Source organism: Crinia signifera, chromosome 8 (assembly GCF_055691185.1).
Source record: "Crinia signifera chromosome 8, ASM5569118v1, whole genome shotgun sequence".
NCBI lineage: Eukaryota > Metazoa > Chordata > Amphibia > Anura > Myobatrachidae > Crinia > Crinia signifera.
In genome coordinates this window covers 115,393,969-115,538,147 of record NC_139224.1, presented here as the reverse complement: position 1 = coordinate 115,538,147, position 144,179 = coordinate 115,393,969, and the positions used below count along the sequence as shown (strand labels likewise).

Here is a 144,179-nt window from a genome sequence, read left to right as displayed (position 1 = left end):
TGGTCAGGCTTCCGTGTTTCCTTGTCACTGCCAGTCCTCTGCATCCCCTACTGACATGGCCAGCACCCTGCGTGCCCCGCTATTACAGCCAGGTCATAATATTGGTGTTGTATGTCAGGGTCACTTTCTGCCTTGTTCTGCTGCAAGCTGATCCAGCACCCAGATAGGTATTGTGTGTTAGCGGGCCTGCCCCCCGAGTACAGACGCAGCAGTATCCCCGGCAGCGGGGAGAGGGGAGCGGGGCTGCGGTGGCCTTGTCGGTAGCTGCCAGCGGGGACAGCATCACTGCTGCAGCAGCGGAGATGAGCCCCCGGGTCCAGGGGTCTCCCCAGCGGCACTAGAGGAGTGTCTGCCCCCGCAGCCCATATCATCACTCCCGGACCGGGGTCTCGGCTGTCCAGGTACGGGGAGGGGGGCTGCCTAAGACCGCACTGGCAAGACCCCGTATTTGGAAAGTTTCCAAAAACGGGTCTGCCAGTGTAAAAAAAAACGGCACTTAAACGGTTATATACCGTTTAAGAGATGCAGTGTGAAGGGGGTATTGCCTGGCAGACCCGTTTTTGGAAACGTTTCCAAATACAGGGTCAAAGCCAGTTATGCGGTCTGAAAGCAGCATTAGGGGGTTATTCTGCTTGGTACGGTGGGACCGTATACGGGCGGATCGGGGGGGTTTTTCAACTGCGCATGCGTAGCTTTCGCAATGCGCAGGTGCGGCGACCTCACACCGCTCACGGACGGGTCTCTCCCTGCGAAAAAACCTGTCTGCAAGAGTACGGTCATTGTGGGCGGCATGGGGGCGTTTTTAGGGGAGCAGCCGGAATAATGAGAAACCAAAAAGAATTGAGTAGACTCTACTGTGTGTACTCGTGGGAGCGCTTGGTTGGAGTTGTTGCCTCAATTAGAGAGCAGCTGCTTGAATGGGGAGGGTCAGTCCCCATGCAATAGGAAACAGAAAATAATAACACAAAAAGCAGCGCTGACAATGAAGGATGAGTGAATCAGATTTCAAAAAATTATAAACAATTTATTAAAATACAATAATATTTAAAATTTCATATGTAGCAGCATAACATTATGCAAATTAATCTTGCATTGTGCAAAGGATGTGGATGCACATGAGGTTTGCATATAAAAACAATATAAGTTGACCAGATCTCACGTGTGTTTGAATAACCCCATGCGGGGTGGAGGATGAAGAACCCGCACTGTCCACTCTATGAAGTAGTCCCAAATATTGAATAGGAGTCCGATGTGAAACGGCGATTTGTATTCCTGTGGGCTCACCGAGGGAGTGGCTGATGTTGTGTGAGCCTACCTTCAACCTCGTGGCCAGATGATCAGGTGGATAGTAGGATTGAGCCGTGGACTTCCAAAGTTGTTGGGAAGAAAATGGTGGTCAGATGATTGAGCAGGTAAACCTCCAGGCAGTTTGTCCAAGATCTGGTATCAATGGCCAACGCGTTTCGCTGTCCAAACGTCAGCTTTGTCAAGGCATACTGCTGCATGGACTGGGCCTATATTTATACCCAGTGCATGATGGGATACATTTGCATAATTTTCTGATTCGCTCATCATTCTAATACAATAATCAACATGATTTATTTTATACCTATTGGAGACAGACCATAAAAATATTCCATAGCTTCATCATTTGAAAAAACACATTATTTTACACAGAATAAACAATATAACTGGATGTAACCTCTTAGATTAACTTCCGGGTCATCTTGATGACCTCATCTTCACCTCACCTCACATCACATCGTCTGTGAGGAGCAGCTTGATATCAATTTATTATTCACATTTAAGGCTCATAGATGGTTGTTCTTATTTCCGATCTCATTATGCATAGAACATTTCATTTTCATACAATATTCCACTTATCTTTAGGGTTAGAGACGGAAGTGATCTTATCACTATTTGGGTGGTTCCCCTGGCAACGTCCTTACTCAACCGGAAGTGACGTTCCGTTATGAAGGGCATCATTTAACCTTATATGTGTGCAGCTCTATGAGTGTATGTGCGCGCCCCAGAGTTCTCCATTCTATTATATTTCACTGTCCCCAGGCGCCCCATCTCGCGTATCCTGTGGGGTTTGATCGCCACTCTGACACGTTCCTCCTAAGGTCCGTGTGACTACATTTCCCAGGGTTTACCTTGCCGGAAGTGACGTTCCGCCCCGTCCTGATGTTCCTACTGGACGTCACTTATCAGCAAGGTGATTATACACATACAATGCATCTAGATATTGGTGAACTGTGGCTCCCATGATGCACCTATATAGCCACATCTAGATCAAAGGGAACTACGGCGCCCATAATGCACCTATACATCCGGAAGTGACGTTACGTTTTTTATATACAAATACAATTTAATAAACACTTATATTCTACATTCTAATGTCTTTTACAAGAACGTATTAGCGTCCCCCGCATCTCATATCTTTTTTGCATGTTCCGCCAATCATCATGTTAGTATACTATTCTTTATAAACCACTAGACTTTGGGACTACACGTCCCATAATGCTCTCTGGTGCAGGCGATATGTATTATATCATGGATGGGTGAAAGACATAAAAGTCTACGATAGTCCCAAAGATTACACATATAGAAGAAGGAATGATAGAAGAAATGAGAGACCCAATTATAATAGAAATGATAAACCCCAATACACCAGAAATTATATACCCAGAAGCCAAAATAGAAAAGAGGGGTACAATCAAGATAGAGATCGGAATGACTATACCCATAAGAGGGAACTAGGAGCCAGACCCAAAACTATGGAGATAGAAGGGACAAAAACAAACATGCAGGATAATAGAGAACCAGCACTATCATCCACCTCTTTTTTAGGGGGGAGTGTACGAAGGAATCAACCCCCAGACAGAGAACAAGGTTGCCTCACCCCAAAAAGACGAAGGTATTCAAGTGTAGAGGAGGAAGGGCAGGGAAGAAGATACAATTGAAACGATCTAGACATAGATGTAACATCGATCTAGAAAAATCCATTTTTAATTTATCCTCCAGAAAACTAACCCCAAATGAAACTCGATTACTTACTAAAGGCTTAAAGTTTGCCCCGACCACCCCTGCAAATATTTTTAACTTATTTGTAGAGCTAAATAGGTTCGTCCGCACATTGTGCAGACAAAAATATTTTGCAAACAAAACCAATAAAGGAGAGAATGAGGATGAGATCCAAATTTTTCTTGATGCTAGCGATGATCCAGCACTGACGGCATTAAACGAATTACTCGTTGAAAGTAATCCAACTAATGATACCCCAAGAAAAGTTTACTGTATAGATAAATCTTCAATTAAAAATAAATCTGAGTTCTTTCCAATTAAAAACAAAGGGACACACATTGAAAGCTTTTATAGGACTACTTTGGAGGACTTCAAAGCTTTATGTAATAAACCCGTTAAAAATAAGAATAAAAATAATTTAACAACACAGGAAAAGACTGCCCTAAACACCCTGATGAAAGATCAATCTATTGTCTGCAGACAGGCAGACAAAGGGGGGGGGGGGTTAGTCTTGCAAGATAGGAGTGAATATGTTAATGAAGCAACCAGGCAACTGAGCAATACAAGTGTCTATCAGCCTCTATCATCTGACCCCACTTCGATGTATACCATCAAATTGAAACGATTACTATGTGATGCATTGGAGAACAAAATCATCTCCAAAGATGAATTCAGGTTCCTGTTTGTAGAACATTCGATTACCCCAGTTTATTATCACCTCCCCAAAATCCATAAAACACTCACAGCACCACCTGGACGTCCGATTATTTCTGGTATAGGCTCACTTTCTTCTAATTTGTCCCATTATGTTGACACTTATTTACAACCACGGGTGTCCTCGTTGAGATCACACATCAAAGATACCACACACTTTCTTAAATTGATCAATGAAATAAAATGGAAGGACTCATACGCCTTCCTTACAATGGATGTGGAAAGTCTATATTCAAATATTCCCCATGATTTGGGTATAAAAACAATGGAAAACAGACTTACAAATGATGGTGATCTCAACGAGGAACACATTAATTTTATTTTGGATTCTATCACGTTTATTTTAAAACATAATTATTTCACTTTTCTGGATAAATTTTACTTACAGGTGATGGGAACGGCCATGGGGACCAGATTCGCGCCCAGCTATGCCAACCTCTACATGGGGGAAGTCGAAGACCACCTCGTGTGGGGGGGCGGCTGGGACGCGAATCTGGTGTTCTATGGCCGTTACATAGATGATTTATTTATTATTTGGGATGGGGATGTCACTTCAGCACTTTCATTTGTCACTCATCTTAATTCAAATCAATATAATTTAAAGTTCACATATGTCTACAACCAGGAAAAAATGGATTTTCTGGATATTAGCCTAAAAATTGAAGAGGGCTCAATTATGACATCAAATTTCTGCAAAGAGGTAAATACAAACTCTTACCTCCACTTTAAAAGTGCACACCACCCCTCGTGGATTAAAAATATCCCTAAAGGTCAGATGATGAGGCTGAGGCGCAATTGTTCACAGTTGCAAACATATGAATATCAAGCCAAAGCCTTAGGAGAATCCTTTTCAGCCAGAGGCTACCCGACTGGTCTGATTAAAAATTCAATAGAGGAAGTAGGTAGACTGGAAAGGGATGAATTATTAAAAGGGAAAGTCAAAACACTGCCCATAGAGGATAACAAAAATAAATTCTCCTTTATATCAGTATTTAACCCCTTCCCGACATATGACGTACATGTACGTCATATGACGGTTGCGGGGGAATCAAGCCAGCTCACGGAGTGAGCTGGCTTGAAAGAGAGCAGGTAATGGCTGTATATTGCAGCCAGGTACCTGCTCTCACGGCCACGAGCGGCGAGTTCGCCGATCGTGGCCGTTTAACCCTTTAAGCACCGCGGGCAAAGCGCCCGCAGTGCTTAAATAGCTGATCGGAGGGGGGGCGCCCCCCTCCGGCGCCGATCGGGGCCCCCCGCGGCGAGATCGGAGGGGGTCGATCGGTTGCCATGGCAGCCAGGGGTCTAATGTAGACCCCTGTGCTGGCCATGTCAGCATTCCTATTACATCCTGCCTGAGGCAGGATGTAATAGGAAGTGCTGAAAATCACTATGTTCAGCCATAGAGCTCCATGGCTGAACCTAGTACAGGCGATCGCGCCCCCTAGTGGTCAAGTACACTAGGGGGCCTTGTAGTAAAAGTAAAAAAAAAAAAAAGTTACAAAATAAAAAAAAATAAAAAAATATTAAAAGTTCAAATCACCCCCCTTTCCCCATTTCACAAATAAAAATAAATAAAAAATAAAAAAAATAAACATATTTGGTATCGCCGCGTTCCTAAAAGTCCGATCTATTAAAATATAACATTAGTTATCCCGCACGGTTAAAGGCGTAAACGGAAAAAAATTCCCAACGCCAAAACTACGTTTTTTGGTCGCATCGCCTACCCAAAAAAATGTAAATAAAAGAGATCAGAAAGTTGCACATATCCCATAATGGTATTAATTAAAAAGTACACTTCAGCCCGCAAAAAATGAGCCCTCACCCAGGTCCGTAGGTGGAAAAATAAAAAAGTTATAAGCCGCAGAACATGGCGACGCGACGCAAATTAGAAAAACCGTAAAATTTTCTATTTTTTTTTTAGTGGTAAAACGTAACGAAAACTATATAAGTTTGGTATCACCGGAATCGTAACGACCCATAGAATAAAGATAACCCGTCATTTTAAACGAACTATGAACTCCAAAAAAAACGTAACCAGCGCAAAATTGTGGAATTTCGTTTTTTTTCCTTTTTACCCCACATTGAATTATTTCCTGATTCCCCAGAATATTATACGGTATAGTAAATGGTACCATTAAAAAGTACAACTTGTCCCGCAAAAAAAAGCCCTCATGTGTCTATATAGCCGGAAAATTTAAAAAGTTACGCTTATTTGAACACGAGGAGGAAAAAAAAAGAAAAGTTAACAAAAAACGCCCCGTCGGGAAGGGGTTAATAATCAATATAGAGATATACAAAAAATTATCCAAAAAAACTATTCCATTTTACAAAATGATAACATACTAAGAGGACTGCTACCTGCAAAACCATCGTTTATTTAAAAAAAAAAAAAATCCCTGAAGACCCTATTAGCACCCAGTGTACTAAAAGAGACAGAGAAGGAATCCACGCCCTTACAGGGCCAATGGCTTCCCAATATACCAAAGGGATGCTACAGATGTGGCAGGACGGGATGTATTACCTGCAAACACATACAGAACAAAACCACTACTGTGACAATACCTGGTGAAACAAAACCTGTATCGATAAAAGGGTTCATTAACTGTAATACGGAGTATGTAATCTATCTGTTGGTCTGTGGATGCGGCCTCAGATATGTCGGCAGAACCACGAGGCCTCTGAGAACTCGCTTCTTGGAGCATAGACGAAATATTGTTAATAACAATTTATTGCACAGTGTGTCACGTCATTACAGTGAACACCATAAAAATAATCCGGACTGCTTAAAACTGATTGGTTTAGAAAGAAAACAAAAAGAGGAGGAAACAGATACAAGGTTTTGTGTAACCAGGAAATTTACTGGATGTTCAAGTTTGGTTCCCTTTTCCCGGACGGCCTGAATGAGGCCCTAGAGCTGAATGTGGTCCTGTAAATATAGATGTAGACCCTATAGAAGAGAATCAGTAATAAACATCAAATAAATAAATGTCATAACGAATCCCCATGGTAACAAAATTATAAAAAGTTATAAAAGATATGTCACTGCTGAAGGGATATGAGAAATGAAATACTTCCCATTTTCTGAATCCATCCTATACCCCCTCTTCTCCCCCCCCCCCCCCCCTTCCTCTTTCTTTAAATATGATCCATTAGGAGAATTTTAGGTACTTATGTAATATCTGGACTCCCGTTTTTCTTATGAGACCACGTCCCCTCGCGGGGCTCGCTGCGCTCGCCACGCTTCGGGCACGGTGGCTCGCTGCGCTCGCCACACTATATAAAATCAACTCCATGCGTAGTTGGATAGTAGGGGTATGAAAAAATGGGGTGCATTTAACATGGGAGTCCAGATAATACATAAGTACCGAATTTTATCTTCAATAAATATATAATGGTCACTAATTTGGGAAAATGTATTCATATGTGTAATCGAAATTATCATACTTAGGGATTGTTCAAGATAATACATCTGTGGTATGATATACCATATACTATCTACGCCCAAGAGCATCATGGGATATATTGTCCCGGAGTTTAGCAGTATATAAAATCACAGATGATATGTCATTTTTGGATTAAAGAGTTAAGGGAAAGAAAGGCCCCCCTCATATTAGTTAGTTTTTTTCATTAAGAACGATCCATTATTGGATACCCACACTGAATAAAATAATGAAAAGGTGTAATAATTGTTGTAAAAAATAATAAGAACTATTATTCCAATAAGAGATGTATCCATATGTATAATTGAACTCACAAGAATGGGTAGGAAGCACCCATCCATGATATAATACATATCGCCTGTACCAGAGAGCATTATGGGACGTGTAGTCCCAAAGTCTAGTGGTTTATAAAGAATAGTATACTAACATGATGATTGGCGGAACATGCAAAAAAGATATGAGATGCGGAGGACGCTAATACGTTCTTGTAAAAGACATTAGAATGTAGAATATAAGTGTTTATTAAATTGTATTTGTATATAAAAAACGTAACGTCACTTCCGGATGTATAGGTGCATTATGGGCGCCGTAGTTCACTTTGATCTAGATGTGGCTATATAGGTGCATCATGGGAGCCGCAGTTCACCAATATCTAGATGCATTGTATGTGTATAATCACCTTGCTGATAAGTGACGTCCAGTAGGAACATCAGGACGGGGCGGAACGTCACTTCCGGCAAGGTGAACCCTGGGAAATGTAGTCACACGGACCTTAGGAGGAACGTGTCAGAGTGGCGATCAAACCCCACAGGATACGCGAGATGGGGCGCCTGGGGACAGTGAAATATAATAGAATGGAGAACTCTGGGGCGCGCACATATACTCATAGAGCTGCACACATATAAGGTTAAATGATGGCCTTTATAACAGAACGTCACTTCCGGTTGAGTAAGGACGTTGCCAGGGGAACCACCCAAATAGTGATAAGATCACTTCCGTCTCTAACCCTAAAGATAAGTGGAATATTGTATGAAAATGAAATGTTCTATGCATAATGAGATCGGAAATAAGAACAACCATCTATGAGCCTTAAATGTGAATAATAAATTGATATCAAGCTGCTCCTCACAGACGATGTGATGTGAGGTGAGGTGAAGATGAGGTCATCAAGATGACCCGGAAGTTAATCTAAGAGGTTACATCCAGTTATATTGTTTATTCTGTGTAAAATAATGTGTTTTTTCAAATGATGAAGCTATGGAATATTTTTATGGTCTGTCTCCAATAGGTATAAAATAAATCATGTTGATTATTGTATTAGAATGATGAGCGAATCAGAAAATTATGCAAATGTATCCCATCATGCACTGGGTATTAATATAGGCCCAGTACATGCAGCAATATGCCTTGACAAAGCTGACGTTTGGACAGCGAAACGCGTTGGCCATTGATACCAGATCTTGGACAAACTGCCTGGAGGTTTACCTGCTCAATCATCTGACCACCATTTTCTTCCCAACAACTTTGGAAGTCCACGGCTCAATACTACTATCCACCTGATCATCTGGCCACGAGGTTGAAGGTAGGCTCACACAACATCAGCCACTCCCTCGGTGAGCCCACAGGAATACAAATCGCCATTTCACATCGGACTCCTATTCAATATTTGGGACTACTTCTTAGAGTGGACAGTGCGGGTTCTTCATCCTCCACCCCGCATGGGGTTATTCAAACACACGTGAGATCTGGTCAACTTATATTGTTTTTATATGCAAACCTCATGTGCATCCACATCCTTTGCACAATGCAAGATTAATTTGCATAATGTTATGCTGCTACATATGAAATTTTAAATATTATTGTATTTTAATAAATTGTTTATAATTTTTTGAAATCTGATTCACTCATCCTTCATTGTCAGCGCTGCTTTTTGTGTTATTATTTTCGGAATAATGAGAAAAACTGGGCGAAAACATGGGCGTACACGGGGGTGTGCACCAAAAATGTACGGTGCTACAACCGCTCGATCGGCGAACACACCGTGCATTTTGGGCCAAAAACAGACGGACGCCAAAAATAGCTCCAATCACCCCTAGAGATACCGCATGAGAGTGGACGCCTGGGTCTGCTAATTAACGCTGATTACTATACCTGAATGTAATAAGCAATGCTGCAGCCTATTAAGTGAAAACCATGATTTCACTACCTGCAAGCCACACACAGACCTCAAACACATTGGAAGCATATCTTTCTACACTTCTCTACATGTAAAGGTTGTTTTAATTTTAGGTAAGATTCATTCTAAGACCTGCTTACATATGTCAAGGTAGTTATTTTATAACCATCTACACCCATTCAGTAAGTGTTTTTGTAAACTTTAAAAAGCAGGACACTCAATTCACAGAAGTCGACATGTGTCAACTTTTTCACTGTAACACCAACTTAACTTTATTTAAAAGTAAAAACCAATGTGGGGACACATAGATAGTGATTAAAATGCCACATTAAACATAATACTGTAAATATACATGTAATGAGGGTTAAAATGTTGTTTTATTAGGGTGTTTATTAAGGTACACAATTGAGTTAATAGAAAACAATTATTGAATAACAGTTAGAATAATTAATTGTCTTAATTATAGTTGAAAGGCAAGATTTTCAGTGCCATATATGTGAAGGGTATGCCACCCTGCACGGACGTACACTCACTCTCAAGATCGGTGACACACTCTGAGTTTTCCATTGAAAAAAGGCGAGACCCGTCCATGCACTGTGGCGTACGCTCAGATATACGGAAGATGTCGGTGTGAAAACAGACGAGACCTGTCCGTATACGGTGGCGTACGCTCTGTTGTACGCCAGTTAACGGTGTCTAAGAGGAGACCCGTCCGTATACGGTGGCGTACGCTCAAGTGTACGTCACTCCCCATTGTCGGTGTTTGTGACCGTCCGTATGCGGATGTTTTGTGGGCGGACTTACGCTCACCGTCCGCGTAGGGAAACGTGCGGTGAAACGGACCATACTGTACGTACGTTGCACCGACCGAACCAGAATAAGGCCCTAAGTGTAAGATGGAAACTTTACATGATCTCCCGGGTCTCCGCACACGCTCCATGCTGCTTCTCTCATGTCCACTGGGGCAGTACAGATGGTGTAATGGTTAGCATTATTGCCTCACAGCACTGAAGTCATGGGTTTGATTCCCACCATGGCTCTAACTGTGCGGAGTTTGCATATTCTCCCCACACTTTCATGGGTTTCCTCTGGGTACTCCAGTTTCCTCCCACAATCCAAAAATATACTGGTAGGCTAATTGGCGCCCAACAAATTAACCCTAGAATGTCTGTGTGTGCATGTACATGTGGTAGGGAATATAGATTGTAAGCTCCACTGGGGCAGGGACTGATGTGAATGTTCAAATATTCTCTGTAAAGCGCTGCGGAATATGTGTGCACTATATAAGAAACTGTTAATAAATAAATAAATAATGCTGCTCGGGGCCTAGTTTTTAAAACTGCCATCCTGTCTGTCACTACAGTGCCACTGCTAGATGTGCCATGTGTTTGTGCCACCCACTGGTGGCTTTCCTGATCTTTTATTGGTTGTCCTCCATTTGCTTCAATACAAACCACTGGCTTATTCGGCAGACTTAGCAGCACCTATGGCATTATACAGCAAACAGAGCAACTCTATTTTTGTGGGGGCCCAAACAAACCAATTATTTTAGCAACAGTTATGGTTGACCCTGTCGCTGAAATGGTTTGTTAAACTGTGCAAGTCCTTCTAATGTAGACAATTTCATCTTGCACCTCTTTTTTTTTGGTGGGGGCCCAAATGAACTAATTATTTCAGTTGTGAAAGACCCTGTTGCCAAAATTATTGGTTTGTTAAACTGTGCATGTCCTGTTAATACAACATAAGGATGGGCGGGAGGATTTCATCTTGCACCTATTTTATTTGCATTACTGTATGTGCCCTTTGGAGCATTTTTTAGCCAGTTTTTCAAATGCCATCCTGTCTGCCACTGCAGTGCACTCCTAGATTGTGCCACTCACTAATGTTGCTTAGCATAGTCATTCAGCTACCTTGGTGCAACCCTTTGCCCTAAAAACAACATTGTGAGGTTGAGGTGTTCAGGATAGACTAGAAATGAGTGGAAATTATAAAAATAAATAAAAGATTTTAGCGGGTTTTTATGGTTTGTAAATAAAAAATACAGATCCAAAACACGAAACACGGAAGGGCGGTGTTTTGGAACAGATCCAGACCCAAAACACAGCCTGAGATACAGACCTAAAACACAAAAAGTGCCCTGTGCACACCCCTAGTTAGTACTCTACATACAGTAAGAAAAGCACCCACCTTTGGGTTTGATAGTAGGTCTCTTAGTGCTAGATGAATGAATCAGTTACACACTACTAACTCTCTCATGGTAGATAAAGGCAAGGTGGGGGGAGATGGCACAGCCCAGATCGACACAAAATCACGTCACACCTAGGTCAGTAGAATGCAAATGTTTTATACATACAACTTACATGAAATATAATCTCTGGTGATTTCTTCTGAATCTAACTGCTACAAGACCTAGGATTCTGTTTAGCATCTCTTGTTTATTTTAATATATCTAGAAGATCTTATGTTCAAATTGCTTCTGCTTCTTGTAATAACTCTATGCAACTCTCAAGAGAGTTACACTCCTGAAATAATTCCATACATGAATTCTATTCCTGCGCTACTGTACACAGCTTTGTATCTAGAATTAATTTTCAATGAATATACAATAGCTAAGGTCAAGGGCGTAACTAGATATTCGTAGGCACCATAGCAAAAGTTTGTAATGGCCCTCTATTTAGTGACTGAGGGTGATAAATGTATGTAAAACATATTAAATTGACAGTAAAGATGGGCCCCCTTCTGCTCTGGGCCCCATAGCAACTGCAACCCTTGCACTTATGCAACTGCACCCCTTGCCCTTGGCTAAGGTCTATTGGTACGTTTTTAATATACTGATATTATAAATCTATGGGGGGGGGAGTCCAATTAGCTGCGAAGAAACTTTGGGTGTGAAAATCTATAATTTTTCATGATTGTTCCCGATGTTTACCGGTCATTTTTTTAGGGTTTTCGTCGGCCGGAGACCTGAGAACACGGGGCTGCATTTGCGGATTTGGTTTTGCATGCCTGTGGTAAAACACAATCTCAGATAAGCTGTGGCTCATACCAGTTTATCTGAGCTAACTGAATACAATCAAGCAGGTTACCGCAGGTAATTGTATACTACTCTAAGAGAGAATAAAGGGTACATCAGGTTAAAGGGATTATACAGTTTATTGTAATGCACTATTTATTTATTATTAACAGTTATTTACAGAGTGTACACATATTCCACAGCGTTTACAGAGAATATTTGAACATTCACATCAGTGATTATCCCTGAGCTGGAGACACAGTGCTGAAGAACTTGTGGATTTTACTGTATCGGTTTGAAATCCAAATAGTTTACCCCTGATGATAAATTGTCCTTGTAACGAAACGCGTAGAGCATGGCCTAGCATCGTTCAGTGGTAAAGGTGCTGTGCACCGATTTTTATGCTTTGATCTTTGCGGTGTGTGTATACCGCCACCTGTGGTACGTGACCCTGACCATTGTGGTCATTTGGGTAGTTTCTGTCATTATGATTTAAAAAGAGTAAACACAGTTGATTGACAATAAGTGGCTTCACCCAACCACTAATCATGAGTGAAAGAAAAGTTTGTGAGTCATCATTCATATTCTCTGACAAATGGCCAGAAAATTACAAATTCTGCTAGGGTATGTAAACTTATGAGCACAACTGTGTATATGTATATTATATTTTTATTATTACTTTTTTCATATTTTCTAGAAATGTCTTTTGTCTATTCATAAAAAAACACAAATGATGGTATACCCACTGGCGAGACAAGAATAAACTTACACAATTGGTATCTTTGATAACAAGAGGATCAGAGTATTTAGTCTGAAAAACTCAAAACACAAAAGAAGACCACAGTACAATATTGTAAAAAACACTTCCAATGTTTTTAATTTTCACAGGCCACTCACATGAAAGATCAAAAAACGCATGTAACAGGTCTTTGATATCAGGTTCAGAGGCTGGTCAAAACCTATAGGGGCTCAATGAAAAAATAGAATAGTGAAATCCGGTAGTACTGTATATAAGTTTGGAACAATTTATTGGTAAAACTCACAATTTAAAAGTAAGTAAAACCATATCACCCATTAGGGTAGGTAAAACCTGGATCATCAGCGGTCCCTCAGGTAGGCTTATCCAGAGGTGGTCATCAGTGTCCGTTCCGTTTGGTGGTGATAGTTGTGCTTGAGTGCGCTTTTGGGCCAAATAAGCCCTTCCTCAGAAGCATAATAATCACCATTGAACGGGGCGGCACTTAAATCTCCCGTTCAATCAACAAATAACGCTAGACAGCTGATCCTCTGGCTGGCTTCAGCCGGATATGACATCGCGTCCCACAGTATTTCTCCTCCGACTGTGTACGGGATCTATAGATAGAATGTTCCTGGCCGGATGTGTTGCGGCGTTACAAGCCTGAAGTGACGCGAATGTAGCTGTCCTGCGTTCCATGAGGACTTCCTGTTTGCGTTCCACAGGAATCGTCCGCTATTTCACTGTTTGTATTTGGTTCCTCCATTCGTTTTGCGCAAACGGAATGTCCTCATCATAAGTCCATTATTCCAATCTATATAATAAGTTAAAGAGTCTGTGTGCGTGTGTGCGTGTGTGCGTGTGTGTGTGCGTGTCTGTTGCATTGCGGGTACACCGTGGCACTCAGAGCTGCCAAATTTGGCAACAAGGTACCTCTGGACCTGGTGGTGTGCACCTCGAAGCCGTTTTTGGGAAATTTTACTTAGAAATTTAAAAAACACCAAGTTTAAATTTCCCTTCATTGATGATCTGGGGAAAAAGATTGACGATCGGGGAAACCGTAGTCGAAGGAACAACTCCACACCTGATATCATTGCTGTCATTGAGTATGAATGACAGATTCTAACATTATGGAGAAGGGTTTAAACAATTATTAGGAATAACTGAGGATATACATAGACCACACATCACACACACACGTACATGTTGTACACGCACACACACACACACAGTACACTACATATGCACACAACACACATATATATAGGTAGCGCACCTCACACACTTACACATTGGACAGATACACACAACAAAACACACACATAACACACCACATGCAGTACAACACAAACCCATATACACTACAACACACACCCAAAAACAGTACAACAAACACACAGAACACACACTTAAACATTGTGTAGATACAGAAACACACAGAACACACACACTTAAGCATTGTCAGGATACGCACAGCACACTACACGCACATATATATGTAGCGCACCTCACATTCAGCAGATACACATAACACAACACACACACATAACACACCACTCATGGTACAACACACACCCACATTCACTACAACACGCACCCAAAAAAGTACAATACAAAGAACACACACAAGCATTGCACAGATACAAAAAGCACACCACACACACACACACATTTATACGTAACACACCTTACGCACTTACACATTGGGCAGATACACACAACACACACATAACATACCTCTAACAGCACAACACACACCCACATTCACCACAATCACACACCCAAAAAACAGTACAACACACAAAACACATACTTAAACACTGCACAGATACACAAATGCACAACACACACATACACATACTGTATATACATAGCACACCTCACACACTTACGCATTGGACAGATACATACAACACAACACACAACCACATACACTACAACACACACACAAAAACAGTAACACACTCAAACACATAAAAAATGTATTTGCCCTTTATTTAACAGTCTGTACCGGCTAATAAAAACTGTACCTAATGTACCAGCTTTTCTTTTTTCCCCATATCCATCTCTGCGCACCCCGGCCAGTTGCACTGAGAAATCTTTGTCCTGGCCAATGCACCCGTTGTTCAATACAAAGTGGGTACACTGCACTCACCCTGTTAGTCAGTTGGATGTTAGGCACTGCTCTGCCTTAAGGGTTACCCAGACTCTTTTGGTTCATAGATAATGTTTGGTCGATGGGCATGAGCGCTGCATGCATTTGTTTGAAGTTATGAGTGTAAGAAGACGAAGAATAAGACTGAGATGAAGATTTGTCACGTTATAGTGTACAATTTACTCAATAAATCGTGAAATAAATATGTGTACATAGAAGTACAATCCAGAAATGAAAGTAGAATGAAAAAATAAATTCTGATTCAAACTGATAATTGTTTGGATGGGGTGGGTTGTGAAACAAATCTATAGGTGGAGGGGGTATGGATATTGTGGGCATAATTAGTGTTTTATACACCCACAGGGGGTCCCCAGTTGATGAGAAATTTTCACTTCAGTGTCACCATAGGGGTATTTCCAATTGGGGTTCAGGTGGTCTTTTGGTCCCTTTACAATCCCGTTGGTCTCTTCTCCTGGAGCCTACGGTCTCCCTCAGTGATTGACTATCATTAAGGGAGACCGTAGGCTCAAGGAAGAGAGACCTACGCGATTTTAAAGGGACCCTAAAAGACCACCTGGACCCCAATTGGGAATCCCGCTATGGTGACACTGTGACCGTGCTACTGTACTGAAAATCCCATCAATTGGGGACCCCCTGTAGATGTACCAAACACCAATTATGCCCACAATATCCATACCCCCCCCACCTATAGATTTGTTTCAAAACCCACCCCCATCCAAACAATTATCAGTTTGAATCAGAACTTATTTTATAATCCCACTGTCATTTTTTAATTGTACTTCTATGTACACGTATATATTTTTTCACAATTTATCGAGTAAATTGTACACTTTAACATGGCAAATCTTTATCTCAGTCTTATTCTTCAACTTATTACACTCCAAACCTTATCAATGCACCCATTTATGATTGCGATGGCTGGATCGGTGTATTGGCCCGTGAGTGTAGGGAAGAATTTGGCCCATTGCACCCGTTCCCAGTGGTGCATTGCAGTGGTGCGGTTAGCGTGCATCGCGTCATGATGTCATGTGGCCAGGCCCGCGGACCTGCTCCCACACTCAGTGGCTGCCCCACTGTTTGGTAGAGATGCCCGGTGCATGTGCTTTACAGATCTCCAGACCTCAGAGACTGTTACAGGCAGGATCGGTGAGGGGAGCGGCACTGGCAGGGAGCGTTGAATTTTTAATTAATTATGGCACGGTAAGTAATGCCCACCCCGGTCTCCACGCACTCAGCGCCTGTAATTACACACCCTGTAAACAGTACCATTGAAAGTATAGAAATGGAGGTGTGGCCACGTCCCTTTCTGATTTTGTACCAATTTCTGACCCTCAGATGTTGGAAGGTATGTCATAGGTGCTATATCTCAGGAGTGGATGTGGAATTCATCAACACATACAAGTTATCAACTCAGGAGCATTGTGTTTCAAACAACAACACCACACCTGATTTCATTGCCATCATTGAGTATCAATGCAAACACATTCTAACATTATGGTGGAATCTATAACAAATTACAATCTTAGGTCTTTGGCACAGCATACTGTAAGATGACATTTTTCAGCAATTTTGGAAATAAAAAACCCCCAAGGTTTTCCCGGGCAACGCCGGGCGGGTCAGCTAGTGGGTAAATATAGATAAAAAACATAAATAAAAACAGGACGTAAGGGTACTATACAGTTTATAAAAATATATCTGTAACACTTGATATTTACATAAATACTTAACTACATTCAGACTAAATACTCTGATCCTCTTGTTATCAAAGATACCAATTGTGGAAGTTTATTCTTGTCTCACCAGTGGGTATACCATCATTTGTGTTTTTTCTGTATTCTAAAAGCTACTTGTGGTGGAAGCTTTCTTTGGTGTTACCCTGGGCTGACACTCTGGGTGAGATTTAATAGGATGAGAGATTCAGAAAATGAGAGATTTGGGAAGAAATCTCCAGTTTTTTTAAAGCTACAATCATTTACACTGCAAAACCAGGTTGATTTTGCAGTGTAAATGATTGCCACTTTAAAAAAAACTGGAGATTTCTTCCCAAATCTCTCATTTTCTGAATCTCTCATCCTATTAAATCTCACCCTCTGTATGCACTGTGGTTATCAGAAAATTTTCAATCTTTTGTCTATTCATGACGAAGCTGTGTTTTTTAATGCAGTAACCACTGTGCAAACACTTCCAGGCAGGTGTAGAGTAGAGTTTTGAAACCTTTCATTGTGAATAGGTGACTCCACTCAATCTGCATACATATTGAAAGGGTTTATTTAGGTATATGTTTGCACAGGAAAGTGTGTTTGGGGCTTTTAATAATTATGCAATCATTTACTTTTAATTTAGATTTCAGAAATTTGAGATCTACTTTTAGTTCTATGATTTAAGGAATAAATATAAGTTTGGTTGGAAAGCAGTGCAGCCAATTAACAGATAATGATAAATGGGCCACTAGGAGAGCACTGCTCGTCCATCTTATATGACCATGGATAGGTCAGAAAAAAAACAATTTGCAATTTTCTTAAAGGAGTAGGTTTGTCAATGCCGTTGGTGATTGTCAGATTTAATTAAATGAAGCAATAACAGAAATAATCTGTCTGTAATTAAATCAGATTACACAGTTTATATAAAAGGGAAGTAGCACATAGATCATGCACTCTAACCAAAGGTTGAACTCGATGGACGTCCATCTTTATTCAGCCTTAACTACTATGTAACCATGATATATAGAAGCTGAATGATTGATATGAGCAATTTCTTCACTTTATCACTCCCAAAGGCTTGTTATATCTCCCATTGGGACTTTTACCTATGGTATTTATACCATTACAGTTCTGCAAAAGTATTTAGCTTTAATGAAACTAGTCCTTGGGTTCACCCTCAGTCTTTCCTATATAATTTTCCACTAATGTCTAAAGATGCTGATACACTGGTGCAATTGGGCCTGGTTTTACACAATTCTGACAGATTGGGCTGAGAAATCGGGTGCAATGCAATGTATTGCTCGATTTCCCTTGAATTCTCCTGGCAGTTTCCCAGTAGTCGTTAAATCCCATGTAAAAAATGGCACTTCAAGTGCCACAACGGATGAAGGACTCCCGGAGAGTTTCTGGGAAAGTTCAAGGGAAATAAGTACCAACTTGTGCTTCAGACAAGGTGGACCAGTGTATGGTGGCCTTAAGGGTCAGTATTGGTCTGCTCAAGGGTTCCATCAACAACCCTGTTGTATCAACAAGAAATGTAATTGATATAGAACTCCAGCACATATGTATGAGATCCCTCATGACAATTGCACAAGTTTTGGGCAGTGTCGGAGACACATCTCAGTGACGGTTAGTGCGATCCCAGGTGATTGGCAGTAGGTGACTGTAGAGGAAGGCTGTGGGTTCTTCTGGGGTTTTTTTGCTCCTAGCCCCACCCACCAGTAGCAGCCAAGTTGAAAGCTATACAGAGGAGGTGATCCCTACAATGTGACATACAACCAATGCTGGCTAAAAACTAGGGACCATCACCCCCTGGATATGGTTCTAGGCTGCATTACAGTATATGATCACTTTCTTTGCATCATTAGGTGATATAGACTTGAAAAGCTATACGTTTTAATTACTTTAAAAGTTTTTTTGTGTCCCGGTTTATGTTTGTTACCCTTATCAACAAGAGCCCACTTTCTATCACACAATGCATTGTGTTACTGATTCTTACGCTCTAAAACCCCTTGTGCTCCACTTCACACTTTTCAACAATCCTTTTGCTTATGTGGACCTTTTGCCAAAGTTGACCTAGTGCATGTTGACCTTTTTGGTGTCAACTTATTGACTCCTAGACATAGGGGGATATTCAATGTCAGGTCATGACTGTGGGGCTGCCCCAACAGCCGTGACCCTGTCCTGTTCTCGGCCCACTCGACCCTCATTTTGCAGGTGGGATTCAATATCCCGCCTTCTGAGCGCTGAGAAGGGGGCGTGGTCACGAGAAGCAGCTGGGAATTGGCAAACGGCAACTGGGATCTCATCAATTTCCGGACGTTCTCGGCAGAACCAGCCTGACTCCTTGTGAAGTCGAGATCCCCTGTTCAATGCTGTCGGGGAAGACAGCATTGAATAGGGCCCCACCGCCATTTTCCCTGTCGGGAATGGTGGTGCGAGATTGAATATCCCCAATTGTCTGTGAGCCACCCGAATACTCACTGCAGGTGAGCTAGATGTAAAATTCACAGAGAGATTTAGATTTCAGGGGGTGCCAAATTCATTGCAATGTAAAAATAAAGCTGTCCAGTATCTATAGATTGTAAGCTTGCGAGCAGGGCCTTCCTACCGTGTAACTACCCAGTTTGTTTTATTACTCTTTTTAATTGTAAAGTGTAATGGAATTTGCAGCCCAATATACTGTAACAACTTGTTAATAAAAAATGTATTTGTACCTGAACAAGAACTTGTGAATAATTATATTTACTATGACCCTTTTCAGGAAAAGCAATTCATGCACAAAGGCCTTTATTCTGGTTCACTCGCAAAGGCAAATTCCTTCTCGAATGGACAAAACGATGTGCACTGCAGATGTAACTTGTGCAGAGAGAATTAGATTTGGGTGGGGTTTTACTTCAAAGTGAGATCTATATTGCAGTTTAAAAATAAAGCAGTCAGTATTTTCCCTGCACAGAAACAAAATAACTCACCCTAATTCTCTCCACACATGTTACATCTGCCCCACCTGCAGTGCACATGGTTTTGCCCATTTGAGAAGGAATTTGCCTTTGCGAGTGAACCAGAAAAAAGAGCCAAAGACCGACTATGTATTTTTTCTCACAACTTCTTTTTGTTTATACTGTATAAGTATCAAAGCCATGCCGTGTATATGGAGCAATCTAACTGATAAGTTTGATCAGTGCAATAGTTTACTATATTCAAGGTTATGGGGCCTAAACATTCCACTACATTGTTGAATGTTCCACAGAAAATTCCACTACATTGTTGCGTGTGTTGGGGCCGTAGCGACAGTGATGCGGGGCCCCGCACATCGCTATCGGCCAGCGATTAATATCCAGAATGCGGAATATAAATCTCTTAATCGTTGGTCAGGGCCAGTGTTCTCACTAAAATGTAAAAATTTAAAAAGCCGCGTTTTTTAGGACCCTGTTATCCCCCAAATACTGAGGACTGGAGAGACATACCAACATCTAGCAATTTGCTAACGTCCCTTTTCCAACCTTGGCTACACTGGCAGAGCGGCTACACCCCGCCATCATCCCAGATACCGGAGAGGACGCAGCCGCTGTGACCAGCGCAATCTACAGTCTGTATCCCTCCTGCAGCACAGCGATTTGGCGTGTACTAGGCGGGTGCCGCGAGGTGTCATCGGACCCCGCACAACACACAGGAGGCTTCCCGCTGAACACTGCTGCATAGTCACGGATCAACACCAACTGCGATCAGCAGTAAGTACCGCATTTGTGACTGTCATCTTTTCCCCCAGATTCGGGATGTTATTCATTAGCTGAGTACTCCAGCTACCCCATCAGGAGCTTATAAGTGGAATTACAAATTACCCCAGCGTGGAGCTACACTACCGCTAATTGATGGGACATCTCCCCCACATTAGGGACTGACAGCAAATTGCTGTGTCCTTTGCGAAACCAACCTATTTGAAATTTGTTGCACCCTTGGGATTAGTATTGGTAACTATGAAATTATAGTAGAAAACCAATTGCTGATACACGTATCCCCAGTTTTAGGTATAAATTTGCATGCATGCAATTAATTGTTAATTATTGTTAATTAATTGTTTTTATTGTGAATTATTAAATTGTTATTAAATTGAATATTTTGTGTGTGTACATAAGGCGTCTAGTGGTTCCTTTTCCATTTCTTGTCTGTATTGAGGGCGGCATCCCTCAACCACAGGGCAGCCTTTGTACACGGCACATCACAACCAGTCCCTAGCGCTCATACCTTGCGTTTATATTCTCACTGGAGTACACTGGCCCTGACATTGCTCAGCACACAGTGCTGCCACATCACTGTGTGCTGAGTGATCTTGCTGAGAGTCCTGAGCAATCTAGCATTGCTCAGAATGCTCAGCAAATCTCCCTGTGTGTAGGCCCCATTAGACTAGCCCATAGGCAGGGCCGAAACTAGGGTTTCCGGTGCCCGGGCCAAGGCAGTCATTTGGTGCCCCCCCTCCCCTGACAGCCGCGGCCAATGGAGGTGCTTGGGGGGGGGAGGTGCGCAGTGATTGGCTGCTGGATGCATGGGACAGATATCTATGCATACTGTCAGTTTCATTATGCGGAGGCCCGGGAGCGAGCCATAAGGTACCAGCGATGCGTGACCAGGCTTGGAGGCCCTGATAGGGAGCAGGTCGGGATGCCCAGTCTAGGAATGGACTGAGCTGTCGCAGAACCTCAGTGCTATCACTGATAGGCTGCTCACAGAGAGTTTCTGTGGTGGCTATTGCGGTTTCTCAGTGACCCAAGCTACTGACAGTAACAGCCGGTGGGGGGCACTTAGTGTGTATAATATACACCACAGTCTCCTGTTTACACTAATGTGCAAATGGATCATACTCATACAGTATGCCGCACCAGAAAAGCCTCCAACTGTACAATAGCCACACACCCTGTACACCTGACCACGCCCTCTCCCCCCAATTTGTACCGATTTTGATGTACGAAGGAGGGTATGTACCTCCTGTCTCCTGTGTGCAGCCAGCGGGGGTCCGGTGACAGGCAGCGGGGTTCCGGGTAGCTGCTGTAGCGGCAGCTTGACTTCGTCCTTCTCTACACTCTCCTACTAGCGCGGAGGCGGGAAGCGCCAGTGATGACTTCGAAAAGACTTGCCGGACGCTGATTGGCTGAACTCAGCCAATCAGCGTCCGGCAAGTCTTTTCAAAGTCATCACCAGCACTTCCCGCCGCCGCGCTAGTAGGAGAGAGCAGAGACGGACAGACTCGGAGTCAAGCTGCCCGGAACCCTGCTGCCTGTCACGGGACCTCCGCTGGCTGTCCCCGGACCTGACAGTGCCCCCCCCCCCTCCAGTGCCCGGTTCGTGACCCCCCCAGCCCCCCCCCCCCCTAGTTACGGCCCTGCCATAGGGGTACAAGGGACATTAACAGTGGGCCCCACTACTTTCTTTAATGTCAGGTTCCCGGACTAAGCAATCATAGTAAACATTGTTTACAGTATGTAACATTGCGTCAATGACATGGTCTCTAATGGTTGGCCAGCTAGGGTAAGCTGGCCAGGCACCCGCTACCAGTGAACTGGAAATAATGTAATTAACTACTGTATACCGTCTGTATGGAGAGTGGTTGTCTGTCAATACATGTAACAACAAATATACTATATACCCTCCCTGCTACAGTCATTATTACATTACAAACCCCCCACACACACAAACACACACACCACATGTAAGATCATTGAAAAAAAGGGCATGGTTTAGTGGAAGGTGCATGGTCTCTAGGAAGGGCGTGGCCTTCTCCCATTGGGCGAGATGTAATAATCCTTGAAAAGTGATAAAGTGGAGAGTGATAAACCACCAACCAAATAGCTAATAACTATCATTTTAATGCATAGCATGTGGCATGACAGTTAGGAGCTGATTGGGTGGTATTTTATTGCTCTCCATTTTATCACTTTCTGCACAGCTTCATTCCCCCTGTGTCTCTCCAGCCCATACAAGTGTCTCTCCAGCCTGAACTCCAGAACATTTTATATAATATATATCTTAAACATCATGAATGAATCCTTGTAGACTGCCCCAGGCAATTCAGGTGTCTCTCTAGCCACCACACTGACCTTCTATGATGGCTTCTGGCTGCCCAACGCTGTGTACTGTTTACCCACGGACCCTCTGCTCTAGCTGTATCAGTGGTGTTGTGTGATGCACCGCAATAAACACAAAATACTTTACTGGGCCGGCTACTGCTACAGTGGCTACAAAGAAGCTACAGCCTGAATTTTCTAATTAGAATTTAGATAGCCACCCTGCCAAGTAGCCCTTAAGCTTTTCTGATTCCTCTAGCACTTGCCTATATCGGTTATATGCCTAGGGACAGCACTGTGTGCATACATAAAGAACATTAATAATTCATGTTTCCACATTTTACAGATCCAACTGCGATCTGCTCCCTGTTTCATCAGTTCCTGCAACATGGATGAATTAACAAAGTTATTTGAAGATCTTATTAAGATGAGCATTTTAACACTGTGTGTGCACTTTGTGTACTATGTGAATACTACTGTATGTATTCCTTAACGAATGCCGTCAGATTATATGAGTGGCAATGTTGAACTTTGTAATATGTTTGCATGCATTATAGAGTATAATAAGTATTCCACAGAGCTAGTGGCAGCACAGTCAGTAAATGCATTTTTCCATATCATATTGGGAACGGATACCACCTTATTCAGAGGAATCCGGTATAATGATGTATTTTGGGTTTGTGTGCATGTAGGATCAGTTGTGTTACTTGAGGAATGCTTTGTGAGAAACATACTATAGGCATGATGCTACACAGGAGAATTTTAGTTCTTAAGGTGCCCATACACATTGTGATAGCAGCGTGCGATGCAATCCGCGTGCAGTACAAAAAGTATGTGCAGCACTTTTTATACTGTGTGATGCGATGCCCGTGGGAGCGCCCATCGCATTGCGTCACATTGAGTGCTGCTTATCGCAACGTGTATGGGTACCTTAAGACTTTGTGAGTGATTAATGGTGTCATGCACTATTATACAATGCAGGACAGAAAGGGACATGCAGAACATCGGATTTGATAAATCTCATATTAAATCACCTTATGTTTCCCTAATTTATTAACTACCCATGTCATCTGAAATATGCCTTTGCTAATAAGCTCTAAATGTATATAGTTCATTCAGGATATTATAATTAGAAAGTGGTAAACCATGTGTAAGTTTAGTGGTCAGTACTTTCATCTTGCATTACTGTTGTTCTAGATTTGATTCTAACCATGGTACTTTATATGTGTGTATGCTGTATGTTTTCTCCATGTTCTCTCATGTTTTTCTGGTAGGGAATTGGATATAAACAAAAACTCTGGACCACAAACTAATGGGCATGAAAAAAGGTGGCTTACACAGTGCTTCAGACTATGTTGTCACTATCTCATATATTATCTAGATAGATAGATAGATAGATAGATAGATAGATAGAAAAAAAAAGAAAAAAGGTCCCTTTCAATGCGCTCGATGAACTATTAGGCAGCAACTGGTTAGTCCCCCCTGTTAGTTGGGGAAGTGGGGGAAGATAGAAAACAGAGAAACAGAGTGCGCCAATGGTTGAAGAGTTCCACCACCAAAATGTATCCTGAACTGTAGTAATTACAGACCAATCATTGTACAAAAGTTTAATACAAAAATTTTTTTATTTTTAATTTACAATAAAAACATTTTCATCCGTATGTAGTCAGTAATTCAGTTCAATATAGCAAGGAAAACACCAACGCGTTTCGTCAAAACGACTTCCTCAGGGGTAACTTTCCGTAGGTAATTCAACAATGCATATTAACTCCAGATAAGAATCTTTCTGACCGGATGTACAAGATGTTATAAATGGATCCCTTGAAGATCCTAAAACTGATGCATAACCGCATCAATTTCCTTATGTTTCCCTTTTAAAAACAGATCCTGAGAGGATTTTTTCCAAATGAATTCCTCAAAGGATAGAATCTCAGCAGACAAGTGACCACCAACTGCAGGTCAGACCTGCAGTTGGTGGTCATTTGTCTGCTGAGATTCTATTCTTTCCTTCATGTTTAATACAAGTGATTGATTCAAGTTGACCGTCTCCAGAGTGCCATTTTTCCCTTGCTTGGGATTGGATGTATATATATATATATATATATATATCCAACAGGGGTTTGGCACTCCCTATAACCAGAATCACAATTGTCCCCCGGTGCCAGCACAGGGAAAATGTAGAAGATTTGCAGTGGGGCACTCGTGGCTATTCTTTCAAAAAACTAGACTGGCCAACTAGTTTAGCAGCAACGTTTCAATTTATTTATCAACCTGACGACAATTTGATAAATAAATTGAAACGTTGCTGCTAAACTAGTTGGCCAGTCTAGTTTTTTTAAAGAATAGCCACGAGTGCCCCACCGCCCCACCGCAAATCTTCTATATATATATATATATATATATATATATATATATATATATATATATATATATATATATATATATATATATATATATATATAAAAAACAGAGGGTACCTAAAAATCCGCGCCCCAGTGGTAAACAGCAGCAACTCTGAGAGTCCCCTGTTAGCCGGGACCCAGAACAGATAGAGATACAGAGCAGAAACAGAGTGCGCTAAGAGTGAAAGTAAACAATTTTTCCTCAGTTTATCAAATATTTATTAAAAGCCAACAACACGGCTCATAAAAGATACACAATTTACACGGTCATATATATATATATATATACACGGCAGAAGGCGGCACTCGAACAAAGAATCCAATAAGGCAGGTGTACTTCAACGTTTCGAAATTTAATTCGTCATCAGGAAGTATTTACAACATGCAAACATACAGTATTTATACATACCACCAATCAAGTGCATCAAATCAGGAGCTCCGAATCTCCCGCCGCTGCCGCTGGTATGGTGACGTCAGCGCGACCGTCGCTTGGTAAGCGCGTCAGTACGCTGACTCCCTCTACCGCGTCTGCGTGCGGGTGACGTGGGAGTATCCATAGAAACATGAACACAGATCCTGGGTTACCAGACGCTGGTGCCCGGCAACCAAATACATAGCGCAGCATATATACAATGCATTGCGAACATGAATCCCCCGTAGGGCTCCTGTACCAACCATAATCCCCAGTGAGAAAAATAATAAAAACAAAAGAAAAAAATGGCATAAACAATAAATAAAAATACATATAAACCTACACCAAAACCAAAAAATAATAAAAACAAAAAAACAAAAGAATATTAAAAACAACGTAATATCAATGAATGAAAGACATAAAGAACATTCAAAATAGAAAACAGGAATCCCTGCGGATGCTGCATATAACAACCTGCTACAGTATATACTCATGTTAAGCAACAATTATCATAGAAAAAAATCTATTTAATAAATAGAATGAAAGCAATGCTAAATAATACTGGTCAGTGCTGTACAGGTCATTGGGTGCTATTTAAACAATCAATGTCTAGTTGCAACCTATAGAAAGCAGTGGAGCCCCCGGAATTCATTTAAACCCCGGGGTGCCACGGTGTCAAGACGTTTGATCCAATTAGCCTCACATTTCAATAGTTTAAGAGAGCGGTTCCCGCCCCGTAAGGAGGCCGGGATATGGTCAATGATCATGTATCTGAGCATGGGCATGGTATGACGGGCTTCCAAAAAGTGCCGTGCCACTGGCTGGTCACTGGACCCCTTTTCCAGGGCCTGCTTAATGGAATGGCGATGTCCTGCCATCCTTTCCCTAAGTGTGCAATCGGTTTTCCCGATATAGTGAAGGGAGCAAGGACAGGATATCATGTACACGATATAATTGGTGGTACATGAAACCCTGTGTTTTAAAAAAATTCTGGTACCATTATGAGGGTGACAAAATGATGTCCCAGTGATCAAAGCTCGACAGGTGATACATTTGAGACATTTAAAGCAACCAGGTTTACTGCTCAAAAAACGCTCCTGGTTGCCACTGCACAGCCCTGCCACATCGGCTTTGACGACAATGTCACGCACACTCCTGCCACGAGTGTAGCATGGCATTATCGTGGTATCACCCATGTGCAGGTTCTCGTCCATCTGAATCAGGGGCCACAAATTTTTGGCGGTTTTACTAATGTCTCGGCTATGCACATTGAAATGGTTTACCCAGGGTAACCTGTTGCTGACACTGCTTTTTTGGGGTTGGTATTTGAGTAAGTCAGCTCTATTTTTGGAAAGAGCTTTTGTTTTAGCTTCCTGTAGCAGTCCAAAGTCATAACCTCTAGTAGAAAATTTAGTGATCATGACATCGATCTGCTCACTCGCTAATGCGTCAGTGCTGCATATACGTCTGGCCCTTAAGAACTGAGAGTAGGGCAGACTAAATTTGCTGGACCTAGGGTGGCAACTAGTGGCATGTAAAAATGTGTTCCGGTCTGTGGGTTTGGTGAAGACCGTGGTTTCCACCAACCCATCGACCACCTTCAGTGCCACGTCCAGAAAACTAATCTCCCTACTGTCGACAGCATGTGTCAATTTCACCGGGCTGTCAGTATCATTGTGCTTATCGATAAGATCGACGAACTCCTCTTTGGAACCAGTCCAAATCATGAAGAGGTCGTCGATGTACCTGGTGTAAGCAAAAATGTGTCGAGAAATGTCGACATCAGTGAAAAAAAGTTGTTTTTCGACATCCATCATATACGCGTTGGCGTACGATGGGGCAAAATTACACCCCATCGCACAGCCAACGAGTTGTAGATGGAATGTCCTGTCATACAAAAAGAAATTATGCGTCAACACAAACTCCAATAAAGATAATACAAAATCAATATCAGGTCCCACATAATCAGCGTTGCCCGTAAGAAGTCTCCTAACTGCCATCACTCCAGCCTGGGTCGGAATGATGGTGTAGAGGCTTGTTACGTCGATGCTGCATAATAGACTAGCCTCTGGAATCACCCCCAACCTACTGATCAAATTCAGAAAGGCCGTGGTGTCTAAGAGGTGTCCCGGGGAAGCCCGGATACATGGTTGAAGTAGGGCATCTATGTAGGTAGAGATGTTTTGGAACATAGAGCCACGGGCAGCTATAATGGGTCGTCCTGGGGGCGCCTGAAGCCCCTTGTGTATCTTGGGCAACGTGTATAACAGTGGGACCACAGGATAAGGTACCGTAAGTGCAACAGACAAAGAGGTGCTAATAACCCCATTAGCCACTGCAGTGTCAAGAATTTCTTTTAAAAGAGCAGAGTATTCACCAGAAGGATCATGCGTTAACACCTCATATACACCAGGAACAGCCAATTGCCTAGAAATCTCACACTTATAATCATCTAAGTCTTGCAGAACCACGGCTCCGCCTTTATCGGCGGGCCTAATAACAAGATCAGAGTAATTACCCAAGTTATGCAATGCCTCAAATTCATCTTTAGACATATTAGCTCTAGAATGATTTTTACTGTACTGCTTAGGTCTAACAACAGAAGTAACATTCTTTTCGAGTGCATGCATAAACGTTTTAATGTTGTGATTATATGAAACAGGTTCAAAAACAGACTTAGGCTGAAGCTTCAATACCTGAGGTGGTATGACAGAACCAGGGTTCAATGGCAAGTCAGTGGGCTTAGGGGGCACAGGTTTTTTATTAAAGTGTTCTTTCAGCTTCAATAAGCGATTCAGTTTATAGCGTTCAATGTCCCATTTAATATCGTCCAAGCGGGTGGTAGGCACAAACGATAGGCCCTTATTGAGCACCCTGTGCTCAGCCTCAGTCAGGACATGGGATGATAAATTGAACACTATATCATCGACGGGGGTCTGCCTTTTCTCCCTCGACCTTTGGCACTGACCACCTCTCCTCGTCCTGTACCTGCGTCTCGGGAGATGATCTGCCTGGTACGTACCCCTAAAGGGGGAAGGGTCTTCTTTACTCGTCTGGCAGGTCTTACATTCCCATCGGAATCGCTGGTGGTAACATTCTCAGCAGCAGAGTCGACTCCATTAATGTCAGACCGTCCATACCGTCTATTGTAATGTCGACCAAATTGACGCGGGCCAGACTGTTGGTTGCCCCCCTGAATCCAGGAGTAAACTGAGTTTTGTTCGTAATCAAGGTTGACACGGTTGAGTTTCTGTTTCTTGAATTGTATCAGATCACGTTTATACCCAACTACTTGTTTGTTGAGCTTGTCGAGCCAGTCGACGGACGTGTCGGCAGTAAACGAAACTTTATGTGCGTCCTCAAAAACTTTAATACGGTCACGTACCACATCCAACTCGCGCCCAGCTTCTTCAATGACCAGCAATATCAAGTCCAAGCTGCATTTATTAAGGACCGCGATCCATTTTTTGCAGAAAGCTACGTTGAAGCGGCCAATAGTAGGTGCATTCCGCACACGGAAGCCCCTGGGGATGCGCTTAGATTGGTAGTAGTCTCCAAGGGTGATGCTATGATACATATAATCAATTTCACGCTGCTTTAATTTCAGCCAATCCTTATATAGGAAATCAAGGGGACGGGTTTCATCAATCTCCTTGTCCTGTGCTCGTCGAGACATAATGGCATCTGCCTCCGATTCAGAGAAGGAGAGCACATTCCCCTGTGTCAGCAAAGCCAAATTGATCTGGTCGACATAGTCAGCATCCGCAGAAACACCACCTTCAGCCATGGTGTAGCTATAGCGTGGTGCACAACACCTGATGTGGATGATAAACCTTATAAACAGCGGGGTGCTTCAGCTCGAAAGGTCCTCAATCAGCCTGCCAGCTGTGAGGATATAACAGAGTCCAAATGGTCGAGCAGCACAACCTCAACTTAAATAAATGACGGTGCCATCCAGAATCCCCTCGGGGACCACACATACACGGCAGAAGGCGGCACTCGAACAAAGAATCCAATAAGGCAGGTGTACTTCAACGTTTCGAAATTTAATTCGTCATCAGGAAGTATTTACAACATGCAAACATACAGTATTTATACATACCACCAATCAAGTGCATCAAATCAGGAGCTCCGAATCTCCCGCCGCTGCCGCTGGTATGGTGACGTCAGCGCGACCGTCGCTTGGTAAGCGCGTCAGTACGCTGACTCCCTCTACCGCGTCTGCGTGCGGGTGACGTGGGAGTATCCATAGAAACATGAACACAGATCCTGGGTTACCAGACGCTGGTGCCCGGCAACCAAATACATAGCGCAGCATATATACAATGCATTGCGAACATGAATCCCCCGTAGGGCTCCTGTACCAACCATAATCCCCAGTGAGAAAAATAATAAAAACAAAAGAAAAAAATGGCATAAACAATAAATAAAAATACATATAAACCTACACCAAAACCAAAAAATAATAAAAACAAAAAAACAAAAGAATATTAAAAACAACGTAATATCAATGAATGAAAGACATAAAGAACATTCAAAATAGAAAACAGGAATCCCTGCGGATGCTGCATATAACAACCTGCTACAGTATATACTCATGTTAAGCAACAATTATCATAGAAAAAAATCTATTTAATAAATAGAATGAAAGCAATGCTAAATAATACTGGTCAGTGCTGTACAGGTCATTGGGTGCTATTTAAACAATCAATGTCTAGTTGCAACCTATAGAAAGCAGTGGAGCCCCCGGAATTCATTTAAACCCCGGGGTGCCACGGTGTCAAGACGTTTGATCCAATTAGCCTCACATTTCAATAGTTTAAGAGAGCGGTTCCCGCCCCGTAAGGAGGCCGGGATATGGTCAATGATCATGTATCTGAGCATGGGCATGGTATGACGGGCTTCCAAAAAGTGCCGTGCCACTGGCTGGTCACTGGACCCCTTTTCCAGGGCCTGCTTAATGGAATGGCGATGTCCTGCCATCCTTTCCCTAAGTGTGCAATCGGTTTTCCCGATATAGTGAAGGGAGCAAGGACAGGATATCATGTACACGATATAATTGGTGGTACATGAAACCCTGTGTTTTAAAAAAATTCTGGTACCATTATGAGGGTGACAAAATGATGTCCCAGTGATCAAAGCTCGACAGGTGATACATTTGAGACATTTAAAGCAACCAGGTTTACTGCTCAAAAAACGCTCCTGGTTGCCACTGCACAGCCCTGCCACATCGGCTTTGACGACAATGTCACGCACACTCCTGCCACGAGTGTAGCATGGCATTATCGTGGTATCACCCATGTGCAGGTTCTCGTCCATCTGAATCAGGGGCCACAAATTTTTGGCGGTTTTACTAATGTCTCGGCTATGCACATTGAAATGGTTTACCCAGGGTAACCTGTTGCTGACACTGCTTTTTTGGGGTTGGTATTTGAGTAAGTCAGCTCTATTTTTGGAAAGAGCTTTTGTTTTAGCTTCCTGTAGCAGTCCAAAGTCATAACCTCTAGTAGAAAATTTAGTGATCATGACATCGATCTGCTCACTCGCTAATGCGTCAGTGCTGCATATACGTCTGGCCCTTAAGAACTGAGAGTAGGGCAGACTAAATTTGCTGGACCTAGGGTGGCAACTAGTGGCATGTAAAAATGTGTTCCGGTCTGTGGGTTTGGTGAAGACCGTGGTTTCCACCAACCCATCGACCACCTTCAGTGCCACGTCCAGAAAACTAATCTCCCTACTGTCGACAGCATGTGTCAATTTCACCGGGCTGTCAGTATCATTGTGCTTATCGATAAGATCGACGAACTCCTCTTTGGAACCAGTCCAAATCATGAAGAGGTCGTCGATGTACCTGGTGTAAGCAAAAATGTGTCGAGAAATGTCGACATCAGTGAAAAAAAGTTGTTTTTCGACATCCATCATATACGCGTTGGCGTACGATGGGGCAAAATTACACCCCATCGCACAGCCAACGAGTTGTAGATGGAATGTCCTGTCATACAAAAAGAAATTATGCGTCAACACAAACTCCAATAAAGATAATACAAAATCAATATCAGGTCCCACATAATCAGCGTTGCCCGTAAGAAGTCTCCTAACTGCCATCACTCCAGCCTGGGTCGGAATGATGGTGTAGAGGCTTGTTACGTCGATGCTGCATAATAGACTAGCCTCTGGAATCACCCCCAACCTACTGATCAAATTCAGAAAGGCCGTGGTGTCTAAGAGGTGTCCCGGGGAAGCCCGGATACATGGTTGAAGTAGGGCATCTATGTAGGTAGAGATGTTTTGGAACATAGAGCCACGGGCAGCTATAATGGGTCGTCCTGGGGGCGCCTGAAGCCCCTTGTGTATCTTGGGCAACGTGTATAACAGTGGGACCACAGGATAAGGTACCGTAAGTGCAACAGACAAAGAGGTGCTAATAACCCCATTAGCCACTGCAGTGTCAAGAATTTCTTTTAAAAGAGCAGAGTATTCACCAGAAGGATCATGCGTTAACACCTCATATACACCAGGAACAGCCAATTGCCTAGAAATCTCACACTTATAATCATCTAAGTCTTGCAGAACCACGGCTCCGCCTTTATCGGCGGGCCTAATAACAAGATCAGAGTAATTACCCAAGTTATGCAATGCCTCAAATTCATCTTTAGACATATTAGCTCTAGAATGATTTTTACTGTACTGCTTAGGTCTAACAACAGAAGTAACATTCTTTTCGAGTGCATGCATAAACGTGGCACCCCGGGGTTTAAATGAATTCCGGGGGCTCCACTGCTTTCTATAGGTTGCAACTAGACATTGATTGTTTAAATAGCACCCAATGACCTGTACAGCACTGACCAGTATTATTTAGCATTGCTTTCATTCTATTTATTAAATAGATTTTTTTCTATGATAATTGTTGCTTAACATGAGTATATACTGTAGCAGGTTGTTATATGCAGCATCCGCAGGGATTCCTGTTTTCTATTTTGAATGTTCTTTATGTCTTTCATTCATTGATATTACGTTGTTTTTAATATTCTTTTGTTTTTTTGTTTTTATTATTTTTTGGTTTTGGTGTAGGTTTATATGTATTTTTATTTATTGTTTATGCCATTTTTTTCTTTTGTTTTTATTATTTTTCTCACTGGGGATTATGGTTGGTACAGGAGCCCTACGGGGGATTCATGTTCGCAATGCATTGTATATATGCTGCGCTATGTATTTGGTTGCCGGGCACCAGCGTCTGGTAACCCAGGATCTGTGTTCATGTTTCTATGGATACTCCCACGTCACCCGCACGCAGACGCGGTAGAGGGAGTCAGCGTACTGACGCGCTTACCAAGCGACGGTCGCGCTGACGTCACCATACCAGCGGCAGCGGCGGGAGATTCGGAGCTCCTGATTTGATGCACTTGATTGGTGGTATGTATAAATACTGTATGTTTGCATGTTGTAAATACTTCCTGATGACGAATTAAATTTCGAAACGTTGAAGTACACCTGCCTTATTGGATTCTTTGTTCGAGTGCCGCCTTCTGCCGTGTATGTGTGGTCCCCGAGGGGATTCTGGATGGCACCGTCATTTATTTAAGTTGAGGTTGTGCTGCTCGACCATTTGGACTATATATATATATAGAAAAGCAGGTGATGGACGTGCGGCGCTGATTCCTTAGCACCACTCCAGCAATGGACTATCTCAAACAGGATACACCTGGGGCTAGTGCACTATATCCACAATATGAATAGCAGCCACCTCTTTGAACTCTCGGGACTCACGAGAGGGGGAAGAATCTGTCAAAAAGGACAAGAGGGGCGCTCCATAGTGCATAAATGACAATTTAATAACAACATATAAAAACACGGTCCAGGAAAAGCAACACTGTACTCGTACCGAACATGCAGCGCTGTGGGCTGGGTACCACAAGATATTCAAATTTTGAATGCCAGGCAAAGCTCCTATCACCAAACGCCAGGGCACCACTGGAAACCACGAACCACCACTGGGGATCACCGTCAACAAGTGTCAGTGTATCGGGAACAGCTACGGAGGAGGGAGCCGGGCAGCAGTTGGAGCAGACGTCACAGGCCCCGCCCTAACGCGTTTCATAGTACAACTTCGTATCCTGATGCCAAAATAAAAATTTTGAAACATTGATATTGTAACTGGCCCACTCGTGATTTCTGAGCCAAAGTCGTGAGTGCCGCACCTCCGCCAACATATATATATATATGTCTCGTGTCTGATTATGTGTCTATGAAACACTGCCATCTGTTGGCAGCGGGTGAAACTACATCTCATTCTCTCTCACACATGCACAGCCAATCGCAAGGTAGCAGACTAGCTAGCATTTGCTTTGAGCAGGCTTACTAGTAGTATAATAACTTCTACATCCCATTCTCTCTCACACATGCACAAACACAGAGGCAATCACAAGGTAGCAAACTAGCTAGAATTTGCTTCGAGCGGGCTTACTAGTAGTATAATAAAATTCTACATCCCATTCTCTCTCACACATGCACAAACACAGAGGCAATCACAAGGTAGCAGACTAGCTAGCATTTGATTTGAGCAGGCTTACTAGTAGTATAATAAATTTCCACTCTAAAATGGTAATTATGAAAAGCATGTACAGTACATTGGGTGATAGGCCAGCCACTCACATACTGTGAACTTCACAAATGACATTGGCTCTTTACAGTTACTGTAGTTGCATTGGTGGGGTGGCACAGTGATTAGCATTGCTGCCTTCAGAGTGGTGGGTCCAAGGGGTCAATCTTACATGATCACTATCTGTATGGAGTTTGCATTGATTTCCTCTGGGTGCTCTCCTTTCCTCTCACAGTCCTAAAACATCATAGCAGGCTAATTAGCTAGCACATAAGCTGTGTACACACGGTGCAATACTGCTGGCAATATGGTTGGTGAGCAACCATATTGCCAGTGATTTGTTTGTGCAGCGGCAACAAATCGCTGGGTGCACGCTCCTGTGTTCAGCTAATGCCCCTGCGATCAGCTGTTTCCCCCTGCAGCTCCCCCGGCAGAGTCTCCATTTCATCAGCGACCATCTTTCTAATCAAAATGAGGAAGAGACAGAATGAAAGTGCCCATACACGGTACAATTGCTGGGTGTTATGTGATGTGCGCTCCCGTCACACATCTCATCGCACAGCTCAAAAAGTATGTGCTGCACATATTTTTTGTACTAGATCTCATGTTACTGCAACTCATTGCATTGCAAAACCTATGCAATGCGATGCAATGTAGTCCAAATTATATACAATAATTGTACCATGTATGGGCACCTTGAGACAGAATAGCTTGCCATTTTCAGCCAAAATCGCTGGTCACTGCTGAAAATGATACACTGAGCAATATATTGCTGAGAGATATTAAGCCAAAATTGCTCAGTGACCGTATTGCACACCTTAGACGGTAAGCTCCAATGGGACAGGGACTGATGTGAAGGATTATATACTGTATTCTCTGTACAGCGCTGCAGAATGCATCTGAAGTTACTATAGGTATTGTCAACTATATACTATAATCACATTCTGCATGAGCTTCTTCAGAATGGATTGTGTACACAGCTGCTTTAATTACTTAATGCTCTACAACATTGCCAAAGATAGACTATACATCATCAACTTCATTTTTGATTGCAATTATGTACATTCAATACACCTTACGTTTAAGCTGAGAAACATAGTATTTGAAGTTTAGAAAGAATTATTAAATCATATTTTTCTGTAACTATGGGCCTTATTCTAGTTCACTCTTTCTGACAAAATCCTTCTTAGATGGACAAAACCATGTGCACTGCAGGGGGGCAGATGTAAAATGTGCAGAGAGAATTAGATTTGTGTGAGTTAGTTTGTTTCTGTGCAGGGTAAATACTGACTGCTTTATTTTTACACTGCAATATAGATCTCACTTTGAAGTAAAACTCCACCCAAATCTAATTCTTTGCACATTATACATCTTCCCCCCTGCAGTGCACATGGTTTTGTCCATCTAAGAAAGATTTTGTCTGCTCCTGATGAAGACGTGTTGACACGTAGAAACGTGTTGAGCTCCTACCAACATATTACTCCAGCTTACACCACGGTATATCAGCTTTTCCGGACCTGCCTTTCCCATTCATGTGATAAACATCTCAGCCTCCACCAACAAACGATCTAAGGCAGCCATCTCCATTCCACTCCACCAGCCGCTGTCAAGCCAATTTGGATCCACATGTTGGGCACCTATCTGGGACCAAATGAACTATATCCCTCCAGTAGGAGACGTTTAGCTGACCTTCACCGTTGGTAACTATAATAACCACGTGGACCTTCACCATTGGTTACTATAATAACCACGTGGGTACCCACGAACCATTAATTCCCACACTGGAGCATTTTTGCACACAATTACTAATTTTTAAACATACTCATTTATATTCCTTTTTTTTTTTTTTTACTATACCCCCCTTCTTTTTCATTTTTTTTAGAGAATTCTCTAAATGTGGTTGTATGTATTGCTTTAAATGTAATAAATGTTTTTATATTGCCTATTGCAGGTGTTCATTTTTCAGGTTAAACCCAAGCGCTGTATTCCTTTGTTTTTTCTTGTCCAAAAATTGACTATACATCATCAACTTCATTTTTTATTGCAATTATGTACATTCAATGTTGAGAAACATAGTATTTGAAGTTTAGAAAGAATTATTAAATCATATTTTTCTGTGACTATGGGCCTTATTCTAGTTCACTCTTTCTGACAAAATCCTTCTTAGATGGACAAAACCATGTGCACTGCAGGGGGGCAGATGTAAAATGTGCAGAGAGAATTAGATTTGTGTGAGTTAGTTTGTTTCTGTGCAGGGTAAATACTGACTGCTTTATTTTTACACTGCAATATAGATCTCACTTTGAAGTAAAACCCCACCCAAATCTAATTCTCTCTGCACATTTTACATCTGCCCCCCCCCCCCTGCAGTGCACATGGTTTTGTCCATCTAAGAAGGATTTTGTCAGAAAGAGTGAACTAGAATAAGGGCCTATGTCTGTGTAAAGTGCTCTAAATTTATCTGTGGCTAATTACAAGTGGCTTATAATAATCTAACCCTGTGATATGATTAATTAGTCAGCAATGCTACTTTTAATAATGTTTACCAGTAAAGGTATTATATTCCCCTTTGTAGTACTCACGCTGCCAAATGTGGTATCCTAGTGATGGTGAAACTGACATTCTATACTTCCAATAAACAAAAACAAAAAACTATTTCAATGACTGCTACAAGAATGTTCTATAAAATTGTCTTATAGCCAATAGCACAGCATTAACCAGTCACTGCGCGAAGCTACAAATAGCCACATACTGTACTCTGTAAGCGAAGAACCTTCATGCAATATGGTTAAAGAATAATTAAAAGATCTCTTTGATTCCATGGACACCTGTTTTTGTATAGTTCTGCTTGCGGTTTGTGATGTATGGAATATGATAAGTACTAAGAGGTATTTCATTTGTGGCACTCCTGACACTTACTCAACGTCAAATACACAGTGTTATTTGTATGAGATTTTTGTGATTTTTTTTTTTCCCGATGGTTTATGTTATGTTGTTTAACTCGAAGTACAACAGCACCACCTGGTGGACATAGAGTTATTTATTCCTGCCTTTGCAGTGATGATGCCAACATAATTGTGAAGGCTGCATATTCATGCTGAGATGAAAAAAATGACAAATTATGGGGGTACGCAGGCATTGCCATCAAACTGCTGTTACTGGTTTGTCAAGATAAGAATGCAACCTCTACCATGTAGAAATGTATGACTTTGTTATGCTAATTGACTACTAATAGCTTGGCTGTCACACTGGAAAGAAAATACAGAAAGCAAATTTAATGATTGTTCTGTAGAAAATGGCACTTTCATTTTTGCATAAACACAAATAATATGAGCTTAAATATTGCAGAAACTTGAAAATAAGAATAATAATTAGTAGTCTAAAAATCAAGCAGTTCAATGAATGTTGTTTATTTTTCTCTCCGTACATTGTAATTGAATGACTTTGTTCTATTTTTGAACCACAGTACAAGCAAAGTAAAAAATGCTGATTTTTTTTTATATATCTACACAACATTTACACTACATTTTTTCTGTTATTTTTTAAATAAATCTCAAATCAATTATTATTTGATTTCTTTTGACTCTGCTATCTGAACCTGGCCTACATACTGTGCGTGCAGGGTTTTTGTGTTATACAAGGGCCAGATTCAGAGATACACGCATTAGCAGGCAGCGGCTGTGCCATGATATGTTAATGCTATAGTCTCCTTCTGCCAACTTCTGTAATCTGCTGCTGTGCCCTAAGGAACAGCACTGGATGACTGCACGAACATAGGTCATCTGGGAAATCCTCAGGTTACTCTGGGTGGCCAGGGTTTATACACAGCCCAGGCCAGTGAAGATGTGACCTAGGATGCAACGATTGGCCGTGGTATGTCCAGAATATGGTCCACATTTTTTGGCAGGGCACACTCTTTCTCCAAACCTTACCTGCCAACTTTTCTGTAACCATAGATTGGACACCCATTGTACCTCTCCCTTGGGACTCTGCACCAGCGGTTGGGACAGCAGTACAGTCTCAGAAAGACGGGACTGTCCAGCTGAAATCAGAACAGTTGAGAGGTATGACTGTGAAGACAGATCCGAACATGTGCAGTACCAGAGGTGTAACAACCATTAATGCAGCAGGTGCAGTGCACAGGGGCCCCTAAGGACTAAGAAGCCCACTACTGTCCCTGTTACCCTCTCCCTCTCACCCATTGCTGTGTTGCATATTGTGAACTTGGGTTGGGGTGGAGGAGGGGGCCCAAATTATATTCTTTGCACCTGGGCGCACAACCCACAAGTTCAGCAATGTGCAGTACAGATCCTGAACATGCACAGTTTGGTAAAAATCGTAGAGGCACACAAAGCACTTACATCCTTAACGTCACTCTCCTGTTATGCTGCTTTCAGACCTCATAACTGGCTTTGACCCTGTATTTGAAAACGTTTCCAAAAACGGGTCTGCCAGGTAAAACCCCTTTCACACCGCATCTCTTAAACGGTATATTACCGTTTAAGTGCCGTTTTTTTGACACTGGTAGACCCGTTTTTGGAAACTTTCCAAATACAGGGTCAAAGCCAGTGCAGTCTTCCACGCAATCCCCCCCCCCAGGGTTAACATTGCACCCCCCTAAGGTTAACATTATCCTTCCCCCCAATGTGTTTAAGAACACCCCCCCCCCCCCCCTCCGTGCAGCCGGTACCTCCCATTGCAGATCCCGGCAGTACTGTGAAAACCAATGCACTTATGAAAAAAAGTGTCTTTCGGAAAACTGCTGCCCCCATACGAAAGACAGTTTTTTTAAACTGGTTTTCCTATGGGGCAGCCATTTTCCGAAAGACACTTTTTTTCATAAGTGCCTCCGTCACTACAGTACTGCCGGGATCTGCAACGGAAGGTACCGACTGGGGGGTGGGGTTTCTTAAACACATTGCGGGGGGGGGGGTGGTTCTCAAGCACATTGCGGGGGGGTCGGGGAAGTTAACCTGCGCGGCGGCGGGGGTGCATCCAGTGCTATGAATATTTCATGAGCGCTCATTAAATATTCATTGTGCTGAATTTAGGACACAGCTCATTGGCTGGGTCCTAAATACCGTTTCAGACCCGATTTTGATGCCAAAATACCGGGTCTGAAATGGGTAGGACCCTCCATTTTAACCATTTTACAAAAACGGCTTTTGTAAAACGGTAAAGTGGTCCTGCACTTTTCAGACCACACAGATTACCGTTTTAAAATAGTTAAAATTCGGCAATATACCGGTTTTTAAGTGCGGTCTGAAAGGGGCATCAGTGTCAAACGGATGCAATTTCATAAAGGAGAACGAAAAAGGACAAGGTGTTTGAGATGAACACACATTCTAACACAATCTACTTTTTTTTTAATCTCCAATAAAAATGGGAAGCATCAGAGGTGCTTTAAGAGAGGAGCGGGCACATGTTCAGGCTCCAATTGGTCCACAACCTCTCGGCCAGTACAGTAGACTATGGTATTGTGCTTAAAATAGCCAATCATTTCATCCCAAAATCACTGTTTTGATCATGCAGGTCCAATAACTGGGGATATGCACAGAATGTAAACACTGGTATTGCTGATGCTGTTACCAATAGATTAAACTCTTACCACAGTCTATTGGGAATGTCAGGATACATTTATTCTCAAGAAAATAAATATGTAGTAATGTAAACCCTGTGTATATGTGGAATATAAAATGTGCCTTAATGCATGATTGTCGCTCCTCTAGAGTATTAGTTATTCTTCCTAAATCTCCCAGTCCTTAATTGAAGGTTAACTTAAATTGGTATAACTGAATATGTATGTTGCCATAATCAAAGGTCTTTATTTTCAATATTTATAGTAAATTGCAAAACGAATTGCACATCTGATATTAACCCGCATTGCGGCAGCCCCCCTCCTCCAAAATGATAAGAGCCACCACTGTATATAGTCACTACATTTACATGTTACTGATCTTTTAATTAAGTAAATTGCATCATGATGATACCACTTCAACTCCAGATAGAGAACACCAATGAAGTGGTGGTATGGGATCTTGATGTTGATAATTGGGCCCAATCCATTGATGCATATTTCAAATCTTGTACAGCAGGGGATGAGTCCGTGATCATATGATGTGTGGTGCCAACCCCGCTATCAACCCCACCCCCCTCTGTCCACACACATGCGCACACTCAGCTGTTTGATCACCTTTATCAGAATTGACAACATGTGATGCTTCATAATATAAAAAGATATATAGACAATTAAAGTCCTCTAACAAAATTTAAAAGGCAGTTGCAAATGTGAACTGCAACCATTACAGGTCATGTGTGATATCAGTATATTAATCCTGTGCTTCATTATACCTGTACATTTCCTCTTACATTTTATTAACACACACTCATTCTAACTTTGACAAAAAAGTGGTACATCTATGGGGGACCAGATTTGTACAGATGCTCAGGAATGAAACCGCATGTCCAAACTATGGCCCTCCAGCTGTTGTGAAACTACACATCCCAGCATGCCTTGCCACAGTTTTAGCATTCCCTAATAGCAAAACTGTGGCAAGGCATGCTGGGATGTGTAGTTTCACAACAGCTGGAGGGCCATAGTTTGGACATGCCTGATAAATGGTTCAGGAGATATATTTTATTGGGATCTGAATATTTTATAAGCAATGTGAGACCCACTTTACAAGTTACTTTCCAAGACATTGTGTTGGTTTAAAAGAAATATGCATGTTAGGGTTACACATCAATGGGACCCATTCATTTTAAGAAATGTGTTTTAGGTTGTAATGGGCAGAACTATGGCCAGTATTCAATGCCATAGTTCAGATACTATATAGTTTGCTAGGAGAATATTTTTCCCTTTCGCCTTGTCTAGAATAACCCCTTTTTTCGTTGTGCTTGAGAAGAATTATTAAATTGATCGAGCCGCTACCATTTATATTAGCAGGTATACGATATTATTAGGTTGACTCATGTTAAGCTGACATGCATTGGGTCGACCACTGAAAGTCGACATGGCTTAGATCAACACAAAATAGGTTGACATAAGCATTAGGTTGACAATGGCAAGGTCGACAGTCAAATGGTAGACATAAGTTTTTCATGGGTTTATTTGAGCTGACATGTGCCGACAGGCAGTATTTCATGCCCTACCATCCACTATGGCATGGTGAGAGAATAGAATAATGCCTGAAGCATGGCAAGTGCAGCGAGTGTACCGGGGATGGGGCAGCACAGACGGTGTAATGGTTAGCATTACTGCCTCACAGCGTTGACGTCATGGGTTCGATTCCCACCATGGCCATAACTGTGCGGAGTTTGTATATTCTCCCTGTACTTGCGTGGGTTTCCTCCGGGTACTCCGGTTTCCTCCCACATTCTAAAAATATACTGGTAGGCTAATTGGCTTCCAACAAAATTAACCCTAGAATGTCTGTGTGTGTGTATGTATATGTGGTAGGGATATAGATTGTAAGCTCCACTGGGGCAGGGACTGATGTGAACGTTCAACTATACTCTGTAAAGCGCTGCGGAATATGTGTGCGCTATATAAATAACTGATAATAAATAATAAATAAATGGTGTCGATATCAACATTTGGGGGAAAACGTGAAACGCTTATGTCAACCCTTTGACTGTCGATCTTCTAACCCTGTCGACCTTAGCCATGTCGACCTATGTCATGTGTTGACCCAATGCATGTTGACCTTAGCCATGTCGACACATCATGTGTCGACCAATGCATGTTGACCGTAGCCATGTCGCCCTACTTTATGTGTCAACCGAATGCATGGTTGGAAAGTACGGCTGTGTGAATGAAGACTAGAATATGTATTAATAGAGGATTATAGAATGTAACATCATAGATTATTTCTAACAATATTTGGAAACAATGCGGAATAAGAACATTAGAATTATCTGTTGAACATGCCAGTACTGCTAGATTAAGAAAGAACATTAACCAGAGAAGATATTTATGTTCCCGAAGCCTGAAATGCAGCGAAGTGAATTAAGATTTGACTATTCTATAAAATTATTATCTATCTTTGTAACTCTTTTATGAGGTTGTTTAGGAGATTTCTACAGATGGGCTACATCATACACGTGGCATTAATGTGTCATACCCAATTATGGGTAATTGATGTCACTGCAAAGATGCACTTCTCAGAACACAAATGCCATCTATGCTTGTTGTTATACCATGGCGCAAAACTTCCTGGAAATAGCGCGGATTTAATGACAGCATCTGCAGCAGAGATGTACAGGAGATTCAGAGACAAGAAGAGAAACGCGCCAATAGATTCTTGGATTAAAATATGCTCTTTAGAACCATTTTATTACAGCAAAACAGAGATGGAAGATTCAGGTGTAAGTTTACTAAGATGGGAGGGCTATTGAAGAAGAGATGTTGCCCATATCAACCAATCAGACTTTACTTATTTATTTAGCACCATTCTAGAAGATAATTCATAGAATCTGATTGGTTGCTATGGACAACATCCCATGTTTAATAAAACTCCCATCTCAGTATATTTACCTCTAAGAGAGGAGTGGGTACGTTTGCAGGCTCTGTGCAGGTCCCCTCCTTTCTGGCTGCATAGGAAGTGGGTACATGTGACGGTCTCGATCATTGTCACGAATGCACACAGCGATATTGCTTACTGATCCTCCTATCAAGCCTCTCTAAGTTGCCTCTGTGGGTGAGAGGTGAGGAGGTCATTTTCTTTGTTTTGTTTTTTACCTTTTTAATGTCTTCTCTTAACACAGCGCATGATTGTCATGAGTGGCGCTCACTGCCAATCCACCCTACTCCGCTTGGGCATCTTACTTTGAAATGGAGAATGTAATGTACATTTATCATGGAGGTCTGATTCCATCACTTATTTGGGGATTACAATCACAGGGAAGACAAGGGGGTTATTCAGATCTGATCGCTGGGCTGTGAATTTACAGGCTGGCTGATTATCAAACGACATCACTAAATACATCCAGAGATAAAATCCAGTGTCTTTTATAATCACATGCCATTTGCACGTTGATTGACAGGAAGCCAGGAGGGTGTGTGACATCAGCTCTGGCCCCGATCAGTCTGTTTCCCTCGCACTGGCCGAGTAGGTGCTGGGTTACACACAGACTGCACACACTGGAAAAATGATTAGATGGTGAGTGAGTTGCGAATGGTTTGCAGCTAATGGCAGGGCTGCGATATTTTTCTCATGCCATTCGCAGCCTTGCACAGGACGGGATATCACTCTGGCAGGTGGCAGCTATCTGACCGCAGGGCTCTGTAAATGAGCAGAGATCGATAACACCCCAAGTCCTCTCTATTATCTAATTCTTATGTCTAATCTATGTGAGATATCTGTTGAGCTACAACGTTGGAAATCTGTCCCCCTGTCATACGTTGGGAGAGCTAATCTTGATGGTGTCTTTTTCACATTAAGGGAGGTATTCAATCCCAGGTCATGACTGTCGGGACATCCAGACAGTCGTGACCCTGGCCCATTCATGGTCAGCTCGCCTGTTTATTGGTGGGCGGGATTCAATGCCCCCATCGCTATTTCCCCCGTCGGAAATTGCGGCGGGGATTACCCCCCCTTAATGTACCTGATTCAGGTTTTATCTTTCATGTTAACTCTCAAATATATACAACATACACAGTTTCTGTTCCCCCAGTTCACAGGACCAGGCCTTAAAGATTGGTTGCATTGTCAGGAAATTATGCTAATAAATATTAAGGGGTTTTTTTAAGGCAGGAGATGGGTGTCTTTTTTTTACACCTATAAGATATATGATCAAGAAATCAAATGCAATCCTCTGGTATGTTAGGACACTATGGCACACAAATCCTTCTAGTGTACATCCCTTTGTTTCCAATATTGATTTCCAGGGCATGTAAGCTCTGTTGAACACTAATTACACTGCCGCAAAAACCCTGTTTTTTCCCTGGTAGACCCCGGTCAGAGGCGGTGTGAAAGGGGTTAACCCATGTCCCTTTACACGGGACTTCTACCCAGGTGCTGACCAGGGTAGAACACGGGCAGGACCAGGATAGAGGTCGGGTCATTCGATACGCCGGATACGGCGGGTCATTTGACCCGGCTCCCGTTTACAACAATGGGGGAAGCCCAACCTCCAGACTGCAGCGTCCTGCGGTCAACATAGAGGTTGGGTGGGGGGGGGTCACACAGCCTCCACTGCAGTCTGCTGTACTCTGCAGATAGAAGTGAGGAGGTGAATGGATGCCTGTGTGCAGCATACTTTCACCTCGCTGACAGGGGCTGGGGGTTGCACGGGGGCTCGGGGCAGCCCAGCAGCTTACCTTGGTGCTTACCTTGGTGCTGGGATTGGCGGTCCCGGCGGGGTGATCGGTGGTCCCGGCACTTGGAGATGATGTCATCTCCAAGCACCGCCCCCATTTACACTGCGGTCAGCTCTGCAGTGTAAACAGAGCAAATCCTGGATCCAACCTGGCTTGGAACCGTGTTCCAAATACCATATCTGATCTGGGATTTGGGTGTAAATAGGGTATAAGTAAACCATTTACCATTAACACCAGGATCCTCCCACAGAGCCTTGCCATAAGCTGTAGAGGGCTGTTGAGGGCAGTGAGTGCAGCTCAAAACCATTCTAGAGATATGGTTTAATCCTGATTCCCCCCCCCCCTTCCTACACACACACACACACTGTCACCACCCCTCTGTGTCCACTTTTAAAGTGAAGCTCTTCTATCTTTTCAGAATGAAGTGGGCAGAGACTACACTGGAAAGGGATTAGAAAGTTAATAATTGTTTGATATATGGGAAAGCTACATACATTCTAGGATCTTCAAACACTTCATGGTATATTGCCTGTATGGTGGATAATGATTCCACAGTTAATCGGTAACTTTCCCTTTTTCTATATAAAATATTTTGCTGGAGAGAGGTTATTTTTGATGAGTTGGGGGGGGGGGGCTGATTTAAGCTTTATTTTTTTTTTTTTAATTCAGTCATTTTTATTGAGTTTTTCAAAATAACATTTAAACATAACACCCAAGTGAGCGGACACGTCAATAGGTACATGGTATGAAACCAAATTACATGTAAACAGTATTAATCACAATTCCTGGAATATTTCTGGCACTGAGTTGCCCGAAGGCGCCATTCGGGCAGCTGCCAAACATATAGAAGCAGGAATATCTAAGTGACAATCTTAGCATAGTGTACTATACAAAATCGCGTAATATAATTTTTTATCTGAATGAGCATATACCAAGCAGACTGTGGTAGCACAATGAGCTATGGACGGTGACATGTCTATCTTGAAATAAAATGAGTTCCCTCAAACACAAAACAAAATACCTCCCCGTAATCCCAAAGCAACCCTACCACAAAACCCCCCACCCTGTACAACCCACCCCCAACTTAGGCGTACCTGGATCCCTGAAAACTAACTACCCCTACCCCTCTACAACTAAAAACTATAAATTATAGGGGAAAGCAAGTTAGCGGCCCTTAGCTATATAGCTAACCTAGCCAAAACAAAGACTAACCTACCTCTCCCATTTTACCCACCTCCCACCCCACTAACCCACTATGGTCCCTACTAACTAATTTAACTAACCGCCCCCCCCCCCCCCCCCCCCCCCCCCACCCAACAAACACAGGATACTGACAGAATAACTGGCATGGGCAAAGAAAATAGGATACTTTTGTGATCCAGTTGCAAAATAGTTAGAACCCCGGGTCAGGATGTGCAAATAGAAGGGGCAATACCATAACCTTTTATGTATAACAATGGCATATATATATAGCATACCACACATCAGAGAAAAGCAATAACTATAGACTAAAATATGAATCACAACATTAGTCCGGCAATCTCTCAATCAAACTGTAGAATAAATTCAGCATCTCAAGCAATTTCCAAGGTGTTGGAGAAGGATAAGGACTTCCAAAACGATAGGACAGCAGAGTCCATGATCGCAGCATTTCCACAAGAAGGAAAGGAGAGGACTTCACAGGAATCCCATCATCATCAAAGGATTGAAGAATGACATTGTGAATTAGTTAAAATGTATATGTGTTTCAAAACAACAGGATATCCTAGCAGAACCAAAATAAAATAGAAAGAATATAGAAAACCCAGTAACACTATTTTGGCATTAACTTTTAGTCCGGCCAAGTGTCAACATGTTTCAGATAGGTAGGTATAGCGACAGTCCCGCTCCAGTGATCGGCAGGAGCAGCAGGCCCGCTGGCATATGGGTGACATGTGGAAGAATATACACCATCAGGACAGGGACAGGGTCCTTGCGTCAAGTAGCAGGAAACTACATGCTTGAAATGTGGCAGTCTTGTAGCCAAGTCCACAGTGTAGGTCGTTGCAAAATGGTTCATAGGGATACCACTGGCAGTAAAACAGGATCTTTGTATAAAGTCCATATTGCAGTTAACCACAGGTTGGTGCATATTATGGTCTGTAGCATCTGGATAGAATCGTTCTATGGAATAGCATACAGTTGCACACTTGTAGGAAATCTTTGGTGTAGCCAAGTTCGGATGGCGGGCAGGCTCAGGGTATGGTATAATGACCGCTGCATCAGCAGAAGAAGACAGCTGTGTGGATCCCACATTTGCTTGACACCAGGGGAGTGTAATAGCAGCCCCATCCCCATTACCAGCAGCCACAGAAGCTTTAGGAGATGTGTGAGGGGGAAGGGTAATAGCCTGCATATCAAACCTGGCCAACAACCTTTCCGCAGAGTCATAGATAGCCTGCAGGATCTTTTGCAGTGAAATAGCCATGGCCACTTAAAGATAAGCACAGCAGAGGGTCCAGACCGCTATTCAGACAATTTGCAGGTGACTGACAGCTATAGATTATCCACAATGCCTCAGAGCCTGAATTGTATTGTCTCACTCACCCCAACGAGGATTGAAGAAGCTTTGAGCAAAGACATGACACAGGAGGAAACACAGGATGGCTCAAAGTAAACACCCTCCAGATAATAAGCCACTGACAGCCTAATGGCAAGACTGTGGTAATAGTGTTTATGCAGCTCTGCTTGCGTTTTCTGGGCCCAAGATGGTGGCAGAGAAAGCCTCTATAATATATCTTCCCTCTGCAGCAGAGCCGGCTGCTGCCTGCCTCTCACCCCGCGCTGCGCGGCGGGTCTTCCCCCGAATCCAGGAGTCCGGATGTAGTGTTGCTGGCAGCTGTAAACGCTGTGCGGCAGGGTAGGAGGTCCGCGATAGTAAGAAGCGCGGTTGGTAGGGATGACACACAGTTGGCTGGATCTTGTCTTCCACGAGCAGCAAGATGGCGGCCGCGTCAGGCCTCCGCCCAGGAACTGCAGAATGTCAGACCTTAATGCTTGACAGCGGATGCCCGTAGAAGTCACCGGAGATTGTAGTGATGTTCAAGGCAGCTTCCCCCACCACTGGAAGGCTTTTAAGAGTAGTGCACGCAGTCAGGATATGTAAAACAGGATAACTGTAGCGGAGAGCAATGGAAGGAGACGTCTCTTCACATGTCTGCCGAAGCCCCGCCCCCCTGATTTAAGCTTTATAGTTACTAATTTATTTTTAATTTTTGTGTACTTGACTGTGACACGAACAAGGATTGCTACTTAGGGGGAAATTTACTAAGATGAATTCGTAAAAAATAGGTGTATTCGTAGGCAGAAATACACCTATTTTTTACACATTTGTATTTTCGGGATTTACTCTCCCCAAAATACAGCAATTCGTATTCTTAAAGATGGCACATTCGTATTTTTAATACACCATCGATAGGATACGACAGGAATCACCATTCAAAAGAATGGTGGTTCCTGATTTACTAAGCAGCCGTATTGATAATACGGCTGCTAATTGGTGTAAAACAGGCACGAAAATACGACAGAAAAATACACCTTGATTGTCCTGTCGTATTTGGCTTTAGCCTGCACGGCTTTAGTGTAAAAAAAATAGAAAAATAAATACATTTTTTTTAAAAACAGCGTGTAACCAGCACCAGGCTGAAAGAGCCGGGCCGGTCATTAAAAATCAGGGAACCCGACAAATAGGGGTTCCCCGATTTTTAACAACCAGCCCCAGGCTCCAGGTCCGGGGCTGGTTCCCAAAATACAGGGGACAAAATGACTAGGGGTCCCCCGTATTTTAAGAACCAGCCCCAGGCCAAACCAGCCAGTAGGGTAATGCCACAGCCGGGGGGAGACTTTTTATACAAGTCCCCCCGGCCAAAGCATTAACCCTCTGAACAGTCAGCCTGGCCCCCCTCCAGGACTTACCTGACCAGGCCGAAGCCTGGTGCTGTCCCCGGTGGCCCTGTGCGGTGGCCACCGGGCTGGTACTGGTGTAAAAAAATAGATGAATAAACTATTGTTTTAAACTGTGGAACTATGAGTCCCAGCAAGCCTCCCCTGCAAGCTGGGCCTTGGAGAACCACAAGTCCCAGCCTGCTGGGCATTAAAGGGCCCGCTGGGTCTTGTAGTTCCACAGCAAAAAAAATAGTTCAATAAATACACGCTGACACATTAGAAAAATAAAAGTTTAGAGATTCGACCCCCCCCCCCCCCCCCCCCAAAACGTACCTGATCCGAGGCCGGATCCAAGGAGTTCACCGGTTTCCGCCATCTTTCCGAGTCCAAATCGAGGCTAAAACGTCCTCATCCCGTGTCAAATTCTCGCGAGACCTGGGGATATATAGTTCCCGGCGGTCGGCGCCATTTTCAAACAGGCTGGTGATTTCAGTCATCCGTGCTGTCTGCTGAGGGGGGTGAGGGGGAAACCTGCTTGGGGGAGAGGGTGATTAATGCATAGAGGGGGCTGCTAGTGCTACAGAGGGGGCTGCATTATTTTAATTAAATAAAAAATTTCAAAGCAAAAAAAAAAGGGTTTTTTTTTTAAATTACTGCTGCCAGTGCCCAGTATAAGTCCAGGGATGCTGCATCAGTCCAGGGGTGCCCGCATGTGTACTGTATTCATCCAGGGTTGCCCACATGTGTGCTGTATTTGTCCAGGGGTGCCTACATGTGTGCTGTATCAGTCCAGGGGTGCCCGCATGTGTACTGTATCCATCCATGGGTGCCCACATGTGTGCTGTATTTGTCCAGGGGTGCCCACATGTGTGCTGTATCAGTCCAAGGGTGCCCGTATGTGTACTGTATCCATCCAGGGGTGCCTACATGTGTACTGTATCAGTCCAGGGGTGCCTGCATGTGTACTGTATAAATCCAGGAATGCCCACATGTGTGCTGTATTTGTCCAGGGGTGCCCAAATGTGTGCTGTATCAGTCCAGGGGTGCCCGCATGTGTGCCGTATAATTCCATGGGTGCCCCCATGTGTCCTGTATCAGTCCTGGGGTGGCCGCATTTGTGCCGTATAATTATATTGGTGCCCCCATGTGTCCCGTATCAGTCCAGGTGTGCCCGCATGTGTGCCATATAATTCCATGGGTGCCCCCATGTGTCCTGTATCAGTCCTGGGGTGGCCGCATTTGTGCCGTATAAGTCCAGGGGAGCTGCCCTTTTTTTAATGAAAATAAAAATAAGGTGTTTTTTTATTTATTTTTTGCTATGTCTGCCATATAATTCCAGGTGTGCTGCTCTTTTTTATAATTAAAGGAATACAATTTTTTATTTTTACTGCAGGAATTTGTCTTCCGTATAATTGCCATGTGTGTCGTATCAGTCCAGGGGTGCCGCCATCTGTGCCGTATAATTCCATGTGTGCTGTATCAGGTCAGGGATGCCCGCATGTGTGATGCATAATTCCTGGGGTGAGCCAAGTGTGTCATATAATTCATGGGTTGCTGCAAAGTCTGCTGTATAATTCATGGGGTGCTGCTAAGTGTGCCGTCACAGTCCAGGGGTGATGCTAAGTGTGCAGTATCAGTCCAGTGGTGAGCCAAGTGTGCTGTATAATTTATGGGGTGCTGCTAAGTCTGCTGTATCAATCCAGGGGTGCTGCTATTTATTTATTAATAGAATAACTATTTTTACTGCAGGATTGTCACTATGGGCCTTATTCTGGTTGATGCGGTCTGTTCCGAATTCTTTCGGAGGGCGCTTTTTAGCCATCTGCGCATGCGTAGGCAATGCAATGCGCATGTGCCACGCATGGTCTCCGTTCTCGTTCTCACTAATACCGTCCAAAAATGTGCACCGAATCGACTCGGGAAATATCGGCGTAATATGGGCGTCATTCGGTCCTACACAAGGGCGTGGTTTCAAAGTGGGCAAAACTGGGCGTAAATGTGGGCGTACACGAGGGAGTGCACGAACTCTAGTAGGCGTGCATTCGGACAGGACACCGACTGCAAACGAACCAACACGCATGAAATATGCGGTCTTCATAAGCAAGTTTCACTTTGCGGAGACCACTTGTTCATGTGCTAGGCATTCGGTTCGCCCAATTAGTACGCCCGCACCTGAAGCACTCTCAGCTGAACACAATACAATCCACTCCTCTACTCATTAGTGATTAATTACACTCCTTTCATATGTTCAATTGGAAGCATTGCAGCCTAAATGGCCCATTATTAAATACACAAATATATGCTGCATACACGACTGCATTGTTGCTATTTTACACACATTTACACTGCAAGCAATGAACAGAAATGTGTAACACTAATATAAATGTACATGTCACTTTACAATTCAGCAATAACAGCACACATTTGGGGGTTAAAAAAATGTATTACATTTGAAAAAAACATAAGAACTTTTTAGCATGTTATTTGGCACATGCCAAAAAATAAAGGGAACATAATAATAAATTAAAATGATATAAAAATGTACAAAATTGAAGACATTTCATACATAGCCACAGCAGAATCATTAGGAACACATCAGGTGGCTTCACAAGAAAAGTAAAGGACCAACACTTCGAGAACAGCAGCCAGTAATGGTAGCAGAAAGAGGGGAACCAACCAAAACATTCCAACCGAAGGCACCACAAATGTGGGTACCCTTTGCATAGGATTGGGTTGCACACATGAAGCTGACACACACAGCAAAATAAAAGATTTGGGATGACATAAGGGCCGAGATTAATGCGGATGCCACTTCACTTGCGTGGCCGTTTGGCCCTGGTAGGGGCCTGGCCACATGCAGCAGCTCTTTGGCCACGGCCACATTGTGATGGTGGGTCGGGTGGAGCAGCTGCTGTGGAAGGGGGGGATGGTGTTCCGCCAGCAGGGAGTGCTGGTGTTGGGGAAGCACCAGAAACGGCTGATAATAGGGCCCTATTGGTGGAAATTAGCTCCGCCACAAGGTCATTATGGCGGAGAAGGAGGTCTTTGATACCTGCCAGCAGGTCATTTTGGTGAAGGGCTTGATCAGCCATGACCTGCTCGCTGCCAGCTATTGCCTGCTGGGTGCCAACAATACTTTGCATGACCTCCTCGGCCCTAATCAGCCGCTCTGCTGCTAACTCTCCCTGCTGGTGAATGCTGTTAAGCAGCTGCAACCACCTGTCAGCATCCTGTGTGGCCGTTGGCTGCTGCTGAACATGGCTGCCACTGGTGGCAGGTGGCATTGTCTCCTCCGCCTCCTCCTCAAGAAGATCACTACCGCACGTTGGAGATGGTGCTGAAAGATAAACGTACAATTACAACAAATTCCTTGAAACTTAATACAAAGTAGTTATGTCATGCTAACAAATTACCTGCAAGTTCAGCCGCAAAAACATCCACTGGGGCCTCACTGTCCATGTTGTTTACCCCCCGGACCTCCTCAATAGCTATACAATCCACGGCCAACTCCTCCAGGGGGGTGAGCTTCAGTCGGCCTGGCATGGGGCCAGCCCCAGTGGTGTGGCAGTGTTCCCAACGTGCGGTCATTTTCTTCTTGAGGTTGCATTTGAAGTCATGCCACCTGCAACCAAAATTTAAATATTACATCTCACACCTGACGTTTAAATTAGCATGCATTGTTATATGCTACAGATTTTTAAGTCTGCTTCATTCAACATAACTTACATTAGGTTTAAAATAATCACCTTGAACATACATTCACAGTCACCGTCTAATATATATTGAATAAGTGACATGGCAATCATGTCTGTTGCTCCTAGCAACGTGAGCTGCCATTTACCAATTCCATCTACCTTCTTATAAACACATTTCTGGTATTGTTAAACTCGAATTTTACACACTTGAACTTGCCTTTTCTTTACACACTCTGCCTCATGAACTTGTGGAGCAACCGCATTAATCTCCGCAGTTATGTCCACCCAAATCTTCCATCTCATTGTGGGTGTCAACCTCACCTGTGTCAACTCTATCAAATCCCGTGCACGGGGTACCATAATTTGAAGTTCCTCCAGTTGGAATGCCTTGTTCTTGGTGGTTGGTTCCTCTGTTGGCCTCTTCCGGCCACGGCCACGGCTACCAGTTGCTGTACTCGAAGTGCTGGCCTGGCTACTCTCTTGTGAAGCCACCTGCTGTGTCCCCAATGATTCTGCTGAGGTCGAAGGTGGCCCAGCAGAAGATGGCCCTGCAGAAGATGGCCCTGCAGCCTGTTCACCTCCCAATGTCTGATTTGTGCTCAGGAGCACATTGGAGGTGATGGAGTCCAGCTGAGCTAAGAGGAGCTGATGATCATGAGCTCCGTCTGATTCTGACCCAGACATGTTTGCAGCACAATCTAGTTCTTCTTGCACACCTATATATACCCATTTATCTAATTGGTGTACATCACCCCCACCCTGCGTTCTGTGCGTCAGCGTACCATACGGCTGCGTACACCGTGGTGTTTGTGCGGCGCAAACGCCACGCCCATACCAGCGGGAAAAAATACTTTACAAAACCTGGCGTCCATTCCAAGTATGATTTTGTACACATTGGCAGAATTTTTCAGCAATGATCAGCTACAACTTTTCACAGGCATACATGCAATATGTGAATGGTGATTTGTACTGTGCACTTGTATTGTAGGTACAACAAATGTAACTAACCCATTCCAGATTTAAATCCAAACCACAACACATTCAATACTAATCACTGATTGCATTTGCAATCACATGTGATAGGCCTATAAATACTGACTTCATGCTAGGAACATTTTAATACAGATCTCAAGTGTGGGCCGGTATAAGGTAAGGTTTTACATGGCACCATGGGCTATTAATGGTAAATGCTATTGCACTATTTTTTATGTTTGAGGTGTATTGGTTTCACACCAATATGGCTATCTAAATTTATACCTTGTAGAGATATGTTAAACTGTATATTGTTTAACACTATTTCACCTGATGTTTTCAGCCATGTTTGGTGAGTATATTGGTTTCCCAACTTCTTTCATCCTGTCTGTTTTGTATGTGTTGGTGATGTTGTTATTAGTGCCAATATTAGTTGCATACAGTAAGTAATGCGAAGGGCAGCTCAGCGATGCCAAGCTATAGCAAGCGTTGCTTGGCGATTCAATGTTTTCGCCGATTGTTGTGGCGCATACACACTGTTCATGTAAAAATGGTCAATAAAGTTAATACCAAATAACACTGTTAACAACCAATTACAGAACATGATTGCTTGTAATGCGCCATTGCTAAGATGGCGGCCTATGGAAGAGCAGCCCCATTTTCGCCTGCGGAGCTCAGGGCCCTGGTCTCCGTCATGGAGAGCAGGCTGGGCCGTGCGGGGCCCTTCATCTCAAATTGATATAAGCGCCGGGCGTATGCTGCTGCCCGGCGCAGAATATTCGCCCGCACCCAGGTGCGGAGGACCATCGCCCAGCTGGAGAGGCGATGGTCGGACCTCCGGAGGCGACAGCCCGACCTTCTCCAGCGCATAAGGTGCCGGATAGCTAGATGTGAGTGTTTACGCAAAAAATACATATTTAACAGTGAATGCTTAAATTAACTTATTTAAGTAAATAAGGTAAAATGGCTGTTAATGAGTTTAAAATGGCATACACTACATGTGTGATACTTCCTCTTTGACATGCAGTCATGTGGATATATGTAATTGTATATGATTCTTCATTGTGATTCATACAATAATGACCCTTAATTGACACTCATCCATTTTGTTATTTTTTTCCACAGCACGGGAACAAGCAAGACAGGCCCGTGAGGAGGCGGAGCGTGAGGAGGCGGCCCATGAGGAGGCGACCCATGAGGAGGTGGCCCACTCCCACTCCCCTCCCCCTACCCATGACCCTACCCCAAGCCTCTCCCCTCACCCTACCCATGACCCTACCCCAAGCCACTCTCCTCCCCCTACCCATGACCCTACCCCTAGCCACTCCCCTCCCCCTACCCACTCCCCAACCTCCTCATTCTTTCTCCCTTCTCCACCCAGCTACACTGGGTTCAATGAGGGCAACGTACCCCCACCGGACCATACACCACCCACCAACCTGGAGGGAGAAATGGATGTCGAGGTGGCTGAAAGTGGTACGTATACATAATGCATCATTATTTACTTATTTAGGTACAGTTTGTTATGTAGCACAGCTGATTCAATTGTGGTTTCCAATAGTAAACAGTAAGAAAACAAAGTGGGTAACAACAGACAGACTTGGGGGTTAGATAGGGTGACCAACTCATCCCTTTAATCCGGGACACATATTAATTACACAGGTTCTGGGGCTGGCTTTCACCTAGTTTTAAACTGCCGCAGAACCTGTGTAATTAATCTGTGTCCCGGATTAAAGGGATGGCTTGGTCACCTTAGGGTTACAGGGCCCTGCTGCAAGCGTACAATCTGTAGCCTCATGTAGGTGATTAGAGTTTATTGTTGATCTTTATTTCTAAACAATAATAACTATGGCATAAATGGAGTATGGACAGGGCTGGATTATAATGGAGTCACAAGTGGTCAGTGCCCCTGGGCCCCCCTCTAGCTAGGGGCCCCCTGTGGTTGGCATGTGTTTTTGACCAAAAAAATGTTGGTTGTTTTTTAATTTATAATGGTTTTGTGCATGGGAGTGGGTTAGTGCTGCAGCTTCACCTATCTGGCAATGTGACAATGATTAATGGAGCAGAACATCGCCAGCCAAGCCACCATGATTGCACAAGTGTACTGTGCATTACTGGGAGTTGACTAAGTCCCATGACACGTTGCAGGAGAGAACAGAGGCTAAGAGGTTTTTGATGAGCTGTGATTGGTGGAGCTCATTACATGCTTCTCAGGTCCATGGACAACACCAGCAGCAGCTTAGTCATGGGTGGGTTTGGATTCAGAGGGAGCACTATGACTGTGAGGTCTCCTACAGAGTAAGGGGTAGAGGGACAAACCCAGGCTTTTCATGTGGTATGTATGTCTGTGTGTGTTATATATATATATATATATCCTGCAGTTAACCATTGAGCAGTGACATGAAGGATTATATTAATGCAAAAATGAGAAAAGTTATAGTGGATGTAGCTTTCTAGTACATTGGTGAGTGGTAAGCCATGACAAGTCTGAATGAGGCTCAAGTGTTGGTGTGCTTTTGAAACATACATTGACAATGTTATAAGTAACATATTGTATAGTGTAAACCACTGTGTGTATGTCACCATCATAGTATTTATTTTCATTTGGGAAACTGAAGCCTATGTAATTTTGTGTATGTATGATTTATCATGCTGTAGGTACTTTGGATTGAATTTTTGAATCACAATGTAAAATTTCAACCTTATTATTATTAAAGTTTATCCCCCTTTAACATGCCCACAGATGACCAGAGGGAAGTGAATGAAGGCGTCCGCGGAGCCCTCCGCCGGATGAGGGAGCACCTGCTACTTGTGGCTGCTGATCTCCAGGACCTAACCGACCTTCTCCTTTAATTTTTTTTTTTTGTTTAAATATAAATTGTTCATACCAGTTAGAAGTTGTCTGTGTGTTTTTGTGTAATTTGACAGTGTATGTGTAAATAGTGTAATATAATTATCACTTTCAAAAGGTAGATACTGTATATAGATGTGTGTTATTGTAGTGTGCACATCCTTGCAAGACACAAATGTAATAGAATTGTAGTTCAAATAACATTAGGCAAAATACATAATACACACACACACACTGTGATTATAACTGTAGGTGAGCTTTAGTATGTGTTACTATGTGCACATTGTAGAATATAGCATTTGACGTGCAATTATTATATAATATGCATACATAAAACATAGGTAAAGGGGCATCAATGAATTCATACCACTTAACATGAGGTAAGGGTTAATCTAAAGTGCTAGTAATGTGTTTAAGTATCCATTAGGAATTAATTGATTACAATTAAAAACTATCCATTTTTTATGAGGTTGCCTAATTGCATAAGTGTGTCATGTGGCAGATGTATGAGTTCCGATTAGAGTAGTAAGGTTTGCGTAAATACATTGAATCGGTGCGTACGGGCAGCTTCGTAAGACTGTGTAAGACCGTGCAGAATCTTTGTGTTCCCACCGCACACATACGGTTTGGATGTAGTCCGAAAACACACCCTCTTCTTAGAGAGTCAGTCCGACCGAATGCGGACGACTTGTGGGTGTTTGTTCTTACAATGTCCGCACAGCGTGGCGTTCGGTCAGCTCTGAAAGAATTCGGAACGGACCGCACCAACCAGAATAAGGCCCTATGTGTGCCGTATAATTCCATGTGTGCTGTGTCAGTTCAGGGGCTCTGCAATTTTCTTCCTGACGAAGCCTGTTCACAGGTGAAACGCGTTGAAGGTTTAACAGAGGAACCGGACTCCAGACTGTCTTCAAGTTAACACAGTGGGAGTTAAGTCTGCCGGCAGACGTTTTTCGATTCACTGTGGTCAGTGAGTATCTGGATACAAGGTAATTCCTTTCCAACCCTCCAAGACCTTATCATCTACTTCCATACAGCCGTTATCCTGATTGCAGGACACAGTTACCCTCATTGCAGGACTCTGGTCTCACCCAAAGTGAGCTACACTCTGGACTGTTCATTACATCAATTGCTCTTACACCAGGCACTGAATCAGGCCCCAGAGGATTTTTATGTTTTATGTTGTATGTATGTTTGTCTAGTATAAGTATACCGGTATTAGAAGACACCCCCCCCCCCTTTTTTTTATTTTGCTATAAGTAAATTTTATCAAATTTCCTTTAAACATTGTGTTTTTGCTCAAGAAAATAAAAACATATTTTTTACTTCACCAGTGAGTGGTTATACATTATTTGTTATTCAGTGTATCCACTTTGTTTATCCCATGTTCCTTTTACAAAGGTGTTTTTTGTAGTACACCTTAGGACAGGGGTGGCCAAACCTGTCCTCAAGATCTACCAACGGTGCATGTTTTCCATGCAACCTGTGGATCTATAGTACTAGGAATGAATGCAGCAGGTTTGAAAATGTGACCGTTAGTATGGACTACAGCTGTGCACCAGCTAGATGATGTGGAAAACATGGACCGTTGGTAGATCTCGAGGACCGGTTTGGCCACCCCTGCCTTAGGATATACTGCAGCAGCCCTCCTATACACTGCAGGTACAGCGCAGTCTTATATTCTTTCTTTTTGATTTTTAGTCCAGGGGTTCTGCCATCTGTGCCGTATAATACCATGTGTGCCGTCATGTGTGCTGTATCAGGTCAGGGGTGCCACCATCTATGCCGTATAACTCCTGGGGTAAGCCAAGTCTGCCATATAATTCATGGGGTGCTGCCAAGTGTGCTGTATTAGTCCAGGGGTGATGCTAAGTGTGCCGTATCAGTCCAGGGGTGAGCCAAGTCTGCCAAATAATTCCTGGGGTGAGCCAAGTCTGCCAAATAATTCCTGGGGTGAGCCAAGTCTGCCGTATAATTCATGGGGTGCTGCCAAGTGTGCTGTATCAGTCCAGGGGTGATGCTAAGTGTGCCATATAAGTCCAGGGGTGATGCTAAGTGTGCCATATCAGTCCAGGCAGGGCCGTCTCTTCGTATGGGCTTAATGGGCACTTGCCCAGGGCCCCAGGTGTATAAGGACCCTATGCTGATAGCTGAGGATCCCCTTTTTCCAGAGATAAAATAATTTTGAAAATCTGAGAATATATTCCAAAAGCTGGGACTCTCCTCTTTCTGTCCATACTAGCTGCTTGTCTCTATCATGCCCACAACCAGAGATATCAGCCTTCCAGCAGCCGGTCCCTGCTCCAGCTCCAAACGTCTGGTGTACAGTTTTATATGTTTGTCAATGGTTTGCTCTGGCTCCTGATCTCTGATCCCCAAGTTACAGGCACCTCCTGAAAGTTGGGACTCTAGGTTTTTATACTATTGAAGGCTAAGGAAGCTATTGCCAGATAATGGCGATAACTGCAGTCAAACAAGCTGCCCTTCCACCGGAAAATGACGAATATTAAGCCCACTCCATTATCCAATCCTCCCCTATGTATAAAACACCCCCTACCTCTCTGGAAGTTATTTACAAGGGCCCCTTATTCAGCTCAGTTCCCCCTTCCACACGTTAGTGTTCTCCCTCCCACCACCTGTGCATTAAAGGAGTAATTAGCAGAAGTTACTGCTCCAGGTCCTACATGTTGAGTGGAAGATAGAGCACCCCCTGCCAACCGTGGGACATCAAAGCTGCTGCTGATAGCACCCCCCACCCATAGGAGGGGAGAATGGGTAAGGGCCCCAGTGCATTGCTTTGCCCAGGGGCCCACACTGCTGTTAATACGGACCTGAGTCCAGGGGGCTATTAAGTGTGCCGTATCAGTCCAGGGGTGATGCTAAGTGTGCCATATCAGCCCAGGGGTGATGCTAAGTGTGCCATATCAGTCCAGGGGTGATGCTAAGTGTGCCATATCAGTCCAGGGGTGATGCTAAGTGTGCTGTATCAGTCCAGGTGTGCTATTAAGTGTTCTGTATCAGTATAGTGTTTGTGCCGACCACTTGTGTCTCTTATCATAGTTATCCAACTACTTCTGTTCAACCTTTTGGCCTAAAAACAATATTGTGAGGTGTTCAGTGTTCAGAATAGACTGGAAATAAGTGGAGATGAATGCTATTGAGGTTAATAATAGCGTAGGAGGAAAAAAACACCTAAATTCTGTGATTTTAGTGTTTTTTATGCTTTTAAAAAAAAAATCAGACCCCAAAAACCAAAACGTTGAGGGGGTGTTTTGGCAAAAACCCAGTAGAACCCAAAACGTGAAAAGTGGCCGGTGCACATCCCTAGTAAAAAGGTATATACTGGTGAAAAGTCCTACGAGATACTTGTTTTCAATATCCAAGGAAGTGCATGCAATGCAGCTTCTATGTGCTCTTCTTATGAAAATACACATTTTAAATCCTACTTCAAGGCCAGGCCAGGGTTAGAGATTTATCAAAGCTTATCTAAACATAAGTGTCAACCAATCAGCGCCTGTCATTTTTACACACAATCTGTAACATGGCAATTAGTAGCTGATTGGCTGGTACTTTGGGCCTGATTCAGACCCATTTGCTAGTCTGCGTATGTTTGCAGATAAATGTCGCCCCGCCGATCAAATCCCCTCACTATCATGCAAGCGGATGTGTAAACTAACACATCCTTTCGCTTGCGTCCGCAAGGATTAGAAATTATTCGCTCATATCGAAGGATCTCGCCTGCCTTCCCTAAGAAAATTCAGCTAGACAAATTCGGGTTGGGGCGCTGATGTCATGTAATGTCAGCCACCTGCCCCAAGCAGGCATCGGCACCTGCCACAAACAGGCATTCCCCTGCTTAGGACCCCTGACAGCCCCTCCTGGAGCGAACGACCCAGCGAGGGTGAAACAAACCCCGCCCATCGGGGACGGAGATTAATTTGACCCCTTTATCTCTATGCAAGGTTTGTACATGTAAACCCCCGCCCACCCCCCCTTGTCTAAATAGAACAATAGTTTGGGTGAATATAGAAACATTTAATAAGAATGAAGGTACTAGTCCTTAAAGTAGCAAACATGTACTTCAAGCTAGGTCAGTGGTTCACAAATTTTTGGAATCATGTATTATTTTTCACTTCACCCTTTGGCCAAACGTTTCACTTTGAGAAATTCAGGGAAAAAGTAAATTGTGTTTACATGTCATCCTAAAGGTGCCCATACATAGTGTGTTTTGCGGGTGCGATGCGGTCTCCTGAGCACATCCCCTTGCACAGTTAAAAAAATATGTGCTGCACATACTTTTTGAACTAGTTCCTGATCACATTGCACACAAATTGCATGCGATCTACACCAAAATTCATGCAATGATCGCCCCATGTATGAGCACCTTTAGGATTAGATATGTGGTGATTGACAGGATTTGCTTCTGTTTGTCCACATGTTTTAGGATTGGAAGGCACAACATTTTGCCTATTAAATTGACCATAAATAAATTGGAATTTGTCCTGGATCACACCCCAGCAAGTGTCCCGAGGCACCCCTGGATGCCACGGCGCACAGTTTGGGAACCACTAGCTGTTTACTTTTCCCACATGCTAAGTTGCAACTTACCGTATTTTTCGGACCATAAGACGCACTTTTTCTCCCCAAAAATCTGGGGGGAAAAGTACATGCGTCTTATGGTGCGAATAATACATTTGCTGCATAGAGCAAGACCAGGAAAAACCTTATGGAGCTCTCCCACTGCGCTGGGAGGGAGAGCACAGCGCTCCCACCGCACTGGGTGGGAGAGCCAGCAGTTACTGGTATCTCTCAGTGCGGGTAGCGCCGACGGCTAGCGGTCCTGGCTGCTGCTGCTTCGCTGTCATCTCAGAGCACGGCATCTGAGAGCGCGGCAGCAGAGTGCCGGCATCAGCCGGCATCATGTGAATCCCCCCACTCCCCCCCTCACCTCCTCCTTCCTCAGAGTGCTCCGGGCAGCGTTATCTAAAAGGCTGGACGCTGGGAACCTGTCTACAGTACGTGTGTGTGATGTGACTCCCCCCGCTCCCCCCTCACCTTCTCCTTCCTTAGAGTGCTTCGGGCAGCATTATCTGACAGGCTGGACGCAGGGAACATGTATGTGTGGGTGTTTCTGTTTATAGGCTGGCTCTGATGTGTGCAATTTCAGCAAAAGCCAAGGTTTGCTGTTAAATATTTACCATAATAAGGTACCGATATACTAGCATACAGTATCAGTATATTAGTGGTAGTAAGTGAAGAGCCATGATGAACAATATTTCTGCTGCTTCAATTTATAATGAATGGGTTTTTTTTTTAAGTTCCTTATACTGTATGTTGTGAGGTAAAAAGCTTCTCATCTGCCTTAAAAAGCTGCTCTGTACTGTGACTATGGCTGTGCTTGGGTGGCTGCCTCTGTCACACACTGTCCCAGAAAAATCCATGTCAAACATTATATTACACTATTTGGGTTCAGAATATTTTTATTCCTGTTTTCCTGCTCTAAAAACTAGGTGCATCTTATGGTCCGAAAAATACGGTACATTACGGTGTAATTACTTAAAACCACATAGTAGATAGAATACAAATTCTTCAAACATAAAACATTTTTCAAATGTAATACAAAGTCAAATCTCACCTTTAGAAATGTAAATTGTCAATTTAAGTCTACAAATTGATATGTTTGTTTGTAATCACCACCAATTTCACAGACAAAACATTAATAAATGGCAATGCGGTGCTTAAAAAACCTGGCTCCAGAAAGGTCAAATATAATCAGGCTGGCCACACAGCAATCTATAATCTAGCAACAACTAGGATTGAGGATGTCCACAAAGAAAAATCGGTACTTATGTAATATCTGGGCTCCCGTTTTTCTTATGACACCGCGTACCCTCGCGGGGCTCGCTGCGCTCGCCACGCTTCGGGCACGGTGGCTCGCTGCGCTCGCCACACTATATAAAATCAACTCCATGCGTAATTGGATAGTAGGGGTATGAAAAAATGGGGTGCATTTAACATGGGAGCCCAGATAATACATAAGTACCGAAAAATCAAAGCACTGAGCATTTTTATTTGAGCAAAGAAAGGTAAATACTGATTAAAAACTAAAATGAAACAGCAAGCATTCATCATTATAGGCCGATATTTATTCATTTAAAAACATTAAGAGCAGTATCTCATTAGCCCGGTTAACTTTTCTCCTGGAAAAAAACAAGCTGATAGCACAATTTATGACTGCGCATCAGTATCGCAAGCCCCCTCAACACTGCTATTTTGTCTATGTATATGTAGGCAAAAATGTAGAGCATGGGGAAGGGACATTGCCACATATTACTATCAATTCACATTACACCACACTGCACCAGGTAAGCTCAGACACACTGTGCCAGGTAGAGCCCCTTAGACCCACTACACCAGGATTACGCACACCGTAATGCCCATTACATATTATGCCACACACCGTAATGCCTGTAACATATTATACAACACACCATAATGTCTATTACATGTTATGCCACATACCCTATGACTAAAGTTTATTTTTTTAAAAGGTACTGGCAAGTCAGGTGCCTAGCGTTCATTTGGCCTTTTGGGAAACTTCCCAGTAAGATTAAAACCCAATCCACCACTGCCTTACTCTCAGGGGTCGATCCTATTATGGTAGGTGCAAATGATTCACACTCACAAATCATTACGGCACTTAAAAGTGCTCGCACCTCCATAGGGTTGTGAGCGATTTGAAGCGAATTCGGCCCAGCGAAGTATGTAAGATCGGCTTAATTCGGTTTCCATTTCCAGCATTTAAACGAAGGGCACCTCCCACCCTCTGGCGCTAATAGGATTGATGGTACTTGTTTAGTTTCACAGCGGCAGCGCGAGATGCTCTAGCTTGAATATTGGCAGCTTGCCAAACTGCCTTAAGCTGCGCTATCAGCGTAGCGACTGTTTGAATTCTGGCAGCTTGCCAGCTGCTTAGTTGTTTAGTTTCAGGGCGGCAGCCCGTGCCGCCTTACTTTTGTAATGTACGTTATCAGCGTGCTACGCTGACTCCTCTAAGGCAGCCCAGCGCTGCTACTCCTAAGCTCCTGTGAAGCCTAGTGAGCGCCTCTCACACAACGCTTGTGCCCGCATGATATCCTCTCTCCTGTGGAGAGGCGCTCCATCTTTGTGATACGTAGGAGCGTCTCAGAAGCTCCAGCAGGAATGCAATGATACACTCTCATCTGTGTGCTGACAGGTCATTGTGGCACCACAATGACCTGTCAGCAAAGTGACTCGGCGGCACCTCAGTGCTGACAGTGCGTCTGAATTTTGCGTCTACTGCTTAGATGCTATAGCGTCCAAGTAGTACATGCAAAATCGGCTACTGCTTGGACGCTGTAGCGTCCAAGTAGTAGACGCAAAATTCAGTTGTGTATAGGGGTACATAGGGGTGCAGTGTGCAGAACACTATTAAACCTGTTCACAATTACAGTAATCGACGTAACAGCTGTCGACCTTGTTTATACCACCATCCACGCCATCTTGAAGCGTGGCAAGCGGCCGCGGTACGCGTCCTCCCGACCTTTTCATACCCCCACTGTCCACGTCGGCGTGGAGTTGATTTTATATAGTGTGGCAAGCGCAGCGAGCCACCAAGCCCGAAGCGTGGCGAGCGCACCAAGCCCTGCTAGGGGACGTGAATAACTTCACTCGTCACACTTTGGGCCTGTTGGCTCGCTGCGCTCGCCACACTATATAAAATCAAATCCACGCCGACGTGGATAGTGGGGGTAGGAAAAGGTAGGGAGGAAGAGTACCGCTGCGCTCGCCACACTTCGGGATGGCGTGGATGGTGGGGGTGTTTCGGGAACACATTCACACCTGCAAAATCATACACCTGAGACATGAGAATACAATTAATTAGAAGAACAATAAAAAGACAGAAAAAACAAGATAATCTAGGAAAAAGTCATTTTTGAGGAACAACAGTGCCGTCATCAGCACTTGCAGAGGCAGCAGATGTAGATGCTGTCGACTCAGGCTGTGCGGTATCGACTTTGTCAGCCTGGGGGAGCAGGGTCAGCGCCTGCAGAATTCACTGAAAGGGGTCCTCCGCGCCAAGACTCTTCCTCCAGATAAATTCCTGGAGGTATGAGCCCAGGTGATGTCGCGCGGTCCCCCTTTTACAGGACCCCCACAGCCTTTCTATATTATGCGTATGCACGCCGCTCTCTGGATCCACGAAGTGGAATCGATGGTTGACCCTAGCGTGATGAAAGCCAGTCTGCTCCAGCTGGTCGGTCTGGTAGGCCCTCCAGCAGTCGATGTATATCATGGTCCCCAGGAGCACATGCCTCTCGATGGCAGCCATTAGCGCGCTGGCATCCCGCCTCTCCACTGCCGTCAGGAAGCACTCTCTGGTCTGCCTCGAGATGCCCCCAAAGACCCACTGCTGGGGCATTAGGCTTCAACATTGGCCTTTTGGCGGGCAAAAAGGCTCTCATCAACCTCCACTATGCTGCCTGGCCCACCAATCTTCTGCTGAGGCTGTGATAATAGGTCAACAGCACAGGCCTCCCGCAGAAAACTGTTGTACTGGACAGTGGTGGCCTGGGACACAGAGAGTGTCACAAAGGTCAAGTGGCATCCTGCAAACCACTGAGCAGCCCTCAAACTGTCCTTTCTGCCACATGCTGTGATAGGGCAGCGCCACATCCGCTCCCTAACAGAGAGCCTCATCGGTTGTCCATTGGGGCAGGTCTGGGCCTCTGGCAGGAAATGCTGTCCCTGCAAAAAAGCCACTGCCGCCTCCTCACAGGCAGCGTGAATAAAGTCAGCCTCTCTACAGCCATCTCTGTGATATACAGTAGTACATCTAGCTCTCCCAAAATACAAGAGCTGACTGACTAAAAACAGTGACTAGGCAACATCTGCCCGCTCATACAGTTACTAGGCAACATGTGGGCGGTCATACTGTTACTAGGCAACATGTGGGTGGTCAAACATCTGCACGCTCATACAGTTACTAGGCAGATTCATAGCTAGAGCGGGCTGGGGCTGCCGCCACTGGAGCATCTTAGACGCTCATACGTAACACTAAGATAGAGCGGGCTGGGGCTGCCGCCGCTGGATCGTCTGAGGCGCTCCTACGTAAAAGTTAGACCAGCCCACAGGAGGTAGCATATCATGTGGGCACAAGTGCTGTGTGAGAGGCGCTCACTTGACAGGAGGTTAGGGGTAGCAGCACTGGCCTGCCACGGAGAAGTCAGCGTAAGGCGGCATGCGATGCCGCCCTGAAACTAAACAAGTAGCCTGATAATGTAAGGCGGCTAGGCAGCTGGCAAGCTGCCAGAATTCAAACAGTCGCTATGCTACAAGCGCAGTTTGGCAAGCTGCCAATATTCAAGCTAGAGCATCTCGCGCTGCTGCCATGAAACTAAACAAGTACTGGATTGACCCCTAAATGTAAGGCAAGACAAATGGATCGAAGAGCCTATATAAAGTCATAGATCCACCATAAAAACAATACACATTTCAGATTATTCTCTGTACTGCAAATATGTGCTTTAACACATGTTCCTATTGGATGTGGAAAGGTCTTGAAAATGCTTTAAGGCTGTATTATACCTTGTACATTTGTATAACAGAGTATTCAAATCAACACAGGCTTTATTTAATGATATATCAATTTTAAAATGTGAAGGTGTATTAAACTACAAATAAGATTTAAGTATTAATAGACAATTTAAATCCCCAACTTAATTAAAAAAGGAGTCTCCCTCGGGAACTGCTTAATTTAAGACTATCTTGGTAGAAATATTCAGATATTAATTCACAGTGAAGTCATGTTGATATCCATCTTAAATCTTTCACATCTGATCTTGAGAAGGAGAGAGACAAATGGGAAAGAAAAAATATGAGAAATTGACAACTAAGACTACTCAATTTTTAGTTCTCTCCGGAGACATTTCAGCTCTCAGTTATATATGCATTTCATTATTTTTTGTAATTCACAAAATATTTAGTTAATGTTATGTGCATCTGTACTTCTAGTTATGTTTCAACTTGATTCATGATCAAATAAGCCAGAGTCTCATAGATTATTTTCTGCACCCTAAGTGCTTTCACGGAGTACAAAAAAAAGCACTTATTCAAATTTCCTTTTAGAGTGCTAGAATTGCTGCAGACGTCTTAAAGTTTCTCTATTATAGAAAAGGTTATTACTGATAATGGTGGAAAGATTTTTTTTTAAAGTGGAATAACACTAGCATTACATAATGTGGATACAACATACGTTTTACAGATCTTATCTTTCCTGAATAACATCCAATGATTGTATGTTTGCCAGATTGCGGCACATTTGATTTTGAGCAGTTGCAATGCACAATAATTGCAATCGTTTTATGGGTGTGTCAGGAAAAGTAAGCGATGTATGTAGCCATGTGCTCCGGTTATGTTCCTACACTGTTAGCACATCACCAGCATAAACCAGAATTGCATAATGAAGAAGGTCAATAAATAGGAACTGAGGGGTAAATTTGCTAAAATAGACGTTCAATTGAAGATCAGCTGATAAGATTATATGATCTTTTAAAAGGTGCTAAATAACTGCATACAATGTGATTGGTTTCTATGGGCAACATCCCATCTTCAATAGAACTCTCATCTTTTACCGCTGGGTGTCTGGCAGCTTTAACTTTTAAGCAAATTGCTTTGCCTGCACATGCTACATCAAAATGTAATGTGTGCATGGACACTGTATAATTTACTACTAGGCAGGGACGTTTTTACAGAGGAGGGGACAGTGTGTAGAATGCCAGAGTCTACTGCGCATGTGCAGGTCTCCAGAAATATGGCACCCACCATATTGCAGAGACAAAGTTCACTACTGTGCATGCATGTGTGGCAGCCATTTAGGCTGTGATTGTTACCACGGCCAGGGCCATCTTTACATATGGGCTTAAAGGGCCCAAGGGCCCCACAATGCTAGGGCCCAATGCCAGAGCCGAGCACCACCCCAGTCGGAAAGCCCCCTGTACTCACCGTGTACCACCCCCGTTTGAAAGGCACCCACCACCGCTCACTGTCTAATATAGCCACCGGGCCCCACCACTGAGACCTTCCCAGGCTACACATTAAACAGGGGGAAGCCTCCTAATGCCAGCCCTTGACGAAGTCCTTTGATGACGAAACGCATTGGGGCGTGGCCTAGCGTCGATCAAGCTGTTACCAAGATGTGTGAGTGTAACCTCTCCGCCACCCTGTGTGTTGACACAAATCCATGCTGTTCATCACTGCGGTTGTGTTAACCGTCAGTTAGGGTACGTTACCCATTGCTTTGCACTATGGAGCGCTCCTTTGTTTGTATTTTCTAGAGATAGTGATATATATATATATATATATATATATGTTGATATTAATCCCCCCCCCCCCCCCTGCAATTCCATATTGACCAAGTTTATACTGCCTTTGGCAATGTAATATTCTACCATTCAGTTTGCGCCCATTAATGTCAAGTGAGAGAGGGCCCCCTGCTTAAAGTGCCCTGGGCCCCCCAAAGGCTTAATCCGGCCCTGCTCACCTGTGTATAATACCCACATGATCCTTTTGGCATACCTCCCAACTTTTTAACATTGTACAGTGGGACCCCTGCACACACCCACATTTGTGGGTCATGTTGCTACTATCAGGGGACTTTTGTGAGACTACGACCTAATTTCTGTGGGGGTATAGGCATCACACTGTGAGCTGCAGGCCATGCCCCCAGCCTCCCTGAATAGACCCAGTGAGCATACACACAGCATTTATTCACCATAGAGCAGCAGGGGGGGAAAGGGAGACTACTTCTAACTGTCCTCCCTCCCACAGCAGGACACTGCCTGCCCAAGCAGATATATGCATCTTGCGTGGTATATTTATGCTATATGTATTTTTACAGTGATTATTATTATTATTATTATTATTAGTTTTACCTGAGTTGTGGCTATAAATGAGGAGACTGAGCTTTGCTAGGCCAGCCCTCTGACGAAGTCCAACGTGACGAAACGCGTAGGGGCGTGGCCTAGCGACGTTCAGACTGTGGAGCCCAGGCGAGAGAGACCGCTCCAGCAGTGGTAACCCGGTGCTGTGCACCAATTTTATGCTTTATCTTCTGCGGTGATTGTATACCGCCACATGTGGTACGTTCACCCTGACCTTTGTGGTGGATATCTTTTTAAGAATTAAACACTTTTTATACATCTGATAATCGCACTATGAAGCGCCATTTTTTTCTATTGTAGATTTGTTTGACTGTGGGATACAGGACACCCCTCGTGGGTTAAACGGAGCAGCCGGTTTTCCAAAAAGAACTGAGTGCAATTTATATGAACGGACAATATTGTTCATGGATAATTGGTTCCCTCTGATATTCGGAATTTTACCTTGAGTGGAAACCTATGTGACTGAGCTCTTATTGGCAGAGACCTTTTCAATTTATTGACTATTCGCGCACCGTTATTTGTTTATATATATATATATATATATATATATACACATATACACACACACACACACACACACCTCTATCTAGAATAATATATATATATATATATATATATATATATATATATATATATATATATATATATATATATATACACACACACACACACACATACACACCTCTATCTATTACCAGCACCAGTATCTACGCATGGAAAGTGGAGTTATTTTCTTCCTGTTCATCTATATATCACAATGTACTTTTTAATAAAATAATATTATGGGCATTCACCACCTTCACACAAGATTGCTTCTTCATTCCCATCATACACAGAAGATTGATTGGAAGGTTAAAACACTATCTTTCACAGAATAAAAGGACATTCACTTTTATGTTCTTCTTCAACAGCCGACAAGCAGTAGTCCCATCACCTGCCAGAGTATAAGGTTATTAAAGTATGCCAGATTAAGCAGAAAATCTATAGTCAGTGCCGGAGTTGTAGCTGTCACCCACACAGAACTTTCCCATTTTAGAAAAATTGTAGATATGGCTTTTCTTAAACAAACTGACAGTTATTCAGTCACAAAAACAATGTAGATGGATACTTGTTAAGAAGTATGAAAGATTAAAGTGTGTATTATTTCAGACACTCTCAAATTGATTTAAAAAAAAAAAAAAAAAAAAACACTCACTGACCTGTCTGAGACACAATTTCCTCAGTATATTCCTCCTATAAAGGTGGTATTACATTGCAGAAAATGCCAAAGTGTCTGACAAAACGGACCCAGCACTTTATTCAATGACCCTCATGAAATGTATGTTGCATCTGTAATCTAGCCGCCTTCGCATCACAGAATATGTAAATAGCCACATTGTACACTGTAAGCATTTTATATTCATCCACTTTAAAATCTCAATTTAGCCCCAGCTTGCCTGGTTTATGCAATCAAATCTATATTATACAATACTAAAATCAATAAGGAACAAGACGTGGTAGAGTGAAATGAGGTGTATCGTACACAGTTAAATAAAAAGTAAAGGCACTTTTTGATATTAATATAAATCCACGGTACTTGTGTAGTTTCACGGCGCCACCGCTCGCACAGTCTGACTTAGAAACTTGGCAGACTGCCAGAGGCTCGCGTGCCGCTCTAGCTATAATGTAACGTGATGTAGCGTAGCGCTGCTCGTGCCACTCTAGCTGTAATGTAATGAAATGTAACGTGTAAAAAGGAGACAAACGGGGCTTCTAAATCGCTACGCTACGGCACTACGCTACCACAGGGGGTGTCCCCAATGTAGACGCTAACATTTTAGGCGCTTTGAGACGCTTTTAGCGTCTGAATTCCTGTCTGCTGCTTAACTGTCTCAGGTGTGTGAGGGTGCAGGTGTGAATGTCTTCCTGAATCAGCACCACTATCCACGCCCACCCGAAGCGCGGCGAGCCCCACGAGGGGCGGCGGTACGCGTCCTACGACCTTTTCATACCCCCACTATCCACGTCGGCGTGGAGTTGAGAATATAAAGTGTGGCAAGCGCAGCAAGCCACCGAGCCCGAAGCGTGGCGAGCGGACGCGGATACCTTCACAGCTATCCGCGTCCCCTCGCGGGCTTTACAGGTGTCAGCGTCCCCTCGCCATGCTTCGGGCTCGGTGGCTCGCTACGCTCGCCACACTTTTTATTCTCAACTCCACGCCGACGTGAATAGTGGGGGTATGAAAAGGTCGTAGGACGCGTACCGCTGCGCTCGCCACGCTTCGGGTGGGCGTGGATAGTGGGATTTACAAGGTCGACAGCTGTGGGGTCGACTAGTGGCACTGTGGGTGGGTTTTGATAGTGTACCCCTAGATCCAGCTAAATTTAGATGCTTTTGCGTCTAAATTTAGATGTACCCCTACACCCAACTAAATCCAGACGCTTAAGCGTTTGGATTTAGATGCCCCAACACCTTAGCGGCTTGCAGGGAGCCTAGATTCAGACGCTTAAGCGTCTAAATCCAGACTCCCCGGCTTCTTAGCGGCCAGCAGGGGGCCGCCTGGATTCAGACGCTTTTGCGTCTGAATTTAGCGTGTACATGGGGGACACAGCGGTGTGCCGGGGTGTGTAGTTTAGAAGCCCCGGCATGTCAGCGTTGTGCCCGTGGTGTCTCCACTTGCCCCCGTTGTCAGCACTGCCCAGGCTCTGCCTGTTTCACTGTGGAACTACAAGTACCACAGTGACCTGTCAGCGCGCTGCTGCACAAGCTCAGTCAGACAGCGCTAGAGCGGCACGCGCACACTTAAACAGAGCCTCTGGCAGGCTGCCAAGTTCAGTCAGACAGCGCTACGGCACGCACACAGTTAAACAGAGCCTCTGGCAGGCTGCCAAGTTTCTGAGACAGACTGTGCGCGCGGTGGCGCCGTGAAACTACACAAGTACCAAATCCACTACGGTATTATTGAGCTGAAGAACATGCATGAAATAACCAAAGGATTTAAGCTTAGCTGAAAACATTTGCTTCTGCTGCTCGTTGCCATGTTACGATGGATGTGCGATCTGGTAAAAGCTTGGCCGATCTACAGGATTGGTTCATTCATACACAGGGGTGGGAAATAAAGGGTGGGAAAGTGATGTCACCACAAAATAAATGCAGATTTATTTTTTTCTTTATGCATTGGATCCCATTGCTTAATATGTGGGAAGGTCTTCAGGTGTTACAGAATGGGGGTGTGGTACTTCAATGTTTATCAGAGCTGTATTGAAATGTCAGGTTGTTGGAGTGTAATTTACTTGTATTGTCCACGCTTAAAAGCTTACATTTTGTGGTCCAGTAATACAGATTATATATGTTTCATGAAGAGCATCACAAAGAGAAACAGTGGGAAAAGGGTTGACTGGAAGGGGAAAAATGATGTGTTGGTGGACCAGTTAAAGTGAAGGATCCATGCTAAAAGAAAAAAGACACATTTATAGATTCATACGGGCTGGGGGGTCACCATTTGTCTTTCCCTAAAATATCAAGTAATTTGGCACTTTGGAAAACCTACTTTGTCCCAGTGGGAAGAAGGTGTGACATGTGCACGAATGGTCAGGGCCTCACGGAGAATGCTGTGATCTCTAATTCACACCTTCATTTCCGGCACTGTTGGGTCATTCACAGCTCTCCACCAACTTGAATAAACACAGAGGGCGGTATTCAATGTCCTGAATCGCTGGTTACAGTGATTCAGATTTAACATTCGCCTGCCAATCGCCGGTTTTTAGCAGTGAATCGCCATGCATGGGGATTCGTGGGGAGTCGCCAAGTCACCCTATTCAACGTGGCTGAGAATCGCCGGCCCTAACGGCGATTCTCAGCCATACCGGCGTTTCCCTACACAGCCTCATTAATGTAGTCAGTTGTTTAAAAAATCGCAGATAAATGCTAGAAACAAGCAAATTACCCTGGACAAACGCTTCCCATACAGCAGACGGCAAACGCTGGGAAATCTGGTCAAAGGGCAAACGAAGGAGTGAGGTGGGGAGGAGAATCATGGGTAAGTGAGGTGCACCATGGGTAAGAACAGTGCTTTGTGGGTGAAAAAAAAAATACCTGAAAAAATTAAATTTATATTTGTATAGCACTTCTACGACCATGACATCACACAAGGGCAGCAAATAATAATACATTAGACTTGCATAGTTAAATAGAGCACTTAAAACCAATTATTTCACATGTTCCTATAAAAGTTCACCATAAAAAGATGACGAGGGGCACTCGGAGAGGAACGGCGATATGAAAGAAGAAAAAGGAATCGCCAACTTCACATTGAATACACTTTTGGCGATTCCCCTCAACTACCGTCGATTCCCCAGGAAAAATCCTATACACAAAAAACGGCGATTTGTACAGGAAAACATTTGGCGATTGCAGCTTCATTCACCGGTCGTCAACGGCGATTCTAGCTCATTGAATACGGTGATTCGCATTTGGAGCTCCAAAAATCACCGTCAGCCACGAAAAAACCCCGGAATCGCCATAAAACTTGGCGATTCCGGCTCATTGAATACCGCCCAGAATCTATTCACAGCCAAGAGAGAGGGAGCCTCTGGACTCCCCTTCGTCCAACATGGACTGCCCTGCCAAGATCACTACAGTTGGGAGGTACAGTATGCCTTAGGAGAAATAATGGGACCAACAGAAAATAAAGGTATTCCTGCACAAACCTTCAGATGCACCTCCTTATTCCACAGTTGGAAAACAACAGTGATTATAGCTGTCGCTGGGAATTCTCTGGCCTGATGCTGGAAACGGCAGTAAGGAGGACTGTTTGTAATCATCAGACATCCTGGTTTTAGAACCCTGACATTGATTACTTTGTTAAAATCTAAAAAAAAATAGAGGTTTGGTATTTGAATTTTGTAGTTGTGAGACTTTCATCAACAGGTAACAGGATCTTCACGGTGAGGTCGGTTTGGATTACAAGGTTACTCCTTAGATGATGATGTATTCCTCTGTTCCGAGTATGACATCATAACATTGTTGCTCATATTTTATAGGACGTCTATAAGGATGGATACTTGCTACAATGTCTAATGTACTGAGAGAGGAACTACACAGCATAAAACACACAAGAAAAATGACCAATCATTAAAAAGAACACTTGCTAATACAGGCTCAATCCATATAATGCCACCATATATTGGCAAAAATGCAATTATTAACTGGAGACCCTTTTTTTTTTTAAATAATCAAGGGGCATTTTAAGAGTGGAGGAGGCCTGTATTTGCATCCTCCTTCTTTTGAGCCCTGACCTCTCTGCCGGAAGCCACGCAACTCTATAGAAGACTCCGAACTGTGAAGTTACAGGCTTGGTTTGAAAAATGACAGGTAGGAGCTGATTGGCTGGTGATACAAACCAGCCACTTTATCACTTCACCGAGCTTAATAAATCTACTCCTCAGATTATAATGGGCGGATTTTTACAGCACTATTCCAGAGTGGTATTAAAAATGAAAAGTGCCCGTGTGCACCGTATACACTACACCCGTTATAAATATGCAAACTTGTATCAGGATCAATATTTCCGAACTGTTTGTCGAAAACCGTTCTGTGTGTCCTAGGGTAGCAAAAAGAGGGGGGGGGGCGCACTGAGTGGGTGATCACACAGCCACAAACTTGCAGTGGCCAGCTTTCAGGTAGACCCTGCTAGAGTGAAATCAAACTGCAAATTAATGTGATCGCTGTGCGAATGGACGTGTACAGCAACAAATCTATTCACAGCCCAGGAAAGATGTGCAAAACCCATCGTAACAGGCTCACCGTCTAATGGTTTTTATGCTGGGCACAAGTCTTCACAGGCTTAGAGTTGTCAGAGACTTACTGGTGCGATGGAAAAGGTATATCCAGTCTGGAACCGACATCACACACCCTCCCCTAAAATGCTTGTTTGTATTTTCCGAGCACGCCCAACATCAACATCTTCCTAGGCACGCCTATGTTTTTCTTAGCACTCCCACTAAACGGACAGTTCCACCCCCAGACGCATACTTCCTGCCAATCACCTTGCGAATTGAAAAAGTAGCGCAGGATTTCATTGCAGTATGGTCTCACGCATATGCACTACTGGCCATACGTATCCACAGTATATCAAAAATCATCTGCCACCTGATCATGTCTGAATTACCCCCTGGACCTGCACACGGGCCCCTTTCTCTCTTAAACTGCCCCTTCACTAGGCATTGTAGTATTATTAATTTTAATTTAAAAGAAAGTGCATTTAAAGAACAAAATCAACCAGGCAGACCAATCTACATTTTACATATGCTGGAGGTGCGTGTTTATAAAGGTAAAGCTGTTGCCCACATTTTTTAGATATATCCAGGCTGCAGCACAGAACATTAAATCAAAATTACTGAGATAAAAATGAAGTTACCTGTGCTCAAGCATGGACGTCACTAAAGCCTGATTGTGTACCTTGAGGATCGAAGCTGGGAATGCCTATGCTAGATAAATGACGTTTACAATCTGACTGATTGATTCCCACCATGGCCCTAACTTTGCAGAGTTTGTATATTCTCCTCATACTTGCGTGGGTTTACTCCGGTTCCCTCAGACAATAAAAATATATACTGGTAGGTCAATTGTCTCCCAACAAAAATGAACCTTAGAAGGTCTGTGTGTGCGTGTACATGTGGTAGGTAATATAGATTGTAAGCTCCACTGGGGCAGGGACTGATGTGAATGTTCAAATATTCTTTGTAAAGTGCTGTGGAATATGTGTGTGCGCTATATAAGAAACTGATAATAAATAAACAAACAAACATCTCAACTCAATAAAACAGCATCTTAGTAAATATACCAGGTAGTCTTTAAAACGGTTTTGAAATCTAGAAAAATATTTTACTGACGTTTCCACCGCTGTCTGTAGCACTTGGGACTTCCACCATTTTGTAATACAAAACCAGAAAATGAAGTAAGAAAGAAAAAAATCTTTATACATCAGAGTACAATAACTAACCACAAGCTACAACCTCTTGATACAACTTACGATAGGCCCAACCACCCAAACCATTGACACTGTTTTTTGGGCTGTGTCATAAGCCCAATGTTTACATTAGTAAAATACTTTCCTGATGAGTAATGCCGCTTTAAGTGGTGGAGGTTTCTATTCTATAGTCATCATAGAGTCTGAACTGGTGTAATATTGTTCAAAAGGCAAATACAGAGACAATATCAGCGCACAATAGGTACAACTCATCTTAAGTATATTCGACAATTAAATGAACCAAAACTTTTAAATTAAAAAGTCTATACCCAGATATTATGTAAATATGGTGGCCATCATGCTTCTCAAAACCAAAAGTAAGTTCAATCAAAGAAAAAACTGGGAAGTGGCTTGTACAAAGTAGATCTATATCCTGTCACATCTAATTAACCTATTACTGTGGATTTCAAACAGTCATTTGCTTTAGGTCAGAATAGAATAAAAACAAGAAATAGATCTTCTCTAAAAATATTGATCTTCGTGCAGGACACAATCCATGTTCTTCAGACAAGACCCAACACAAATGATGTGAAAATGTCCGAGAGGCCAGCCATCTCAAACTCTTTCTCCAACTCACTAACCGATGAATACTCCTTCACTTCAAATGTTGGATATCTGTATTACCAAAAAAACAAGGATTATTGGTTTTAAATTTGTTAAAAAGGGACAAGGTTTATCTAGCAATAAGATGAGTATTACCTCTTGTGTTGTGAAGGTAGTTTTACCTCACACAAAACACTGATCATTCTTTCTTTGCATTTCTTTCCACTGGAATCAACGTCAACCTTGCAGGTTTTCTGCAGGACCAAATATTCCTGCAAAGCACAATGTTGGCAAAAAAAATGGTCAATGGGAAACCAGAATTTGGAGACAAGGATGAAGAGGAGACCCTGATATTGGATGCTCCATGAAATAAATGTATGCGATCTGTATCCCTAGACCCTGACCAATGTTCATTTGGATTATAAAAGTCCTTACTGCTAAATGGTGGTTTGATTTATTAACACTACATGATACAGTATCATGCTAAAATCATCTTGCTACACTTAAATCTGAAGAACATCCAGCTAGGAGTTGCACATTAGCACCTTCGCAAAACCATACCGAGCTTGTAGCCTCCGACCTCCCCGGCCCTAACCTCCACTATCTCACACCCCCTGTGCCTCCTTACTGTACAGCACCCCTGCGCTTAGTGGAAGGGGATCATTGGATAGACATACATTAGGTCTCCAAGCATTAGGTCAACCACTGAAGGTTGACATCGGTTAGGTCAACAGGGTCATTAGGTCGACGTAAGCATTAGGTCGACATGGGGGTTTTCACTTTTTCTGTCCCGAATTTCGACACAGTTGACATGGACACTAATTAAGTGTACAGTGTGCACTCGGCACACTATTTTATTCTTCCACCATGCCCTAGTGGATGGTAGGGCATGAAATACCGCCTGTTGGCAACCTTTTGACTGTCGACCTTTCCCATGTCAACCTAATGACTTGACCTAACCCATGTCGACCTTCAGTGGTCAACCTAATGCTTGGTGACTTAGTGAATGTATCCCGTGCCTAGTCCTTATGAGCACCCAGGCCAGTTATCTGGTCCCAGCTGGTTGTTGGGAACGTCTTGTGGTGGCTACTCCGGGTGAGCGTGGTGCCTGATTAAGTGATGGGATTAGTAAAGGTTTTTACTGTCAATGGAAATTAATCTACTTAATTCACAGTCCATGTTTGTTCCCCCATGTCTCAGTTCCCTGGTACCTCTTGATTAACCTCATGGCTTTTACAGGTCACACCTACCATCTGTAGTCTGCTCCACTTTTCCCTCTACTCTGCCAGCTGCCGTTATACCATTTTCCAATATATTCCATTCCAATTGGCACCCTTTTGTATAGCTACCTGCTTTAATCCTTTGAGTGCCAACGTTGCTGTGAGAACAGTCACTGTGAGCACCGCTGGCTTTTTCAATGGATATTTTGAGGCTTTCACAGTAATGTTGGCACTCAAAGGGTTAAAAAAATAAAAAAAGGGTATGCTTGGCAATCTTCACACCTATTTGACAAATTCCCTTGACAGTCAAAATGTTAAAAAAATTATTGCAAAAAATAAATAAAACCACAAAAGGTCAACCTACCAGGAATCATATAGCCAAACCCCCCCCCCCCCCCCCCCCTGCATCAAAATCAAGTTGAAAAATATAGGTTCCCTTCAAAATGCAGATAAAATCCACAAGTGACTACTTAAACTCTGGAACAAGGGTTTGGATAAAGTGGACATACTGTAATTGACATTGTCATTTTAAAAAGGTAAAAATACAATAAGCATTTTTTTACTCACACGGATACTACTTCTGTCCCCTTGCAGAAGAATAAGTATAAGCTTACTCATGAACATCAGTCTTCCGGTCAGCTTCAGATCAGCCGTCCATTTTTCTAAAGTTCTGACATATTTGGTCTTGGCTCTCATGTGATCTAAATGTAAAAGGGTTGTCCAGCTCCCATCGTCAGTCACCGCTGACAGAAGGTGGTTTTCATCTTCGATGGAATCCCCAATCAGACTGTTAATATTCTGCTCTGTCCACAGAAGCAAGTCATGTATCATAGGTTCTGAGAGATGTTCGCCAGCTTGGTCAAGTAATTTGTCTCTTAGTTCTTTGCACTGTGCCCTAGTTAGTTTTTCAGAGCTGACAGAGAGCTTTGGTAGGCAGGATGGATACGTAACTGGCAGATCAAATATTAGTCGTAGTGGAATTTCTGATTCCGTTACCCGCTGCACGCTTGTCTGAATCATTACAGTTATTCCACTCTCTGCAAAACATGGAAACTCAATCAGCCACAGTGCAATATCCCACCAGCAATAAATCAGAGGGAAATTACATTTTCCAATAGCTCTTTGGATCATTCATCTTTTGTTAAGGACTTCAAGGATCAAACATTAATGTACAGTTAAAGGTTATAATAAAAAAAACTTGACATAAAATTCTATTTTTTGTTCAAGCGGTGTGAAAGTAATATCTCTTTTTATATCATTCAGATGGACATTTTAATATGTCATCATATTCTTGAAATACACTTTATGGAGGGTGGTAAAGTTGGGAGTAGATTTAAATTGGTTTGGGGTAGATTAGAATTTCATTTTGCTTTGCTAGATGATCTTTATCAATTATCTCAGACAATAATGTACAAATAACAAATGCAATGGCTGGGGCCCGCAAAGGCTGGTATTGTAGGTGTCTCAAAACAAATCCAAGCAGCTGCAGACAATTTTGCAGGGTACCAATAATTAACCAGGGTGCCTTAAGTAATTATAATTGTGTCTGATTCTGAGTCCCACACAAAAAAACTATTTTCAGATTTGAGCGTTTTCTGCTACTGAACGTGGGCCGAGTATGCGTTACACTGTGTGTATGCACGTACAGTAGGTGCATTGGCAATTGAGATGCACGGTATCTGAAATGTGATGGGTGTTCCTGGGAGATGGTTATTCAGACACACAATGGTCCGTTATATGGGAGTGCTATAGGATTGTCCTAGGCATAGCCCATAACTGGTGCGGAATTGCTCACATAGGAGGGCACACACACTGAAGGAGAATCTGCTCCTAGCATGGGGCTTGGTGAAAGTTCTACTTTATTGGGTGTTTGTGTTCATTTGGGTATTGGTTCTGTAATGAGACTACAAGTCCCAGATGGCAAATGTATGCCCCCCATGTTGGAACTTGCATGTGGGAAAGTCTTGCTGGGTCTTGTTGTGCTACAACAAAACCCAATAATTTATTTATTTATTTTACACTTATGCTATGAATCCCAGGGCTGACCAACCACTCGGTAATGCTTTGGCCGTGGGCTGTGGCATTACCCTGATGGCTGTTGGAGACCGGTGCAGGTTATAAAAATACAGAGTGGACCTTTATTCAATTTGTTCCACCTTAATTCAGAAACCAGAACCGGCTCAAAGAGCCCAGGACCCCACACAAATTATTTTTTTTATTCTTACACAGGGAAGCCTGCATGGATCTCACTGATCCGTGCAGGCTTCAGCAAAATACGGATGGAAAATGTGATCTATTCCGATTTTGAGCTGAATTCACAGACGAATAGGAATTATAGTAAATTGGACTATCGGATAGAGTTTGATGACTATTTGCAGCCGAGTTCCATCAACAGTCTACTCATTTGTAAGGCTGAACTTGTCACTTTGTAAAACTTGCCAGCTGCCGGGTCCTGGCCGCAAATAGGATTGAATGGTTACGAATGAGTGCATTTGTACCCATTCAATAGTTGTAAATTTCAGTCAATGACCGTCTGTTTCTCAACAAATCTAAGGGCTACTTACAAATCAGCGACTAATACTAACCAGTACTAATACTATAGTACATAGGGCCAGACTCAGACTGTATCGCAGAAGCAAAATCTTTTCTCTACCCACATGAGAAGCAGCTAGACAAGTCTGAAGCACGGATGTCTTCCACATGTTAAATAAAGATTTTTACTACAGCCTCTGGTGACACAAATTCCACGCATCTTGTGCTTGATTTGTGGTAACACAAAGGGCCTTATTCTGTTTCAATTGCTTGGATGCTAATTTGCGCCCTTGCGAGTGAACCAGATCCTGTCTTGCTAATTGTGGTACTCGGCCCACCATTCGCAATTCGCATACGTTCGCACTGGTTGCGAATACATGTTTTACATAAATATCCATTCGCAGCAAACGGGGCAACACCCACATCATCGAAGGTCACCGACCATTGAATGATGTGGAACGTGCACGCAGATATAAGGTTGCTCAGAGCAACCTTAGATCTGCATGCACATTCGGAGAGAAGTGGGCGGGCAGCTGACATCCGGTGATGTCAGCTGCCTGCCCCCCGCACCATCGACCCATTACCATAAGAAAGCCGAGCGTTTTCATGGGAACGCCCATAAATTGCTCTGCGTTTCCATATGGTAATGGGCCAACCCTTCATACCATGCCCCCCCCTCCGTTTGCAAGGATGGGTGCACACCAAGCACATGCACACAAATGCCCAAATGCAAACACACATGGCCTTGCAAACAGAGCAGAATAAGGTCCTAAGTCATTGCAGGGGACCCGGCCTGAATTGTGAGGTGTTGACCAAGCTCGTGGATGCATTTATGACCAAGAAATGCTGCCACTTTCCTGGACTTGTGGGCAGATGCATTGTTGTGATCAAGAAGGATCAAGAAGCTACATGATCAGTTTTGGCCACAAAAACAGCTCTCATCTGCATGGCCTCATTGTGCGCAGGTCAGAATTATTATGGCGGGGCACGTCCAACCGAGCTCTACTGGGCTGTTTGGTCTTGGGATCAAAACTGTATATCTATGTTTCAGTGCCATTGATGATCAAATGACAGAGTTTGAGTGGCAGACATCAATACTAGCTACCATGTTGTGGCACTAAGTTACCCGAGCCTCCTGCTGCTCTCAAGTCAGCCGACGGAGCACCCATCATGCAGAACCCTAGCCAAATGTTTTGGTCTATGAAGCAGATGGATCTTGAGGAGATACCTATCACATTCTCTAACTGGGCCTTGGTCACCCTGGTATCCATCTTAACTGTGGCACACATGACAGCAGTGTTGTCCAGGGTGATGGCAGGCCTAGGTCACCAGCATTGCTCCTCATCTTTCAGAGGCACAGTTCTGCAAACCACTGAAACACAGTAGTTTGGGACAGTGTTTCATCCCCAAAAACAGCCTGCAGTCAGTCAAAGCTCTCCTGCTGTCACTTGTAGTGGTAGAGGAACATGATTCTCCAGTGACTGGTTTCTTTAGTGCATACGCAATATATTGACATCTGCAATAACTCCCTATTACGGTCTTTCAGCAAAATTTTACAACAAAGAAAAAAAAAATTCAATGTCTCCAAAAAACTATATAAAGTTACCTTTTCCTCCTTTTCCTGTCAAGTTATCTGGAAGAGCACCCATAGGCACTATTTATCGATATATCCAGAACAGTGTAATTTTTCGCTATTACTATATTTGGGTTTTCTGGTCATTTATACCCCTTTCACACTTGCAAAAATATCCCCGGTTTTTGCACATGAACGCGCATCAACCCGGGATTTAGCTCAGTGTGAAAGGGTCTTGGACTAATATACCATCTTCAGCCGTCAGTGTGAACGGGTATTCCGGGTCAGCGTGACCCAGATCCCGTTCACTGCAGTGAAAATGAGCCGCTGGGAGGTGCTGCCATCTCCCAGCGCCGCTCTGGCCAAGCCTCCAGATGACGCCACCCGCCCGACTTCATTTTGGGTTGGGTGGCCATTGTGAAAGGGAACACATTCCCGGGTATGACCTGGGTGTGCGAATGTGAAAGGGGCATCAGACTACTGCAGCGGCTGTATCAACCACCTGTTTAGATTTCCAAGAATTCCAAGCACTGAAACATGGACGATCAGGAAGCCATTGAGTTTTCTTTTGTGCATCATATTGGAGACTGCATTTTACATAAATATAGTTTTAGAGTCGTGTTATACAGTTAATTGAACTTATTTTGAGGTTGAAAATGACTTTTAAACTTACATCAGTATTATTTCTCTTCCACATTATACAGCGCCTGGGTTTTACAATGAGGCTTCATAGTTGCTGACCTTTTGATTGCATCAGGTTTGACTTCTATAATGCGCATACTACACACATAACAGGAACCTATGTTTCTTGTGCCATTTTATTTCACCTTGAGCCCACTCCGGTAAATGGGAAGAAGCAGGAAGCCATTTTCAAATAGTACTTTTATGTTCTAACAATGACTCAGTACAACAGATCGGTGACCCTTTGTCCCGACTAGTAATGCTTATTTGTCACTCTGAAGTATGTGCTTTACTGCCGTCTCTCTTTAATTTTAAGTCACTGACCTACCATGGCTTTGTTCTGCTGCGCGTAGTGTACTTTCATATCGCTTTCCATGAGCTCAATCACTTTAAAAAAAAAACTAAAATACAAAGTAAACCAACAGCAAAAGGGTATTATTATTCAGGATTATCACGCTGTTATGTGTTGCAAACTACTAAACTATCATTCACAAAAAAAATGTTCTGCTTTGTATTTTAACAAAAAATGAATACAGACATTTCTGGAGCATTTAATTCCATTGTTACTGCACCAATGCAAAAAACTACTACCACTTCATACAAAAATATAATCTAGCAACCAGTACCTGGACGGTAAATGTATTTGCTTGCCACTTTAAAGTGGTGGCGCTTGGGGGAACATTATACCATCATATCTTGATTAGCATGACTAAATTAAGTACCCAGATACGGAATCGGTACATCTGTCAGACCAGACTTAGGTCTACAGTCATTAGGGCGACCCCGGAAGGTCGACTGGCCCCAAGGTCGACAGGGGCCAAGGTCAACATTGGGTTTAGGTCGACATGAGTTTTTCACCCGAATGTCGACACAGTCGACATGGACACAGTTGGAGTTGAACCGCAGCCCCTCGCATCGCTCGCTACGCTCGGCACACTATTTTATTCTCCCACCACGCCCTAGTGGATGGTAGGGCATGAAATACCGCCTGTCGGCACATGTCGGCTCAAAAAAACAGTGAAAAACTCATGTCAACCTCATGACTGTCGACCTAAACCCATATCGACCTTGACCCATGTCGACCTTGGGGCCAGTCGACCTTCCGGGGTCGACCTAATGACTGTCGACCTAAGTGTGGTCTGACAGATGACCGTTTCCCCCAAATACTGTAGGTGTCCATGTGATAGAATTTTGGACCTTTTGGAAGGGTGAGATTATTAGGGGAAAAGTTACTAAATCTTAAAAAAAAAAAATGAAAAGCTGTGATGTTACCCATAGCAACCAGATATTGTCTATAATTTCTCTATTGCATCCTAAAGATAGAAAGAATCTGATCACATTTTTTCAGGTAAATTTACCCCATAGAGGGAGTTAACTTTTCAATTAGTTATAAATAACTAAACTAGGCACCTAAGCTGCATGTACAACAGTACACGCTGCATGTACAACAGTACACTTTTCAAAGTGTAAGCTCACACGAGCAGGGCCCTCTCCTCATGTGCTTTTTAGAAAATATACATTTCTGCCACGATAGTAACTGCTTCAGTGTCCTGTCATCTGATGTACTTTGACCAAATTGCCTTGTACTGTAAAGCTGTGGCCATACGGTGCGATTTGCACTACATAGCCCAAGTCACATTGCACATAATGCAAATAGCACAGTGCTATGAAGCACCCGACATAGGAGGCCCCGTGGCATCGCAATCGTATGTAGAAATAGCCTGTGCAGGACAGTCTATTTCTACCAGATCGAAAGGAGGGCAATGCGGCTCAATGCAGCATGGCCCCTGCTCCCCTCACCACAACGTCCTTAGCTCCCTGCCAGCAGCCGCTGAATGCATCGGTATTGCAGTGGCAGTACAGTGGAAGAGGTGTTCCGATAGGAGACACCAGGCAGCAGGGTTGTCAGGAGGCAGACATGCCGCATGAAACCTCCAGCAAAATCCCACCTCCACAATCACTGAGGGTGTCGCTCTCTGCTGTGTTGCATCTAGCATAGTGTGCTCTGTATTTCAACTCTTATATGCAGATTAGACGTGTGCTAGAAGCTAAAAAGCAGACAGCAACACCCCTGACAGGGAAGAGGACCCTGCATGGGTTTTGAAAGATGCAGGGTGCTAGAACGAACCCTTATACCCCTTTCACACTGCAAAAATAACCAGAGTCGGCATGCGATGTGGAAGGGCCATGTTAAATAACCTGGTTCCGGAAACCCGGGGTATAAGCAGTGTTATTCCCGGGACGGACCAGCCAGGCATTGCTAGGCAGTCTGAACGGGTAACCCAGGTCAAGCAATCCGGGTCCCGTTCCCTTCTATGGAGAGTGAAACAGCATCATCTTAGTGCTGTCTCAATCCCCACCTGATACGGCGCTATCACTCCACTCTGCCCCCTGGATGAAGTCAGCGACCTGGCAATAGAATGTATATATAATGCCTATATGGCTCCCATTGTACACAGCATTGCCATTCCCCGAGAAACCAACCAGTACATATACTAGATACATGATAGAACGAACTACATGGTCTGCACTGTTGGTTGACAGTGCTTAAGATCAGCAGATACAAAATGTCGACGGGTTAAAATGTTCAACAAGTTTTTTTTTCAATCCTTTACCATCCATGTGAATTATGACTGGGAATAGTATAATATGTGCCAAGTGTAGCACGGTTACCTGAAGCATGGTGAGCAAATCACACCAAAGAAAAATGTCAACCACCTTTTGTACCCATCTACTAGTTCCATGATGACCTTTTGACCCAATAGACCTAGGTCATATCAACAATTTAAGGTCAACTCAATTAGCATCTACCCTGTGATCCATACTTACCTAGTGTCCAGCAACATCACAGCTGCCCCTGGGACCTCCTCCTCATGGAACGCGTCTTTGGACCCACTGCCCATCCAAACGCACATCTCTGATGTCACAAACTCATTTTCATCAAAAAGCATTCTCTCAATAATGACAAAGACTATCACTAGAGAACATTTATCTTCCACGTCTCGTTTTTAGGCATGTTAATACCTGATTAAATCTGTTTCAATGAAAATGCAATTGCTACTGTGGTACATTAAGGTGCTGACACAACCTCTGCTGAAAAGGCTGTCACTATATACAAGTACATTATCACTTGGGTGACATTTATTGTGCCAATAAAAATGAAGACCTCATTAAAATTTCAAGTCGTTTGTGCTCTTAATGTGACTTTATCAGCATATTTGCCAAATATATTCATCGAGGAGGATTTGCACAGGAATTAGCATAAACTGCACGGAGACTTTGTAGAAACATCAATTTATCAAGATGATGTTTTGTTACAGACGTGGACAAAAATATCTAGTGCACATTACGTGACCTAGACAATAATACGTCATTTATATACTAAACGGTGTTCAAATTCAAATTAGACGGTAGCAATATAATGAGTTTCTTATTTGCAAATAAGCATATTACAATACCAGAAGTATGACACTCGACTAATAGCTTGATAAGCATCCAGCAAACAAGATACAGTACCTTAGAAAAATGGTCAGTGACACATACACACGCGCGCATACACACACACGCAAAACTCTAATAAAGCTGCCCCCACTACAGTAAGATACAAGGATAATAACAAGTTACCAGGATACTAACAAATGACCATAGTAGGGTTGCTAGAATATCCCTGTATTTAGTGACATATGAATTACTAGTCTTAACCCTTCCAGGTCCAATGTCTAGTCGGGCTCAACAGCCCTAGCACTAGTAGCAGATCCAATGTTGAGCCACATTAAAATAAGAACATTAACATCGTTCAACATCTAATGTAGGCCATTCTTGAATTAAAAAAAAAAAAAATTACAATTAAATGTAAACATTTAAACCAGACTGTTTGAATTGCACAAAAAAAAAGCGAAAGTTTATGCTTATACAATACCAACTTCCCTTCCCAACCACAGCAGGGCAGAAGCTGCTTCAGCATCCAGAGCAAGTCTCCCAACTATGGGCCTTATTTTGGTTCATTCTTTCTGACAAAATCCTTCTTAGATGGGCAAAACCATGTGAACTGCAGGTGGGGCAGGTGTTACTTGTGCAGAGAGAATTAGATTTGGGTGGGGTTTTACTTCAAAGTGAGATCTATATTGCAGTGTAAAAATAAAGCAGTCAGTATTTTCCCTGCACAGAAACAAAATTACTCACCCAAATCTAATTCTCTCTGCACATGTTACATCTGCCCCCCCTGCAGTGCACATGGTTTTGTCCATCTAAGAAGGATTTTGTCAGAAAGAATGAACCAAAATAAGGCCCTATATACATTCCCTTCCCAACCACAGAAGGGCAGGAGCTGCTGCAGCAGGTACAGAAGATTCCAAAAACCCTCAATGAATAAGGAAACAAAACAAGAGAAAAAATAACTGACTGGGGATCGATCTCACATGGATTTCACAACGATATCTAGTGTTCAATTCACAGACCACTCTGCCAAAGAGTCGCTTATGAATTTCATACATTTTTTCATTCAATGGGCCCTTATAAGCCTTTAAGTGTCCATTTAAGGGAGTCTGTTTATTGTGTTGTATTCAGAAAGTCATAAGATTTCCAACAGTAAATCACAATGCATGAAAACAACAGAAATAGCATGGACCCTTATGACAGGCAGAGGCGTAGCGAGGGCACCGATTGGTCGAATGGCGCCGCCGGCCCGCCCCCCCTTCGCAAATGATCCCTGCACAAGGATCATACTAAATACTAAATAGTACTAATGGCGGGCAGCGTGCGCAGCGGCTGCCCTGCCTGGCGCCTGCCTCCTGCCCTGCTCGCCCGGCGGTCCGTGCCGCCAAGGGCACCGTCCGGGCGGCTGACTCACTCCTCTGTCCTCTCTAAATTGAGCTGCAGCTCGGTCCGGCTTCCGGGCAGCGCAGCAGCACTCCAGACTCCTCCCAGAGTCACCTGTCACCTGCAAGTCACCTGTCACCTCAAGTTGTGACTTGACTTGAATAAGAAACGTGCAAAAGCATTTTGATCTGAGTCAACATCTTCTGTTCTGGCAAGAGGCCTAAAGTTTCACTTTTTAGGTGAAAATAACGAAACCTATGAAGATGCTCCAATCTAGTTATAATTATGTCAGGATGTCTTAGAGTGGTTCATTAATATACTTTAGCATAGTAAAAAACAGTACGAGCTTGTCCTAGTGCAAAGTGACTGACTGGCGGGAGAAAAAATCCCTAATAATTGACCCAGTTTCATGGTCACAATTGTGAATATTGTGTGTTTTCTCCTGAACGTGTTTATAATAGAAGAAGCACAAATACTCTAAATGGAATTTCAGTGACACTGTGTGAAATATAACACTGCATAATGGCCCTTAATCAGACCTGATCGCAGTACAAATTTGTTTTCAAAATGGGCAAAACAAATGCTGCATTGCAGGTGGGGCAGATGTAACGTGCGGAGAGAGTTAAATTTGGGTGGGGTGTGTTGAAACTGAAATCTAAATTGCAGTGTAAAAATAATGCAGCAGGTATTTACCCTGCACAGAAACAAAATAACTCAACACAAATCTAAAGGTGGCCATACATCTACAGATCGATTGTGAGATCTGGCTGTTTGGAACAAATACCTGGTGATATCTGAATGACAGTTTTTGGCAGTTTTCCAGCATTTCAAAGCAAAGTATCAGCATTTCAAAGCATCCATTACCAGTATTTTGTTCCAAACAGACAGATCGGACAATAAATCTGTAGATGTATGGCCACATTAACTCCCTCTGCACATGTTACATCTGCCCCACCTGCAGCTGCATTACAGCATATAATTATGCCAAAGATAAGCCAATATATTAACAGTTAAATACATTAAAGTGCATTATGCTGTAATAAGTATTGCTGATCAATCCTGCCTAGCAGGGCCGTCTTTTTGTATGGGCTTAATGGGCACTTGCCCAGGGGCGCCAGGCGTATAAGGGCTCTATGTTGATAGCTGAGGATCCCCTTTTTCCAGGGGTACCAGAATTTTGAAAATCGGCCCTGGGGAACTGCAGATATCCAACTTCAAAGCAGCAGTCCACATCCTACCAGTTAATTGCAATTCCCAGTCATATTTCTCAGGTTCTGTCTGACTTAGTTTTTTCTGAGAGTATATTACAGAAGCTGGGACTCTCCCCTTTCTGTCGATACTAGCATCTTGTCTCTATCATGCCCAGAACCAGAGATATCAGCCTTCAAGCAGCCGGTCCCTGCTCCAGCTCCAAACGTCTGGTGTACAGTTTTATATTTTTGTCAATGGATTGCTCTGGCTCCTGATCTCTGATACCCAAGTTCCCAGCACCTCCTGAAAGTTGGGACTCTAGGTTTTTATACTAGGCTAAGAAATCTATTTCCAGATAATGGCGATATCTGCAGTCAAACAAGCTGCCCTTCCACCGGAAAATGACGAATATTAAGCCCACTCCATTATCCAACCGTCCCCTGTGTATAAAACAACCCCTACCTCCCTGGAAGTCATTTACAAGGGACCCTTCATACAGCTCAGTGCCCCCTTCCACACATTAGTGTTCACCCTCCCACCCCCTGTGCAGTAAAGGAGTAATTAGCAGAAGTTACTGCTCCAGGTCCTACATGTTGAATGGAAGATAGAGCACCCCCTGCCACCTGTGGGACATCAAAGCTGCTGCTGATACCACCCCCCACCCCTAGGAGGGGAGAATGGGTAAGGGCCCCAGTGCATTGCTTTGCCCAGGTGCCCACACTGCTGTTAAGACGGCCCTGCTGCCTAGAAAGGAACACAGTGATTGGCATATATGTACTGCTGGACACCACTCATAAAATGATTAACCTGTTATTTTTTGAATCAATGTATTTGTTTATTTGTTTATTTATTTAGTTACAGTTTCTTATATAGCGCAGCAGATTCCGTTACAGTTTCTTATATAGCTCAGCAACTTCCGTTATTGTCTTATATAGCCCAGCAGATTCCGTTACAGTGTCTTATATAGAGCAGCAGATTCCGTTACAGTGTCTTATATAGCGCAGCAGATTCCGTTACAGCTTCTTATATAGCGCAGCAGATTCCGTTACAGTGTCTTATATAGCGCAGCAGATTCCGTTACAGCTTCTTATATAGCGCAGCAGATTCCGTTACAGTGTCTTATATAGCGCAGCAGATTCCGTTACAGTGTCTTATATAGCGCAGCAGATTCCGTTACAGTGTCTTATATAGCGCAGCAGATTCTGTTGCGCTTTACAATAGTAGACAGTGATAAAACAAACTGGGTAATGACAGACAGACTTGGGGGTTAGAGGGCCCTGCTGCAAGCTTACAAATTATTACATCATAATACACTTCAACGTATTTAACAGTTAATATATTGGCTTATCTTTGGCATAATTATATGCTGTAATGCAGCCCAATCATGTTCCCAGTATAGGGGATGCAACACTGTTTTTCTGTCAATAAACAGAAGTGATATGTAAAATGATACATTAGACAGTTTACACTGTTACTTGTAAAACTTATTGTAACAGTTACTGTTTTTCAATAACAGACTGCAACAGTTATTTCTTATTTATATACACAGGATTGTCTATCTTTGTATATGCACTGCAAAGAGAGCAGCATAAATCCAATTTCATGTAGTTCAGTGACACTGTGTGAAATATAACACTGCATAGTGGCCCTTAATCAGACCTGATCGCAGTACAAATTTGTTCTCAAAATGGGCAAAAAAATGCTGGACTGCAGGTGGGGCAGATGTAACATGTGCAGAGAGATTTAAGGTGGCCATACATCTACAGATTTATTGTCCAATCTGTCTGGTTGGAACAAAATCCTGGTAAAAGATGAGAGCAAATGACAGTTGACCATTTGCTTTGAAATGCTGAAAAACTGTCATTCAGATATTACCAGCTGTTTGTTCCAACTGGCCCAATCTGACAATCGATCTGTAGATGTATGGCCACCTTTAGATTTGTGTGAGTTATTTTGTTTCTGTGCAAGGTAAATACTGGCTGCATTATTTTTACACTGTAATTTAGATTTCAGTTTCAACACACCCCACCCAAATTTAACTCTCTCAGCACGTTACATCTGCCCCACCTGCAATGCAGCATTTGTTTTGCCCATTTTGAGAACAAATTTGTACTGGGATCAGCTCTGATTAAGGGCTATTATGCAGTGTTATATTTCACACAGTGTCACCGGAATTCCATTTAGAGTATTTGTGCTTCTTCTATTATAAACACGTTCAGGAGAAAACACACAATATTCACAATTGTGACCATGAAAATGGGTCAATTATTAGGTATTTTTTCTCCCACCAAAGTCAGTCACTTTGCACTAGGACAAGCTCGTACTCTCTTTTACTATGCTAAAGTATATTAATGAACCACTCTAAGACATCCTGACATAATTTTAACTAGATCGGAGCATCTTCATAGTTTTCGTCATTTTCACCAAAAAAGTGAAACTTCAGGCCTCTTGCCAGAACAGAAGATGTTGACTCAGATCAAAATGCTTTTGCACGTTTCTTATTCAGGTCAAGTCACAACTTTCCCACACTAGCCGATTTTGAATTTCTCGATTTCAGTTTTTTCACTCCGCCCTACTGTATATAGCGCAGTAGATTCCGTTACCGCGTCTTATATAGCGCAGCAGATTCCGTTACCGCGTCTTTTATAGCGCAGCAGATTCCGTTACCGCGTCTTTTATAGCGCAGCAGATTCCGTTACCGCGTCTTATATAGCGCAGCAGATTCCGTTACAGCATCTTACATAGCGCAGCAGATTCCGTTACAGCGTCTTATATAGTGCAGCAGATTCCGTTACAGCGTCTTATATAGCGCAGAAGATTCCATTACAGCATCTTATATAGCGCAGCAGATTCCATTACAGCATCTTATATAGCGCAGCAGATTCCGTTACATCGTCTTATATAGCACAGCAGATTCTGTTCCAGCATCTTATATAGCAAAAAATAAAACAGCGATTTCTGCCAATCTCCGTGCACGCCGGGCCGCACATGAAACTGCGGTCGCATTGAGAAAAATGTGAAGTGTGAACCCCGAGCCTGAGGACGGTGGCAGGCAGGGAGATGGAAGTCTCCCTGCCTGTCCCAGAACGTATGTGGGGGGGAGGTGGGCGCCCCGGGACCCAGGCAGCACAAGCTGCCCCCCCGGGAGAGCCAGCAGGGGACCAGGTATTCACTGCACCCGACCGTGCATATGTAATGATCGGGAGCAGTGAATATATGAATATGTAATGAGTGGCTCTCGGCTCCCGGCCCCCTGCTGGCTGCTATGTGTAAAAAAAAATATATTTGTTTTTTTAAATTAAATATATATCCATGTGCTATAAGCACATGAATAGAAATAGCATGTTACGGATCCGGTATGATTTCCCGGCAATAGAAAAGCCGGCGCATGCAATACCGACATCCAAATATTGAAACAATTATTATCCCGTTGTGCACAATCTCGACTACTCCTAAATCCCTACACCTAAAATACCGACAGTGGATATACCGATTGGATGGAAATATCTATATGGTTCAAATACCGGCATGTTTGAAATGCCTAATTTTAGTTTTCCTCATTGGTACACATCCCGACGACCAAAATCCCGACACCACAAATACCGACATTCTATTGACCGGCACATCAAAATCCCGACACAGCCTTGCACAACCGAAATCCCGACACAGGTGAAATCCCGACACCAGAAATACCGACAAACTTTTGACCGGCACATGAAAATCCCGACACAGCCCTGCACAACCGAAATCCCGACACAGCTGAAATCCCGACACCACAAATACCGACATGCTTTTGACCGGCACATCAAAATCCCGACACAGCCCTGCACAACCGAAATCCCGACACAGGTGAAATCCCGACACCAGAAATACCGACATGCTTTTGACCGGCACATGAAAATCCCGACACAGCCCTGCACAACCGAAATCCCGACACAGGTGAAATCCCGACACCACAAATACCGACATGCTTTTGCACATACAGAACGCCCGCTCCAATGTCTTCTCTCTGCCGTACTTCCAAACTCCTTCTGCAGCAGACTCATAATCTCCTTGAATGTTACCCATGATGTACTGCACAACTGCCCTCGCCCCTTTGCCACCGCTACCCCCCCCCCACCCCAACACTACTACCCCAACCAGAGAAGCGCCGCCTCACATAGGCGCATTTTTTTATGTCAATCTCCGAGACGCAGTCCCCACCTAAGCCAGGCTTCCTACACAGGCTTTCCCCCAAGCTCCCTACCCAGCCTGTCCCCCCCTGCCCTCGATGCCGCTACCTCCCCGCCCGCTAGGCGCCTTGTTTAAGATGGCAGCCTTTCCTCCCAATCCCCGAGACGGCTACACTCCCTAAAACAGCGCGTCCATACTCACCCATGGCTCACGCTTAATCTTATTGCCAGTCCCCACCCTCCTAAGCCAGGCTTCCTACACAGGCTTTCCCCCAAGCTCCCTACCCAGCCTGTCCCCCCTGCCCTCGATGCCGCTACCTCCCCGCCCGCTAGGCGCCTTGTTTAAGACGGCAGCCTTTCCTCCCAATCCCCGAGACGGCTACACTCCCTCAAACAGCGCGTCCATACTCACCCATGGCACACGCTTAATCTTATTGCCAGTCCCCACCCTCCTAAGCCAGGCTTCCTACACAGGCTTTCCCCCAAGCTCCCTACCCAGCCTGTCCCCCCTGCCCTCGATGCCGCTACCTCCCCGCCCGCTAGGCGCCTTGTTTAAGACGGCAGCCTTTCCTCCCAATCCCCGAGACGGCTACACTCCCTAAAACAGCGCGTCCATACTCACCCATGGCACACGCTTAATCTTATTGCCAGTCCCCACCCTCCTAAGCCAGGCTTCCTACACAGGCTTTCCCCCAAGCTCCCTACCCAGCCTGTCCCCCCTGCCCTCGATGCCGCTACCTCCCCGCCCGCTAGGCGCCTTGTTTAAGACGGCAGCCTTTCCTCCCAATCCCCGAGACGGCTACATTCTACAATCCCAAAATGTGTGGAGATATCGTAGCTTGTGCAGGCAAACCTGAACTGTATTGTAGGAGTTTTGTAGGGGTATTGATCGTTACTTTATTAAAGCAGATACAGCATTATATGAGTGCAGTTAACTAAGAAATGTTTGTCTACATATTCCTCAAAGAAAGAAGACACGTGATTTTCATTGTCACGATGTATCAATCCTACTGTTATCCACTTGCACTGACCTTGATAACATCACATTTGTGCATCAGCAATTTTTTTTTTTTTATATATATTTTGTGTTAACCCTGAGACATAGCAGAAAAACAGTGTTCAATGACTATGGCCTTAATTCTGGTAAAATTGCTATGTGCCTCCAAAGGTATCTATAACATTTCCCATCAAAGGTATAATCACGATATAATCAAACAGCATCAAATGGTTTATGTTACATTACTCATTTTTCCTCAAGTTCAAAGACATAAATAAATTCCAGAAAAACTGCAAAAGGAGTTATGTCAAACCATGCCATGCCACTCCCACAAACACCCCCGGAATGGAATCTGTGTTCCGGAGTCTATACACTATGCGTACAAATTGTTCAATATATTAAAAAAATATACATCACAAGGAGTGATAAGGGTAAATCCGGGTGTCCTCTAGGCTCCACACCAATGTGTTTTGGATTGCTTCCTGCCTTATGGTATGCACCTTAAAAATTTGCTCAGTGATAACATCTGTGTTTTTTATTAGAAGAATCTGCAGACGAATTAGCAGCGCTTGCAGAACGGCCTTTAATTTAGTGTACAGTTCTCCAGATTAAGTAGTGCGACGTTAGAGTGTAGAACTAGCTGTAGCTACGTCGCAAGTTGCATTTCTTGTGTGTTTAAAGGACATATGAGTGTCTTCATCCTTTGCTTTCACAAATGTTAAACGGTAATGGATGTCTAAAGCGAGCAATGATCATATTTCCCAAATAACCATATTGAGCGCTACTTTTTTTCAATACCAGCTTTAGGCTACCCACTGTTGTGTCCGTGCAAATAGAATAGTTCAATTGTACCCAATATCATTACTCCTTCTTACTATATTACCTATACCTTAAAAATAAAATATTCATCAATATACATCGCTAAATAGGACTTGTTCTTAAAGAAAAAAAAGGCAAGAAAATATAATTTGAGCAATTGTTTCTTTATTTACAATTCTTCACATATCAAACACACGTTTCCTTAATGACATGTACCAGTAGTGAAAGTAGAAGAAATATCTTCATATACAACATTCCGCACCGCTAGAGTATTCTTCAATATATATATATATAAAAAAAAAAAAAATGACATCACAATAAAATATTTGCTATTACTTTGGGTGCAAGCTTCTTCGCTTTCTCCAAAACCAATGATAATACACACATCTCACAAACAGGCCAGCTTAGATTTGAACGCGCTTGTCAAATAGTATACTCCCTCGATTACGCGCCTTCTTCAGCAGATTCAAAATCAGCCAATTACAATGCTAACATTTAAAAAATAGGGCGGGTTATATTTTATGCACTTATTAAATAGTAGACACCCTCGAATACGCGCCTTCTTCAGCACACTCTAAAAAGTGTCGGCTGCAAGCAAATACTCTGGAAGAATCCAGGCGGACTGTAGCTGTTCTAATATAGGAAAAGGTTAGTTATATCATTGATCTGTACTATACAATCCCATTTACAATTCTTTACTTATTCCAGTTTAGTTAAGTTATATTATGTCCTTGTGTGTCATGAGTCTTGTCCTCACCATGGAGGCAGATGTACGAAGCAACGTTAAGTGCTTAAGCAGCACTTAACGCTATTAAATGGACAGTTTTACTTGTTTCCATAATGTATGAATGTGTATTTTAACATCACCCTGAGGCAGCCCTGAACTTAACTTTCAGGTGCTGTCCTCCTGCTTGAAGTTACAAGATTTAACATCGCAGGCAATGTATTATTGCCTTGTCAGACGTTAAAGCCGCTGCTTCTCGTCGCCTGCCACAGGCTGGCGTAGGTTGATTTTGCCATTTTTTTCTGATGTGCTACAATAGCCCCGTGGGGGTGGGGGTCCGGGTGGGATTGTGATTTAGAAAAGATTGTTATCAGTAGCATATATATATACTACTCATAACAATCTGTTCGAAATCACAATCCCACCCAGCCCCCCACCGGCTATTAGAGTTGACAGAGATGTCAGTGTTTTGATGTGTAAAAGCTGTGGTCAGTAGGGTCCCTGCGCTGAAGTGTTTTTACTTAGAGGGGTCCCAGCAGTGCATTAGAATTAACTATCAGCGCTCTCCCCGTGGGCGGTTGCGGCGACGTGGGAAGGCTGTTTGAAAACACTAGCCGCATGCTGATTGGCTGAGATTCAGCCAATCAGCGTGCAGCGACTCTTTTTAAACCCAGCCGAGCTTACCGCGTGGATAACACTGATAGTTAATTCAAATGCACTGCAGGGACCCCGCCGAGTTCAAACACTTCAGCGCAGGGACCCCACTGACCACAGCTTTTACACACCTTCGCACGGCTCCTCTGCCGGCTACAATAGCTGGTGGTGGGGTGATGGTTTCCTTTTTTTTGTTTTTAACGTAAGATTATTATTATGCAGATAGATGATTATTATGCAGGGGGACGGGGTCAGCAGCCAGAGCAGAGAGGAAAGCGGTAAAAGCCTGTCCTATTGATGGAGACACTGCCGGGAGTCCCCCTTATGTAGTTGACACGGCTGATCTTCCTCATAGAGCAGACGCAGCTTCTCTGCTTCAGAGGTTTAGCGTTGCAGCAGCTCCATAAGGGCTACCCGCGGTGGCAGCCACATAAGGGGATGTAAGTAAAAAAAAAAAAAGGGAAATATACATTTTTATGAAAATTGGCGTTAAGCACTAAATAGACGATTATACATTAGGTGGAAAAGGTTGGCCAATTCTCCACATTATGGCAGTAGAAGTGGGAAATGTAAAGTATCAAACGTTAAACACACGTTAGATGTGCCTTAAGATCCTATCCACGATCTGATCAGATAGGATCATGGATAGGATCTTAAGGCACATCCGATTTGCATCCTATCTTGACTATATAGTGCAGATCTGCACTATATAGACAAGGCAGCCAAGACTTTCTGGCTTCCGATACATGAACGCGCATCGGGATCGGATCGGGATCGCAAGGGTTAAAACCCTTGCGATCTGCATCCGATGTTGATCCGATGCCAATCCGATGTTGACTATATCGTCAACATCGGAAAGGAAATCGGACCGTGTGTACACAGCATTATTAATCTCAATCTCCCCTTAACGTGTGAAATGTAACGTTTTCCACTTCTCCTGTCATAATGCGCATGAGCATGGACAACCCCCCCCTTCCCCCCCCCGAAAAAAAAAAGCTCTGCAAGGTTCAAATACAGCGGATTGGCTGGTGCTTTATCTCCTTTCACCTTTTCTCCACTTACTGTCCAGTTTTTCTCTTCTCCAGGCTTAATGCATCTGCCCCATAGTTTTCTATGGGGGATGCAAAGCTGCCCGATCTATCAACATCGGGCAGCCTGGCTTCACAACCCTGGGCTATCGCCATTCTGATATGAATATAGCCTATGGTAGACTCTGTCTACAGATCGCACTACAGAGCGGGGAAGTGCGGTCACAGGGGTCGGTGGGGGTCAGTGCATAACCGCGCATACGCAGACAAAACGGCTTCCTGCTCTGGGAATCGCAGGGACGGGCTCCTTTCATGATAATACATTCACGTGGTGTCGCTCAAAGCCGCAGTGCACTGTCCGGCGACGTGATCTCGCCGGCATCACAGTCCATTGATAAATGCGCACCTTCAGCTTAGAACTTCAAGCAGGAGGACAGCACCTGAACGTTAAGTTCAGGTCTGCCTCAGGGGGACGTTAAAAACACCATTCATACATTATGTCAAAACGCTAAAAGGTCCATTTAATAGCGTTAAGTGCTACTTCAGCACTTTACGCTGCTTCGTACATCTGCACCAATATTCCCAATTTAAATATCATCAACTTAGTTAGGTGTAGGTACGTTTATGCTGTTCAATAAGCATTGCCGCCTATGTGAATAATGTTTCCTCTCTGCACACACTATTCTCCTAGGGTGAGATTCAATTGTTCCTGTAATGGACGTCTATTTTGGAAAACATCCATTTGCGGCTGTTCAGTATCTTAAGATGTCCATGAACGCCAGCAATGCAATACTTTGGTTTGTTGTAAAGTTAGGGCTTTAGAAATGTGGTTTAGTGCGAAGTAGAGCAATGATAGTCAATTAGTAGTGTTTCATGGCCATTGTCCTTTTTGTGCGTAGCACCTGCTACATGGTCGGCACAGATGAAGGTGCCCGGGGAACGACTGACCTAGCGTTTTGCTGACCACAGTGTGAAAGCACAATATCCTCCTATTTTGCACACTAGATTTTGCATCATGCCCGGTTAATCGCATTCATCTCTGCCACCCATGGCGCCACTGCTTATTCAGGCTGACAGAGCCTGGAGGTCATGGTTATGGTGTAATAAGGGGGGGTGGGGGCGAGCAGGGTACGTTCCATTGGTACCATGGAAAGCACAGTGGATGGGGCCTTTGCCGAACAGGTCATTGTATCCGCAACACTCACCATATCCATCAATGTCACTTAGAGCATCTATGGCTAACCATCTACGGTTTGTACTACTCGGTAGCCATCGCAGAAATGTTGTAAATGTGCCCTGGTACAATCTAAAAATTTGGCTGTGGAAAGGGCCGTCGCCACCACTATACAAATCTAGCCATTTGCCGAGGCTGCCGGCCCCTGGGTGGCAGTAGTTCGCCGCTGGCCTCTCGCATGTAGGTTAGCAGCCTGGAGCGGGCAGGGGTGTTCATGCGTCGCTGTGTTAGCTGGCGGCGGTGTCCATGCAGTGATGAGCAAATAACTAGTGCAATCTGGCGGTCATACATCGGTCCGTGTAGCGCTGCTGGATTTGAAAACAGAATCAGCTGTTTAGAGTGCGGCACGTTTTCAAACCCAGCAGCGCTTCACGTGCTGCCGCCTGTCCGCCGAATAGCGATAGTTATTTGCTTATCACTTCAGGGACCCCATGGCCAGCTAACACAGCGACGCAGGTACCCACCTCCCGGCACGGAAAACCCTGGCCACCGTCAGGTACCGCTCAGCTCAAGCCCCAACCCCCCCCCCCCTCCCTCGCCGTGGCCGCTCAGTTGCCCTGCACCGGCCCGGGCTGGGGTTTACCGATTATTGAGTGCTGATATATGCTCTGTGTCCTGTCACTTTGTGAAAAACAAAATATAAATTTGTTCTACCTTTCCATCGATGGAGGTAAACCATGTTCTTCTCCCCCCATCGGTTGCAAAAGGTTTTGATATCGTCTCAAAATCATTAAAGTATTTCAATCGGCGTGCAATGAGGGCATCCCGAATTCAGGGGATTTGTCCCAAAATTTTATCCCCATTGATTTTTTTTTGTTTTTTTCAGGATTTGGTTTCTATATTCTATTTCTTTTACAAGAAATGGCTCAGCAGCATGAAATCATACCCTGCAAACTCGTTCCATCACAGAAAGGAGGCAATCTTTTAAACATACAAGGTTATTTGTTTGCCAAAAACAAACAACGTGGAGATGTATGTTATTGGAATTGTGTTGAGAAAAAGAGTGGATATTGCTCTGCATGTGCTTGCACAATTGAATTTGGGACACCTGTAGTGAGATCTCATGGTGAACATAATCACCCCCCACGTGCAGTGCAAACTGACATTGCTATAGCCAGAGCCGCAATCAAGGAACGGGCACGAAATACTACAGAAACACCAGCACAGATAATTCATACAGTCACCACAGAAATGTCATCAACCAGTGCTGTATCCATGCCAAATAAGGAAGCTCTAAGACAAGTCGTTAAACGTGCTAGACGGGAGGACCTGCCTGCGGAACCACAGTCATTACAGGACATTCAAGTTCCTGACAATTTAAAGGTACTAAATGGTGAACTTTTCCTTGTCAAAGATACTTGCTTTGCAGATAATAGAATACTAATATTTACAACCAAGGAGAATTTGACTAAACTACAGGAGGCACCATATTGGATCATGGATGGTACCTTCAAAACCTGTCCAACTTTGTTCCGTCAATTGTACACCATTCATGCAATGGTCGGGACCGAGGAATCCACGCAAAGTTTTCTTCCCCTTGTGTATGGCTTATTATCCAGCAAAAGCCAGGAATGTTATAAACAATTTTTTGCTGATTTGCAAGATTATGCAGAGGAAAATCAGATCCCACTAGCACCCCAATTTATAATGACTGATTTTGAATTAGCAGCCATAAATGCAGCTAAATTTGAGTTTCCAGGGAGTGTACACAAATGCTGTCTGTTTCACTTGTCTCAAAATATTTGGAAAAGTATTCAAAGCGCTGGTTTAGTGGACCATTATGGTTCTGACCCGGAATTTTCTAAACAAATGAGACAGTTACAGGCTTTGGCTTTTTTAAACGAAAGTGAGATACCATCCGCTTTTGTTCAATTGAAAAATAATTTGCCAAGTATTGCTGCTCCCGTTCTTCAATATTTTGAAGAAAATTATGTACTGGGGAAAAGGCGAACAGGTACAAGGAGACAATGTCCACGGATTCCCCCTTCTTATCCTCCAGCTCTTTGGTCAGTTGCAGAAAACAATCTGCTGGGTATACCCAGAACCCAAAATAAACTTGAGGCATGGCATCGAAAGTGGAACACCATTCTTGGCCAGAGAAAATTAGGAGTGTACCATTTAATAACTTACCTGATAAAAGAGCAGCACAATACCAACATTCGTTTTGAACGAGTTACAGCAAATGTTCCAAGAACCCCACCACGAAAAGCAGATTTGATGAAGCAAAGAGCACTGGAGGCATGTATACGCAACAGAGATTCAGTTGACTTATTTACATTTCTTCGAGGCATTGCTCATAATTTGAGAGAATAAGTAATGTGCTTTCATGTTTTTTTTTACATACCTTCTCCTGTTTGTTTCAAGGTTGTTCTTCACGTTCAATTTTTTGTATGGCTAGGACAATGCCATTATGAATAATTTTTTGTAATGTTTATTGATGTTTTCAAGTTTAACCATTTTTCAATGTTTCCGTATAATCTGTTTGTGTTATCGATAATTAGTTTGGAATCAAAGTGAATTTCCTGTGAAATCTTCCAACACGAAAGGAGAACGTCAAATACAATCAGATAAATTCTAAGTGATATTGCTGCACGGATGTATATATATATATAGTTATAATTAAATGTTTTTATAAATCTTTTGGACAAATTGAAGTTGTCCAATAAAAGGCAAACACAAACCAACGCGTTTCGTCATAATGAATTCCTCAGGGGTTATGTTCTAAATGTTGAAAAAGGGTGGAGACAAATATTATCAATCCACACCAGGTAAGACTTTGACTCCAATCAGGCTGGACTGCCTTTAGAGACATAAATTTGTTTGCCAGCACTCTAATTGAATGAGCAAATTTGGAAACATTTTACACATCGGGAAGGGGACCACAATTATGTGTTCTTCCACAAGCACACCTCTTTGGTTATGGACCCATCATGTGGATACTTCGCAGGATGCATCCTAGATGCAGCCTGCGAAGGGTACATGTTGATCCACGTGCTGGGTACATTACCAAAGAGGTGTGGCATGGATGTACATCGATATTAAAAAAAGATTAATGGTTATCCATAGCACTATCTATGGCCAATTGCAAAACTGCCTTTGATGGGAACCATTGTTTGCAATGGCATCGATGTACATCCCTATTGCTAATGCTTATTTGTTAGCAGGGCAACTTCCTGTTGTAGTGGTCGATCACAGACACGCACAGAGGCATTATAAAGCGTGCAGGGAGACAGTGTGCTTGTTCTGTGTCACCTTAAAAATGTTATTGCTCTACTAGAGCTCCATTATCTTAGAAGTCCAGAGGGTGCCCCGCATGCAAATGAATTAACTGTAAAGACGACCATAACTATAGACATCAAGATATGGGAGATCACCTTATTTTGTAATGGTTACGTCTATTTCATAGAGGGCTAAAGCACAGGGCGGAAGAATCTTGGATGGCAAATCTTCCCAAAGTGTGCCCTCGCGGTCTTTCTTTGGCCGCATAGTTGGGGTCAAGTATATTAAAAGTACTAAAAGTATGATTTCTCAAAACCATCAATTGACACTCTGCAAAAACAACATGGTTTTACTGCTGGAAGATCATATCTAACCAATCATATTGACTTTTAGGACTGGGTGAATAAAGTAATATATCAAGGTGGGCCCTTTAGATGTAGCTTGTTTGGACTTTAGTAAGCCTTTTGGCACTGTCCCACATCGCAGAGTGTTACGTAAACTTTATAGTTTGCAATTGTATTCCTAAATAGTTCAATGGATAGGAGCATGTTTGCAGGACACAAATCAGGGACTATGTAAAAAGCAGACACGGAGTAAAACCCAGACCCCAGGACAGGACATCAAAATCTACAGCCTGGACCTTGTAGGGTCCAGTCCGGTGGTTGTCTCGTCCGGGGTGGTCCCTGTGATATTTTTCAACAGGGACATGGGGAAGGGGAGATTGTAGCCTCCCTGTGTGGTCCCGACCGTCCAGTTATTGCTACATGCACGGACCATACAGGGGGGCTTTATTCTCCCACTCCTCCTCTACATGGTGACAGTTGTCACAGGCGGACCCCCATACATGGCAACCCTAGGACGGGCCCCCTCCACGGACTGCACCCTAGAAACTCTGGACTACAAGCTCCGGTGGTTTTGTCTGGCTCTGGTTTTTACCCATAACCACAGCTAACAGAAAGTTGTAGTAAACGGTGTACAGTCAAATGAGGGCAAGGTTACAAGTGAAGTACCCCAGTGATCTGTACTTGGACCAGTGCTTTTTAATAACTTTTTGGTTCTTATATGCCGTCAAATTATATGTTACAATCCCACACGCTTCTTTCTCCCACTTCCCCGCCCAGGTCCCTTAGCCCACTTCAGTAGAGCATCTCCCTTAACAAAAGACCAGTCATATGCTTTACATTATATACTCTAACACCAATATTATATACAATGTTATGTCATACTTGCCGACTCTCCCGCAATGTGCTGGTGCCTCCCACTTTTTCACCATTCTCCCGGTTTTCTTGGGAACCCCCCCCCACTCCCCCATAATTTCAAAGCTGAGCTTTAAAAGACGGACTGTTCATGCGCTAGTCCGGCGCGTTGTGGCTTTGAACTACTATGCAATGGCAGCGCGTGAGGTGCATGTGACGTGAGACCCTGCTAGCTGTCAGCAAGCCGGGAGACTCCGAGCAGCAGCAGTGAGTGAAGCCCGCCCCTTTGACCTCTTCCCCTCTGCCTCATCTGAGAGCTACTGCTGCATGCTGCAGAAACAGAGGAGGGGTAGATACGGGGACCAGCATAGAAAGCACTGCAGCTGTGAGGACTGACAGACCTGCCAGCTGGGAGCTCGGAGGAGAGGCTTGTTTTCTTTAAGAACAAGTCCTATTTAGCGATGTATATTGATGAATATTTTATTTTTAAGGTATAGGTAATATAGTAAGAAGGAGTAATGATATTGGGTACAATTGAACTATTCTATTTGCACGGACACAACAGTGGGTAGCCTAAAGCTGGTATTGAAAAAAAGTAGCGCTCAATATGGTTATTTGGGAAATATGATCATTGCTCGCTTTAGACATCCATTACCGTTTAACATTTGTGAAAGCAAAGGATGAAGACACTCATATGTCCTTTAAACACACAAGAAATGCAACTTGCGACGTAGCTACAGCTAGTTCTACACTCTAACGTCGCACTACTTAATCTGGAGAACTGTACACTAAATTAAAGGCCATTCTGCAAGCGCTGCTAATTCGTCTGCAGATTCTTCTAATAAAAAACACAGATGTTATCACTGAGCAAATTTTTAAGGTGCATACCATAAGGCAGGAAGCAATCCAAAACACATTGGTGTGGAGCCTAGAGGACACCCGGATTTACCCTTATCACTCCTTGTGATGTATATATTTTTAATATATTGAACAATTTGTACGCATAGTGTATAGACTCCGGAACACAGATTCCATTCCGGGGGTGTTTGTGGGAGTGGCATGGCATGGTTTGACATAACTCCTTTTGCAGTTTTTCTGGAATTTATTTATGTCTTTGAACTTGAGGAAAAATGAGTAATGTAACATAAACCATTTGATGCTGTTTGATTATATCGTGATTATACCTTTGATGGGAAATGTTATAGATACCTTTGGAGGCACATAGCAATTTTACCAGAATTAAGGCCATAGTCATTGAACACTGTTTTTCTGCTATGTCTCAGGGTTAACACAAAATATATAAAAAAAAAAAAATTGCTGATTCACAAATGTGATGTTATCAAGGTCAGTGCAAGTGGATAACAGTAGGATTGATACATCGTGACAATGAAAATCACGTGTCTTCTTTCTTTGAGGAATATGTAGACAAACATTTCTTAGTTAACTGCACTCATATAATGCTGTATCTGCTTTAATAAAGTAACGATCAATACCCCTACAAAACTCCTACAATACAGTTCAGGTTTGCCTGCACAAGCTACGATATCTCCACACATTTTGGGATTGTAGAATGTAGCCGTCTCGGGGATTGGGAGGAAAGGCTGCCGTCTTAAACAAGGCGCCTAGCGGGCGGGGAGGTAGCGGGATCGAGGGCAGGGGGGACAGGCTGGGTAGGGAGCTTGGGGGAAAGCCTGTGTAGGAAGCCTGGCTTAGGAGGGTGGGGACTGGCAATAAGATTAAGCGTGTGCCATGGGTGAGTATGGACGCGCTGTTTTAGGGAGTGTAGCCGTCTCGGGGATTGGGAGGAAAGGCTGCCGTCTTAAACAAGGCGCCTAGCGGGCGGGGAGGTAGCGGCATCGAGGGCAGGGGGGACAGGCTGGGTAGGGAGCTTGGGGGAAAGCCTGTGTAGGAAGCCTGGCTTAGGAGGGTGGGGACTGGCAATAAGATTAAGCGTGTGCCATGGGTGAGTATGGACGCGCTGTTTTAGGGAGTGTAGCCGTCTCGGGGATTGGGAGGAAAGGCTGCCGTCTTAAACAAGGCGCCTAGCGGGCGGGGAGGTAGCGGCATCGAGGGCAGGGGGGACAGGCTGGGTAGGGAGCTTGGGGGAAAGCCTGTGTAGGAAGCCTGGCTTAGGAGGGTGGGGACTGGCAATAAGATTAAGCGTGTGCCATGGGTGAGTATGGACGCGCTGTTTTAGGGAGTGTAGCCGTCTCGGGGATTGGGAGGAAAGGCTGCCGTCTTAAACAAGGCGCCTAGCGGGCGGGGAGGTAGCGGCATCGAGGGCAGGGGGGACAGGCTGGGTAGGGAGCTTGGGGGAAAGCCTGGGTAGGAAGCCTGGCTTAGGAGGGTGGGGACTGGCAATAAGATTAAGCGTGTGCCATGGGTGAGTATGGACGCGCTGTTTTAGGGAGTGTAGCCGTCTCGGGGATTGGGAGGAAAGGCTGCCGTCTTAAACAAGGCGCCTAGCGGGCGGGGAGGTAGCGGCATCGAGGGCAGGGGGGACAGGCTGGGTAGGGAGCTTGGGGGAAAGCCTGTGTAGGAAGCCTGGCTTAGGAGGGTGGGGACTGGCAATAAGATTAAGCGTGTGCCATGGGTGAGTATGGACGCGCTGTTTGAGGGAGTGTAGCCGTCTCGGGGATTGGGAGGAAAGGCTGCCGTCTTAAACAAGGCGCCTAGCGGGCGGGGAGGTAGCGGCATCGAGGGCAGGGGGGACAGGCTGGGTAGGGAGCTTGGGGGAAAGCCTGTGTAGGAAGCCTGGCTTAGGAGGGTGGGGACTGGCAATAAGATTAAGCGTGTGCCATGGGTGAGTATGGACGCGCTGTTTGAGGGAGTGTAGCCGTCTCGGGGATTGGGAGGAAAGGCTGCCGTCTTAAACAAGGCGCCTAGCGGGCGGGGAGGTAGCGGCATCGAGGGCAGGGGGGACAGGCTGGGTAGGGAGCTTGGGGGAAAGCCTGTGTAGGAAGCCTGGCTTAGGAGGGTGGGGACTGGCAATAAGATTAAGCGTGTGACATGGGTGAGTATGGACGCGCTGTTTTAGGGAGTGTAGCCGTCTCGGGGATTGGGAGGAAAGGCTGCCGTCTTAAACAAGGCGCCTAGCGGGCGGGGAGGTAGCGGCATCGAGGGCAGGGGGGACAGGCTGGGTAGGGAGCTTGGGGGAAAGCCTGTGTAGGAAGCCTGGCTTAGGAGGGTGGGGACTGGCAATAAGATTAAGCGTGTGCCATGGGTGAGTATGGACGCGCTGTTTTAGGGAGTGTAGCCGTCTCGGGGATTGGGAGGAAAGGCTGCCGTCTTAAACAAGGCGCCTAGCGGGCGGGGAGGTAGCGGCATCGAGGGCAGGGGGGACAGGCTGGGTAGGGAGCTTGGGGGAAAGCCTGTGTAGGAAGCCTGGCTTAGGAGGGTGGGGACTGGCAATAAGATTAAGCGTGTGCCATGGGTGAGTATGGACGCGCTGTTTTAGGGAGTGTAGCCGTCTCGGGGATTGGGAGGAAAGGCTGCCGTCTTAAACAAGGCGCCTAGCGGGCGGGGAGGTAGCGGCATCAAGGGCAGGGGGGACAGGCTGGGTAGGAAGCTTGGGAAAGCCTGTGTAGGAAGCCTGGCTTAGGTGGGGACTGCGTCTCGGAGATTGACATAAAAAAATGTGCCTATGTGAGGCGGCGCTTCTCTGGTTGGGGTAGTAGTGTTGGGGTGGGGGGGGGGTAGCGGTGGCAAAGGGGCGAGGGCAGTTGTGCAGTACATCATGGGTAACATTCAAGGAGATTATGAGTCTGCTGCAGAAGGAGTTTGGAAGTACGGCAGAGAGAAGACATTGGAGCGGGCGTTCTGTATGTGCAAAAGCATGTCGGTATTTGTGGTGTCGGGATTTCAGCTGTGTCGGGATTTCGGTTGTGCAGGGCTGTGTCGGGATTTTCATGTGCCGGTCAAAAGCATGTCGGTATTTCTGGTGTCGGGATTTCACCTGTGTCGGGATTTCGGTTGTGCAAGGCTGTGTCGGGATTTTGATGTGCCGGTCAAAAGCATGTCGGTATTTCTGGTGTCGGGATTTCACCTGTGTCGGGATTTCGGTTGTGCAAGGCTGTGTCGGGATTTTGATGTGCCGGTCAAAAGCATGTCGGTATTTCTGGTGTCGGTATTTTTGTGTGCCGGTCAAATGTATGTCGGTATTTGTGTTGTCGGTATTTGAATAGTGTCGGTATTATATTATTGTCTGTTTTTAATGCATTAGGGATTTTATGTTTCTGTATTTGAACAGTGTCGGTTTTCTGAATTTTTCGGAATTTAATGTTGAGGTATAATGAATATGTCTGAACTATGGATTTCGGCGTTGTGGTGTCGGGATTTTGTACATAGGTATTACAAACGTCGGCAAAGTAACTGCATCCCCATGCCCCTTCTCAGCATAAAATTCCTGATTTTTTTACACCAAATGTAAAACAACAACAACAACAACTTTATTTTAAAAGTTCACTTTCCACTTCACCATGAAAAGATGGCGATTTGCTACACGGCAAAAATCACTTCGAAAGACGGAGAAAAGTGCACGTTGAATAGGGCGATTCGCTTCCTAACCCCCAAAAAAAAATCACCTTCCAACGCGAAAATAGCACAAGTTCACCGTGAAACAGGGCGGATTATCCTCATTGAATACTGCCCATAGTGTTGCTAGGGGTTCAGTCCGGCAATTAATGCAGGCATGTCCGGACTGTTTGCGGGTGGGCTGCTTTGGCTGCGTGAAGTTTTAGACAGGCGTGGCCCTTAATGTGGTGGCCCAGTGTCTAGCTGCGCAGCCTAGATACTCTTAGCAAAGCGGTCGCATACTGGCGATGCAATTGCAATATCTTGTGATCGCACTCCGGTGAGGCCTTGGCCTATGCTGGGCAGACCCTGCATGCTACCGTCGGGAGTTGTAGTTTTTTGAGTAATCACAGATGTACCACTCAAGCTGAATTAGGCTCACCGGACAATAGATCACGTGGCCCAGCACCATAACAATCCGGACGCCAGCACCAGCACAGAGAAGAAATCATTTGATGGCTACTGGGGCAGGAGAGGGAACATAGCGTTATCCTATGGTGCTCTGCTTTTTGAAGCTTGGCACTGGTACATAGGAACAGACAGCAGTCCCCATCAAGAATAATGAGACACAGAAGACCTATAGAGCCTGCAACGGGAGATATCCATATTTTACCTCCTGCACTCTGCTATTGTTACAGAGGGCCTTATTCTAGTTCACTCTTAGTGGCAAATTCCTTCTCAGATGGACAAAACCATGTGCACTGCAGGGGGGCAGATGTAACAGGTGCAGATAGAATTAGATTTGGATGAGTTATTTTGTTTCTGTGCAGGGAAAATTCTGGCTGCTTTATTTTTACACTGCAATATAGATCTCACTTTGAAGTAAAACCCCACCCAAATCTAATTCTCTCTTCACAAGTAACATCTGCCCCACCTGCAGTGCACATGGTTTTGTCCATCTAAGAAGGAATTTGTCAGAAAGAGCATCTCCGCAGAATTCTTCATAGTATCGTTGCTGCAGTGCTGACTGACCGCACAGGCATCCTAATTCCTGTGATACCTAGTGCCCTGTATGTGTGCTAGCAAAAAGTGTATATGGTCGATGATGTCCAAATCGACAATAACTTGGTCAACCATGACGAGTTAGATACCTAAAAATGGTACATTGACAAAGGATCGACACAAGCAAAAGATCGACATGAACATGTTCAATACAAGTTTTTCATGATTTTATTTTTATATCGACTTGTTCATACTTTACCATCCCAGTGGACACAGTCGGAGAATAAAAGAGAGTGCCTGAAGCATGGCGAGCGCAGTGAGCCATGCGAGACGACATTGTCAACATAGACACCAAAAACTGTGAAAAACTCGATGGGTTAAACTCGCTGTTGACCACATTCCTGTCAACCTTTGCTTGTGCCGATTTTCGGTCACGGTCGATTCAGTCATTGCCATGTATTTTTTAGGCATCTAACTAGTCGCAGTTGACCAAGTCATTCTCGATCTAGACATCGACGACCTCCTATACCATGACCACAAAAAAGGGGAACATGATTATATGGAAAGGGGTATGGCTTAGCAGTCCTTCCCCCATTTAAATTCACTCAGTGGTCTGGGAGATGCTACACTGCTGGCCCGTACTCTATTACAAGAGCTGAGTGCTGCACTAAAGGCTCCTGTCAATGAGGAGGAGCCTGTATTTTGGCGTCATCCGGAGGGCAACATCAAGGAGCAACCCGCACCCAAGGCACGCCCCTGGCCCAAAGCAATCTTTAGATGTTATGTGCATGTAGAATGCCATCTGTATTGCCATCAGGAGTCCCATACTTCCCATTCACGGCAAATGGAGTGCCAAGATAGCAAGACACGGTGCGCTGTTAGGATGAATAAAAATGGCTCCATCTGTAGGTCAGCATTGACAGAAGCTCAACATAAGCTTAAGGTCGATATTGACATGGTCGCCACGTGCTTTTCATGTTTTTTTTCGGTGTAGACCGACTTGGTTCAGACTTTAATATCCAAGTGGGCATTGAGTGAGAATAAAATAGTGCGCCAAGTGAGGGGACGCGGTACACTTATGCAGTGTCAATGTCGACTCCCATTTGCCATGCCTGAATCCACCAACATTTTGAGTTACTTAAAACCGGGACTTTCCGCGTCCGGGATGGGTTTGGCCCGGGACGCGGGATTTACGAGTCAAAGCCGGGACAGTCCTGGGCCAACCGGGTTGGTTGGTCACCCTACATGATGTAACCCACCATGGCAACAAGCATGTAATTCACCCTAGAAACAAGCAAGTAACCACTGGTAAGTTGTGCTTCAGGCGGGATGCAGTTAAAATCCCGGCGGTCGGGATCCCGGCGTTCAGAATCCCGACGCCGGAATCCCGACCGCCGAAATGCCGACACATTCTCCCTCCTGGGGTGTCCACGACACCCCTGGAGGGAGAATAAATTAGTGTGCCGAGCGTAGCGAGGCACCGGGCCCGCTGCGTGGCGAGCGCAGCGAGCCCGCAAGGGGGGGGCGATCCACGTCCCCCCCTTGTCGGCATTTCGGCTGTCGGGATTCCGGCGTCGGGATTCTGAACGCCGGGATCCCGACCGCCGGGATTCAATACTGAATCCCTTCAGGCAGCATTTGGTAAATAAGCGGCTCTAGTTCGGGCATTATGTGTGAATGCAATGTGCTTCACCATAAAACTGATTGCCACTGCACTAAATTAGAAGCATTGCATCACTAAAAATCACTTTGCCGTTTGTTTATACAGTGATAATTTAAGTACAGAAGTATACAGCCACAGAGGTAAGTAGGGAGGAATAATTATTTAGGAACCACATAAATATTATGAATCTTTTTATTTAGTGTTTGTAAATTTTGTCCTTGCTGCAGCTTTTGTACCACTGCAATTATGTGTGATTTCGTGTGAACAAAGTGTAATATGTCGCTTGTCATTCACCTGAATGTGACAGGACCTGGAATTCCCCCGGCTCACAGTATATGGCTGACAGCGAAGAGATCTCCTCCAAAGCAACCTCAGACATTTCTGTTCCTCTTATACAGCCTGTGTACCAGGTGAGCTACAAACCAGAGACATGTCAGCGACCATGGTTGATTCGGGACTTCCTTTTCCGTCTGCTGCAATATGGAGAGTGTCCACTGTGTGGCAGCATTCTCTCCTTTATGGAAACGCAACGTGTGCTTACATTTAATACCACATGATGGCACTGTTTCTTTTATCTCCAAAACTGAGACAGTGAGGGATTTTCCTTTCATTACATTTGTGGAACATTACCAGCCTTTGTTAAATGCATCCCTTTAATTTAATTTATTTTAATATGGAATAGAACATAGAACCCAAGGATACAGCATCACAAAATATATAAAACAGTTCTGCAAAGAAATTAATAAAAAAGTGATAAATATGTTGCCTTTTGCTTTCCATAATGTTTAAAGTAGCTGCCATTCTGCTGCCATCCATGATGTGGTTCACCATACTGGTGCCCCCGTCTACTGATTACGGAAGAATTTGATACACTGTGTCGGGTCCTGAGCACCGAGTTTGTGCCCATACAACTTTGTGTGTGCACTTACAATTTATGTGTGTTTCAGTGTGCCCTTACAATTATTGTGTGTGCTAGTGTGCCCTTTCAACTTGTTTGTGTATGTTTCAGTGACCTTACAATTTATGTGCTTGCTAGTGTGCCCTTACAACTTATTTGTGTGTGTGCTTCAGTGTGTCCTTGTAATTTATGTGTGTGCTAGTGTGCCCTTACAACTTATTTGTGTGTGTGTGTTTCAGTGTGCCATTACAATTTATGTGTGTGAAAGTGTGCCCTTACAATTATGTGTGTGCCCTTACAATTTATGTTTGTGTGTCAGTGTGCCCCTGGTGCCTGTGTACCCCTGTTCCTTACACAATATAAGTGTATGTCTGTGTGTCAGTGTGTCGCTCTACAATGTATGTGTGTGTCAGTGTGCCCCAGGTCCTTATACAATGTTTTCGTGTGTAAATGTGCCCCTGGTTTCTATACAATGTGTTACTCGGGGGGAAGGGGGGGTTGCTCACCCATAGGGTGAACACTACATCAGCAAGTATGTGTGCAGTCTCTGATGCCAGCTACCCAGCTGGGACCCATCACTCTCTGATATTATGCTGGGTACACATTGTCTAAGCCAGTGGTTCTCAAACTCGGTCCTCAGGACCCCACACAGTTCATATTTTTCAGGTCACCTGACGTGCTCTCATTACTGATTGACACATTTTAAAAGATCTTTGGTGGAGCTAATTATTTCACTTGATTCTGTGAGGAGACCTGCAAAACATGCACTGTGTGGGGTCCTGAGGACCGACTTTGAGAACCTGTGGTCTAAGCGCTACCATTAAGCAGCTGCTTAGGGGCTCCCGAATTTTGGGGGATTATGGAAATTAAGAATGATGCTGAAAGAGATGCTTCAGGTACACAGCACTGCCTATACAGAAGGGTAAGGGGGGGGGGGGGGGGCACAGTACAAGCTGTTTCAAGTCTTTCAAACCCTTGCTCTATCTCTCCCTTCCCATCTCTCTCCCCATAGTCCCCCTCTTTCCCATGTCTCTGCCCCCTCCCTCAATGCCCTAACCTCTCTTTTTCTCTTCCCTAGTCATATCTCTGTCACTCTCCTCTCTTTTTCGCTCTTCCCCCTGCCCCTCTGCCCCCCCCTTGCCTCTCACTCTCTTTCTATCTATCTAACCTCTATCCTCTTTTCCTCTCCCCACTCACCCTCTCTCTCCTCTTTTTCACTCTCTCCCCCTTCCCTTCCCCTCTACTCTTTCTCTGTCCCTCGTGCCCCTCACCCCCCTTCCCCTCTATCTTACTACTACTCTCTCCTCTTTCTATCTCTCTCTTTCTCCCATCTCTCTCCTCTCTTTCTTTGCTCAGTTTTGCTCTCTGGTAGTGTCTCTTGCTCTATCCGCACCTATTTCTCACTTCCCCTCCCCCACCTCTCATCATTTTTTTTTTCTCCTCTCTTTCTCTCCCCCCGCTCATTGGGCATTATTCAGATCTGTTCACTGGACTGTGAATCTTCAGATCCAAGTGATCAGGTAAACATCACCTTGCCAAAGTCTCCCCCTGTGCACGGTTGTGAATGCATTCGCAGCCGTGCTCACAGGGAGCAAACCATCACCCACCATCAAATAGTTTACCCCCATGTTCGTGGGTAAGTCTAAACTTACTCGTCACTGCGTTGGCTGTAAGGAGGAAGCCGCTGCTTACATCAGCCACTCTCCCTCTAAGTGGCTGGGCAACTCCTGCATTTCTTGGGGCTCTCCCAGAAAACACTGGCCTGCTGCGCACAAACAGCCACCAGCTGTCAATCACCTTGCAAATCCCCAGTGATGTAAAGCCAGCGCTGGCTTCATTCGCAAGGGAACCCTACACATGCGCACTGCGTAACATGCGCATACGCAGTCATTCTCCTCTTACTCTTTTCCATTTCCCCTTTCTCTTTCTTCCCTTTCTCTCACTTCCCATCTCTCTGTCCCAGTCTCTCTTTCTCCTCTCCGTTCTTTTAATCCTTCTCTCATTCCTCCTCCTCCTCTCTTTCCACCTCTATCCCTCTCATTTTTGGTCCCCTCTTTCTCTCCCCCTCCTCCCCTTTCTCTCTAACAGAAGCAGGATTGCATTGCTGGAAGGCATCACCCGTGCATTGAGGCCCGTACGCATGCGCAGTATATATATTATCAGCCGCTGTACCAATTTGCAGCTGTTCGATCAGATCCAACTTGGACCCGATTTATCTGTAGATGATTCAGTCACACACCACACGGTACAGTGACCACTACACTCTTTGTGACCCATTGTATGTTTCTAGTGTATCCCAGTGATGACACTGATCTAGCAGACTATGAGTAACCCCCAAAAATATGGTTTGGTCATTTTTGGTTTTAGTACATAAAGCATTGGAGCTTGTACATCCATGTAAATGAATATTCAGATGTGAATGGCAACCATCATCACAATACAGTCTATGCAATACATAATAATGTTCATTTAAATGGACAAGGGGTCATAAAAGGCTAATGGCTATAACTGGGTAATAATGGGGACACTCACGCACAGGCTTAGATTACTAAGGGCAAGTTGATGGAACTGGCATAGTCTATGCGGGGCTGTGAGTGTACCGGGATGCCTGCAGATAGACCAGGGATAGAAGGGGTTATTCAGACCTGATCACTGCGGTGCAATTTTGTAGCACCCTGCAATTAGATAGCTGATGCCCAATCTGAGTGAAATCCTGCCCCATGCAAGCCTGCGAAAAACTCACCATCTAATGATTTTCCCACTGTGCAGTCTGTGCGCAGCCCAGGACCTACTCAGCCGACATGATTGAAGCATGAGGATCAATACCGGAGCTGACGTCACACACCCTTCCCTTAAACCGCCTGGGCACGCCTACAATTTTCCTGGCACTCCCAGAAAATGAACGGGTGACACCCATAAAGTTTTCTGTCAATCACCTTATGCAAGGCCAGTGATTAAAAAAGTAGCAGGATTTTCTCACTGGATGGCCTCACGCATGCCTGCTATGATCCGGACGCATGCTCAGTTATTTAATAATGGCGCGCACTGCTAATTTGCAGCCGTGCCACCAGGTCTTAATAACCTCCAGAGATAGTGCACGTTTGCACTCTTTATAATGACAGCTATTTGACCAAGTGTATGGATAGGAGCAGTGCTTTCACATACACGCAAACAACTTGGCGTATAGGAGAAAATGCACATTTTCCTCTGTGCATCTACAATGTAGGTGTATGTGTGATTTTCATTCCAACCAGAGACACTTTGTTGCTGCCATTTGGTAGGTAAATTGTAAATGACTATCTTTAGAAACATTTGTTATCTTTTAAAGTCAGTACAGTCCAATTTGTTTCCATGGTTACAGGCACTGCTGAGGAACATCACTTATTTTCAATCTTTCCACGGACAGCAACAGTGTTTGAGTTTACAACTACCATTTAAGGCAAAAATTCCTTTATAAGGTCCATGGGTTCTACCCTGTACATAAAGCATTACAGTACTCTTATCAAATATGCATGTCATTTACATGGTAAGAACATGGAACATGAGCAGACTTCAACTGTATTATAACGGAAGGATCTGAAGCAGACAGGACTGCTTTGTACTGGCCAAGAACATTGCATGCATCAGAATGTTCCCACACTCCTATACCAAACCCACCATAGAGAAGGAATTAATCAAACTGTTAATAGGGTATAAATTGCACAAAGTACGAACTTAAACCCCATACACCAGGCATGTCCAAACTGTGGCCCTCCAACTGTTGAGAAACTACACATCCCAGCATCCATTACCATAGTTTGTGCATTCTCTAATAGCAAAACTGTGGCAAGGCATGATGGGACTTGTAGTTTCACCACAGCTGAAGGGCCATAGTTTGGACATGCCTGCCATACACAATAGACCAGTGGTAGCCAACCCTAGTCCTCGAGAGCTACCAACAGTTCACATTTTCCAGACAACCTAGCTGCTGCACAGCTGCACTCATTAATCACTGACATATTTTAAAAGATACACAGATGGAGCTAATTAGCTCACTTGTGATTCTGTGAGGAGACCTGCAAAACATGCACTGTTGGTAGCTCTCGAGGACTAGGGTTGGCTACCCCAGCAATAGACTATAGATTTCTCACTTTGGCTCACAGTGCTTGCAAAGTAAGCAAGATATTGAAAGATCGAAAATCATTCTGAAACCCCCTGTGTTTTTTTTCTACCAGAAACAGATTGTACACTTTAAGCCTCTTTGAACTGCTGCCTTGATGAGACTGGTAGGGGAAACATTCTTCCTATCCTGGGGCAGACGGACAGACTTTTCCCCAGTGAGCCTCTGAATCGTGGCATCAAGCTTAGCTCCAAAGAGAAAGGAACCCTCAAAGGGCAGCAGTGCCAGGTGATTCAAGTGCACGTCCGCATTCCACTTCATAAGCCACAGGGGCCTTCTTGCTGTGACTCCTGTAGCCATAAAGACGACTACATCTAACAAAGCTTCACAGGTATAACCGACCACCTTTTGCATAATTTCAAGATTCCTCAGGAGGCACTGTGTCTAGAGATCTTCTCCTCTATATCTTTGTGCATATCTGTACCCCAGAGCCTAAGGGCCCTGGCCATAGAGACTATAGATGCCCCTGCTTTCAAAGAGACTGCCGAAGACAGATGTAACTTTTTTTTGTGACTTTTCCACACTCTCCTATCTATTGCATCCTTCGCTATCCAGCGACCTGAAGTTACAAATTCACAAATGCTTTCGTTCCACCCAATGGTACGAGACCCGTGTCCTCACTGGCCCCAACCTGATAGGCCTTCCAGCAAACGCGACCACTGTGTGAGTGATGGAGTGGCTCGGGTCGCGTCCACCCCCAGATAATATTGTTTTGTAATTTCACGTGTTTTTCTCTCACTATGAACGGTGTTCCTATATACATGTGTCAAAAAAAAAAAAAAAAATGTTTTCCGATTTCAATATGTGATTTTCGAAAGTTTTACTATGATTAACTATGTTACAATTTTGCAAGATCCTTAAAAAAGGATGCTCCATCTTCCAAGGGGACTGTTGTTCTTGATGTAAGTCCAGCTACCGCCACATCCAACTTAGGTTCCGAACACCAAGCCAGGAATTGTTCATCCCTAAATGGATACATCTTGTCCAACCTGGGTACTCTCCAATGTCCCCTGTCCAGACTAAAGGTGCCCATACATGTACCAATTACCCGGTACTTTTTGTGCTAAAATAGCATTGTTGTGCATGGGATGCAATGCTATTTTAGCACAAAAAGTACTGGGTAATTGGTACATGTATGGGCACCTTAAGACATTCCTACAAGATCAATTCCTTCATGACCCTATGCACTGGGAAACATCTTCCTTTTTTAGAATGACCCTAGAGATCCCGATACCCTGCCGGATCAATAGACTTCTTGTAATTTTTTGCATACCTTCCACCAAGTTCAGGTCAAATAATATTGCTTCCTCTCTAAGCTCTCCTGATTCTCCACTGAAGGAATCTCCCACGTCTTCCTGTCAACCATCAGTGGACGTGTTTTCATTGTATTCCAGACTCGTCTAAGATCTGGATCATTTAAAAGGTAACAGTAATAAATCTTCCTTGGTGACAAATGACTTTTTTTTTTTTTATCCAGGCCATTAGTTGCTGCAGCACTACAGGCTGGGCAGTCTCAGCCACAGACGGCCTGTCATTCTTCACTTCTGAAATTATTTTGTCACACCTGACTGCAAAATGCTTATTCTTGGCAGCTCTTTTCTTCGGGGTAAGAAGACACACTAGAGCAGTGGTTCCCAACCCTGGTCCTCAAGTACCCCCAACAGTTCATGTTTCCAGGTCACCTGGCAGGTACACTCATTATGCAGACACATTTTAAAGGATCCACAGGTGGAGCTACTTACAGTATTTCACTTGTGATTATGTGTGGAGACCTGGAAACGTGCAGTGTTGAGGGTACTTGAGGACCAGGGTTGGGAACCACTGCACTAGAGGAAGTAATTTAGGAGTCACTACCTATTCTAAAATGTAAGGGCTTACCTCAGAAGGGCAGATTCCATGTCTCAGCGCGATCAGCTGCTTTCTGCAGTCCTGTATGTAGCATCAGAGGAACACAGTCCTTGCCGCTTTAATTGGAATCAGCCAAGAACGAAAGCCATGACCCAGAAGAGACTGCCACCATATACCAGGTCAATGCGTGGTAACACCCAGGATACCTTTCAGGCATCACTATCCTGCCCCCTTCTTCCCCCGCTTCTGCAACCCCAGACATTAGGCAAGCCCTGAAATAAAATAATAAACCTAACCTGCCCTGCCTAAACATTTAAGAGACAGGAGAAAAAGAAAGACAAACAGAGCGGTCAAAGTGGGGTTATATACCCAAGGAGAGCGGTCAAAGTGGGGTTATATACCCAAGGAGAGCGGTCCCAATTAAAAAAATGTCCAGTCTAAACTTAGGAAAAGTGATGGCTGCCATGAAGATCGTAAAAGACAGATGGGAATTCTATTGAAGACAAAATGTTGCCCTAAGCAACCAAACACAGTTCGATGTGGTCTATTTTTCTCTATGCTTATATAAGAAAAATCGAACTGAAAGGAATTCTAATGCATTCCGATCCCGCTGCGTAGCCCTGTGGCATCTAAAATCGATTAGAAAAATACAGTGCAGGCAAGACTATATACTGTAGCACAGAACCTTACTATATAGTACAAATCTTAGGAGTTTGCCTTGTTGTGCGATTCGATCGTATAGCAAGGCAATCGCACCGTGTGTACACCCCTTAATTCCCATTTATTTAGCACCTTCTAGAAGATAGATAGAATCTGATTGGTTGCCCATAGCAACATCCCATCTTCAATAGAACTCCTCCTATCTTAGTTAATAAACCGCATAAGGTGCAGTATCTTGCAAAAAATGTAATGCTAGATCAGTCTGCACAGAAGTCACAGGGGGATGCAGTTTAAATCCCGGTGGTCGGGATCCCGGCGTTCAAAATCCCGAACGCCGAAAGCCCGACACTTTCTCCCCCCGTGGGTGTCCACGACACCCTCGGAGGGAGAATTAGTGTGCCGAGCGTAGCGAGGCACCGGGCCCGCTGCGTGACGAGCACAGCGAGCCCGCAAGGGGGGGCGATCCACATACCCCCCTTGTCGGGATTTCGGCGTTCGGGATTCCAGTGTCGGGATTTTGAACACCGGAATCCCGACCGCCGGCTTTTCATGCCGAATCAGTCACAGGGTTAAATAGGCTTTGTGTCCTATAGAAGAGAAAAGTTATGTGGACACCTCTTGAAGGATACTGACTATATGATGCCAGAATTTGCGGTGTAACCTGGCTGTTGGGTGGGGGGATGCTACTTCTAATGATCTGGTTAAGGTACAGTATCCAAAAAGAACATGGCCACAATTCTATTCTATGACGAAATACAATGGGCCAAGTCTGATAGCCCTGGGGCTGCAGATATTGAGATCCAGGTGGCTGACAATGTTTAGGTAGATAGTCAATATGTCAAGGCAAGCAATAAGTCGACATGAGTTCTTTCATTTCTTCATACATTACCAACTACATGTACTCAGATTGGGAACAGTAAAGAGTGCTGAGCTCATTGGTAGCAGACCGAGGCACCTGGCCTGAAGGGAACACGGTACACTAATTTTGGGAGGGAAGGGGGGGGTCCACATTCTTAGGTGTCGACATTAACACACACAAAAAAAAAATTAATGTCGACATGCTATGCCACACCCACCCATATTCTGGAAAAACTTCAGAAAACATCTTAAACATTGAAACAAAGACAAGGTAGAAGGTTTTTAAGATTTTTATTCTTTTTAAAAGTTATTTTTATTATATACATTGTATTAAATACTGAGAAGCAATTTTCTTTCCTATAGATGTAACACTCTGCAACAAAGCCCTGTATAGTCAGTGCAATTTTCAGATGATTGACAAGTCTTGCCACTTTAATACATTAGGAGGTCCAGCGCCACCAGGTCACTTTCATCCTGTCCCAGACAGCCGTCATGGAGTCAAATGCAGGGCGGACATCTAAAATTGCAAAATTATAATCCTTATCTACTTCTCCTCCATCGTAGTAATCAATTACATATCTGACTTCCTCCCCACAGCGATCTACAATCCAATCGTGACGATCAAAGGGGAGTTCATATCTGTAAGTAGACAGACAGAAAGGAACATTTAGAACAATTGTGAGATATGTACATGTAGAAAACATAAAAGAAAAACCCTTACCCCATCCATGATCGGATTCGTGCCCTAGGAGAAAATTCCGTTGCTTTACCACCAAAGCGAACCAGAGTTGGGCCACAGGGACATTCCCTACAAAGCAAAGAGATGGACGAAAGGTGTTATAACCAGACTGTTACACTGTACGTCTTTAGAAGATGTTAATCAACTTTGGTTTTCAAATATGTAGCAAAATTAGAGAGACATCATGTGACTTTTACATGCGTGTCACTTTTTGTTAATAGGACACCTACCTTACTAACTTCCCATCTAATAATATAAATCGCAGCACTCACCAATAAGTTTCTGAGTGCATACAGTATGTGGCTAGTACCAGTATACAACAAATAGGCTGGATGAACAATACACATGTAAAAACACTTCCCCAGGATAATGATCGGTGGATAATGGACTATCCAAAGAAAGCCTGTGGTTTCAGGGCGAAACTCGTCAATACCGGAAGAATCTGAATGCTGACAACCAGGAACCCAGGGCCACAAGCCTCTAGTTGTATGTTAATTGAGTCCTCACTACTTATATTTAAGCTGTAATGTGTATTGAACTGTGGAGCTATTTATTTGTACTCTATTTTTGTTATTTATTCAATGTACTGTAATGCCAAGTTTTATCTCCCTGTACTGTTCCTTTGTACGGCGCTGCAAAACACTTGTGGCGCCTTATAAATAAAATTATAATAGTAATAGAGCATGTGCAACTCAGCCAGCAGACTCTCCACTACCCGGTACTTGTGGTCTCTCATGTGACTTGAAAGACTGTAGCAGGAGAAATAGTCCCCTCTTAAAGTGAAGCCCTTTGGACAACAAACCGGACCAACAGAGACACTTACTGACCTAAAGTAGCTGCCCATTAAGGAAGGGGGGAGTTATACCAAGGAAGGCAAGTCTCTGGACTTTCATCTTTCCAGCAAAAGCACACTGAGAAAGACTTGTCTTTTACCCCAGTTCTCTGCCATCCAAGGTGGAGTCAGAGGGAGGTGACATTGCTATTTAAAATTAGTATTTCACAGTGACCGTGATGAAGATACTGCACACTTATACTATTACTTTGCCAAAATAATAACACAATATAAAGGGCAGCCCAATTCTTAAGCATGGCTCTGTTTTGGATGGACACACAAATTAAGTGTTTTTACTTGTGTAGTTTTTATCCAGTCTATAATACCAGTATTAGCTACACTGCACAGATTCACCAGCACTGTTTATTAGAAGTTTTATATTTTACAATTATATGTATTGTATAATGAAAAATGTATTCAAATTTATAAGTTTATGTTTTTATCAGACTATCAGGATCTGCTCACAAAGTACATTCTACCTACGATTGATCACACATTAAAAAGGTATTGGGGTATAAATGAATCCCTTCAGCTGCAACCTGTCGCATGTCACTTAGAACGGCCCACAATCATTCCTGCTAAGGTTACCTAGCTTCCGTTGGAAAGCATCTATGGGTACTTGTGTATTATCACGGCGCCCACAAGGGGTGGCGGTACGCGTCCTCTGACCTTTTCATACCCCCACTAGCCACGTCGAGTTGATTTTATATAGTGTGGCGAGCGCAGCGAGCCCGAAGCGTGGTGAGCCCCGCGAGGGGACGCGGAATACATGTTAAGTAATCCGCGTCCCCTAGCCACGCTTCAGGCTCGGTGGCTCGCCACACTATATAAAATCAACTCCACGCCGACGTGGATAGTGGGGGTATGAAGAGGTCGGAGGACGCGTACCGCTGCCCCTCACCATGCTTTGGGTTGGCACTGATAGTGGGGTGGCATTTAACATACTCATTAACCATTAGGGTGGGGATACAATTTAAAAAAAAAAAAAAAAAATAATAATCGGGGTCTGGGGGGGGGCATTTAACATGGAAATAAGCCCAAATCGGGCATGATCGCATCGCATCGCATGCATGGGATGGAATATTAAAATTTTATACTGAGCCCGGGGAAAGTCTAAAATCGGGTTCCATCGCATACCTTAATTAATGGTATGCGATGCGATGGGTGCCGTGATAATACACAAGTACCCATCTATGTTATAAACCAGGGTGCAAGTCTCGCGGCCAAGCTTGATACAGGTCAAACTCGGAGGCTTTTTTAAAGGGGCAGTAATTTACAATTCAAAACATTGCCTTGTAAAGGACTCCTTTAAAAATCTGGCATCGCGCACAGCCCCCGTACCTCGCACCACAATACATCCGGCCCCAGATAGCCAGAGAAAAACCAACACACTAAAGCACAAGGCACTAATAATAGAAGGCACATCTTTTAGAGTAAACAATACAGAAAATATTTTGCAGTCTTTCTAGGCATAAGGGAAGACAATTGCAGCAGAGATAATAAGGGTGAAATGCAATTGGAGAAATTCAGAAAGTGAGAGATTTGGTACGAAATCTTCAGTTTTTTTAAAGCTGCAATCATTTACACTGCAAAACCATTTTATTTTGAAGTGTAAAGGATTGCCGCTCTCATCCGATTAAATGTTACCCTAAATATAGATAGATACCAAAAGTGCATGTACATATAATACCTTCCTTTTCGAAAACAATAAAAATAACACACTGGTATGCACCCATTTTCTGTTGCTTGTAACAATAAATACAATGGTTTACTTATCAAAGCAGAACATGTGACATTCATAATTTTTCATAACCAAACATTATTGTGTGTAACTACACCAATTACACCCAAGTAGCAAATAATCTTACTTGGCATGCAGAGCCTCCCATTTCAGGATTTCAGACCAGGCTTGCTCATTATTTTGATTATGAATTTTAATGATATTGTGCATATCCTCCGGGTTAAGATCTTCCTCCTTCCATTTCCACCTAAAAAACAGAAACACAGTAATGATGCCACTCCTTGAGTTACGGTTACCTAGGATGCCACCCCTTAACCTAGCATTAAACGGATACCACCCTTTTACATACAATTACCCAGAATGCCTCCTCTTTACATACAATTATACAGAATAAAGAAAGCAGTACCATTTGGCGCTTTTGGTGTAGATAATGAAGCAATTAGATAAATAAAAACACATTTTAATAAAAACAACACTATCACATAACAATAACAATATAATTCATAATATAATTTAGATATCTAAATCAATTAAACTAATATCTCAGAAATGTGCACACCCTGAGTTAAGTGCAGACCAAATGATCTAATCTCTAAATACAGTTCCACACTGAAATATGGTTTACTCTGATCTGGAGTCCAAAAGATACTGGATGACAATTTTATTTAGACAGTTATCGCTCACTTACATGCAGTGAAGGTAGTTCTCCCTTTTGGGATGGGTTTAGTGGCCATCGGGTAGCAAAAATATGCAGCTGTGGATATCACTGTCCACAAGGGTCCTCCTTGCTGTTCATTTTTGTGTAGACAGCTGTATGTTTGGGAGGCTGCTGCTGTTACCTACACTTGCCGTGGATCACCCTCGGCACTCCACCGGTAGCCGTGCACTAGCTGTGTATGTCCTCTTGGATAACTGAAAGCCACAGTTGTCTGGAGTCCACCCAGATCTCAGTATAGTAACTGCCAAATGGTACGATTTTCTTTTTTCCCTACCTATTAGAGGGTGGCATCCATCCACCATAGAGGCTGCTGGTGTATATTGCACGCAGCACTTACCCATAGCGCCATAGACGTTTTCTCCACTACAATTATACAGAATGCCTCACTTTCTCATACAACTACCCACCATGCCACACCCACAAACAATCAGAACTACAGATCATAAATACATCACTATCTATATTCACAAAAAAACTGAAATGGGGGAACGACGACACACGTCTAGTGAGCAAAATCCAGTAAAGAGTAAACAGTCATTTGACATTAACTAACTTGCAGAAGATTGAGAAAATTTCATGAGTGGATGCACATTCTCACTCTGTTAATAAATAACACATACACAGAGAGGTCAGTGCTAGTCTAGGGTGCTTAAGTCAAAATGGAGACACATTTTGTACAACCCACCCCTTCCTCAGCATTGCATTCCAGAACATCTGCGGTGATGGATAAACCCAATTTTTCCCAGTGTCAGCACGAGGTATATTGGATTCTTCTCGGGCAACTGACAGAGGAAATGGCTGATCTGGGGCTGGACTCTGGTTTGGAGGAGGCATCTAGGGAAAAAGGAACACAGTAGTGTAAAGCATTATCACAAAACTGTTTGTGGTTTCATTACTAAAAAGCAGTACAATTATGTACAATTTTGTGTCGTTGGCTAATGCTATTTCTCCATTTCTGGCCACAAATGGAGACATAGCATTAGCCAACGACACAAAGTTGTACATAAGTAGACTCGAACTGCATTAAAACGTTGTACTATGACATTTTAACTATACGTGTAACAAAGTACCGTATTTTTCGCACCATAAGACGCACTTTTTCCCCCCCAAAAAGTGGGGGGGAAAGGGTGTGCGTCTTATGGAGCGAATATCGAAAACACATTTTTCCAAAAAACTGCAGCAGAGCCGCTCACTCCCTCCGGTCCGGGCAGTGGGGATCATGCAGCTGCTGTGGGGTTTATTTGGCGAATGGAATTTCGTTTTGCGGGGTCCCTGCGACAGATGGCAATTACTATATGACACAGCAGCCGGCTGCCAGCTCTAGGCAGACAGCGCACAGGAAGTGTAACCTCCCAGCTGACCAATGGGAGCCCGCTGAGTGTATCAGGATGCCTGCAGCAGGAGGGAGCACCAAAGTGGAGCGGTTCCCTGAGCTCCAGATGTCCCGGGACATCATCAGCCGCACTGAGACAAGAGGCAGTCAGCGTCGCCAGAGCCTGCAGCGGGAGGTAGCGCCGAAGTGGAGCGGTTCCCTGAGCTCCAGACGTTCCCGGGGGTAAGAGGCTGCACTGTTGGCCCCCCTCCTCCATCCAGTGGCGGGCTTCCCATCGGCCACACACCGACGGGCAGCAGCACATCAGCGCTGTGAGCTCTCTCTGCTCCTCACTGCACACTGTGGCTGCAGCCATAGTGACCCCAGACTTTCATGGCTCACTTAAAAAAAAAAAATATTTAGCTGCTGCACATAGAGCACCATGTCCAACAGAGCACAGGATGAGCCACTGGAGGATAAGAGCACTCTGTTTGTCTGATGCATGTCTCCCCTATGCTGTATCCTATGTATAGTGATGTATCAGCCAGCACAGGGTATGGCTGCCTTCCCACAGCTACTGCTGTGTATGCAGACATACAGTAGGCTCCCATAGCATTGTACTCAGTGCACTGTTGGCTGAGATGATTACCGTATATTTCATTTACTATCACGTCACCAGTATAGCTTTGCTATTCCCAGCGGCTTGTTTACATGTGCACACGTGTGTGTGTGTTCCATAGCAGTGAGCAGTCCTGGATTATGCCTGACATCAGCAGCTGGTGACATGTCTGTAATGGAAGTAATGGAACCATTGGATAAGCAATAAAGGTTATTTGTGTACGCTGTGCTTGTCCTCTATTGTATTCAGCTGTCAGTCACTGTTTCGCTTTTCTGTTTCTGTACTCTGTAATTGGGCACTGTGGATGCCTTATGGCACCATATAAATATGGTATGATAAGAATAGTAGCGGGAATTATACTATTTGGTTCAAAATATTTTTTTTCCTGTTTTCCTCCCCTAAAACTAGGTGCGTCTTATGGTCAGGTGCGTCTTATAGAGCGAAAAATACGGTACTCCTTAAAGTCAGAAGTCAAGGGAAAATGAGGGTGTGATAACACAATGGTTTTTTCAGTATTAAGGATAAAAAAAAAAAAAAAAAAAAAAAAAAAAGGTATTTAATACCTACCGGTAATTCACGTAGTCCTTATGGGATAGATACTGGGATCATCTCAAGACATTGGGGTATTAGAGGGTATCTGCAGGAGACAGGCACATCTATAACTTTGAACTGGGTGTACTGGCTCCTCCCCTCTGATTCCCCGCCCACAAACCAGTTAAGGTAAAACTGTGCCCGAAGGAGGATGAACATAAGAGAGGAATGATATATTGTCACTATATAAATACATATATGTGAACCATGTGGTGAGATTTATACCAGCACACCCGCATACAACCAAAATAACAAACTGAACTGAACAATGAGGCCACCAAAAACAAGGTGGACTTCTGTAACATACAGAGTAATATCTGCAGCGAGACCCCACACTCCCATAAGGACTACGTGAAAAGGAATAACCGGTAGGTATTAAATTCCTATTTTCACTAACGTCCTATGGGATACTGGGATCGTCTCGAGACAGTGGGGATGTCCCAAAGCTTCCAGAAGGGGCGGGAACGTGCAGAGACTGCTGCAGTACCGCCCACCCAAACTGGGTATCCTCTTTGGCCAGGGCGTCAAATTTTACAAAAGTATGCTGACCCGACCAAGTTACAGCTCTACAGAGCTGTAAGGCAGAAACACCCTGAGCAGCCGCCCAGGATGCGCCCACTGACTTAGTAGAATGCGCCTTCAATCCTGAAGGAGTAGGCAAGCCCGCTACCACATAAGCCTGCTGTACTACTGCACGGATCCAACGTTCAATTGACTGTTTTGATGCCGGACGTCCCTTCTTCTGTGCATCGTAGAGCACAAAGAGGCAGTCTCTCGCCGTTCTCTGAACATAGACACGCAGAGCATGAACCACGTCCAAGGACTCCTGAATATCTGGAGAATTCGAACTAGAAGGAACCACAAGAGTTTGGTTCAGATGAAATGAGGAGATCACCTTAGGAAGAAACTGCGGGTTTGTTCTCAACTCCGCTCTGTCCTTGTGAAAAATCAAGTAGGGACTCTTACAAGATAGAGCCCCTAACTCAGAGACTCTATGAGCCGAGGCCAATGCCAAAAGTACCACAGTTTTCCAGGTGAGATACTTCATGTCCACCACTGCCAAAGGTTGAAACCAGGAAGACTGTAAGAAGGCTAAAACCACGTCCAAGCTCCACGGCGCTGTAGGTGGTACAAAAGGAGGCTGAATATGAAGGACTCTTTGGAGGAGAGTCTGCACCTCTGGTAATCCAGCCATTTTTTTCTGGAAGAAAAATGGACAGGGCCAAAATCTGGACTTTTAGAGAGCCCAAGCGTAGGCCCAAATCCAAACCAGCTTGCAGGAATCTAAGAAACCTATCCAGGTTAAATTCTGATGGTGGAAATCCTTTTTCCTTACACCACCCGACATATTTTCTCCAAATATGGTGGTAATGGGCCACGGTTACTGGCTTCCTGGCTTGAGTCATTGTGCATATGACTGATGCGTGAAGGCCTTTATAAGCTAGAATCTGCCGCTCAACCTCCAGGCCGTTAAACAAAGCCGCCCTAAGTCCTGGTAGATGCAGGGGCCTTGAGTGAGCAGATCGCTTCTGAGAGGTAGACGCCAAGGTTCCTCCAGCAACAGGGCCTGAAGATCCGCATACCACACCCTTCTTGGCCAATCTGGTGCTACTAGAATGACTTCCACCCTTTGACTTCGTACTCTTTTGAGCACCCTTGCCAGCAATGGAAGCGGTGGAAACAGGTACACTAGGCTGAAGGACCACGCCGACGTCAGAGCATCTACAGCTTCTGGAAAAAAGGTCCAATCCTCAAAAGTAAAAAGGGAGAGTCCAATGGTGCCATTTGGACTCTCCCTTTTTACTTTGAGGATTGGACCCACCTGCTTATTTTTCTGTATCAGAGCCCCATCACCTTGAAAGACCTTACACCATCTCTTTGGACCAATACCGCATAAATCGTTGAGGCATTTCTCGACTTTGCCCTAATTCCATCAGGATAACACCTCCAGCGGCTTCCAAAATAATTGGTTACCCTAAGGATCTTCAACAAGGGACATATGCCCAATCCAGTGCAGGTCACACCACCATATGAGGTCTAATCCCTTTGATTTATCACGGATATCATTTATGTTTTTAATTGTTCTTAATACCCTAACTGTGCCATTAAAAATTGTTATATTTTGATTCATTTGCTAGACTAATTTTTAGCACTGCTCTTATCTTTTTTTCCTCCCAGTTGTCCACTCTCGGGATGAAGATGGCTGAGATTGCCATCACATGCAGTTCTGCCCAAGACAGAATCTTGGAGACCTCCCTCATGCAAGATCTGCCCTTGGCGTTTGACGTATGCCACCGTTGTAGCATTGTCGGATTGTACCTGGACCGCCCAATTCTGGAGAAACGATTGAGCCTGCTGTAACGCTTAATACACAGCTCTCAATTCCAGGACATTGATGTGGAGCTTCGATTCCTGAAAGGACCTTCCCTGACACCACTCCCCATCAGATCAGACTGACGTCCGTTGTTAGGAGGATCCAATCCTGGATCCCGAACCTCCTTCCTGCTAACAGGTTTGGAGCATGGGTCCACCACAGGAGCGATTGTCGGGTCTGATGTGACAGGAAAAGCAGCGAATTATACTCACCGATAATTCCATTTCTTCTTAGAGATCCCATGGCAGCCATAACACTGGGATATCATCCCTCTCCTCTAGTTTAGACAGGATGTTTTTCTAGGGACCGCCCACCTGGTGGTATATAACCTCACTCCTCCCCTTCCTCCTTGTCTTTCGAGTGTCTCCGTATTTAGGTCCCTGGAAAAACACTACAAGGGGAGGGCATTCTGATGGCTGCCATGGGATCTCTAAGAAGAAATGGAATTATCGGTGAGTATAATTCGCTGCTTTCTTCTACGATCCCCATGGCAGCCATAACACTGGGACATACCCAAGCAGAATACAGGGTGGGAAACCATAAATGCAATATGATTTACTTAGCAAGTGACCTTGCAAGACAGGACCCCCAAGTGGGCGGTAGCAACATTTAAAGCATAATGTTTAGAGAACGTATGAATAGATGACCAAGGTGTTGCTTCACAAATGTCCTTTCTGGAAACCTGAGTCTTCCTGGGCCATGAAGTCTCCACAGCTCTGGTTGAGTGTTTCTTGATTAACACCTGAACCTCTCAAACCTAATTTTTTTTTTTTTTTTTTTTATATGAATATAATCAGGTCTCTAATCCATATAGAGATGGTCTGAATTGTGGGAACACAAGCTTCTTATTTTCTTCTATGATCACAAATAAATGTTTTGATGATCTTATGTCATTCTGTTTAGGTAAATGCCAATACTTCTGACTAGGTCTGGTGTATACCAGTCTTCATCTCTCTTGTTCTTAGGTTCATGATGAAAAGCCAGTAGTACAATATCCTGATTCAGATGGAACCAGTAATCACCTAGGGTAGAAATATTTGCATGCATCCTAGGTACAACTTTATCCAGCAAAAGGTTTAGGTATGGTTATTAAATCCACAAGCCTATAAATCACATACTCCAATCGCAGACATAATTGCTACTAAAAACACAATCTTCCAAGTCAAGAATTTGATAGGATTTTCTAGTAATGGTTCAACGAGTTGTTTCATTAATGCATACGACCTAATTCAAGTCCCAAGGAACCACTAAGGATTCGATGGGCAGACACATTATTTTAATGGTGTAGCAGAATTTCTTAATTACAATACCATCTGCCAATCTCCTATCTAGGAGTACACTTAGGCCACTATCTGTCCTCTATGGGTGAAAGAGTTAGGCCTGGAGAGAAACCATTACGCAGGAATTGTAGGACTTGCGCCATCGCAGAGTTCCTTATAATAGGTGTGCGAAAAAACTTCCTTTCTTGTAATAGAATCTGGGTTACTTGCTCTGACAAAAACTTCTGTCTTAACAGGTTCCATTCAAATCACCAATCCTCCAAGCATAATCGTGCTGGATCTAGATGGTATATCTGACCCTGATGTAGAAGGTCTGGCATAATTGGTAATGTCCAGGGTACCTGCATTGCCTTTTTTAAGGCTGTTGTGAACCACATTCTCCTTGGCCAAAATGGGGAGGACTGCTATATCCTCCCCCTGATCCTATTGGCTTTAGGATGCGACAGAGGAAAAAAGGAGGCAACACATATCCTAGGTGACAATTCAACCGAATTAGAAAAGGTGTCTACTGCATATGTTCTGGAAAGATAGAATCTGTAATAGAATGCGTCTGCTTCTTGTTGACATGAGTTGCCATCAGGTCCACATCTGGCTGCCAAAACTTGTTTATGAACCACAGGAAAACTGTTGCTCAATTCCCAAAAAGGATTTTGCTTCTGCTTATGTATTTGCCAATGTATTTTCTCATCCAGCCTTTGATGGTTCATATATGCTTATGACCGTAACATTGGCTGAAAAGACTCTAAGATAAGCATTGATCTATTCTTTGAAGTAATATTTTGCCTCTCTTAAGTTTGACGACATCAGACTTTTTGTAAAAGACCAGTTTACTCATCCTGTGCGATGTATAATGTGCGCTCCCCAGCCTGATGAACTTGTGTCTGTTGTCAGTATAAAAAACCAAGGTTGATCTGGATATAAAGCTGTTTGCCAAGTTTGTTTGCTCACAAGACTAGAGATGCTTTACCTTTGTACAGTTACTTCATATTTTTAAAAGGAGCCCACTAGATGGCCCAGTGGTTCTTATCTGCCGTCAAATTTTATAACAGTTACTTCTTATATATGGAAAAATACTCCAACTTCTTATCTTCATCCTTCCTAGGAGTTTGATACCAAGATTTAAAGAAGATCATCAGCCCCTGTGTTAGACTCTGGGTCCTTGAACTTCTTTCTTTTGAAAAAGAGTACTTTTCTTCGTGTCTACATGTACACCCAAAAATTGACAGTCCTGAGTTGGATGCAACTGCCTTTCCTCACAATTTATGATCCAACCATGGCGCTGCAGGAACTTTATTACATAATTTCTTACTTCTTCTGAACTGGCTGCAACCAGAACATTGTTTAAATATGGCCAATCTGAATACACTGCTCTCCCAGATGTGGGATCAAGGTAATTAGTTCCTTTGTAAATATTCTTGGCAATTTAACTAGGCCAATGGTAGGCAGGTAAATAGGAAGCATCAGTCCTGTATACAGAATTGTAGGAACTTCTTGTCTTCTTGACTGACTGGTATATAATACAGTACAGTATATGTTTTTCAGACTGAAATTTTCTTACCCTGACAATGTATTTAGGAGCTTTATCCAAGATAACTCTCAATCCTCCTGTACCTATCTTCCCTAAAGACGGGTTGGAGTAAAGGCCTTTCTTTCTCTGGGTAACGATTCTATTCACTTGATATTCACTTCCCGGCAGTCTGGACTCAAAATAAAATAAAAAATTTCCCTTTGGATACTGTAGAAATGATATGTTGTAGTCTTGTTGAATTACACCAATGACCCATTTGTCATGAATAGACATTTTACACTTTTCTACAAAAGTCAGAACCCAGACTCCTACTAGAATAGAGCTGTTAATATTATCTGGGTTCTTCCTATATGACTGCCAAAAGGAATGTTGTGATGTTCCAAAGATCCTCTTCCGCTATCTTGTCAGCCTAGTCTATAGCTCTTGACATCCTTAAACTGTTGTCTGGATGATTTAGAGAGAGGAATCTATTCAGTCTTTCTGGGGTAGTCTGACAGACTGTCCCATAAGCTTAAGAATCCCAGCATCCTGCTAAGTAGCAGAGAATCTTCCGAGAGTAAAAGTAGCCAGTCTGCTTTTTTTTTTTTTTTTTTTAAATGTGCATCTGCACGTCACATAAGTAACCTCAATACTCTTCTTGCAGTAACTCCAGCAGCCATGGACCAAGCTGAGAACAAGATCACATCCAGAGAGGCTTTACATAGAAATTATGCAAAGAGCGGTTGAATTTATAATAATTTTTTTTTTTTTTTTTTTTTTTTTTTTTTTATATCCTATAATCAGTATGCACAGAAGAGCACCACACTCAGAGACCTAGATGCTGAAAATGGATACACCCAAATGTAACCCCTTGAGTGCCAAGTGAATCAGCCAAAACAGGCGACATTGCCAAAAACATTTCTATAAATCATAATGACTTGTAATGTTTGGCTTATATAGGATAGATAATTTTTTTAAAACAAAATGTGAGCTGTGCTTTTTTTTTTTTTTTTTTTTTTTTTTTTAGCAGATATTTTGCACATCTCCCACAAATGTTAACACTCAAAAGAGTTAATGGCCACTGCAAAAGGAACATGCGATTTAAGGGAATTCTCCAAACTTCTATCAACAGCGTCCTTAAAGGACACATTCTCCTCCAAGGTATAGTAGTTCCTGAAGTTCATTCAGTAGCAGCATCTACTTAAGGTATAATACACCAGTTCAGGATGTGCTCATCACCAATAGGATACAGGTGTTCTACCATGGATAATTGTCCTTGATTTTTTATCAAGGCTCTGCCATTCCTTGGATATTAACCCCTTCATCACTTAATGAATAGGAAAGCCTCTACTCAAACACTCCTTAGCTGCCAAGATCAGATGAGATCGGGCCTATGCAGAGTGGTATGGCTGTAGGGATCGGGCCTATGCAGCATGGAATGCTGTAGGTCTTAGGATCTATAGGCAAATAAAAAGGTCTTTATTTTCTGAAGGCCACATCTTTATAGTTTATGGTTTTACAAATGTTTTCAACATACTTTCTACCATAACGATATTAAAGATCCTGGTAACTTTATCTCTCCAGATCCATAACTGGAAACCTCTCCAGGAAAAACAGCACCTTCATAGTTAAAACAAGCCTGAGATCTTGACCTCTAATAACCCTGCAGCTCCAATGCAATAGATTAGGTTGACTAGACACAGCTGCAGCTTGTTCCTCACAGTCATCACAGAGATGCAGAGAAAGGAGCTGGATTTCTCTTAGGTGCAGGCACATTAAGAAAGATAACAAAAATAGCCTATCACTAACCAGCTAAATAGAAATAAAAACACTAATGCCCTTAAAAAGGGGCTTACCTCGTTTGGGCATTTTCAGGCTTTTGGGGGGGAAGGCATTTCCATCTTTCCAGTGCTCCAGCACAAGGAGAGACTTGCTTCTAGCATTTTTTGCTGCAAGAATAGGCATCTCAGTGCCATTTTAAAATATGTATTCCTTCTGCACATGCGTACCCCCTGGCACGGCCTTCTGGACTTAGGAAGATGCAAGACATAGTAAGAATAGTGCTGATCATAAGTGCCAGGGACGCGACACAGCATCTGGCACCTGGCAGTTGCTGTACTGGGGTCATGCTGCACAGCAGGGCTCTCTGGCCATTCAGTAGCAGACATGTGGCTCTTAGCACTTGGTGGACTGCAGATACATAATGGCCCTTGGCGCCATCGTGGCTTGGTACTCTCGGCGTCCGCAATCCTCAATGCGGCTCCAGTGCAGTTTTGGCAGCTACAGCCGAATAAACAGACGGGCAGGACTCTATAAAGGCCACACTCCCTAAAAAGTACCAAGTTCTAGTATACAACGGGCAGGATTCTATACAGGCCACACTCCCGGATACTCTTCTTCCCCCCGGGGAGCCACCCCTTTCAGCTCCATGCTGAGATAGAGGTAAGCCCTAGTTGGAAAGAAAAATAACACTCCCTACCTATCCAAACTAGTTAGGAGACAGGAGAAAAAGACAAGGAGGAAGGGGAGGAGTGAGGTTATATACCACCAGGTGGGCGGTCCCTAGAAAAACATCCTGTCTAAACTAGAGGAGAGGGATGATATCCCAGTGTTATGGCTGCCATGGGGATCGTAGAAGAAATCCTCTTGTGCATCAGGAGATGCGACCCTGACCACTTGCTCAGCAAGTCCAGTTGGAACACTCTGGAGTGGAACCTCCCAAACTGGATCCCCTTGAAGGTAGCCACCATTTCTCCCAGAAGCTGGATACATTGGTGAACCGATACCTGAGGCTTGGAAAGAACCTCTGAGACCAGAGTTTGAATGGCCTCCTGGGGAAGAAAAACCTTTTGTTCCTCGGTGTCCAACACCATTCCCAGAAAGAGAAGGAGACGTGTCGGGTTCAAGGTGAATTTGGGGATATTGAGAATCCACCCGTGGTCTGACAGAACCTGTCTGGTCATGACAATATCCTGTACCAGAATCCATTCCGATCTTGCTTTGATTAGCAAATCGTCTAGGTAAGGGATGATGTTGATCCCCTTTCTCCTCAGCAAAATCATAATTTCCACCATCACCTTTGTAAAGATGTGTGGCGCTGTTGACAGACCGAATGGAAGAGCCCGGAACTGAAAATGCTTGTCTTTCAGAGCAAATCTCAGAAATGCCTGATGGGGGCCCCAGATAGGGATGTGGAGGTATGCGTCCTTGATGTCTAATGACGGTAGGAATTCTCCCTCCTCCAGGCTTGCTATTACTGCCCTCAGAGACTCCATTCTTGCACACCTTTAAAATGGGGTTCAGGGACTTTAGATTCAGTATGGGCAGTACCGACCCGTCCGGTTTCGGTACAATGGATTCAGTATTGAATCCCGGCGGTCGGGATCCCGACGCCGGAATCCCGACAGCCGAAATGCCGACAAGGGGGGGGACGTGGATCGCCCCCCCTTGCGGGCTCGCTGCGCTCGACACGCAGCGGGCCCGGTGCCTCGCTACGCTCGGCACACTAATTTATTCTCCCTCCAGGGGTGTCGTGGACACCCACGGAGGGAGAAAGTGTCGGCATTTCGGCGGTCGGGATTCCGAACGCCGGGATCCCGACCGCCGGGATGGTAACTGCATCCCGGTACAATGCACAGGTTGGAATAATAACCCCTGCCCTGTTCCTCCACTGGGATTGGTACATTGACCAGCGATTTTGCCAGTCTGTGTATTGCTTGGTGCAAGATTACCTGATCCTCCGCAGCTGCTGGTAAGCCTGGACGGAAGAACCTGTGAGGGGGAGGTCCTGCGAATTCCAGCCTGTAGCCGTTGGAAATAAGATCCCTCACCCAGGAGTCCAGGTGAGAGGCATCCCACACGTGGCCGAAATGCACCAACCGGCCCCCAACTTCGCCAGAGACTCGTGGGGAGAGTCATGCAGAGGGTTTTGGGTTGGCTGTTCCAGGAGTACGGTCCTGGGACACTGGGGCTGCTGCCTTCCCGAACTTGCCCCGGCAGCAGAGGATAGCTCCTCTTGCCCGCTGCTTGGGCCTGGAAGGCCGAAAGGACTGAAACGGCTGATATGACTGCCCAGAGAATGGACGTCTGGTCTGCATGGACGTTGTCGGCAGAAATGTGGATTTTCCTGCTGTTGCTTTGGAAAGGAGGTCATCTAACTCACTGCCAAACAGCTTCTCCCCTTTAAAGGGAAGATTTTCTACGCTACACTTAGAGTCAGCGTCTGCTACCCACTGGCCCTACGACCCGACACCGCCATGGCAGAAGTGCTGGCGTTGATGGCTCCCAGCTCTTTTTGAGCATCACACCGCACCTTTGTAGTGTCTTGGATATGGCGCAATCTCTCAGCGACCTGTGCCACTGACATGTCTGCCAATAAGCCCTCCTGGATTTGTGAAGCCCAGGTATGGATAGATTTTGCCATCCAGCAGCTGGCGAGGACTGGCCTCTGAGACGCACCACTTGCCGTGTATATGGCTTTCAGGGTGGTATCCAGCTTTTTATCCGAACTATCCTTAAGTGAGGCATCCACAACCGGTGGCACCTCCCACACTTTCTTACTGACTGGGTCAAACGGAAAGGTGGATTTGAACCTTCTGGACAGCTGAAAACGCTTTTCCGGCTGTGACCATGCTTCCTTAAATGTGTCTTCTAAGTCAGCCTTTTCAGGAAAAACAATATGTTGCTTTTTCTGTGACACAAAAAATGGGTCACCCTCCAGCGTCTCTGCCAGGGGGAGATCCACACCTCTCTAATAGCTAAAATGAGAGGTTCCGGGCCATGCAGTGATGAATGAGCGTCCTGTAGCGGCTCTACATCATCATCATCATCATCACCTGCCTGAGAATCTGCGTCCGAGTCAGGCAAAATGGCGGCCGCAGCACGCTTGCGCTACTGGCCCAGAGTGGGGGTGATATTATCCACCCTTGCAGACAGGACCGATAAGTCCTGCTGCACCTGTTTGGACTGCACATTATTTGCAGCTAATTGAGATGACACAGTCTGCAGCATAGCTTTTATAGCTGTGGCCCACTCAGGCTCCTGGGAGTCTGATTGCGGGGTCCCACTAAGCTGGGGTGACACCCCAAGCTGTGGAGACATACATTGTTCACAGGCAATCTGTGAAGTGGGCCCAGGCACAAACTTTGCACTGCACATCACACAGGTTATTTTTCTCACCATACTGGAGAATATTAACCTTCCCACAACACACAGCAAACACGGTGAAATAACATATATAAAATCAGTGTGACATGTATAGAAACTATGTGTGAGCTTCTAACACTGATGTGTGTGTATAGCTTAACCAGCCTGTGGGGGAGCGCTCAGAGAAACTGAGGGGACCAGCACACCCTTAACCTAAACTCCCTTTGAGGAGTTGGTTAAGTACATACACCACAGTAATATGACAGTAAAATTGAGTGTACAGTGTGACACACATTGATCGATTAAAGCACTGAACAACACTTGCTGTTCTGCTGCAGATTCCCCTCTATACCTCACCACTGAGGAGTGTCTGTGAGACAGTAATGGTGCAGCAGGGAGAAGCAGTAAGCAGTGTTAGCGCCCACAGAGCTCTCTGGTCCTGCTCTGAGCAAGCCCCGCCTTCTGTAATGGTGCTGGGCTTATGCTAATATTTATACTGGCGCTGGCTCAGTCAGTATCGCCCACCTGAACAGCGCTTTTTATAGTAGCTGCCCTGGTGTTCCAGTGGCTGTCCCCCTTTCACAGACTGGATGCTAGGGTCTGCACAGCCCCTGTGCAGGGACGCCGCGACTGCCGCCGCCATCTTGCAGCACAATGAACCGAGGTACCCCACTGTGGGGACCCGGGTATGTACTCACCACTGACGTCTTTGGACTGAGTCAGGAGCATGCAGGCATGCTGAGGATTTGTAACGCTGCAGCGCAATGCCCGCGATGACAACAACCCTCTCAGGACAGTGGTCCTGCAGCAGGGACAGCTCGGTACCTTAAGAGGCCTGCAACTTAACCCTTCTCCTGACTTCCCATGAAGCAGGAATGCTGTGAAGTCCAACACAGCAAACCCCAAATAATAAAATAGAGTAAACTGAAGACAAACTCTCTGGAGCTCCAGCAGCGTGCATCCTCTCCTGCGGGCACATTTTTCTAAACTGGTTCGTGGGCGGGGATAAGAGGGGAGGAGCCAGTACATCCAGTTCAAAGTTATAGATGTGTCTGTCTCCTGCGGATACCCTCTAATACCCCAATGTCTTGAGACAATCCCAGTATCCCATTGGACGTTAGTGAAAATACAACTAAGAAACTGCAGAGGATCTTCCAAGATGCCGTTAGCAAAGTTAGGACTTACCACAGGGGTGGCCAGACTTTTCTAACCCGGGATCTACTTTTTTTACACTTACTTACTGGTGATCTACCGGCATTTCCCCATGTGCAAAAAATATTTCCTTCCCAGTGCAATACGCCTCTTACACATTATGCCACACAGAAATAGGGCACATGGTATGAGCCAAAATTCACATTAGAACACACAGTATGGGCCAACATTTACATTCGGACACATGGAATGAGCCAAAAATAACAATTTGACACATGGGAGGAGCCAAAATGCACATTTTTACACATGGGAGGAGCCAAAATTCACATTTTTACACATGGTATGAGCAAAAATTCACATTAGAACACAGGTTTTGAGCCAAAATTCACATTATGTCACACGGAAGGATGCAAAGTTCTGTTATGCGGGGGGGAGGGGGTCTCTTCACAAGTATAAGTTCATCCCAGTTACATCACAGGCAGCAACTGGGATGAACTTATACTTGTGAAGAGACCTCCTCTTCCCCCCTCCCCCACATAGCAGCATATGAAAAACCCATGTGGACTGTGATGGAACCCATCGCCCCACATGCAGTGCATGTCCCACTTTGTAATCTTACCCTAAAATAGCTGTCGGGATCTCTGCTGCAGCTGCATCTAGCTTGCTCCCACTGCCGCCACTGATCCTTCTTCTTACAGGGGGCTTTCCAGTGTGGGCAATGCCAGCAACAGAAATCTCGGGGCCCCCCACTCCCTATTCTTTAACACAAACTGTGGCGGGTGTATGAGTCTCTGGGGAGCGGGTGCCATGCACTGCTGTGGATGGGCAGAGGCGAAACTGGTTCCCACGCACTTTAACCCCTGTCACTGACACCCTCACTGGCCCCCTTACAGCATTCACTTTACCCTTCACTACGCACACACTCACTGCAGGAATAATGCTGCCATATGCCCCCCCCCCCACCATGTCACCGGGCCTGTTCCCCCACTATGCCGGGCGCCATGGCTCCTCACTTGCGGTGCGTGGGTGACATCATGATGTGCACTGCATCCTTGGTAACGCTGAAGCCTCAGAGGCTTCAGCAGCTGTTTCCGTGTGCACAACAGCAGCCTGATCGCGATCTACCGTCGGAAGCTCTGTGATCGACAGGTAGATCACGATGAACTGTTTGGCCACCATTGCCTTACCATATTGCTGGGATCAATATCCTCTTTACCACCAGATCTCATGGGGCACTGGACATATTCATAGGCTCTATTTTGATGCTCTGGGCCCGCACAGTTCTCAGCATTAGCATTCTGAGGAACCTCTTTTTTCATTGGACAACCTGTAGTTGAAAAAAAATAAAAATAGTAAAGAAAGAGTAATGATGACAACAACCTCCTTTCACCCGCTATGCGGGATCTGTGCAAGCACACGTCAGTCTAAGTACAACAAATCCCAAAGCTAAAAATGTGGCAAGCCATTTATAAATGTAATGTGCACTGACTCTCGAGGAAGCTACCTGCACCAGATGTGCTTACAGAATCATAATATATACATACACACATTCTCTTGCCACCGCACAAGACACTGCAAACATTAGATGAATGCAAATGGCATAACACTTGCATACTGTGCTTTGTAGTCAAAGATTGTGTATGTGTCCTGGCTGGACCCTCTATGGCAGGAGTGGGCAATAACTTCAGCTGGGGGGCCACTGACCACTTCCAGTAAATATTGGAGGGCCGCACTCAGGAAATGGGGATATGGCCACTCGAAAGAGGGTGTGGCCACTCAAATGGGTGTGTCCTTGAATGTAGTGTACCACACCATATACCCCTTACACACATTATGCAACACAAAAGTAGACCCCATTATATATTACGCAACACAGAATAAGCCAAAATTAACACAGAATGATCCAAAATGCACGTTATGCAACCCAGATTGAGCTAAACGTCATGTTCTGCCACCCGGATTAAGCCAAAAATCACATGCCACACAGTATGAGCCAAAATTCACATGATATAATCCAGCAGTAAGAAATAAAAAAACAGCATCCAGTATCATGCTGTTCTCAATCATATTGGCTGCTCCTCTCTCTCTCTCTATGGGCACAGATACCATTTCCCCTAGACCAAGATAGCATAACCCCCCGTCCTCTCCCCTGGACCCAGATAGCAGCTTCCACCATCCTCTCCCCTGAACACAACAGTTTCTCCCACCCCCCCTTGCTGAGTTTGCAGCCTTTCCTTCCTCCCGCTGACACAGTTTTCACCCCTCCCTGGACGCAGATACCAGTGGCCTAATTTTTAAAATTAGGGTCGCTGAGGAAACCTAGTTCTCATCACTGGGTTTCCTTTGTAAGGTCAGACGCTAGGCTTTGTGGAGACAGCGTGAGGGCGGAGCCAAAGCACGAGAGCAGAGCTTAACTGGTGTGCCACTGTGATCCACTCTCACGCTGTGGGTGACGGGGAAAGGCAGAGTGTGACAGGGAAAAACAGCTGGTGACAGGAAGCGTGCGACAGGAGCAGCAGTAGGCCCCTTAGTCCTCAAGGGCCCTGGTGCACTGCACCTGCTGCACCAATGTCAGTTCCGCCTCTGATACAAGCCCCATCCCTCTATCCTAGTGGCTACTCACCCAGCTGTGAAATCCTCTTGGAGTTAGGTACATCAGTAAATGCTGGAACAACTGGAGTAGTAATTGTGAGAACTCAAAAGAATCATCACAAAGAAAAGAACTGCTGCTGCCAAACACTACTGTTCCCCATGCCAGCTGCCCATATTTAGCCGGCATTGAAGGACAGTCCAGGGGCAATACCAATTGTACTTCTTTAGTGAAGGTGTAGTTCTATTTTTTCTTTGTAAAATCTGGATTTTGAGGGTAACAGAGGATTTAGAGAGGGGACATAATTATTATGCCTACACAGTACAGAACCTGTGGCCTAAATGGAGCTAACCATCAGTCACATCGCAACCAGCGAGACAGTCTATAGTCACTGCTGCACCTGGGACCTCATTGTAGTAGAATGCTTTAGAACCTCATGTAGGCCAACGACAATGCTACATGCTCTCTTACAAAATCTGGCTAAGAAATATTCAATACATAGATGACACAATTATAGGAATTAAATAAATACCTTCCATCTTTTTGTGCATTGGACATTCTGCGGGTGGAGAGATTGCTGAGCCTGTAGTCGCTGCTGCAGCAGGTGCTGGCTGTACAATAGATGGGGCAGATGCAGACGTACCCATCTTACCTACCAAAACATGAATCCGCAGTTGACATCATATTTCTAATACTTCACAGCAGCACTTTGTTGTTAAATGAATACATAAATATAAATCAATGTCTCAGTAGATCAGATCATATTTAATTGGAGTATAAGTATTTAAGTACTGGTTGAACAAATACGAGTATGAGAATTGCGTGTAAAGCATGCCCAACAGAAATTGAAGGCCTAACTCGTACCTGATCACGCAGCACATTAGCAAATGGACAAAACCCATGTGCTCTGCAGGTGGGACAAATGTGACATGTGCAGAGGGAGTTAAGCATTGTACACACAGTGCCATTCATTTTCTATTCTATACCAATTCGATTGGGATCAAATCGCACATTGCAGTGACCATTCCAAGATTGCCACACGCGTTATGTAAAGCTCATTATAAGCGTTATGTAAAGCTCATTATAAGCGTTATGTAAAGCTCATTATAAGCGTTATGTAAAGCTCATTATAAGCGTTATGTAAAGCTCATCATATGCGTAAGATTTATGTAGTATCATTATAAAAACTGGAGTATGATCGTATGCAGAAGTTATGTAAAGCCCGCCGTAAGCGCCATGTAAAGCCCATATGTGCAAGCGTTATGTAAAGCTCGCCGTAAGCGATATGTAAAGCACGCTGTAAGCGATATGTAAAGCTCGTTGTATTTGCAAGCGTTATGTAAAGCTCATTATAAGCGTTATGTAAAGCTCATCATATGCGTAAGATTTATGTAGTATCATTATAAAAACTGGAGTATCATCGTATGCATAAGTTATGTAAAGCCGGTCGTAAGCGCCATGTAAAGCCGGTCGTAAGCGCTATGTAAAGCTCATCGTATGCATGTTATGTAAAGCTCGTCATAAGTGTTATGTAACGCTCGTGAGCATTATGTAAAGACTATGAGTCTGCCAGAGGTTGCTACAGGACATATAAGACTTGTAGGCAGCTAATGATTACCTCGCTGTGTAATATTTACTACATATAAATGTTATAACACTGGCAGGCTGCCAGGGGCTCAGTTGTTATTACAGATAATATAAGACTAGCAGCCAGTCAGTAATTACTATGATGTATAATACATACTGTACACACTCTCTCACACATAGCAGGCAGTAATCACACACACACATAGCAGGCAATGGTCACTGCAGTGCAGTCAGGCTGGAGCCTCCGCGGTGTCCTGCAGGCTGACAGAGGTCACTCACTATACTGCCCGTACACACCGCACAGGACTCCCAGCCCCACTATAACCCGACACAGGACTATTCCCCACCCGCCTAGCCCTCCTCTCACCTGGCACCGCTGTCACCTCTGCTGCTGACAACTGAGAGTCCACGGACACGAGGAAAGGCGCAGGCAAGTGACGTTACATTCACCTTCTATAAGCGACGCTTGCGGCTCACGCCTCGTCCTGGATGTTGTTACCTAGGCAACAGAGAGACGCCGGCTCTCTCCTAGAAATAGTAGTGCGGTTGTGTCTATCTATATTCACGTCTGTTCTTTGAAGAGGATGTGACGTTTGGTGAGGGCGGAAGTTGTTTTTATTTTAATTGTAATTAAATCAGGGTTGCCTACCTGACCCTCTCCATGATGGAGGAAATGCTCTGTTCCTGTACTTCCCTGGTAATGTATGATTGCCATCACCTGTGGTGAAACACCTTTCTTATCAATTACATAGCTCCCCACAGGTGATGGTAGTCATACATTACCAGGGAAGTCCAGGAACAGTGAAAAACCCCATGTCGACATAATTTTTTTTTTATATACTTGTTGAATTTAAATGGAAGAACTATAATGTCATGTAAGATGGATCTTTGCTGCTAATAGAGCTGGGCCTATTCACAGACCTGAATCTTCAGTATGTATGCCTAGTATGCACAACATTGCTAGTGATACCCATGTATGTCAATAAAGAACGGAACAGTGTTCATTCAGACCGTCATTAACATTGCTCAAGTGTGTATGGGCGATTCGGGCTGACGGGGATTCGTTTCGATGTCGGAAGGAATCCCTATTGCTCCATCGTGTGTAGCCAGCTTTAGACAGAGCCAGCAGAAGCTCTTGGGAAACCCTAGGCCGTGCCCCTCTCCTTTACCATACATTCAGCTGTTTAGTCAGATATTGGCATAGTTGAAAATGCGTTAGTGCTGACTGACCTCACACCACCCACAAATAACTCATGGTTGCCCTTCTATCTCGTAATGTCTGCGAGACTCCCGGAATTCTGGGACATCTCACGAACTCCCGCCAGATGACCACTTTCTCCCACAGCTGCCGCTTTACGCTTCCACAATGGCTACTAGATGTCATCACGTTGGCCGCATCATCGCCATTATCTAGCCGCTAGCGCATGCGCAGCAGCCATCGTGAAAGTGAAGTGGCAGATGTGGAAGAAAGCATGTGTAAGTAAGTATACTCGCCGTACAGCCTCAGCCCCGCCCCCACATCTTACTCAAGGTGCCCATGCACGCACTGATTTTCCCGGTGCGATGCTATGCTCCCGCAGCATCTCATCGCACAGTACAAAAAGTATGTGCTACTTTTTGTACTGTCTTTTGAACGCATCGCACGCACATCGCATGCACAATGCATGCAATGCTATGCGATTTAGCACAAAAAATATCGGGTAATCGGTACCTGTATGGGCACCTTTAGGTTCTGCAGGTGGAAAGAGGTTCTGCTTCTGCTCTCTCCCTGGGCTTGATGATAATGGAATACAGGTCAGAATGGCAGCTTATGTGTGTATTTTTCCCTTTGCTGTGGGGACTGCTGCAGCCAGGGGAGGTGTGGTGGCCGCTGTAGCTGGGGAGGTTAGCAGTTGACTCGTGAGCCATGCATGTGTTCTTAGCCTGGCCATGCATGGTCCCATCCATGCTGCACTCCCCCCTCCCTTCTCCCAGGTTCTTCTTTGTGCAGCAAAGTGGTCTGTGTCTGCTTACCCACAACCCAGTGTGCTAGTGGTGGCTCTCAGCAGTTTTGTGCATGTGTAGGTCTCCATTTACTTCAGCCATATGTTCCCCTGTTCCTACACATATGTGCCTCTGACCCTGCCCATTCCAGTATATTTTCCTACCTGCATGTTCCCTAGCCCTTGTGTGCCTCTACCCCTGCCCATGGGTGCCTCTACCCCTGCCCATCGGTGCCTCTACCTCTGCCCATGGGTGCCTCTACACCTGCCCATGGGTGCCTCTACCCCTGCCCATATTCTCCCCTGCTCATGTGTGCCTGTCCCTGCCATGTGTGCCCCTGACTGTTTGTGCCTCCATCCCTGCCCAAGTGTAATGCTTATCAAAATACTGTAGACGCAAAGCCCGCCCCTGGTGACGCAAGGCTTGCCCCCTGTTGATGCAAGGCCCACCCCCTGGTGATGCAAGGCCCGCCCCCTGGTGACACAAGGCCCACCCCCTGGTGACACAAGGCCCGTCCCCTTGATTTTTCAAAAGTAGGCAACCCTGAAATAACTGGAGGGACTAAATGCATGACTGCTTTCAGATCTGCAGCTGTTTCATTAGTGCAAGACAAGCTAAGAGACTATGCTGTCCCCATTTATGCAGCACACTGCCATAATCCAGGGTGATCTCTTATGGACGTCATTAAGTTCATCAGTAAGTTGTAGATCTAAAGGTGCCCATACACGTTCCGATCCTGCTGCTGCGATGGGCACCTTAATACAGGTAGATCCATGCCTTGAAATCTGTGCTTTTACAGGTTCAGTGTTTGGAATCCTCACTTATAGGCTGTTAATACTGCTTTTATACCAAATAGCAAGGTTGCACCTGGGATTTTGCACAGGGCTCTAACCCGGGTGCGACCCTCCTTTACCAATGGAGGCTGTGATGTCAGCAGAGGCGGGTCCTGAGCCGGCATTTGGAGATGAGAGTATCTCCCAGTGCCAACTATTTCATTGCAGTGAACGGGTCCCGGATCGCATCGACCTGAGTTACGGTACACTGCACCATGAGCCGTGTTGGGCCTGTGTGCAATAGCTCGCTTCCAAATGCTTAGCCGCGCCACCTGACATATTGGGTGCGTTTAAACTGCACAATGTCCTGGGTTGCTACATTTAGAGCGGTGTAAAAGTAGTAATATTACACTTCTCGCTGTTTATGGGACGTGCACAATGGATTGTATATTACAAAGCACAGTCTGACAGTGGTGATGTTAAAGGGGATGCGGTCAATATGCCGGCAGTTGGAATCCTGGTGGTCGAAAATTCCGACGCCGGAATCCCGACCGCTCCAATTCCGGCACTTTGTCCCTCTATGGGTGTCCACGGCACCCACAGAGGGAGAACAAAATAGTGTGGCGAGCGTAGCGAGGCACCGGGCCCGCTGTGTGGCGAGCGCAGGGAGCACCCAAGGGGGGGCAAACCACGGCCCCCTATTGTCGGCATTTGCATATCATACCAGACACTGTTAAAGAATGTGCTTTATGTAAAAAAATACAATTCTAAGCATGATATTGAAGTTATATAATATTTAGCACCTCTGGGCAATAAATCAGATGTTAGAGGGTGCCGCACTTTGCAGATACTCTAGTGTAAGTGTTCTGTTTGGTTTTCTATAAGGCTGTCTGACTTTTTTTTTTAAAGCCATATCTGTTTTGCCTGAAATGGCCATGGATTATCAAATTCATGAATATTTTCAGATAAATCGGGGCCATTTCCGACAATCTACGGACTTTCCGACACTTGACAGTCGGAAAATTGAATTCCGATGGTCGTTAGTGTTGAATCCAACAGTTGGATCTCGGATTGAATACTCCTTAAAATGTTTATGTAAGACAAAACTCCCAATTGGATGCATAGGAGTTTATTTAATAAGATGGGATGTTGCCCATAGCAACGAATCAGATTTTACTTTTTATTCATTTAGAACCTAGACGATAATAGAAACAATCTTATTGGATGCCCATAGCAACATTCCATCTTCAATAGAACTCCCATCTTAGTAAAGAGACCCCATAGATACATTCTGACCTCTCTAGCTCCCAATTCTTCCTAATGTTTTGTGGCTAGTTGGGAAATACTATACATATCCCATTCCATGAAAAATAATTTTAATTTTAAGCACTGGTATATAATATGTTCAATAGAGCTACCATAACATCATGCAGTGTATGGAACAGAGCAGAGCTGCTGCACATGACCAATGGTAGAAGCTTCTTCTACCACATTTACTTATGTGTTGATCAGTACCCTTACACATCGCAATGGACCAGAGAGCAGCTGCCAGGAGGAAGAGACAGGAGCCTTACCTTGAAGTGGGAGATTATGAGTTAAGAAAATACAGTACTGGTTCTATTATGTTTGTGTATTTATTTATTATATGTTTAACCTTTTCCTGACCACTTATCTTATTTAAATGTTTGAAACAGCTTTTAATACAGACCATCTGTACTGGTAAATATTAATACTGTACTCCATACAGTATCCAGTGTATAAAAAGGCCAATTTTACCACTCCCCCAGACTCCCGTACTTCCTCCAATGTGCTGCAGAGTGAGAGATTATGGGTTACATTTGGAAAA

General features: G+C 44.2%; 3 protein-coding genes across 3 annotated transcripts in view; all 3 read right to left on the bottom strand.

Annotated features, from left to right (window-relative positions):
- Window positions 1-74,137: 74,137 nt before the first annotated feature.
- Window positions 74,138-109,464, bottom strand: RWDD3 (RWD domain containing 3). The gene is made up of 4 exons (XM_083157057.1): window positions 109,262-109,464; window positions 77,520-77,989; window positions 75,889-76,004; window positions 74,138-75,804 (listed from the first exon to the last, which is right to left on the bottom strand). Exons 1-4 carry the CDS (start codon window positions 109,344-109,346, stop codon window positions 75,693-75,695), a joined length of 783 nt encoding a protein of 260 aa, XP_083013183.1. The 5' UTR covers window positions 109,347-109,464; the 3' UTR covers window positions 74,138-75,692.
- Window positions 109,465-117,664: 8,200 nt separating this feature from the next.
- Window positions 117,665-140,132, bottom strand: HCCS (holocytochrome c synthase). Its single transcript, XM_083157056.1, has 7 exons — window positions 139,945-140,132; window positions 138,523-138,642; window positions 136,588-136,727; window positions 122,106-122,254; window positions 120,830-120,949; window positions 118,112-118,198; window positions 117,665-118,029 (listed from the first exon to the last, which is right to left on the bottom strand). The coding sequence occupies exons 2-7, from the start codon at window positions 138,635-138,637 to the stop codon at window positions 117,831-117,833; spliced, it is 810 nt and encodes a 269-aa protein (XP_083013182.1). The 5' UTR covers window positions 138,638-138,642; window positions 139,945-140,132; the 3' UTR covers window positions 117,665-117,830.
- Window positions 140,133-143,294: 3,162 nt separating this feature from the next.
- The window catches only part of LOC146027277 (uncharacterized), a 17,267-nt gene continuing 16,382 nt past the window's right edge, over window positions 143,295-144,179 (bottom strand). The window contains exon 8 of the mRNA XM_083158217.1: window positions 143,295-143,414. Coding sequence (XP_083014343.1) covers window positions 143,295-143,414 — 120 coding nt within the window. The remainder of the gene's footprint in view (window positions 143,415-144,179) is intronic.

Coding starts and splice junctions, on each gene's coding strand:
- HCCS (XM_083157056.1), bottom strand. CDS start 138,637: ATGGGTACGTCTGCATCTGCCCCATCTATTGTACAGCCAGCACCTGCT. Junction 136,728..138,522: donor AATGCACAAAAAGATGGAAG/GTATTTATTTAA, acceptor TTTCAACTACAG/GTTGTCCAATGAAAAAAGAG. Junction 122,255..136,587: donor ATATTGATCCCAGCAATATG/GTAAGGCAATGG, acceptor CTTTTTCCCTAG/ATGCCTCCTCCAAACCAGAG.
- RWDD3 (XM_083157057.1), bottom strand. CDS start 109,346: ATGTCTGAGGTTGCTTTGGAGGAGATCTCTTCGCTGTCAGCCATATAC. Junction 77,990..109,261: donor CCAGGTCCTGTCACATTCAG/GTGAATGACAAG, acceptor CATGTTTTGCAG/AGAGTGGAATAACTGTAATG. Junction 76,005..77,519: donor GGGACAGAAGTAGTATCCGT/GTGAGTAAAAAA, acceptor TGTGCTTTGCAG/GAATATTTGGTCCTGCAGAA.